General features: G+C 52.4%; 1 protein-coding gene across 4 annotated transcripts; it reads left to right on the top strand.

Annotated features, from left to right (window-relative positions):
- The first annotated feature begins 31,885 nt into the window (after window positions 1-31,885).
- FLNC (filamin C) lies at window positions 31,886-124,350 on the top strand. 4 transcript variants are annotated; one of them, XM_084808905.1, is made up of 49 exons: window positions 31,886-32,243; window positions 59,912-60,160; window positions 65,036-65,133; window positions 65,380-65,530; window positions 66,531-66,649; window positions 67,072-67,149; window positions 67,969-68,131; window positions 68,822-69,022; window positions 71,027-71,152; window positions 73,525-73,662; window positions 75,247-75,373; window positions 76,046-76,182; window positions 78,899-79,092; window positions 79,624-79,737; window positions 80,135-80,278; window positions 81,164-81,287; window positions 82,074-82,234; window positions 82,731-82,821; window positions 83,244-83,413; window positions 83,739-83,856; window positions 84,871-85,133; window positions 89,388-89,985; window positions 91,552-91,725; window positions 92,421-92,583; window positions 94,110-94,270; window positions 95,664-95,831; window positions 97,159-97,282; window positions 98,175-98,331; window positions 98,958-99,147; window positions 99,722-99,745; window positions 102,062-102,309; window positions 102,821-102,919; window positions 103,820-103,919; window positions 105,433-105,573; window positions 105,937-106,065; window positions 106,947-107,120; window positions 107,282-107,443; window positions 108,036-108,239; window positions 108,537-108,689; window positions 109,812-109,934; window positions 112,230-112,472; window positions 114,550-114,819; window positions 116,154-116,291; window positions 117,167-117,282; window positions 117,595-117,727; window positions 118,889-119,065; window positions 119,713-119,931; window positions 121,988-122,197; window positions 122,963-124,350. In XM_084808905.1, the coding sequence occupies exons 1-49, from the start codon at window positions 31,886-31,888 to the stop codon at window positions 123,148-123,150; spliced, it is 8,310 nt and encodes a 2,769-aa protein (XP_084665031.1). In that variant the 3' UTR covers window positions 123,151-124,350. The 4 variants fall into 4 exon arrangements, with proteins under 4 accessions (XP_084665031.1, XP_084665033.1, XP_084665032.1 ...); XM_084808907.1 differs by lacking the exon at window positions 71,027-71,152; XM_084808906.1 differs by lacking the exon at window positions 102,821-102,919.
- The last annotated feature ends 5,248 nt before the right edge of the window (window positions 124,351-129,598 follow it).

Below are 129,598 nucleotides of genomic sequence, written 5' to 3'. Positions count from 1 at the left end.
AGGGGACTCGTAAGAGTCTTCTCCATCACCACAGTTCGAAAGCATCGATTCTTCGGCGCTCAGCCTTCCTTATAGTCCAGCTCTCACAGCCATACATTACTACTGGGAAAACCATAGCTTTGATTAGACGGACCTTTGTCGGCAAGGTGATGTCTCTGCTTCTTACTGTGCTGTCTAGGTTGGCCATAGCTTTCCTCCCAAGGAACAAGCGTCTTTTAATTTCATGGCTACAGTCACCGTTTGCGGTGATCTTGGAGCCCAAGAAAGTAAAATCTGTCACTGCTTCCATTTCTTCCTCTTCTATATGCCAGGAAGTGATGGGGCCAGATGCCATGATCTTAGTTTTTTTAATGTTGAGTTTCAAACCAGCTTTTGCACTCTCCTCTTTCACCCTCAACAAGAGGCTCTTGAGATCCTCTTCGCTTTCTGCCATTAGGGTGGTATCGTCTGCATATCTGAGGTTGTTGATAATTCTCCCAGCAATCTTAATTCCGACCTCTGATTCCTCCAACCCGGCATTTCTCATGATGTACTCTGCATATAAGTTAAATAAGCAGGGTGACAATATGCAGCCTTGTCGTACTCCTTTCCCAATTTTGAACCACTCGCTTGTTCCATGTCTGGTTCTTACTGTTGCTTCTTGACCCTCGTACAGGTTTCTCAAGAGACAGGTAAGGTGGTCTGGTACTCCCATCACTTTAAGAATTTGCCACAGTTTGTTGTGATCCACACAATCAAAGGCTTTAGCGTAGTCAATGAAGCAGAAATAGACGTTTTTCTGGAATTCTCTTGCTTTCTCCATGATGCAGCGAATGTTGGCAATTTGATCTCTGGTTCCTCTGCCTCTTCGAAACCCAGCTTGTACTTCCGGTAGTTCTCGGTTCACATACTGCTGAAGCCTAGCTTGTAGGATTTTGAGCAACATCTTGCTGGCATGTGAAATGAGCGCAATTGTGCGGTAGTTTGAACACTCTTTGGCATTGCCCTTCTTTGGAATTGGAATGTAAACTGACCTTTTCCAGTCTTGTGGCCACTGTTGAGTGTTCCACATTTGTTGGCATATTGAGTGCAGCACTTTAACAGCATCATCTTTTAGGATTTTAAATAGCTCAGCTGGAATACTGTCCTCTCCGCTAGCTTTGTTGTTAGTAATGCTTCCCAAGGCCCACTTGACTTCACTCTCTAGGATGTCCGGCTCAATTACTACTGGGAAAACCATAGCTTCAGTGACCGCACTATCATGGCTATCAGGGACATTCAGATCTTTCCTGTATAGTTCTTCTGTGTATTCTTGCCACCTCTTCTTAATCTCATCTGCTTCTGTTAGGTCCCTGCCTTCTTTGTCCTTTATCATGCCCGTCTTTGCACAAAACGTTCCCTTGAGATCTCCGATTTTCTTAAAGAGATCTCTAGTCTTTCCCATTCTGTTGTTTTCCTCGATTTCTTTGCATTGTTCATTTAAGAAGGCCTTCTTGTCTTTCCTTGCTATTCTCTGGAACTCTGCATTCAGTTGGATATATCTTCCCCTTTCTCCCTTGCTTTTCGCTTCCCTTCTTTCCTCAGCTACTTGTAAAGCCTCATCAGACAGCCACTTGGCTTTCTTGCATTTCTTTTTCTTTGGGATGGATTTCGTTGCTGCCTCCTGAACAGTGTTACGGACCTCCGTCCATAGTTCCTCAGGCACTCTGTCTATCAGGTCTAATCCCTGAAATCTATTCCTCACCTCCACTGTATATTCATAAGGGATATGATTTAGGTCATACCCGAATGGTTTAGTGGTTTTCCCTACGTTCTTCAATTTAAGCTGAAATTTTGCAACAAGAAGCTCATGATCTGAGCCACAGTCAGCTCCAGGTCTTGTTTTTACTGACTGTATAGAGCTTCTCCATCTTTAGCTGCAAAGGACATAATCAATCTGATTTCGATATTGACCATCTGGTGATGTCCATGTGTACAGTCGTCTCTTGTGCTGTTGGAAAAGAGTGTTTGCTATGATCAGCATGTTCTCTTGGCAAAACTCGATTAGCCTTTGTCCTGCTTCATTTTGTACACCAAGGCCATGCTTGCCTGTTATCCCGGTGATTTCTTGACTTCCTACTTTAGCATTCCAATCCCCTATGATGAAGAGGACATCATTTTTTGGTGTTAGTTCTAGAAGGTGTTGTAGGTCTTCATAGAACCGATCAACCTCAGCTTCTTCGGCATCAGTGGTTGGGGCATAGACTTGAATTACTGTGATGTTGAATGGTTTGCCTTGGATTCGTAAATAGAGGTGGAACCACTGTAAAACAGTGCTCACAACTAGAGACAGTCCAGAAGAACGCTGTAGTTTGCAGCATCAAAAGCAGTTGAGCAATCAAGCAGAATCACCAGAATTTCATTCACTCTGACCCGGTTTGCCTGTAACAGCTAACCAACGGCTAAACATGGGCTTCCTGTGCAACCTCCAGTTCTGCTGCCCCCAAACCAGGCCTGAACTTCCAGTTCTGTCCCCAAACCGAGCCTGAACCCAGGCTGAGATGGGCCTAGGGAATCTGTCTTCCAGGATCATCTGCAACTGCATGGCCGCCACCCGCTCAAGCACCTTGCCTCAAGTGGGGGACTGGGCAGCAGGAGGTATAAACCACATACCGCGTACCCCTCCTGCATCCCCATCTTGTGAGAGATGGCCCCTTCTCAGCCACTCCCAGCCCCACAAATCCAAGTAGCTTGAGGAGGCTGGGATCTATGGACCTCTCCGCCCAGCATTTGGAGAGCCACCTGGCCTTGCCAGCCATGTCAGGTCAAGAGTTGGCCATCCTCGGTTCCCTTCTGTAGAATGCGGTACCTCGCTGTCCCTCCTGCTTGGGCTGAGGGAGGGGGGAGTCTGGTGAGGTGTCCTTTTCTTGCAATTGGGCTTCTGGCCTGAATCTCTCTTCCCCCCCTCCCCCCAGTTTGGCCTTATGAAGCTGGAGAATGGTATCCTGGGACAGAATCATAGACTCATAGAATAGTAGGGTTGGAAGGGGCCTACAAGGCCATCGAGTCCAACCCCCGGCTCAATGCAGGAATCCAAGGCAGAGCATCCCTGACAGGTGGCTGTCCAGCTTCATCTTGAACACCTCCAGTGTGGGAGAGCCCACCACCTCCCTAGGGAATTGGTTCTATTGTCGTATTGCTCTAACAGTCAGGAAGTTTTTCCTGATGTTCAGCCGGAATCTGGCTTCCTGTCACTTAAGCCCATGATTCCGTGTCCTGCACTCTGGGATGATCGAGAAGAGATCCTGGCCTTCCTCTCTGTGACACCCTTTCAAGTACTTGAAGAGCGCTATCATATCTCTCTGCAGTCTTCTCTTCTCAAGGCTAAACATGCCTAGTTCTTTCAGTCTCTCTTCATAGGGCTTTGTTTCCAGTCCCCTGATCATCTTTGTTGCCCTCCCCTTAACCCTCTCCAGTTTGTCTGTTGTTGTTCAGTCGTTCAGTCGTGTCCGACTCTTAAAGTGTGGTGCCCAGAACTGGACACAGTACTCCAGATGAGGCCTAACCAGGGCTGAGTAGAGGGGAACTAGTACTTCCCAGGATTTTCAAGCTATGCTTCTATTAATGCAGCCCAAAATAGCATTGGCCTTTTTTGCAGCCACATCACATTGTTGGCTCATCTTCACCTTGTGATCAACAACAATTCAAAGATCCTTCTCGCTTGTGGTGTTGTTGAGCCATGTATCCCCCATCTTGTAACTGTGCATTTGATTTCTTTTTCCTAGGTGCAGAACTTGGCATTTCTCCCTATTCAATGTCATTCTGTTGTTTTCTGCCCAGCGCTCCAGTCTATCCAGATCACTTTGAATTTTGTTTCTGTCTTCCAAAGTATTAGCTGTCCCGCCCAATTTGGTGTCATCTGCAAATTTGATCAGCATTCCCTGCACCTCCTACTCCTCCAAGTCATTAATAAAAATGCTGAAGAGCACTGGGCCCAGGACTGAACCCTGCAGTACCCCACTCTTTACCTCTCCCCAGTTTGAGAAGGTCCCATTGATAAGCACTCTTTTGAGTCCGATTCTGTAGCCAACTGTGGATCCCCCGGGTCGTTGTTTCATCTAGCCCACTTGAGCTAGTTTGCTCATCAGGAGATCATGGGGCACTTTGTCGAAAGCTTTGCTGAAGTCGAGGTATATTATGTCTACAGCATTCCCATGGTCCACAAGGGAGGTGACTTGATCAAAAAATGAGATCAGATTTGTCTGGCAGGACTTGTTCTTGACAAATCCATGTTGGCTTGGAGTCATCACTGCATTGTTTTCAAGGTGCTTCCAGATGGATTGCTTTATCATCTGCTCCAGAATTTTCCCAGGGATTGATGTCAGACTGACTGGTCTGTAGTTCCCAGGTTCCTCCTTTTTGCCCTTTTGGAAGATAGGGACCACATTAGCCCTCCTCCAGTCATCTGGCACTTCCAGATGATTCCTCCATGATTTCCTTCATGATTTCTCAAAGAGAATAGACAGCGGTTCTGAGAGTTCTTCTGCCATTTCCTTTATTCCTCTAGGGTGCAGTTCATCTGGCCCTGGAGATTTGAACTCATTCAAAGTAATTAGGTGTTCCTTGACCATATGCCTATCGATCTCAAGCTGCAATCCTGCCCCTTCAGCCTGTACTTCACCTTTGCCAGGGGGGTCATAGACCCTCTTTTGGGAGAAGACTGAGCCAAAGTAGGAATGGAGCACCTCTGCCTTTTCTTTGTCATCTTTTATTGTTTTGCCATCCTTATTTAATAGCTGAACCACCATTTCTTTCCTCTGTCTTTTACTGTGCACGTATCTGAAGAAAGCCTTTTTGTTGCATTTAGCATCCCTCGCTAATCTCAGCTCATTCTCAGCTTTAGCCTTCCTGACACCATCCCTGCAATTCTGTGCTACCTGCCTGTACTCTTCCTTTGTTGCTTGGCCTTCTTTCCACTTCCTATATGTGTCCTTTTTTGTTTTCAGGGCATCTCTAAGCTTTTTGTGAAGCCACATTGGCTTCTTCTGTTGTCTTCCACCTCTTCTAGTTGGAATTGTTTGTAATTGTGCCTTGAGAATTTCCTTTTTTAAAAGCTCCCACCCATCTTGGACTCCTTTTCTCATTAGCGTCACTTGCCATGGGACATTACTGATCATTGTTCTGAGTTTATGAAAATCAGCTTTCCTAAAATCCAGGGTACGCGTTTGGCTACACTCGGCTTTTGCTTCCCTTAGAACCAAGAACTCCAGCATAACACGGTTGCTTTCCCCAGAGTTCCTGTAACTGCTACTTTACCCACTAAGTCATCTCTGTTGGTTAGGATCAAGTCAAGGATAGCCCATCCTCTAGTTCCTTCTTCTACTTTCTGTAGGAGGAAGTTATCCGCCACACAAGTCAGGAATTTCCTGGAGGGGCCATGTCTTGCAGAAGTTTGTTCTGTCCACCACCACTCTTCAGTGATCCTGAGCTGCTTCATTTTCAGACTGGAGGAACTGGGAATGGCTCAGGTGGGACTTGGAAGGGAGGAGAGATCAGTGCCAGCTCCAGTTATTTGAGGGCCCTTGGGCAAGACACACTCCCCCCCGTCCCTCCCAGTGAGTCCACCTGCTCACCGCCCTGGTCACCCGCTGCTCTCGCTCCTCCTCCCCTTCCTCATCATGGCTCCCGCTTGCTTGCTCGACAGGCAGAGAGCTAGGGAGCAAGGAGGCCTTGCTCCTGTTCCTCACCACCTCTAGCCATTGTTGGCCAGAGCGAGAAGCAGGTGAACAAGCACGTTGCAAGGGGGCAGAGGAAGAGCAGCTCCGGGGGCTCTTGTCAGTGGGCCCCTGCTGAGGGGTGGGCCTTCGGCGGGTCCTCAACCATGCCTGCCTTTAATGCCGGCCCTGGCAGGGGCGATAGCTTTGGCCTGAGCCCCTCCCAGGTCCAGAAGGGAAGCACAGCAGAACCATCAGCGAAGAACCGAGCGCTTTGGCCTCACCTTTGCCTCTTTGCAGCCCATCACCCGTTCTTTGGGGCCAGCCAAAGAGGGCGGTAGAGAGCGATACCTGGCGCACAGCACCGTCTTGCCACCAAAGGGCCGAACGCACCTTCCCGGGAGGAGATCTTGTACCAAGCAGAAGAATAAAGCGGGGCATCCAACAGCAGGGCCTCGCAGGGGCCAGGCCAGGGCAATTCCTTTTTTTTGGCAAGATTTAAAGCCTGTTTCCAGAGTGCGAGTGGGAACATGGGAGCAAACCTGGAAGTGCTGGAGGGCCAAAGAGAGCAGATCTACCTGTGAGTTTGCTTCTTTGATTTCCCACAGGGGTAACTCCCATTTCCCCCTCACCGCGCCAGGCCTTTGCCTAGTCCAGGCACCTGAATCCATGCATTTCGCCCTCGTGCCTCCTCCTTACCCTCCTCCTTTGTGGTCTAGCCATCCCACCCCATCGCGCCTGGTTTTGTCCTAGCCTTGGGAACACCCCTGGGTGTGTGAGTGTGTGTGGGGGTCTTTGCACCTTCAACAGTGGCGCTTTGGGATGCAGAGGAAGGAGGGGAAATGTTCCATGACGACCTCCTTGGACCCAAGCTCTGTCACCACTTGACATCATTTTTGGCGATTGAGCTCCCCCAGGTAGCAATGGTGGGGATGCAGCAGTGTGTGGACTGTAACATAGTCTCTGGGACTCGGGGCCTTGGATCCCTGCCCTGCATGTTTTGTGTCAGCACCTGCTCTTTGGAGCGTGGCCCCTCCACTGCCTTGCAATCTGTTGCCCACCTCTTTCATGTCTCCCGACTTCCACTGAGCAGGAGGCCCATCGTTGCAAAACACCACTGGAAACTCTCTGTGGATCTTTGTCTTTGTCCTATGATGTAACTCAGTAAAAAGATCTTTATAAATACACGAGGCTGAGCTCTTTTCTGTTCTGATTGCGTTATTCTGTGTCGTCAAAGAGCATCTTACAAGCCAGCCCTCTGAAGAAGGACTAGCCTCTAGCTCTCTGTTCGCCCTCCATATATTCACGTTAAACAAGGAGACTTCTACATGGCGGATTCCTAGCACTACATTCCTAGCACAATAGCCTTGTGCGGCCGTTCTGTCTTTTTTTCCTTAACGGATTTTCTGTGGTAACTACATACATACATGTTGCACATGAATTAAGGCTCACGTTGGAGCCAGGAATCCTGTCTGTGATGCCAACTTTTGAGTTGCTGTTTTTCCAACCCCCTCAGCCACTGGGGCAGGTGATACCACCCCCTGCCCAAAGCAGGGATGTACTGCAACATTTTGTTGCAGGGTCCCGTTTGTATTGCAAACTGCTGTTCCTCCTGTGCCAGAAGACAGCGCTGGGCCCGCAGAGGACTAGGCAGCTCACTCCACCTGGTCCCAGCCTCAGGCCCAACAAGGTTCAAGCGCTCCACAAATCACCCTTCCACAACTGGGTGCCGGTCGAGCATACAGAGGGGTCTGTTTTTTATGGCAGCCTCCCCCAGAACGTGGCCCTCTTGGACTGCATCTGCCATCTTTTCCAGCCATTCAAGGCCCACAACTCAACAGAGGGTGAAGTGTACGCAAGCCAAATCGGCCAGCTTGAGCACACTTAACTCAGTTGGGACTCAGCCCTTGTTTGTAAAATCCAGAGCCTGACAAGGCATGCAAACCCATTTGACCCCAAATGGAAGTTGGTGCCGGTGGAGGTAAAAAATCCACTTGCATTCCCTTAGTGATTGCCTGAGCCTCTGCTAAAGAGGCCTTCTTACACACTGAGAACCAACAGCGACATTTTCTTAGCATTTATACACAGCACTTTGCAGTGTCCAAAGCACTTCGTGTACATGATCTCAAGTCACCTTCACAACAAGCCTACAAGGTAAGCCAGTATCGATATTCCCATACTGTAGACACTGGACTCAGGCTGAGAGAGACTGTGGCTTCCCTGAGGTCTCCCAGCAAGTTTATAGCGAGATCTGAACTGATGACATCTGGGGGCACTCTCTTAACTTGTCCTGCTACATCATGGCTAGACGGGATGATCCTTCAGGCTTCATGGGTCTGCCCAAGTTCCTCCTGCAGCTTGTCAGCCAATTAAGGAATTGCCCTGCAAGGTCAAACTTCCCTTTATCGACTGATCCCATGGCGCTACAGTATGGAAACAAGTTCTTCTGAGGCGGGGATCGCCAAGCAGCGAGAGAGAGAGGTGAGCCATCCACCGACAGTGTATCTGGGTCAACTGAGCCAGAAGGCTCCAGAAGGTCCCATGTGAGTCACACGTCTATAATTGCTGCCCTGCCCCATGCGGCTGGCGGAAAGAGATGGGTTCACGCCAGGCCTGCTGAGACGAAAGCGCGACGCTCTCTCCTCCTCCTCCATGTCCTCCCCTCAGAAGGGGGCGAGGGGCCGGTGTGTTTCTGGCTCGGTGCCTGCTGCCGGATGTCTGGAGCACACGTTGTTCTCGGGGGCGGCACATGCCGTGTCTTACTCACAAGTCCTCCCCAGAGGCCAGGTGCTCCGGGACAGAAGCTCATCGGCTATATCGAGTGTGGCACATGGGGCTGTAGGCCCTGAGCCCAAAGCCCTGGATTCTGGCCATCCCCTCCTCCTAGCCAGGGAGCAGAGGCTGTGTCTTATTTGGGGACCAGGGTGAAGGGTAGGAGCAAGAAGGGCAGGCCGAGGATTCGTCTGTTGCCATTCAGGGGTAAAAACCAGTGGTTTAGGTGGGGTAGAAATGTCTCCTGGCAAAAGGTGGTCCCAATCTGAGACGAGATGAGAGGGGGAACTGCTGAAGGCCTCCCCCATGAAGCCTCTTTCCCCCTCAACTCTTACCACCAGCAGTCATTCCAGCAGGCTGAGCTGAGGGAAATGAGAGGGAGAGCAGGGCCAAGAATGACTTTTTTTCTCTCTTCCCTCCCCTTTCCTGTTTCCTCGTGTGCTGTGTCTTTTTCAATTAAAATCCTGTGAGCAGGGACTGTCTTGGTTGCACTTTTCAGTGTTCAAAAACTAAACGCATACATTTTGTGCATGAAATAAGACCCACGTTGGAGCCCAGAATCTTTAATGTCTTTAATGCTGACGCTTGTTTTGGAGCTGACATATTTATTTTCTAACACAGTCCCTCCTCCCAACACCCAGAAATTCTGAAGAAAATTGAGTATGTATCATCAATCTTTACTTGACTATCTATCACAAACTCGGACACTTCAAATTCTGCTCTTGAGGGGTGTGACCGTGAAACCTCGCATCGATGGAACGGGGCCTGGATGTGTCAGGGAATTCGAGCCGGCCAGCCACGCAATAGGCACACCCTGCAAAGAAGTCCACCTGGGGTGATGCAAACAACCATGTAAAAGTGGTGATGTGGAACCAGCTCTGAATACGGGCTGAAAACATGACTGGGATTCAGAGGGGGCTGGCATATGACAGATCAGCCATTCTTCAGCTCGGTTGTACCATGGGCCACTGTGCTGGTCTGTTTGTTTTGCGTGAGGCACCATGTTTTCTTATCTTACGGCAGCTCCTTGTAAGGCTTCTGAATTAAAACTCGGTTCCTAGGTTTGCTGCTCCTTAGCCTCTACAAGTCTCCTTCTGACGCAGCTACCATGAAGTCTGGAGTGTCACTTTGCACAATGCTTTCTTGTCACTTTGTCATCTGCCAATCAAGATGCTATTCAGGGCCAATTCTATTCTATGATTCTATGAATTCAATCAACTGACCCCCTTGGGTTGGATCTAGGATCTGCCTTCCATGGATGGAAGGGCACATAGAAGGGGCCTTTGCCCAATTTTTGGGGATCCCCCCAACACACACGCACACACACCACAGCTTACTCCATTCAGCAAGGTCCCTAACCCTTCCGTGTAGCATTTTCAAGGGGCTACAGGGGCTGCTGTGAGGAGGATGGGTCAGGGAAGTCTGCTTCCGGCAACTCAGTTGCACACACCTAAATCTGGATCCAACTGCTTATGTGCTAACCTAGCAATGCTCATCTGAAACAGGTAAAATAGGTAAAACATTCCCATTGCATCCAGCTAGCTTGTTTCATTTACCTGAATAGATGTGTGACTCACCTGACTAAGGTGAGTCACACATGGACAGCAGCTGCATGGACAGACCACACTCAGCAACAAATGTATAAATCCCTGCTGAGCGTTCTGAGCTTCAAGAATTAATGTATGAGTTGTGGTCCCTAAAGCCAGGTAGCAGAAAGTGAGATGATAGATAGATAGATAGATAGATAGATAGATAGATAGATAGATAGATAGATAGATATTGCGCAAACAGTATTACAGAATAACAAAACCTTGTAAGGATAAAACAGGCAAAACACATCTCTACATACAATATAATCAGGGTGATTAGAAGTGTAATAGAAATAGTGGCTAGCATATTTCTAATAGAAATTAAAGATCTATTCCTCTTAACCAATAAAATGGTCATTATTGAGATGGTTTACCTGTCTGGCAGGCATGGCTGGCAGAGCTTAGGAAATTATGTCTGGTAGGTTTTTCATTCTCTCAGGATCTCTCTGCTCAACCAGGTCACAATCCTACCTTTTATAGCATCCTATCTAACATTACCCTCAGTTCCTTATCTTAACATACATCTATGCAGGTGACTCAAACCGGATGATCATAGCTCCTGCACGTAGCTTAGCTAACACTAAGAGGACTCCTTCCTAACGCAGCCAGGCTTACAGCTGATGTCAGAAGCATCCTTGCCAAGGTCTCTTTTCTCCTAAATCAAGATGCTTTTTTGCTTCCAAGGATCAACCAACCCCACTGTGGCGGGCTGCTTTGCCCCTGTTCCAAAAACACATTTTTGCACTTAAAACTAGCTCATAGCATATACTGAACTAATCAGGCTTACAGTTGGCACACACAGATCATAATGAATAACTTTTGTATAAAATGCAATGAATTCTTAATGCTCTTACGTGTAACATTCATAGTTTGTGACACTTCAACCCAGCGCCTAGCAGCTACTCCCCTTTTCTTTCCCTCTGTGCATTCAGTACAGCTGCACTGAAATGCAGAAGGAGCTGGATTTTTAATGTTCACACTTTGCTTGGGGAAGTTGTTAGCAATTTGCTCTTTCATATCCTCCAACATTTAACAAATGAACATAGGGGGACACGCTTGCAACATCCCTGTTCTCACACTCACAATCCCTATCTGAGCCTATTCCCTCGCTTCCCTTTTTATGCATGGTACAAGTTTCCTTTTCACACACCTGTCGTGCACCATTTAAAAAACCAAGATGATGTTGGGCTGTTTGGGGATAATGAAATGCTTGAAAAACATAATTGTCCTCTGGGTTGTTATCAGCAGTTGACAATGAATATCACTGGTATGCGAAATGGCAGGCCATGGCACACTGCATGCTGCCTTAGAGTTCATGTGCATGCATTTATGCGCATGTGGGCTAGAGACAAGATGCATCCACCCCTTACTCAGAGATCTAACTTTTAGAAATCCTGGGGAGGCAGCAGAATGCAGAAGAATGACACCTCTAAAGATTGACACTAACAAAACTGGAACAAGGCATCCCCCAAAGGCAAAAATCATTACAATTTACCATGGGAAACGACAAGCCAACCTCAACAAAACAACAATGCCAGGTAAACTGGGACTGCTGGATTCGATGCTGCCCTTTGTGCGTACACGTCAGCATGTGTGGTCTTGTGGGCCACCTGGGTGCTCACCACCAGCCGCTGCTGATCCTCAAACCACAGCTCAAGAATAACTTAACCAAGGTGACAGGTGAGCAAATCAGCCGTAATATAGATACTGCCACCACCATGCAAAGACGGTGGAAGGGACAGGTCCATTTGTGTGTGCCTCTCAGGAGCTGTGTCCCTTTTTTTTCTTGCTGGTGCTTCCTTCTCTTGTTTTAACCCAGGCTGGTCACACTGACGTTCATTTGCAGACACTGTCGAGAGACAGACAGCCCCAGATGGGCCCCGGGAAGATATTGCGGCTCATGGGGCTGGCCTTGCCTGGGAGGGGGGAATTTCTGGCCTTCTGCTCCGTCCAGGCGCCCTCTGACTCTGCAAGTTATTAATAGAAGCCCCATCCTATGTTACCGTTGCTCTTCGACCATTCAGGAATCCCTGGAGGCAGCTGCCAACATGCCTCCATCTCTCCCCTCTTCTGCAGACATGCCATTCTGCAGCGCAGCAGAGGCCTGATCCTTGGCCTGCAAGGGCCTGATTCAGAGTGGAAGCAGCAGTCTGGACATCACAAGGGCTGTGCCCCCCACCAGCCACCCCCACTGACTTTACCACCAGGCTCCCATCCCCTCTGAGAAATGAGGGCAAGCAAGGTTATGATGTGAAAGGTTTTGGGGGGAAGAGGGACCACGTTCCTATGTTTCTGGCAAATCACAGACCGACCCTCACCCCCCGGCCATGATCTCCATCCACCCATTATGGCTAACAACGTGGGACGTTTTGGGCAACTTTGGAGGGGGAAACATCGCCATGAAGAGTAAAATAAAATCATATCGTTACAGCTGCCCACCAGCCCTTCGTGATGCCTTGTGCACTGACATTAATAAATGAATATTCCAAACTGCATTGCTCCATTTAGAAGCGATCGTATTAAAAATGGAGGCATTTCAACTAAAGACACCAAGATGTGTTAGTTTCCCAACTGCTTCTTTGCAACCATGTGTTTCTGTTGTATCACATCCAGGCAATTTTCTGTGTGTTAATCCAGGCCACGGAGATCAATGTAAATATTGCAAATCTTTTCATTCATGATCTGCAGCAATGCTCACCTGTAACAGTTTTGCAGTGCAGTTGGAAGCAGGTACCATTGTGTTTAGCATGACTTGCTCCTGCTCCTTAATGTAAGTGTGCATAAGACTGCAGTCTTTGTTCAAACAGAAATGAGCACTTGTAATTAAATAACAATTTTTAAATATGTGAACTTGGCTTATCTGCTATTAGTATTGGGGGAAGAGGCTCAACATAAGTTTCACGACAACATTTGTTGACCTGCCACAAATTTTGATCCGCTAATCCCCAAGAAGTGGGAGTCCTTGTCTCCCCTGCAACCCCCACTCCAGACAAGAACATAGGAGCCAGACTCTTGGCCCATCTAGGCTAGTCGACACGGACTGGCAGCAGCGGCTCTCCAGGTTTTCAGGCAGGATTCTTTCTTAGCCCTACCTCAGAGGCCAAGAATTGAACCTGGGGCCTTCTGCAGGCAAAGCACGGGCTCTGCCACCGAGCTATGGCCCCTCCCAAGGTTCCTCCTTCCCCAAGAAAGTATTGCCCTAGCCAAGCACTTCCCTGACTGTAGCTTATTCCTGGAACTGATGTTTTAACAGCATGCTTCTGGGCATGCACAGAGTTATTCTTCCCCAACCACTAAGAAACCACATCCAGGATCTGCACACATCTATGTATATATAGAGAGAGATATCTGGTCAGAGAGCAAGGCTCTTTGGGACATCTTCCTTTCACGGCATTTGCCACTGCTGTTCTTAGGAAAGAAATACGTCTCGCAAGGTCAGTGGATGCCTCCCACTTCTTGCTCTAAAATCGCCCTCTCCCATTGCCACCCCACATCCCGCTCACCTAACAGGAGGCTTTAATGCCAAGGGGCTGGGCCTTGATCAAGCAGAGTGTGTGCTCGGACTGGTACACGCTGGCTAAGTAACCAATGTGTAATCCACCGCCTTGGTTCAAGGAACCTGACCCCCCGTCTGCATTGGGAAGTGGGACCCAAGTGTCTACGCGACCCCAGGACTGACCTCCTGGCTCAGAGCCGTGTCCTCACTCACACACCCGAAAGCACCTGCCCAGTCTAGGCAGGGATGACCTGGCACAGGATCGGGGCCCAGCAAGGCGGGGTCAGCATTAGTCCCGGAGCTTGTGACAGATCATGGCCAGGCGGAGAAACACAGTTTCAGCGTTCACCTGCCCTATGTTCCCCGTCCTCTTTTTGTCCTCTTCCTTTTCCAGAATCTTAGCTTGCCATCTCCCACCCACCTCTCAAATGTAGGGTTTATGTCTAACTGTAGTGTGCAGGCAGAGATCAACAGGTCTGCTGTTTGAGTTGTGGCCTACAATGGTGGTCAGCATTTTGAAATGGAAGCCTCATGAGGCCAAGGGCTGGCTTTATTCCTTTTAGTTTATGTATTTGTTTCATTCCTCTCCTGTCTTTCCTCTAAGGGGTCCAAAGCGGTGCACATCCTCCTCCTCTCCATTTTATTATCTTCACAACAACCCTGTGAGGTAGGTTAGGCTGAGACTCAGTGACTAGTCCAAAGTCACCCAGCAAGCTTCATGGCTGAGTGGGGACTAGAACCTGGATCTCCCGACTCCCCATCCAGCACTCAAACCAATACACCATGATTCTTCAGTGCCTTGCATACTGCTGGTGCTTTAAAAACCAATCATGTCAATAATTTAGATACTCCTAAGCATGCAACAGGTTAGGCCTGTTCAGCATATTACCCATCAAGCCAAAGGCATCCCACACCAGCCAGTTTTTGGGGGCTGCCCGGTCCTTAATGTCTTCCCCAACTACTTTTTTTTACAGTCCCAGGGAAGGAAGTAACAGGACATTTATCTGTCTCACTGTGGGTCTGCATTTGGCCTGGTGGGTCACAAACTGAGGGGCAGGGGCCTCGCTGAAAGTTTTGGGACCCAGGCCCTGAGAACACAAATCTGTATATATTTTGCATATACAGTGGCGAGAAAAAGTTTGTGAACCCTAAAGGTAATCACAGATATTCCATAGTTTTACAATGATAGCCTTCATGAGTCAAAACCAGTCCTTTTCCAAATATCCAATGGGGCTTATATATTAACCAATTCCATGTCTTAGGAAATAAAACAATGCATAATTAGGCAAACAATTGATACTTAAGAGTCAGGGTATGTGCAAAAGTAAGTGAACCCCTGGTTGCATCAGCTCAGATAAAGGAAATAATTAGAATCAGGTGTTTAAGTAATTAGGTTGATTTTCAAGGGTGAGTTTGGGGGGCCCCACCCTAGAAAAGGATCAGCAACTTTGTGGGTTTAGTCTTCACCATACAGTTGTGTGGAAACATGTCATGCCATGATCAAAAGTCATCTCTGAGGACCTCAGAAAAGCAATTTTTGCTGCTCATCAGTTTAGAAAGGGTTACAAAACCATTTCTAAGGATTTGGGGCTCCACCAATCCACCATCAGACAGATAGTCTACAAATGGAGAAGGTTCAAGACCACAGTCACTCTACCCAGGAGCAGTCATCCTACCAAAATCTTTCCAAGAACAAATGGGTACATCATCCAGGAAGTCAAAAAGAACCCCAGAGTAACATCCAAGGATCTGCAGGCCACTCTTGCCTTGGCTAATGTGAGCGTTCATGACTCAACGATCAGAAAAAGACTGAACAAGAATGATGTTCATGGGAGGATAGCTAGGAGAAAACTACGGCTCTCTAAAAAGAACATTGCTGCCCGTCTGAAGTTCACTAAAGATCACACAGATGATCCCCAAGACTTCTGAACAATGTTCTCTGGACAGACAAGTCAAAGGTAGAACTTTTTGGCCTCACTGAGAAACATTACATTTGGCGAAAAACAAACACCAAGTTCAAATAGAAGACCCTCATCCCACTTGTCAAGCATGGTGGTGGGAATGTTATGGTTTGGGCCTGCTTTGCTGCCTCAAGACCTGGACGGCTTGCCATCATTGAGACAACCATGAATTCTTTGGTGCATCAGAAGATTCTAGAGGAAAATGTCAAGCCATCCATCCGTGAGGTGAAACTGAACCAGAAGTGGGTTATGCAACAAGACAATGTTCCTAAACATACAAGCAGATCTACAAAAGTATGGCTGCAGAAGAAGAAATTCCGTGTTTTAAAATGGCCTAGTCAAAATCCAGACCTAAGCCCCATCAAAATGTTGTGACAGGACCTGAAGTGAGCTGTTCATGCAAGGGAAGCCCTCAAATGTCACTGAGCTGAAGCAGTTCTGTAAGGAGGAATGGTCCCAAATTCCTCAAAACCGATGTGAGAGACTGACCAACTGTTACAGGAAATGCTTACTTGAAATCATTGCTGCTCACGGGGGTGCCACCAGGTACTGAATCTAAAGGTTCACATACCTTTAGAGGTTCACACACGGATATTGAATGCTGAAAAAACATCATGCTTGTGTGTCATTTGTTTAATCAGGTTATCTGTTGTTCTTTATCTAGGATTATGGGGTTAGATTAAGATCTAATAACATTTTAGATTGGAAATATGTGACAATCCTAAGGGGTTCACAAACTTTTTCTCGCCACTGTATATCTCTTTATATCTATATATGCAAATTTTAAAAAATAATGACTAGGCTTTATTTAAAATTCACAGGACGCAAAGGCAGCCAATTAATTTCTCGTCCAAATCATCTAAAATAAAATAAATTCTTCAATTAATTTGCACCCCACCCCAGATCATCGCAAATCAGCATGTCTTCTTCAATTACAATTAATTTACAGTCTCTTGCTGTCTGCCCCCCCACTTCTCTCTTTTTCCTTCCTAGAGAAAAGTTGCCCCTACTGCATGTAATTAAGCAAAGAAGAAAAGCTTCTACTGACACCAATGGAAGTTTTATTTCCATACTTCATTGCCATGTGTGGGGAGGGGGATTTGGGGGTTGGGAATGTTCCAGCAAGACAGAAGGCAGAACTACCTTGTGTGTCCATCCTGGGACAAATGATATACAGAAAGATGTGCAGCCTAGAATATGTAAGGACATGGTTAGAGAGCACTTAGCTACTTTAAGTGAGTTCAGGTCTCAAGGACCAGATGAATTACATCCTTGGGTGCTGAAGGAGCTTGCTGGTGTTATTTCAGAGCCACTCTCTGTAATCTTTGAGAAATCCTGGAGAGGTGCTGGAAGACGGGCAAATGTCCCCATCTTCAACAAGGGGGAAACAGTAGATCCAGGAAACTACGGACCAGTGAGCCTGGCATCAATACCAGGCAAAATTCTTGAACTGATGATTAAGCAGTCAGTCTCTGGCCATCCGTTCATCATCTGGGGCCAACATGGTTTGTCACGAACCGGTCATGCCAGATCAATCTCATCTCCTTTTTTTATGGAGTCACTGCATTGGTAGATCATGGGAATGCTGTGGACATAGTATATCTTGATTTCAGCAAAGCGTTTGACAAGATTCCCCATGATATCCTTGTTGGCACGATGGTAAAATGGGGATTGGGCAATAGGTGGATCCACAGCCGGTTGAGCAACTGTACTCAGCGAGTGGTAATTAACGGCTCAACATTCTCCCAGAGGGCAGTCTCCTGTGGAGTGCCGCAGGGCTCTGACCTAGGCCCTGTGCTATTCAACATTTGTATAAATGACTTGGATGAGAGTGTAGATGGGTTGCTTATCAAATTTGCAGATGGCATGAAGTTAGGAGCCTTAGCCAACACCACAGAAGCCAGGATCAAGATTCAAAAGCCGAACCTAACACGATGGGATTCAACAGAGATAAATGTATAAAGTCTTGCACTTAGGTACAAAAAAATAATAATCAAAGACATAAGCATAGGATGGGGGAGATGTGGTTTGGCAGCAGTACATGTGAAAAGGAGAAGGGTGTCTTGTGGATCACAAGCTGAATATTAGCCAGCAGTGCGACGCAGCAGCTAAGAAAGCGAATGCCATCTTGGGCTGCATTAACAGAAGCAGAGTGTCCAGATAACAGGGAGTAACAGTTCCACTCTATTCTGCATTAGTCAGGCTGCATTTGGAGTACTATGTCCAGTTCTGGGCACCCCATTTTAGGAAGGAAATTGACAAGCTAGAACATAGCCAGAGAACGGCAACCAGGATGTTGAGGGGTCTGGAAACCAAGTCCTGTGAGGAATGGCTGAAAGAGCTGGGTCTGTTTAGCCTGGAGAAGAGAAGATTAAAGGGAGACATGAGAGTGGTGTTCAAATTTCTGAAGGGCTGCCCTGCAGAAGATGGAGCAGACTTGTTCTGTGTTGATCCAGAGGGCAGGACTAGACCCAGCGGGTGGAAATTGCAGGGAGGCAGATTTTGGCTGAACATTAGGAGAAGCTTCCTCACAGTGGGAGGTGTTCAGCAGTGGAGCAGACTGCCATGGGAGGTGGTGGGTTCTGCTACTCACCACCACAATTGTCCGGGCCGGAGTGAGAGGCAGGCAAATGAGCAGGTTGCAACGCTGAAGAGGAGGAGCCGCTCCCAGGGCCTCTTGCCAGTGGGCTCCTGCTGGGGTGTGGGCCCTCAGCGGGTGCCCGACCAGGCCTCCCTTTGACGTGGGCCTGCAGCCGAGATAGCAGGTGACGGCATGCGCTAGGTGAGCATACCCCTGCCTTGCCTCCCTTTGCCCCCTCTGCAGACAGAACGCGCATGGTGTGTGTGTGAGTGTGGGGGGAATGGAAGCACAGGCATCCGTGTCCTTTGAAGAAAAGTGGTCTGATATTCTACCCTGCTGTGATTCTGGCTGGACTGACCTGGTAGGTTATTTCTATCTAGGAAAGCTCTTGCTGAATGCTATGTGCTGCCTTCGCCTTTCTCCTGCCAGCTGAAGAAAGAGGCTGCGCAGAATGATCGCCTCCCCCCCTTCTCTCTCTCTCTCTCTCTCACGCGCACGCGCACACAGGGAGTAGCCATGTTAGTTTGTTGCAAAACCAACAGAACATCTTGTGGCACCTTAAAGTGGCCTTCCCCAAGAGGGTGCCCCCCAGATGTGTTGAACTACAACTCCCATCAACCCCAGCCATCACGGACAATGCTCGGGCATGCTGGGAGCTGTAGTCAAAAACATCTGGAGGGCACCAGGTTGAGGAAGGTCACCTTAAAGACGAACGGCACAATCCTATGCATGTTTAGACAGAAAAAAAGACCTACAATTCCCAGCATAACCCACCCAGCCATGCTGGCTAAGGCATGCTGGGAGCTGTAGGCCTTTTCTCTGTCTAAACAGGCATAGGATTGCACCCTAATGTGTTTATTCTGGCATATGCTTTCATGGACTAGTGCCCATTTCATCACAGGTTGGTATAGATCGCACACGGACTCATAGAGTGGACCTCAGAGATCATCTAGTCCAGGGGTGCAAAAGCTCAGGCCTCAGGTCCCACTCCAGCCCTCTGGCATTCCGCAGATGTTCAAGCCCCCTTTCTTTGGCCCACCAATAATTGGGTTGTTTCCCAGATTTTGTGTGGTTTTCTCCCCATTCTAAAAGGTCGAAATGCCCCCTCCAAGGCTGAATTACCGTCAGGAAGAGCTTCAAGCTAAACTTTGCCGGCATTTTTGTCCCCGCCCCTTTGCCTTTGGCCCCGCCCACCCCTGGAATGTGGCCCCCCAGAGCTTCTCTGAAGTGCAATTCGGCCCTCAGGCTCAAAGAGGCTCAACCCCCGAGCCCCCCGCGCAGCGAAGGGCAGCCTGCGGTCACCCGCTGCTCTTGCGCCTCCTCGTCTCGCTCATCACTGCCAGGCGGAGAGCCGGGGGGCAAGCAGGCCAGGCGTCTCCTGCTCCTCCTCCTCACCACCGCTTCGCCCGGCCCAGCGCGAGAGGCAGTTCGACAAGGAGGTTGCAGTGGGGAAGAGGAGCAGCGACCGCAGTGGGCTAGTCAGTGGGCCCTCGGCAGGTGCCCAGCCAGGCCTGCCCTCGTCACCAGGAAAGGGGGAGACATCAGGGGATCTTTCTGGTTTTTAATGGTGAACAGTGTGGGGAAAGTGGAGCGCGAGCAACTCTTCTATTCATTCAGTAGGCAACAGGCTGGGATCCCTGCAAAGCCCTTACTCTGATAATACAGCGAAGCCTTCAAGCAACCTTACACAGCTGGCAGAGCTGGACGCGCTGTGCCCACCCTGTCTGAGTGAAGCCAGGCTCACTGGCCCCCCTAGGCACGGCCCCTGCCATAGGGCACCCCACAGTCCCCTGGGGGAGGGGTCTGTCTACTCCATTCCCCTGAAGTGGGGCTGCCCCACAGCAGAGGGGAGGGGTTACGCCTAGAACTCTCCCCCTCAGCCTCCTCACCCCCCCCCCCCGCTCCAGACTGTATGGACCACAAAGCGATATGCTGGTCCGGGAAGTCTGCCCCCAGTGGCTGAAGATGTTGCTGCAGGCTTCAACCACATGGACTCATTTAAACTAATTAAAATTATTAATGTATTTTACAAACAAAATAATCCTGTGGTGCACACCCCTGGGTCCCCTTAGTACGCATGCCATGTTTCAGGCATCTAGGTTCAAAGAGTTGGTGCTATGGGGCTGCCAGACACACATCCTCTTTTATTATTATAGATTTAAAGCAGGGAAAGGAAACTATGGGCCTACAACTCCCATCATCTATCACCATTGGCTATGCTGGCTAGGGCTGATGGGAGTTCATAGAATCATGGAACAGTAGGGTTGGAGGGGGCCTATAAGACCATCGAGCCCAGCCCCCTGCTCAATGCAGGAATCCAAGTCAGAGCATTCTTGGCAGATGGCTGTCCAGCCTTGTCTTGAATGCCGCCAGTGCAGGAGAGCCCACCACCTCCCTAGGTCATGGGTTCCATTGTTGTATTGCTCTAACAGTCAGGAAGTTTTTCCTGATGTTCAGCCGGAACCTGGCTTCCTGTCACTTGATCCCATTATTCCGTGTCCTGCACTCTGGGATGATCAAGAAGAGATCCTGGCCTTCCTCTCTGGGACACCCTTTCAAGTACTTGAAGAGCGCTATCCTATCTCCCCTCAGTCTTCTCTTCTCAAGGCTAAACATGCCCAGTTCTTTCAGTCTCTCTTCATAGGGCTTTGTTTCCAGTCCCCTCATCATCTTTGTCGCCCTCCTCTGAACCCTCTCCAGCTTGTCTGCATCCTTCTGAAAGTGTGGTGCCCAGAACTGGACACAGTACTCAAGGTGAGGCCTAACCAGTGCTGAGTAGAGGGGAACTAGGACTTCCCGGGATTTGGAAGCTATGTTTCTATAATGCAGCCCAAAATAGCATTTGCCTTTTTTGCAGCCACATCACGTTGTTGGCTCATATACCGCTTGTGATCGACAACAATTCCAAGATCTTTCTCGTTTGTAGTGTTTTTGAGCCATGTATCCCCCATTTTGTAACTGTGCATTTGGTTTCTTTTTCCTAGGTGCAGAACTTGGCATTTCTCCCTACAAAATTTTATTCTGTTGTTTTCTGCCCAGCACTCCAGCCTATCTAGATCACTTTGAATTCTGTTTCTGTCTTTCAGGGTATTAGCTATCCCGCCCAATTTGGTGTCATCTGCAAATTTGATCAGCATTCCCTGCACCTCCTACTCCTCCAAGTCATTAATAAAAATGGTGAAGAGCACTGGGCCCAGGACTGAGCCCTGCAGTACCCCACTCGTTACCTCTCTCTAGTTTGAGAAGATCCCATTGATAAGCACTATTTCAGTCCAGTTCTATAGCCAACTGTGCATCCACCGGATCGTTGTTTCATCTAGCCCACTTTGAGCTAGTTTGCTGATCAGGATATCATGGGGCACTTTGTCGAAAGCTTTGCTGAAGTTGAGGTATATGATGTCCACAGCATTCCCACAGTCCACTAGGGAGGTGACTTGATCAAAAAATCAGATCAGATTCATCTGGCAGGATTTGTTCTTGACTAATCCATGTTGGTTTCGAATAATCACTGCATTGTTTTCAAAGTGCTTACAGATGGATTGCTTTATCATCTGCTCCAGAATTTTCCGAGGGATTGATGTCAGACTGACTGGTCTGTAGTTCCCAGGTTCCTCCATTTTGCCCTTTTTGAAGTTAGGGACAACATTAGCCCTCCTCCAATCATCTGGCACTTCCCCTGTCCTCCATGGTTTCTCAAAGATAATCGTGGTTCTGAGAGTCCTTCTACCAGTTCCTTTATTATATGATGCAGTTCATCTGGCCCTGGAGATGTGAAGTCATTCAAAGTAATTAGGTGTTCCTTGACCATATGCCTATCGATCTCAAGCTGCAATCCTGCCCCTTCAGACTGTACTTTGCCTTTGCCAGGGGGTCATAGACCCTCTTTTGGGAGAAGACTGAGCCAAAGTAGGAATTGAGCACTTCTGCTTTTTCTTTGTCATCTGTTACCATTCTGCCATCCTTATTTAATAGCTGAACCACCATTTCTTTCCTCTGCCTTTTACTATGCATGTAGCTGAAGAAAGCCTTTTGGTTGCTTTTAGCCTCCCTCGCTAACCTCAGCTCATTCTCAGCTTTAGCCTTCCTGACGCCATCCCTGCAATTCTGTGCTACCTGCCTGTACTCTTCCTTTGTTGCTTGGCCTTCTTTCCACTTCCTATATGTGTCCTTTTTTGTTTTCAGGGCATCTCAAAGCTTTTTGTGAAGCCACATTGGCTTCTTCTGTTGTCTTCCACCTTTTCTCCTTGTTGGAATTGTTTGTAATTGTGCCTTGAGAATTTCCTTTTTTAAAAGCTCCCACCCATCTTGGACTCCTTTTCTCATTAGAGTCGCTTGCCATGGGACCTTACTGATCATTGTTCTGAGTTTATGAAAATCAGCTTTCCTAAAATCCAGGGTACGCGTTTGGCTACACTCGGCTTTTGCTTCCCTTAGAACCAAGAACTCAAGTATAACATGGTCGCTTTCCCCCAGAGTTCCTGTAACTGCTACTTTACCCACTAAATCAGCTCTGTTGGTTAGGATCAAGTCAAGGATAGCCCATCCTCTAGTTCCTTCCTCTACTTTCTGTAGGAGGAAGTCATCCGCCACACAAGTCAGGAATGTCCTGGAGGGGCCATGTTTTGCAGAATTTGTCTCCCAACAAATATCGGGGAAATTGAAGTCCCCCATTACTACTACATCATTTTTCCTTGAAACATTGGTTATTTCCTTTTCAAAAGTTTCATCCTTGTCTTCTCCTTGATTGGGTGGCCGGTAGTAAACTCCGACCACCATGTTCCTTTTATTCTTTGCTCCATTTATTTTGATCCAGATGCTCTCGATTTGGCTACCAAGCTCCTCCTCCTGTATTTCTGTGCAGAGATACGTATTTTTCACATATAGTGCAACCCCACCTCCCTTTCTGTTCCTCCTGTTCTTTTTGAACAAGTTATATCCTTCAGTTGCTGTATTCCACGCATGGGAGTCATCCCACCAAGTCTCAGTTACACCTATCAAGTCACAATTTCCCTCCTGTATTAAGAGTTCAAGTTCGTTCTGTTTGTTTCCCATACTTTGGGCATTAGTGTATAGACATCGAAGACTATGTGCTTCATGGTCTGGCTTTCTTCCCACATGTTTCTGAAGACTATGATTGGGCGCTATCAGAGCTGTTGTTTCCGTTGCGGTGCATGAGCCTTGGTCCATTGTTACCACCAACTTTTCGTCTCCCTTCCCCATAGGATTCAGTTTAAAGCCCTCCTGATGAAGTTCTTCATGCTGTGGCCAAACACATTCTTCCCAGCCTTTGTGAGGTGCAACCCGTCCCTGGCCAACAGCCCATCTTCCAGGAAGTATAGCCCGTGGTCCCAGAATCCAAATCTCTCATGCCAGCACCACCTTCATAGCCAGTTGTTCACCCGGGGCATTTTTCTTTCCCTTTCTATCCCTCTTCTAACTACTGGAAGGATGGATGAGAAAACCATCTGGGCCCCAAAGTTCTTGAGTTTCCATCCCAAAGCTTCAAAGTTTGATGTGATGTCTTCGTAGCTGTGCTTGGCAGTATCATTTGTTCCCACATGGATGAGAAGAAAGGGATACCTGTCAGTGGGCTTTATGAGCGTAGGCAACCCTTCAGTCACATCTCTAATCCATCCTCCTGGGATACAGCATACCTGGTGAGTCCATGGGTCTTTGCGACAGTTGTAGTGAAAATCTCTGGAGGGCCACAAGTTGCTCACCCCTGATAAAGGTTCCCTAACAGCGTAGCTCAATTGTCCTAAAATCTCCTTCCATAAAGAAGCATGTGTCAATGGTGGCATTGTTTTATCTGGCAACCTTTTATTGAGTCTGGTAACCTTTCAATGAATATTGCTATCAAATTGTCTTGAGTCAGTTATTGTCTCAAATTGTCTTGAGTCAGTAACAAAGATGATCAGGGAAACAAAGGAAACATAGGAAACAAAGCCCTATGAGGAGAGACTGAAAGAACTGGGCATGTTTAGCCTTGAGAAGAGAAGACTGAGGGGAGATAGGATAGCGCTTTTCAAGTACTTGAAAGGGTGTCCCAGAGAGGAAGGCCAGGATCTCTTCTCGATCATCCCAGAGTGCAGGACACGGAAAAATGAGCTCAAGTGACAGGAAGCCAGATTCCGGCTGAACATCAGGAAAAATGTCCTGACTGTTAGAGCAATACGAGAATGGAACCAATTACCTGGGGAGGCGGTGGGCTCTCCCACACTGGAGGCCTTCAAGACGAGGCTGGACAGCCATTTGTCAGGGATGCTCTGACTTGGATTCCTGCATTGAGCAGGGGGTTGGACTCGATGGCCTTGTAGGCCCCTTCCAACCCTACTATTCTATGATTCTATGAAGTCCACTTCTGCTAGTGTGGTTGATCCAGCTCGAATCTGAATCCAGCTTGGTCATTTCTTTCAGAGCAGATCTTTGTTTTATAAAAAAAATAAAACGAAAGTTACAGGGCCTTGTGCAGATATACAATGATAGTTTGTTTCATTATATTTCACATCTCTTGAAAGCAGAGAAAATTCTCTCCCACTGCCACCCCCCCCCCTCCGTCCATGACACCAGGACTCAGAGGTCACCCAATAAAACTGGTTTGACAGTATTTGCTTATTTAAAGCGTTTTAACCCCACTCTTTTGTCAGAAAGGCTCTCAGGACGGCTTGCAAAGACCAATAGTATGACAGTCCCTGTCCTCAAACGTACAGTCTAAAAGGCGTGACACATAAGGAAAAAGGGATGGGCAGGGAGGAGGAAAAAAAGCAAGCACAGGCACCAGTCCTTGTAGTTGCAGTTCTTATCATGACCAGCTGGGATGGAAAGAGTTCAGGTAGCCTGATGGAATGGCTGCCGGCTGGGTGACAGTTGGAGAGAGCGACAGGCAGTTGGTCCCTGGGCAGCGGCAATGGAATGGCCTCTTCCCTCCCTTCTCTTCCCTCCCTCTGCTCTGCAGCCTGATGGAACTCCGGTAAGACAAAAGAAAAGACGTCTCCACATAATTAAGCGATAGAATGCGTGTCCCCAAGATGCGATGATGCCTGTGAAGCACCCAGGGCTCCAGAATTGGGTGGTGTCATCTAAAACTACTCAGAAGTTATTTGTATTTAGGTTCCTTCCCCATCTTTGAAATTGGGGGTGGGGGGATGTCGTAAGTTTATTAAAGTTAAAAAAGGAAAGGAGTAGACCAGGGGTGCGAAAGCTCTGGCCCAGGGGCCAAATCCAGCCCTCCAGGGTTCCCCAGAAGGGCACGCCCCTTTTCTCCAACCACCAATCGCTTGGTGGTTTCCTGGCTTTTGTGCAGCTTTTTCCCCGTTCTGAAAGCTGGAAATACTTTAATTACTGACAGGAAGAGCTTTAAGCTAAAATATGCCGGTATATTGGGCAGTGTGTGTGTGTATTTTTTGTTTGACCCCGCCCCTTTTGCCTTTGCTCCCACCCACTAGTGGAATGCGGTCCAGAGAGCTTCTCCTAAATGGAATTCAGCTCTTAAGCAGAAAGAGGTTGAACCCCTCCTGGATTAGATGAATTAATGGAGGATAGGTCTATCAACAGCTAATAAAGGGCTGAAGCCAAGGGAAACCCAATGATTCCTATGCCATCTCCATAAAAAACATGTCTTTCCCCTTCTGTCTGGATTAGCTAATCTGGAGTAACAAGCACACACCAGTTTCTTTCCCTGAATTGTGAGTTTGTCTTAAAATCTGCATTCCGTCCTTAAGAATTCAGTGCAAGAGTATTTAACCACCCTGATCGTAAATATTTTTAAGTGCACTTAACATTAAATGACAGTACTGACTAGTGATCACAGCTAGGGTCAGCCTATTTTGGGGTGTGACACAGTTTCTCTATGCACTTTACAAATGAACATGGGCCAGTACTGTGCTGTTGTGCAATCCCATTCAGTGGGGTTTTCTGAGCCTTCTTCCTGACATGGTACATTTCTGCATGCAGGGAATAATAATAATAATGATGAAGAGGAGGAGGAGGAGCCTTTAGTCATGCAACCCCCCACCTCTTTATTAACCTGCTTGCATGCCAGGGTATTTGAAATGAATCAAAGGAGGACGATGGGCATGATCTCAGTGCGAGGGTGAACCGCATGTACATGCCATCCAACATTTCACAGATGCAAACAGAGACAGGCTCACTTTCATACCTTATTTTCATACAACGGGTCACTGCTTGAGAGCATGCCCCCCCCCCAAGTTACACACTTCTGAAAGCTCCGTTCTATCTGCAGTTGCCTGTCCTGCATCGTTTTACAAGCCAAGTAGCTGGCTTTTTTCTTTGTTTCTCTTTTAAAGATGCCCTTATGTTAATCATAATCTTTTTAGAAACAGTTTGCGACTCTATGGCTGAAGGTTCTCTGTACTGCTATACCACTATTAGACAGGTGAGGTGTGACTTTGCCCTTTGCATATGGCTGACTCATGCCACGCATGCCATGTCTGTCCATGTGCTTCACTCTTCTCCTTTTACCTCCAGTGCCTACCAATCTTCCTGGCTTGGCTGATTCACACAGCCATTTGGGGCTCATTTCTCCAGGGCTTGAACCTGCATGGTGAGCCAGCCTCGTGACAGTTTAGTAGGTGGCTCGGTATGCCCTCACAGACCTTCCCAAACTGGCCTGAGTGAGGGTGAGGTGATATGAATCATAATTTGGGATGCTACTAGAAAAAGCCGGCTAGTTCACATATATTTCATGTTAGAATTCTGGAAGGAACAGCAACAAATTACTCCATTATCTGCCAGTGTCCCCCAAAATACCTTCTACACTTGCTTTTCCAGTGGCAAAATGACAGCAAAGTCACTTTTCCCAGTCAATTCCTCACAGTGAGCATTTCTTTTGAATTGCACCATGTGCCAAAATCTGGTATATTTTTTTACCATGTTCAGAAGAACAGAAGTTTCCAGCAGGTTTGCAGTGTGTGGTTAATATCTGATCTTACCACGTGAGGTCACATTCAGAAGAAGTGCTGTCTGTACGAATACAGTAGAGAAAAGTCACCTCCTAGCAGGGTTTCATCTTGTAAACAATTAACACAAGACTCAGGATTCTTCAAAGGACTTTAAAACCATTTGTGGGAATGACAATATCTGAGGAGCCCACTCAAGGGAACATTCTGCCCTGGAACTCTGACATATTACAGAGGATTCTGGGGTGTGTTGTAAGTGCATAATGTGGGCCAAACTAGACCTGATGTTAAAAGCATCTTTGCCATTGGGTGATTCCCCCACCCCATGCAAATAGCAGCTTCAAAGAGCAATTTTCTCAGGATCCCTGAAGGGGAGGACGGTTAGATTCCCCCTCCTGGTCTGCTCCAACCCTGATAATGATCAGCCCTCCTTCGGCTGCTATTTGCATGTTTAAAATGTGCCCATTAAATGAAAAGGTCACATTTAATGTTGTGGTGGGAGAATCTGGGGAAGGGTCTAGTGCCGGGGTCTCCAATGCTGGGCCTGCAGAACTTCTTGTGGCACCGGCCAGGCTCACTGCCTCTCCTGATTTCTATTTTATCCTACAAATATTTTTGTGACTATTATTTTTTTAACTGGGAGGCTGGCATGCTGCAAAGTAAAAGGCTACCCTCCAGTGCCATCTTTATTTGGATTCAAAAGAGTGGGTTTGAGTTTTGGAGCTCAGCCCTCTGCCTTGTAGTTCGGTTCATGGACAGGTTACTTTTCTTTTAGCCTCACACGTTTGCCTCCTGGAAAGTTAGTGTTTTGTGACCAGCCATGCCCACTATGGCAGCCATTTTAATGAATGTGTAAGCCCCCACCCCCGGCAGCCATTTTCTGACAGCACCCATGACCTGCTCTCAAAATTCTAAATATGCTCGCCAATCCAAAAAGGTTGCAGTCCCTTGGCATAGGGTGGCATTCCAGGGAATTAGCCAATCAGCTCTGGGCACAGCCAGCATCTGCTACACTCTCGCAGAACCATCCCTGCCTCCTGCCCCCACAGCTTGACCCTGGAGATGAAAATGTACCATTTGGATTGATTGCAACGAGTGTGTTTCCAAATTGGGCTCGCTGGTCTAAAAAGCTTTTGTTGTCTGTCATCAACTTAAGTTCATGCTGAGTACTGGCCAGGCCCGCTGGTTACTCTCTGTGATCATGTTCTGACATTCACCCAGCTGCCCTCCCGCTGTGGCTGTGCACTGCCAGGAAAGACTGATAGTTGCCGGACTGGCTGGGAAGTTTCCAGTCTGGTTGATAAAGAACACCTGAAAAGCTTCCAGGAACTCCAGTGAAAAACACTGATTGTAGAAGTCAAATGTGCCAACCCTTGACCCCTCTGTCGCCTCCCCAGCCTCCTGGAGATTTCTCCAACCGAACACAATGGACAGATGTTTACTTCCATGCTTAGCTGAAGTCACACCTCAGCTCTGTTTTGAAGTCTCAACCTCCCATCTGCAATAACGAAGATATTGCCATTGAGCATGTGCAGAGGGTGAGGCCTTCCCTTCACTCCTGAGTCATCAGAATCTGCCTCACACACATTTTGGATTTGTGGCCAGATTGAGCGGTTGTAACGTCCAAGATAAGAGTGGATGCTTGGGCTCCCTCGGTTATAGGAATGGAGACACACCGGGCAGATCGTTGTGATGAGGGTGGAATGGTAATAGGTACCTTATTCCCTGGGATTTCCTGCCAAACTTTATCCAAGGGAAAGCTGATGCCCCTTCAGAGCAATGGGCCTCTCTGATGGGCGGGCGGCGTGATACCCCCAATGGCTCAGGAAGTGCTGCTTACAAGCCAAGTCCCTGTTGGAGCGGCCCGTCTCTCTCCCTGCCACCTCCCGGCTGCCACTCCACGTCATCAGCTTGATCACAGTGACTGCACAGCTCATGAGCTATTCTGGATGGTTGGAGCATCATGACAGAAAAATGAAATGGCCCAGGCCTCTTTCCTCCCTCCCTGCTACAGCTACGGGACGAGTCAGCTTTAGACTATCCCATGAGAAAGCACCTTTTTTGAGCCATGAACAGACATGGAGGAGGAGAGGAAGCTTCGAGCAGTTCCCAGTTGGGGAATCTCTCCCATCAACAAACACCTAGAAAAGGGTGATGTCATTCGCACACTACAGTGAGTCAAAGAATGATCCTTTCTACTCTTTCTCCCTAACCTCTTCCCTGCCTCTTTACATTGTGATCGAACTGTGGCCCAGAGAAACGAGGAGCCATTACAAAATTACTTGCAGCAAAAGTGAAAATTCTCAGGGGGAAAGAGGGTCATTGCTGGATTAGGAGGTTCACCACCGCATAGCCTGTCCACTGTCACAAGCATGAAACACATTTAAAGCGTGTTGAGTGTTTATTTTGTCAGGAACATCCTTGTCACAGCTCTGGTGTGACTTTTGTGTTTAGAAAGATCTGTGTTCCTGTGAGGGAACAGAGTGCGGAGAGCAGATTAAAGTAACAGTTGCAGGGGAGGAGTCTAAAGTATTTTAAGTATTTGCCCTGTATAATATGAGAATGAAAGGAGCAATCGGAGCCATTTTAGTAGTCATTCATGGGTGTCTGGGGGGGCGGGAGGGACTACCTCTATTGAAACTTCATCCTTGGACAGGTTGAACTAGGGATGCTTGTATAAATTTTGTATAAATATGGTGTAACTTAAGCCAAGTCTTGCAGACAGGACAAGCTCAAGTAATAGTGCATTCAGCTTGACCCTGCAAGACCCGAGTTCAAATTGTGCTTGTGTGGTGGCCCTCGCCCAATCATTCCATTACAGCCTTAGTCGCCTGCCTGTAAAACGGGAAGAATGGTGACATTTAACTTTAGAGGGCTGCTCTAAGGATGGTTTAAACTGGCCTTCCCCAAAGTGGTACCCTCCAGATGTGTTAGACTACAACTCCCATCATGCCCCAACCAGCATGGCTGACTGGGACATGATGGGTGTTGTCGTCCAACAGTCTGGAGGATACCGTGTTGGGGAAGGCTGGTTTAACAACTATGCACAGTTGCTGCAAAACCTAAACTAACTGGTTTAAGTCTTTGAGTCCAATCAGGGAGAGCTGAGCACCATACATTTTCTGTCTAATCCATGCAAAGTAACCTGGTAGATCACATGATTTGCACACCTCCCGGCTCAGGTTCAGTCCAAGGCATCTCCCTCCCATTCAATGGGTCTCAAGGAAGTGGGGCAGGGAAATACCCCTGCCAAAAAACCTGGGCCAGATGGACTGATGGGCACAGCATCATAAAGCACCTTCATACATTCATGACTTTTTAAAGTAGAAAAACCTGTTTGTGTCAACCCTGCTGCTCACTGCATGGATTTCACTACAAATGGCAACTTTGTGGGAAAATAAAATATCTTTGCAGTGGTACAGTGAAACTGGCAGACCTGCATGCCAAACAGGCCTCCACTCAGAGCAGCCTTTGCGGAGCCTGGATTTCAAGGAGCCAACGCATAGCCGCTTATCAGCATGAACTGGGCCTCTGATAGTTTCCTAAACTGGGTGTCCCTGTGCTTTTAAATATTTCCCACTTTTGTCAATTACAATCTTCAAAACTGGAAACAACTGTGACCTCCCTTCCATTTCTTGTGTGTTGTGTTAACTGTGTTCACAAATGACATGTTCCAGATGGTTCCAGCATCGTTTGTGAACACGCTCTTACCGGTTCACCTTAACAATATCACGGCTGCTGAGGCAGAGGGGGGTGGTGGTGGTGTTTCAAAGGCTTCTGTTCCCCATCTTTCCAGAACCTCCACTGCTGTTCCTCCCTCTTCCCCCAAAACCTTTTAGCCCCCTGGTACCGCCCTGGTCCTCTGCTTTAACCGCTGTTCTTTCCCACTGCAGGGGAGAGCACGGCCATTCCTATTCTCACTGCTCTCTCCACAGACATAAGAGAAGACAATTCTGACAATATCCAATCCTCCTTTTGTGGACAGGGATAATTTAAAAATAGCCACTGATATATGCCCAGCGTTCCAGCCTGGAGGGGGGGGGGAGCAGAGTGGAGTTGGGGGGGGGGTTACTGCTGGCAGAGCCAATCCCTGCCCCTCTGCTATCCATAGCACCCAATCCAGAGTTCCTGAATTATCTGGGGGGGGGGATTAAAAGAAAGTTACTCATCCCTTACTTGTATATGGTCACAGCGCAGGCATTCTTGGGAGTCCTTCCCCCTGACGCGGAGCAGGGGGGTGGGGGGTTGAGGGTGAGGGGGGTGGGGGAAGCTTTTTAAAAACCCCTCCTTTGCCCTGGACCTTCCACTTTTGAATGACACAGGAAAACTTGTAACACTCCCTCTCTCCCTCTCTCCTGTCCTACCTCTCTCTCTCCTTGGGCTGCCTGCCTCTCTGCTTGGCTCAGAAATCCAGCTACCATTGAAGGGGGCAAAACAGAAGCAAAAGAAGAAGGAAAATACAAGGGGGGGGGAAAGGAGTGAAGGGGAAACAAAAGACACAAGAACAACCCAACTCTCTTTTGTGGATGTTAACTTTTCTTCCCCTCTACAGCTTCCAGTCGGGCCCGCTCTCTGCTTCTCTGATTTCTGGATAATATTTTTATTCTGTTCTGTTTGGGGGCGAATTGCCTTTGGATTCTGGGCAGAAAACTGTGAAGACCTTGGGAAGCAAAAGAGATTTATTTAGGTGGGCTTCTTCCCCCCACTCCGCCTCTGTCCAGCCAGGGCTGGTCAATTTCACCCTTTGCTAGTCGATTGCACCTCGCCCCAAGCAAGGGCTGGTTCCCTGCACGCGCCCGCCGGGCTTCGCGTTCCCAGTCAATTCCGCGCGCCTCCTCCGCCACAGGCAGCAACTTTCCAGCCTCCTCCGGAAGTCTTATTCGTCGTCGCCCCAACATGAACAGCAACAGCTACTACGACCAGGCCCCCCAGACCTATTACCAGGGCGAGGAGCAAGAAGAGATGCCCGCCACCGAGAAGGACTTGGCCGAGGACGCGCCCTGGAAGAAGATCCAGCAGAACACCTTCACCCGCTGGTGCAACGAGCACCTGAAATGCATGAGCAAGCGCATCGGGGACCTGCAGAAGGACCTGAGCGACGGCCTGAAGCTGATCTGCCTCCTGGAGGTGCTGAGCCAGAAGAAGATGTACCGAAAGTACCACGCGCGCCCCAACTTCAGGCAGATGAAGCTGGAGAACGTCTCCGTGGCGCTGGAGTTCCTGGACAGGGAGCACATCAAGCTGGTCTCCATCGGTGAGTCTGGGGGCGCCGCGGGAGGCGGGAGGAGGGGGCCCGGAGCCAGCGGTGGCCGGACGCAGGGACGCCCCGGCGGTCAGCCCTGGTTCCCCGGCCCCCGGGCCTCTCCCCTGCCCGGCGAGGGCTGGGGAAGGGGCCGGGGAGGGGCCGAGGCTGCACAGCCGAGAGGAGCCGGCGTGAGCCGCAGGCCGGTCTCGTGCGTGTATCGGGGCGAAAAGAGACCTGGCCGGGCGGGGGGCATTTGCGGCCGCGTTTGGTCCCAGAGGCTAAGATCGACAGAATCTGCCAGTGTCATGGGATGGGATACTGTCTTCTGATCGAATTCACGTGAGCTTCCTGGGTTACACAGAACTTTTGGTCTCAATAATAGCAACACTTGACAAGGAGTACAATTAGCAGCACGTAGTAAGGGTGGTGGTGGTGGGTCGCTTCAGAGATTCGGCTGTCAGGTTGGCTCCGAACGTTTACCTACGAAACAGGACGAATGGCGGCTTTTCTTGGACTAACCTCTGATGGATGGCATGCCAGCTTCCCGGGTTACACAGAACGCTTCTTAGTCATGGCTGAAATGTATTATATGGTTGTGTATATGAAGCAGCTGTTACTTGATTGCCCCGCCCAGCCCGGCCCCACAGAGAGCTAGAGCGTCAGGTTATATTTTCTTGGACCAGCTTCAGATGGGATGCAAATTCACTGGGTTATGGAGAAGTCCTCTTGACCATGTAAGATTAAATATATTGACTACACACCACACCCTACAGTGATTCAGAGCACAATCCTATGCATGTTTAGACAGAAAAGAAGTCCTGCAACTCCCAGTGTTCCCCAGCCAGCCACAGAGTAAATACTGTAACTACTGCTGATAATTGGTATAGCACTTTCTGTTCACAACAACTCTGTGAGGTAGGCTGCTGTTATTCTCATAGGACAGGTGGCAGAGAGCTGGTGTGGTGTAGTTACTTAGAGTCGGAGCTCTCAGCTAGAAATCACTCCTAAAAGCCTCAGACAATCTTAGCCAAGTCACTGCAACTTCACCCCTGCCCCATCTGCAGTGGGGCGATAATAGGACTAGTCTACTTTGCAAGTTTGTTGTGGCTGTGTATGTGAGGTGATCAATAACCCTACATGTACAAGGCAGTGTGTTTCTTATAACTCTCAACTCCCCTGGATATTGCAATGTGGGATGGAAGAACTCTTCATATGAGGGGCATGAACCGGAAGGACAATGGAAAGAGGAAATCAGTGTGAGAGACAGCAGTTTGTGTTTTAAAAGAAAGCTATGATTTGTGGACACAAAAGGGGATGCACAAAAGGAAAGAGCACTCTGTTGGTCCATTGGGGGGGGGGGATCACAATGGGACAATACCTTTATTAGGACCGACCAAAAATGTTACAAAACAGTGAGTGAGCTTTTAAGTTCTCCATAGATCTTCAGCAGCTGGATCTTGTGGGAAACTAGGGGGGCAAGGAACCAGTTCTTTCCCCGCCTTCCCTATTTTGCTTAACATCCAGCCTGATGAAGAATTCTGGAGGAAGTTGAAAGTTTGCTCACTTTGCTGTGACATTTTGGTTAGTCCTAATAACGGTATTACTCAACGGTGAATTTTGATTGGAGATGGTTGTCTTGTTGGAAAATCTGGGGATCTTGTAGAGCACTTTGGAATCTTTCTCTGTGTGGAAGAGAAATGTCCTGAAATCAAGACATCTTCTCTATCAGTCAGGGAGCCCCTAAAAAGTCTGGGTCAGACTGGGGTGCCTTGAGGTTTTTTGCTTCTGTCCTGGCAGACCACTTTGGCGACCATCAGCTGTTAGATGCAGTTGCAAGAAAATGGGAGAGGACGGAGGCCCAGGCAAAAGGCGGCAATGTTGCAAAGGGTCACAAGGCAAGAGGGTAGGATCAAGTGTAGGTTTGAATGAAGCAGATGACATGGAGTCTCTTGTGCTACCTTAACGACTGTCTTATGGACAACATGGCTACCCTTGCTTTTAATTTCTTGTGGCAGAAACTTTCGAAGTCTTAGGCAAGCCATGGTCACGTCCCGCAGCCCCTTGTCTGCAAATGGGGATAGTAACACTGGGGCTGTTCACACAACACGCTAACTCACACTCAGTGGTTGAATGTGGGTTGTTTTGAACCGTGGGTTGTTTGTTGAACCTTGGGTTAGTGTGTTGTCTGAATACAGCCAGGGTGGCTTGTTAACCATGCAAATGTGGCTTATTTTCTTGAACAAGCCACCTTGAGAAACCATGGTTTGTTGTTGGGTTGTTCAGGGTGCTTAACAAGCCATCCTGGCTGCATTCAGACAACATGCCAACCCACACTGAGGAAAACGTGCTATGGTCAGACAACATGCTAACCCGCGGTTCAACAAACAACCCACGGCTCAAAACAACCCACACTCAGCCACTGAGTGTGGCTCAGCGCTTTGTGTGAACACCCCCACAGTGCAAGAAGGTCTGTAATCGTGTGTGCGATGTCCTTTTCCACCCAAAGAAACCTGTTACTCTTCAAGGCACCACAAGAACTTGCTATTGTGGAAGGCACAGGGGTTGACTTGGGACTCTGGGGCCGCCTCAGGCTATTTTACTGCCCTGACCAAAAGCTGACTTTGCACCTTCTTGGCTACTGTACCCCTAGCACAGGCTTGCCCAGACTGGTGCCCTCAAGATGTCTTGAACTGCACCCAGAATTCCCAGCCAGCATGCATCAGTTCCTTGGTGTTTTTTAGCCCCTTTCCTTCCTGGCTCTGTGAGTGAATGGAGAGAGGTAAAGGGGTTGCAGTTGGGGAAATCCCCCATTGTCTCAAGGATCAGGGTGAGGAATTGTGTCCCCCCTTTTAATAATTAGCTCAGCATATCTTGAAATTTTGCTGCCCGAGGCAGCCAGTCGCCTGTACTGCCAGCTGGACTGGGCCTACGGAGTTTGGGAATTTCTCCTTGCTGACTTTTATTGCAGCAGCCTGCAAGCGTGATGTGTTTTACACAAAGTGCATCTTGGGCCAGCACGGCAATTCTTTGATGTTGTCCCTATGAGCCTTCCTAGGCTCAAGATTCAATGGTGCTTTATAGAATTATAAAAATAAATAGGCCAAGGGCAGTTCCCTGCCCCAAAGAGCTTCCAACCTGAATTTAGGTTGGGAGAAGACAACAGTGGGAGGAAACGAAAAGGTGTGTAGCGAAAGAAGCAAGAAGGAAGGAATAGGAGAGGCATTATTCTGTGCCAAAACCAGCCAAATTCAGCAGCCTGAATAAATAATACAAAGAATAATGAAGTTTGTGCACGCATTTGGTCCTTCTTCATAGTTTATTTGGCTTGGCATCTTCTCTAGTTGTGGGGTGGGGTTTGGTGACAAGGAGTTCTGCAAAACACTGAAACTCCACCCATTGACCTCACTCTGCTTCCCCCTCCACCCACCCCAGTTTCTCTATTGCCTTAGGCACTGTCTGCATGTTTAAATACCTCTTTCCTGCAACCATGAGGGCTGGTAACTTAAAAACAAGCCAATATATGCAATCGCAAAGGCAGCTGATATTTCCAGAATGGTGAATTCAGCAATCTCTGTACTGTGACAGCAAAAAGAGACACATAAGGATGAATGCAGAAAGCACAGCAGTGTACATTCCCTTGTACACCAACGTGCTGGGAAACCGTGATTGGCTGCAGCTTCCCAGCCCGTGCACGACACGGGTACATTTAGCGGGGCACACGCAAGTGTGATTGTCAGGTGAGATGATCTCCGTACAGATCCTATGCTCTTCTCCTCATGGAAGTATTTCTGGCTTGGAAAATGGAGTGGTTTCAGGCGTATGTGCACGCTGCACGCGCGTGCACACTGACAAAACCATAACCCATCCACCCAGTGTTCCCCCTGCCTCTTGCAGTCTGCCTTGCCTGAGGGCTGGCCAGAACTCCTCTCTTCCTTTGAAAGGAAACGTCTTGGACTGTGCAGAATGGGACGGACTTGAGCCAGCAGCAGGGTGGCAGTGGTGCGGAGGATATCTCCAGCTGCACATTTGACAGCAAGAATGGTTATTGTTATCCTTCCTTGGAGGAAGGGGCAAGCAGAGACAGGGCAGGGGCACTCAAAGGCCTTTCTGCCCGGTCGAGGCTCAGACCTCTGACCCCTGCCGCGATCCCAGGCCAAGGGTCCACTGTGCCTGCGTACCACGCAAGTAAAGGGGGAAAGCATTTGTGTGGTGCCAGCCTTGATAGAGTGCCACAGACCCCCTCCCCTCCCCCAGCTGAGCGTGGGAATTTCTCCTTCCGCTTCAGCCAATTAAGGTGTGGCGCATGGCGGCACAGTACAGCTGGCGCAATGGTCAACAACCAACTAATGCAGTGTGTCTGGGTGGCTGGCACTTGGGCCCCCCACGCCAGGCCTGGGCGGGCTCCTTTCGCGTTGCTGGTGGCCACTCCAGTGCCAAGCCAACGTGACCGGGAAGTGGCCCTGGATTTGAGCCTGGGAGAGGGGTGAAACCTTTGATTTGGGGCAAAAGTGACTGTTAACAGCTCTTCACAGAAGGGAGAAGACATTTCCCATTGGTGCTTCAGGGGATCCATCCTTTCCCTCAAGCGCCTTCAGGTTGGGACCCATTGATTATTAGGAGCAATTCACACTGATTAAGGGCGTAATCCTATGCATGTTTAGACAGAAGGAAGGCCTACAACTCCCAGCATAGCGGCTGGGGAATGCTGGGCATTGTGGGACTTCCCTCTGTCTAAACATGCATAGCACTGTGCCCTAAATGGCCTTTTCATGGCCCCGATCACTGGCATCGTGCAGTTGATGCGGAAGTCACAGCAACAGGTGTAGGACTGGCTGTGGAAAGGAGGGAGTAGATTTTTAATTGGCTGTGCTTGATGAAGGAAAGAGAGGTTAGAGTCCAGAATGGCTTGGACCGCCTGCTGTTTTGCTAAACTGTTACTTCCCGGGGACAGATTTGTAACTAAATAGATATTCTCAAATACATCCTGTTTCTTCCAAGGGAAAGTGACCTTGCACCAAAACGGAATGACATGCGCCCTGGAAAGCTGGGAAATGTTTTATGAGAAGTCTTTTGTGTTTCAAATGTTTTCAAATCTTGCTGTAGAAGGAATTAAGCTTTGTTGGATGCTTTGAGAACACTGATTCAAGGTATTTGTATACCTTGTTGTTCCTCAAAGCCTTCCAAGCCAAAGACATCTCCTGTATTTTTTTTTTAATTTATAGCAGCTTTAGGGCACAATCCTATGCATGTTTCGACAGACAAAAGTCCTACAACTCCCAGCATTCCCCAGCTAAGGAATGCTGGGAGTTGTAGGGCTTTTGTCTGTCTAAATGTGCATAGGATTGTGCCATTAGAAGCTCATCTCCTGGGTACTAAGTCTTCCTCACCCAGTGATATTTTTTCCAGTTTAACCCCCGCCCAGCTTCTTTTTTGTCCCATGGCTGAAAATATACAGGTACCTGTATGATACTTGTATGTTTTCTCCTCTGGGGCAAATAGCTTTTTTGGGGGGAGGGGAGTCATTTTAATTGACAGTATAGTGTAGGGGGGAAACATTAGCACCCCCTCATCCAGTGTCATGACCCTCCTCCAATTCAACCCCTCCCCCATGGCTGCTAAAAAAATTTAAACATCAGAGATAGATCCTCCCATAAGGCCATCACCATCCATGAGTGGGAGGCAGCTTGAAAAAGATTAGTTGGAGGATGTGCCTCTGAATGCTTGAATGCTGAGCGTTTGCTGCATTTCCACAGACAGTATTTCAACAACCTTCTAAACGGCCATGTAAAGCAGGCCAGGATTATTATCCCCATATTGTCAGCAGGAGAGACTGAGGCTGAGAGCACAGTGGCTTGCCTATGGCTACTGAGTGAGTTCATGTCAGAAGTTAATTTGGATCAGGAGCTTCCTGGTTTGGAGCTCGCTTTCTTAGCCCCGTTGCATGCCGCCTGAGCATTCCTGCAAAAAGGTTTTTCCAAGCAAATGCAAGGTGTTTGGAGGAGGGTTGTAGCTCGCTGGTAGCTGAGCACCTGCTCTGCATGCAGAAGTTCCCAGATTCGATCCCCAGCCTCTCCAGGTATGGCTAGGACAGAATCCTGCCTGAAACCCTGGAGAGCCGCTGCTGCCAGTCAGTGTCAACAATACTGGGCTAGATGGACCCAGGTATAAGGCAACTTTTGATGTTTCTAAATGACCAGAACCTGCTTGAAAATTATACTCTCCTTCCCCCTAATTTGTTCCAGCTTAAAATCAGCCCAACCACAGTTGGTGTGGCCATGTGCCCTCTTTTATGGGCCTCTATCTGAAGGGCTGCCCTGTCCAGTTCCAGTTCCAAGAGAAAGAATAATCAGAACTGTTGCCCATCCCCAGTTAGTGAGCACCTGGGCAGCAGACAGCAGGCAGAGATGCAGGCCACAGTCTTCCCCACTACAGTGAGATGCATGGTATTTCTCTTTCAATTATAGTCATTATTTCTAAATTGGTATCCATGCATGTAAATCAGCACATGCACATTTCATGCAAATCGCTGTCTTCTTTCTTTCTTTTGGTGATGCATTTCCTCATTTTGGGCTGATACTTAAGCAGCCACCCTACAAAATATCCTATCCCCTGGGGGGGGGGGCACACCCCTCTCATCAGCAGTGGCTCTTGTGTGGGGAGTGCGGCCCATTGGTTCTGCCCTTGGTATCAGTCACCTCTTCCTTTTTCTTCCTGGACAGTCGGACAAAATCGATGCCTTGACTGTCTTGTCTAGGCTGCCCCTCACCTTTGCAGCCATCACCTTCTGCAGTGCAAAATGCTGCTGGGTGTGCAAACATAGTTCTGAGTGCGCCCCCCCCCCAGTTCTCTCCTACCCAGGCCCCTGATAATATCATATCCAAGGAAGCAGTGACTGCATTTGGGAGCTGATTCCAAGCAGCTGTTCCTCTGCCTGTCTCTGTTCCCTGTTTGGCAAAAGCTGGGGGGTGGGGGGCAGGCAGTGTTGGGAGCTGGGACTTTTCTCCCCTTATCCAGAACATGAAAAGGCTTTGGCGAGCAAGCTGTGAAGCTGGGGCTGGCAAGGTGGGGGCGGGGGGGTATGCCCCAAATGCCTCCATGGTGCTTTCTAAGCCTGAACTTGCTCTTCTCTGAAATACTGCCCCCCCACACCAATAAGTGAGGTGAGCTCATTCTGGGGAAAGGGCGGTCTGGAGTGATGAGGAGTGGGGAAGGCTTTCTGAGCACAGATGTTCAACAGCCTGGCAGCTGGAATCGCAAAGGCAGACAGTCTGGAGCTAATTTGGGCAGGGGTGGGCTGGGCTGCTGGTGGTGGTGAGGTTAGAGTGTTGGAGAGAAGGAAAGAGGGGGAGTGCAGTGCAGGCCACTTCAGCAGTTCCCCATTTGATACATGGAAAGAGGGGCAGAATTGCCACAACACCTGCTTTCCCATACCAAACACCCCCCGCCCTCCGCACACACACAGTTATGTAGTGGCGAAGGCGCCCTTCTGCCTGCTATGGCCTTTATTTACCCACATGCAGGTCTCGGATTCTGACTGTGTGCAACGTGGGAGGGGTGGAGGTTCCAGTCACCAGCTCCCCCCCACCCCCCGGGCATGGCCCTTGTGCCTTTACTGGCTCTAGGAGCAGCAGGTGAAGCTTCCCCAACATGCAGAGGCAGCAATGGGGAAAGCATCACCTGCTGAATTTCTGCCTGTCATGCAGTTACAATAGGCACTTTGGTAGAGATGAGTTGGAGTCAGCTGCACATGCCCACTCCTTCTGGTGAATGCTTCGTGGTGTGCGGAGAACAAACCCGCCAGGGTGAGTACTATAAGGAGGGTACCCTAAGAAGGAAGACCAGGCCGGGACCTTGACTTTGCCCACCTACAGTCAGCAGACTGACCAGGAACACAGGTTACCTGGTCAGTCGCCCCCACTGTGGTGAGATGCATTGTATTTCTATTTAAATTGCAGTTATTATTTCAGTATTTGCATCTGTACATTCACATTAGCATATGCAACTGTTACGCAGATTGGTGCCCTCTTTTGTCCTCCCTTTTGGCGATGCAATGAGTAAGTGGCCACCCTAGACACGCGGTGTGCCCGTTTTAGGAACATGTGGACAGCCTACACCACTTGCTTGGAGGTGAAAGCAGCCTGTATTATTTAAGTCAGCTGTGTGGAACCTCTGGCAGCCACCAGGCTGGATTCCATTTCAGAGGAGCTCTCAGGGGCCGCATTCCTGTGGTGGGTCAGGCCAAAGGGATAGGGCCGAACTACCAGCATATTTTTGATCAAGGGCACAGTCCTATGCATGCTTAGGCAGGAAGAACTCCTGGCAGGCTGGGGAATGCCTGGAGTCGTAGGACGTTTTTCTGCCTAATCACGCATAGGATCGCACCGTAAAGCTCTTCCTGCCAGTAAGGAAGCCTTAGGAGAGGCATTTCCACCATTTACAATGGGGGGGGAAACAGTGCAAAAGCCAAAACTATCAATAAATGATTGTCAGGCAGGAGAAGGGGTGGGGCCAGAGGAAGGGGCGTGGCTATCTGGGGACCCAGGGAGGGCCAGACTGAAAACCCAGGTGGTCTGGATTTGTCCCACTGGCCTGACATTCAGCATCACTGGCTGAAGTAATCAATTAATTTAGGATACTTCTGACTCACCTTTCCCAGCGCTCCATGTGTCAGGTTGCCTGGACTCAGTCCTTAAGCGGCTTCTGGGCCTTTCAGAGTTCAGCTGGAAGCAAAGTTCTTTTATCAGATGCAGCTTTTTCTGATGGTGCCACAGCAACCAGGGAGAAGCTGCACTGGGCCAAATAAGAACAAAAGAGCATGAGGAGAGCCCTGCTGGGTCAGGCCAGGGGTCCCTCTCGTCCAGCATTCCGGTCACACAGTGGCCAACCAGCTGTCGACCAGGAACCCACGAGCAGGGCACGAGTGCAACAGCACCCTCCCGCCCATGTTCCCCAGCAACTGGTGGACATAGGCTCACTGCCTCTGGTACTGGAGGTCGCACGTAGCCATCAAGGCTAGTAGCCGTTGATAGCCTTCTCCAGGAATCTATCTAACCCCCTTTTAAGGCCATCCAAATGGGTGGTGTAGTCCTTCCTTTGATCTGTCCTGAATCTCCCACGAATGAGCTTCATGGGGTGACCCCAGTGGGTTCTAGCATTTCTCTCTTCTGTGCCACCATTCGGGGTACAGGGGGCTGTTCAGGCAGATCTTTCTATGTACCCCTTGCATTAGAACTGTTCTAACTGTGGCACCTAAGGATGCTAAGGGGAAGTACGGAGCCAGGCGTCCATGAAGGTTTGGGCCTCTCCTCCTTCAAGGCTCTCCCTAAGGCTCCACCCTCCCTTGTGGGTTTTTCTTAACCTTCCTAGCATCCATTCACCTGTTTTTCCATGAACACCTAAGCTCCCTCTACCCTGGGATTTAAGGGGGAACATATCTGGATGAGAAGTCTGTGATCGACCTCTCCATTTTCGAACATCATGTAGATTAGATCAGAACCAACCTGGCGCCCTCCAGATGTGTTGGACTGCAACCTCCATTGTTGGCCATGCTGGCTGGGAATGATGGGAGTTGCAGTCCAGCACATCTGGAGGGCGCCAGGGTGGGGAAGGCTGGACTCGAACATAAGAACAGCCCTGCCGGTCCACAAGTTCTGGAGGTGTCAGCAGCAGAGTCAGGTTTGCAGGGACAAGCTGGGTTCCTCCATCGATTTCTAAGGAGGAAGCCCAAATCGAAAGGCACCCCCAGCCTCTCTCCCCTTGGCTGGGGGACAAGATGCCTTCTTCTGCAGTTTGTAGCTCAAATGCCCTCCTGCCCATCACCCTGGACAGACAGGCTAAGGGACAGCCCCCTCCCAAGAAGCCCGCTTCCACGACCTGCCCTTGTGAGTGTATATTTGTGTGAAGACCCTCACCCCCTTCTCTAAGAAGCATCTGGCATTTCGGCACTAGCTGGGGGTATATATAGAAGGAGGGACCAGGTTTCCTCCAAGAGATTCCAGAGATGCCACGGCTCTCCAGCACAGTCTTTTGTGTTTCATTGTCTATCTTTGGTAATAGATTCTTCTTCCAGCCCTGTGGGAATTGTGGCGGGATGTCTAGCATCCTGGAGGCCATGAGACTGACCTATGAAGCAAGAAGTCCCTGGTGCAGGTGTGGCCTCTGTGGGAACCACGCTGAGTGGCCACAGGCAAGCTACTTTCCCCAGCCCACCCCATACAAATGCAGTCACAAAGCTCTCTTAGACGGAGTGAGACCTTGGCTCCAGTGGAGGCTGGTGGCTCCATGGTCAGTGGGACTGTGATTCCACTCTGGGTTTCAGTCAGAACCAGTCAGAACTGTAAGGGAGCTCTCCAAGGTGCGAAGCTCTTTTAGAGTTCTGACTGAAACCCAGAACAGATTCACTGGTCCACTGACATCAGAGCCACCAGCCGCCACCGCTTTGCTCCACCTTGCCCAAAGTTGTCTGCTCTAAGCGGAAGTGCCTCTCTAGTGCCCCGGCAGAGAGAGGGCCTTCGGAGCCCTGCGAGTGAAGATCCTCTTGATTAGAGTTGCCACAAATTGAACCTGAGACTGTGTGCATGCAAAATATGTGCTCTACCACTGAGTGATGGGTCCCCTCCCCCATTAAAGCCCCAGCCCCATCCGTCTGCCCTATGAGAAGGACAGTACTGGTCTACTTTACAGGGTCATTGCAAAGGTCATTGAGACATCTGAACACTGCAAAGTGTTACATCACTATCAAAGTGTGGTGTAGTGGCAAGAGTGTTGGACTAGGAGCTGGGAGTTCCGGGTTCTAGTCCCCACTCGGCCATGGAAGCTTACTAGGTGAGTCTGGGCCAGTCACACACTCTCAGCCCAACCCACCTCGCAGGGTTGTTGTTGTGAGGATAAAAGGGAAAGGAGGAGGATAATGTAAGCCGCCTTGGGTTCCTTGCAAGAGGAAAAAAGGCAGGGTATAAATGCAATAAATAAATAAAAATAAATAAATAATAAGTGTTATTATTTCATCCCCAGTCACACAGCGCATGCCCTTAGCAAGCATGCTACACCTGCTGCCAAGGTATCTGCTGCTCCTGGAGCTCAGATTTGATTAAGAATGTGTTTAGATTAGAGCTGGGTTTTGCTCAGGAAGTGCGGAACTGGCCTCGAGACATGGGCTCTAATAAGAGTGTTTCTGTGCATTTGCAGAGAGCATTGCTCTGCTCAATGAGAGTGACACTCTTTCCCCCACAGATCAGGGAAGGAGGGGCAGAGATTCCAGGCTGGAAATCCATCTTTTCAAAATAACGTCTTCTAGAACAGAAGTGCAAAAAGTGTGGCCTGAGGGCCCATGGGGGCCCCAAGCCCTGTCTGGCAGCCCCCAGAGCCTTAGGAAAAAGAAAAAGAGAAATGCTCCAGGAGAGGACTCTTTGGCTCCTGCCGTAGAAGCCTTGTTCCTCCATCCCTGGAGCATTCTAGGAAGCTTGAAGGCTCCTGCCTGCTTCCCAGGATGTTCTAGTAATGGCGTTTCTCTGGCAGGGGCCACAGAGTCTGTTCCTAGGGCTTTTTTCTCCCCTGCCCCTTGTTCTTTTTGCCCTGGGGGGCTGTGTGTGAGTGCATCATATGTTGAATGAGAGTTGTGTGTGCATGTGTGTATGGACACAGGCACACACGTTTGCTCCCCCCCCAAACACCCGATGTGGCCCTTGGGTCCAAAAAGTGTGTGCACCCATGTCCTGGAAGGTACCTTGCATCATTCTTACAGAGCAGGTTGGCTCCATCTCACGGGCCAAGAGGGTAATAAGGAGGAAGATCTCGAAAGGCACCTCTCCACACATGCAAGATGAATCCCCCCCACCCCAGCCCATCTGAAATCAGCAAGGTTGAATCATTGGAGTCTCTCTGGATGCCACAGCGCTCATGCCCAGTGGCAGCAGTTTCCCTTGTGGGCTCTTTGTTGCCGGGAGTGTCCTTGGCTTGGGGCTGGGTGTCTTTCAGGCTCAGGAGGACCGCTGCTCTCTAACTGTGCAGCTGGCCACGGGCGGGGTGGCGCTGGCATTTTCCAGAAACCCCAGATTTGAGCTGGAGGAGAAGGTGCCTCTAGCCAGCGGCCTGGAATCCAAGGAATTTCCTATCCTCCACGTCTTGCCCTCAGCTGTTGACCGAAGCTCCATCCATCCTTGTGTCTATGGAATGGTGGCCTGGACAGGTGTGGAGAGCTAACTGGGACTGTGGGACGGAGAGAGCTGGAAAACCTACAGCAACAGCCCCTCCTCGCTTAACCTGGGATCCATACAAGAGTGACGGAAGCCTTCTGGTCTGCTTCGATACTGTGTGGGTGGAGAAGATCTAGACCCAGAACTGATATGACATGGGTTGCATTGCGTTTCCCTCACAGCCAAATCCTGCATCAGAGCATGCAAGTTTGGGAGTTACACAGAGCAATACTTTAAGGAAGCTAGGGTAAAATGGCGACTTCTCAGGGTATTTGTTTCCCACGCATACATACATTTTTATTCATTGTCAGCCACTTTTCATGCATAAAACGTTGTCTCGCTCTTTTCAGCCTAAGAATTAGCTGTTTAACTTTTTTTCTTAATTGTGTGTGACTTGAAAGTTTGTGAACTCTGATACGATGCAAAAGTAATATTGGAGTGGAGGGGATCTGAGCACATAAGCAAAATGTAGTGGGGTCTGAATGGAGTCAGAAAGAGGGCAGAGTTGTTGTCAGGATGCATGAGGCACATAGCTTTCAGTTGCACAGCCTCTGCTTCGGCGCTGGTTTGGGCCTACAAGATAAAAAATCGCTGACCCATGTTTTTCTACACACTAAACATGATTGGGTGTGATATGAAGACAATGGGAGCATCCAGGGATAAAGTTAACTGAGACTCAACTTTTAAATCTCTGCCCCCTGCTATGAACAGGCTCATATATGTTTATTTTTGAGACTGTAAAGTTCTCAGGTTTGACTTTACCAACTCCTTTCGGGAGGGGGGGATTTGTGTGAAAGAAGCTTCCCCTCGCCCATAAATGAGAAATAGCCAGGTCACAGAAAACCCTAGAAGATTTGCCTTCTGTCTGATGTGACAACTTCTAATTTGTTCACATTCAAGCACATCAGTGCGCATGGCTTCTCTGGAGCACCACCCTTTCAGGGTGGCTCACTTGCCACAAGATAGAGGAGAACATGAACGCATGACCATGACTTGTATTTTTACTTTTTGCATTTCTGGACTAACATCAGTGTGTGTGTGTGTGTGTGTGTGTGTGTAATGCCAGGCAGAGATATGCACAACTTCCACATGCATTTGAAACGTGCATATTTTATCTTCAGGGATGATGCGCACATGACACATTATAACTAAGAAAAAGGGAGAAGGATGGGTTGTCACTTGTGCGTACATTTTCCTGTGACTCCTTGTAACTTGTGAAGTGGCTCCTGTTTTGTTTTGTTTAATGCGTTCTGTGTGTGCATGTGCCTATTTCGCATGAAGACTTCCCAGTGTAAAAATGCTGGTGTCATCATAAGAGAAAATTACCTTCACCCCCTGCGAAATAAACCTATGAATCCCTCGGAGGCTCCTCCCTGGACTCCCTTTACACTAGAGCTGGATCTCATCATTTGTCCACCCAATTCTATGCCATCTCCCCAGGAGACTGACTGGTAAAATCTGGTGGAGAGCCACCACGGCTCAGATATTCTCTGTTCCCAGCAGCAGTATGAAGAGCTGGATGTGCTTTACTGTGCTAGGCAAGAAGCACAGAGCAAATGAGCACTTTGCCTGCCTGGTCCACTGCCCTTACTAAGCCTCACACCCTTTCTTCCTCCCTCTGTTCCATGCAAGCCAATCTCCAGTGGGTTAATTTTGCTTCCACTTCCATCACCGGGTCTTGGGTCTTATAGCTTTCCCTGCCTGTTCTTTCAGCTGCCTCCCTCGCCTCATTTTCTTTTCCAAGGCCCAACTGCAGTGCCGAAGCAAGTTAAGCTGCCAGTCACTAGAGCAGGCAGTGTTATGAGAGGCAAAAAGGGGAAAGTGTGTGATCAGTGAAGTGCACTCCCGGGATACCTTCCGTATCAGAGGTGGCGTGCCTCTATATACCAATTGCTGAGAAACATTAGCAGAGGGGCGCTACTGCACTCATGTGCATCAGGCTGGCCACTGTGCAAACAGCATGCTGAACTGGAGAAGCCTTTGGTTTCATCCAACATGGCTCTGATTACGTACTTAACCTCTGAAGTGATACACGGGGTGCTGGTGTGTGTGCACCTCCTGGATTGTGCAATGAGAGGTCTGGGGTGGCCAAGTGCCTTGGACCAACCCTGCTTAGCCGTCCCTTCATGCTACCATCCCCAGTCTACCATCTTTAACGCTACCATCCCCAGTCCTGCTTGTCCGCCTCCCTGTTCTAAAGTAGACTGTATGCTCTGTAGGAAGGGGCTGTATCTTTTCTGGGCTCTGTACAGCACCTAGCACAGAGTTGGGCAACAGAGGCTCCACCGCAACCACATTGTGCTTGCATAGATAGGGCCTATTTGTCAACTCTCATTCAAAGCGAGTGCAATGCACAGTGCACATTGGCTCTTGAGTAGGACTGCTAGGCTCTGGTTTAGAAACTTCTGGCACCTGGGGTAGCGTTAAAAAGGGTTAGTGGTGAAGCTTAGGCAAATCTCACTGCTGGCCAGCAGGCAATGCCACACAGACACACGGACTGGCATTTGGGTGGTGGCGTTAATGTTTTGTATTCATGCTCAGGGCAACCTTGCACTGCATGATGAAAAATGGTTCTAGACCCATCGGCATGCTTCTGATAAAGATTAAAGCTCAGGGACTGGGTAGTGAATGGGGCTGTCAGTTTGCAGCAGGAGTTGGCTATGCTCAGCACTGACTGGCTGGTGCCGGTAACAACACCCATTAGTTTGGTAGTGTACTGCACATGCTCCAATCTTCAAGCATATGCAGAACTGAAAGAATGGAGCAGTAGTCCTACCAAAGTGAAGTGCCTCAGTGTTTATGGGCTCTGGAATGAGAAGCACATGTGAGCAAAACCAACCAACCCGAGAAAAATGGAAGGAAACTAGCCTTCTCTTTTAAATCCCTGCTTTACTGACCTAATTTTTGGTCGGTAGCCAGAAGTTGGGGGCGGTGGGGGGAATCCATTAGGCTTGACTGGACAAAACACACTCAGCCAGTGTTTCTGGCTCTATTTGTGGGGGGTTCTGGGCGCACAGCTAGAACAGGAAGCAACCCCCTGATACTCTTGCAAAGAAGGTGAGGCTGCTATTTTGGAACATAGGAGGATGAGTATCAAATGTTGAATGACAGAAGAGTTCCGCTGGGGACAGCAGACCCTGGAAGATGGTTGTGCAAGCGTGGGAAAGGGAAAAATCTTTGGAAAGTGGACAGGGAAGGAGATTCAGGCTGCCTATGAATGTACCTAAAAACTGGACTCCGTGTCCCCTTCCCCCTGCCCTCTGTAGCCCTTGCATATTTGTGCAATTAAAAGTTTGTTCAGCACCTTATTTCATTCCAAAGTGCTTCTTTAACAAAAAAAGGCAGAAAGATCTGGGGAGGAAAAGTCATTGTATCACCTTCCCCAAGCTGGCACCCACCAGATGTGGTGGAATACAACTCCCATCATCCTGGTGATGGGCCACTCCCAGTCCCCTGCCTGTTGTCCCTTCTTAGGGCTCTTTATCTTTAGACTGGGCTGGTGGAGGCCGGGGGCTCCGAGGTCAGTGGGGCGGTGAATCCTCTCCGGGTTTCAGCCAGAACCAGCCAGAACTCTGAGGGAGCTCTCCGAGGAGCAAAGTGAAAGCACCTCGGAGGGCTCCTTTCGAGTTCTGACTGAAACCCGGAGCAGATTCACCGCCCCACTGACCTCGGGCCATCAGCCTCTGCTGGACCGGGCAGCCCTTTAGGCAGGAGACCGTCCTCCGTAGGCCCACGGCCACCCAGCTGGAAGAGCTCGGGGGGCCCAACCATTTGGGGCTGCACTTTGGGATCTTCCTCAACCTGCCCAGCAGGAATCGTGGCAGCGCAGGCTCCCACGCACGCAAAGAATGCTCTTCAGAGCGATGCTGGTACCGGAACGGCAGGGCTGGGGGACGGGGGCAGTGTTTGGGGTATCCTGCCCTTGAGCTGGGCAGGTGCTGGGCAGGTGAGAGGAGGCCTGCCGAGTGTGGGAAGGGGAGTCAGACATTCCCGGACTGATCCGACTGTCTTTGGCCCCAGCTGGGCAAGGCCGCTCTCCGCTTGCAGAGGCAGCTGCCGGGAGCAGCTGCACAGGCCATTCTGGGCCTTTCGCCGCCTTCTTCCCAAAGCTGGAGCGGAGCAGGCCCCAGGCAGGGCGTTTCTGGAAACCTGGCTGGCCATAGAAGCCGCTGAGCCAGGTCTGGCCCCAGGCATCCCACCCCACCCCACCCCCCAGCAGCCATGCCCCAGGTTGCCAGATCTCCTTCTAGACCTGGGAGGGGGCAGAGCTTGAGTGGTGCTCAGGGGCGGTGCCTCGCAGTCCAGGGGGTGGAGCCTGGTTGGTGGGGCGGGGCCTGGTGGCTCCTGATGGGGCAGAGGCTGGAATCTGATTGTGCCTGGGGTCCCACAGGTAGATTCGGAGGGACACAAAGCAAAGGAGAAAAACTCTCAAGCCCAGCCTGCCTCCCCGGCAGGCCTGGGGTGGCCCAGTGTCCCGCTTTACAGGGGATAGTCCTCTGTCTGAAGGTCTGCCAGAGGGCTGTCCTCTCCAGTTCAGTTTTAAAGATAAAGAGCCGCAAGATTTGTGGTCCATCCGCAATGGCCACCTGGACAGCAAACGGAGCAGGCAGGCACACAGGTCATGTGGCCAGAGTCTTCCACACTAGGGTGAGATTTCCGGCATCTCTGTTTAGATTATAATAATTATTTCTAAATGTGCATCTATACCTATATTAGGATATGCACATTTGATACAAATTTGTGTTGTGTTGTGTTATTTATTTATTTATTTATCCTTTTTTTAGTGATGCATTTCCTCTTTTTTGGTGATTCATCAGCGGCTGCCCTATCCTGAGATTTTGCTTCTTCTCCAGGAGACCCTGCGAAGGAGCCTAAAGCCCTGAAACTTTGGGTAGAACCTGGAGACCTGGCAAATGTAATGCCCCCCCGCCCCCAATGTTGTCACTTGAGATGACAGTATCTTTCGGGGTGCCAATGATGGGAGCCGGCCCAGCATCCACCCTGACATGCTAACCTTCTCTGTGCAGAGAACTGATTTGGATGGTGGAGCATTCTGCCATGTGAGGGCCCCCTCACCCCCTGCCAACCTGGCATTTCAAGTGGTACAGGCCAGGAACGGATTTACCACTGCAGGAAGAATGGGGCCTAAGGGTGCAATCCTATGCATGCTTAGACAGAAATAAGTTCTATGACTCCCAGCATGTAGGACTTATTTCTGTCTAAACATGCATAGGATTGCAGCCTTAGTCTCTCTTAGCTGGCATTATTAGTCAGATCTTGCCTTGGATTTTTAGTGTTGCCATTGCACCGACTGCTACTTATATTTTTGTTAGATACTTTTATTTCCCCCCATCCCTTCAAGAACTTGGCTAAGAAAGAGTCCGGCTAGGTAATAAGCAGACATTTATTTATTTGTTATATTTTTAATCTGCCCAATAACAAACATTCTCCTGTTGGATTCCAAAAACTAAAAGAATACAGTAGAATATAAAACCATAAAAGCTAAAAGAATAAAATACAGTACAAAACAACAAACAGCAAAGGAATACATATAAAATATATAAATGCAGCCATAAAAACTAAAAAAAAACCCTGAACTGTAAAACGCCTGGGAGAAAAGAAAGGCTTTTGCCCGGCACCAAAAAGATGACAATGTAGGTGCCAGGCAAGCCCCCTTCGGGAGGATGTTTCATAAACAGGGTGCCACTGCTGAGAAGGCCCTTTCTCCTGTAGCAACCTGCCTAGCTTCCTATGGTGGGAGCACCCGAAGCAGGCTGTCCAAAGATGACCACAGGGTCTCAGCAGGCACATATAGGAGGAAATGTTCCTTTAAAACAGGGCTGGGCAACCAAAATTGGGTGAGAGGCCAGGTGACCACCCCATCCAGCTCTCTGTGCGCAGAATGATGTCAAAGGAGCATGGCCACCCCCATGACATAATTTGCTCCCCACAGGCACATAGAAAAAATTATCCTCCCGGCATCTCTGCTGGGAACTGGCTTTGCTGTGCACGGGGCATCTCCCCTTCAAGAAGGCCCATGAGCAGCACAGCTGCTTCATCTGCCCTGTGCGCTCTCTCACTCGACAGGATGCAGGGCATGCGTAGCTGGGCAGCCTGGCTTTGTTTGTCCTTTGCCTTCCTTGTGTGGGGAAGGCCAAGAATAAGTGAAGCCCACTCGTCCGGCACTTGCAGGAGCTCCCGCAAGCACTGGATAAGTGCGCACCTGTTGCTCCCCCAGTGCCCTTGTTATCTCCGATCTGTGATTGGAGATAACAAAGGGATTCCTCTGCTTGCCACCATTAGGAAGGGGAGTGGCACACAGGGGAATCCCTGTGTAATCTCCAACCACAGATCAGAGATAATATGCAGATTCTCTCCCCCGCCTCCTCCCAAAGCTCCTGATCTCCTCTAAGGTGCAGGTGGGGGTTGGAGAGGGGAGTGGGCGGGGCCTGGGGAGGCAACACAAGTCTTCAGAAGCCACCTGAGTGACCTACACAGGCCAGATTATGCCCACAGAGGTTGCTCACCCATGCTTTAAAATGAATTAATGGAGGCTAGCAGTTGAGCTGTGTTGGCAGTGGCATCCTCTAATGTGACGTTTCAGGGCAGATTTGGATGACGAACCCATCCAAGGAATTTGGAAGGAGAAAAAGAAAACGCGTGTCTATATGAGAACGGCAAGATGTCTTGGGCAGGGGTTCCGTATAAACCCCTGCCTGTTGCATTCGCATGAGATGGGAGAGGGGGATGTGTTTTCCTGGCCTGGAAAAGAGGATGTATTTGCAGGACGAATAATCCTCAGCATGCCTAGATTTAGTGCAAAACAGAAGAAGAGCTTTGATTAATCCAGCAGGCCAACGGAGCACAAGAGCTCACATTACAGATGCTTTGTCACTCTACGTCACAGGACCCATGGACAGGATGCTCTGTATCCCTGCTCCGTTGCCCCAGCAACAGCCCCCTCCCCTTCTTTCTTTCCCCCAGCAGTTCCCTGTCGGTCCCCTTCATCCTTTCCCAAGTGAATAGGGGACCACCCCTGCGCCAGCGGGGACGCCATTCGGGCAAAGCTTCCCCTTGGGAGTTGTGGCAAGAGATATGGATTTTTTTTGGTGAGGAGGGGCTCGGGAAAAGACTTCTGTGCCCATAGGCTGTGTCTGTGAGCTCACACGCGCACTCACAGTTGCAGCTGAGCTCATCTCTCCAGAGGGACTGAGGCATGGCTCACCTTTCGTTCACAGTTGCAGCTGGTTGACCTCAGTTCTCAGCTATGAGGCGGGCAGGCGGGCGGGCGGGCGGGGGGGTTCTGTGTGTGTGCATGTGGCGCGCGCGTGTGTGCGTGCGTGCACAGATTGGTAGAGGAGGAGGGGGAGGGCTGGTCCTCTGAATTTCCCACTTGCAAGAAACCCACATCTCAGAGCTGTGTCCTTGGCAGCATGTCCATCTGGTTTATTATCCTGCACTCTTCCTCCAAGGAGCTCAGGGTCCTCATTTTATCTTCACAACAACCCTGTGAGTTAGGATAGGATGTGAGATAGTGACCATACCCGAGATCACCCAGTGAACGTTAGGGATGAGCAGGGATTTGAACCTGGGTCATCCCAGTCCAAGCACAACACGCTAGCCAGGCCTTCCCCAGTCTGGTGCCTTCCAGGCATGTTGGACTACAAGCAGTGTGTTGGCTGGGGGTGATGGGAGTTGTAGTCCAACACAACTGGAGAGCACCAGGTTGAGGAAGGCTGCTCTAGCTGCTACACTACACTGCCTTCCTGTCTCTGGCCACTCTGCAAGCTTTCTCTTGTGAGAAGCAGGGCTGCCCAGCAGAGGTTTAGCAGGCCTCAGCTCCAGTGTCTGTTTTCAATGCAGCCCTGGAATTTGTCAAGGAATAATATAGCAAGAATACTTTGAGCATGTGCAGAGTGGTTTTCGAATCACAGCTAGTCCATGCACATTCTGGGATTCAGAAGCGAGCCTTCCAGGCAGGCCTCAGGTCTGGCCTCCTTTCAGAGAGCCAGCGCTGTGGGAAGCGGGAAGGTGAGCAAAAGGGCGCGCTCAGGCCCCGGACTCCCCCCACATCCACACCTGTGCCTGTGGGGAGACATTGTTCAGTATTCCCTCTGAGCACGCTGGAGCTGAGCTCATCTCTCCAGAGGGAGTGGGACACTGCTCACCTTTCGTTCTGGCTGGGGAGGGTTTTGCAGTCCAGCACATCTGGCGGGCACCAGCTTGGGGACGGCTGGTGTACCCAGAAGAACATAAGAGCCCCTGAGACGCGTCGTGGGGGAAGTGGCCCTTAAATCTTCTAGCAGAGCGTTGGGTTTGAGGGAGGCTCTTCCCCCTCCCCTGAATCCCCCTTCTCCCTTCATCTGGACACGGTTTCTTCAGCCCCCTTCCTTTGGCTGCACCTCCTGTCGGCTTCCCGTTGCAACTGAGAAAGTGAAGAAGTTTGTTCCAGGCCTGGAAGCCCTGGAGAAAGAAAAAGGAGGAAGCCTGCAAGGCAGGTGGGCAGTGAGGTTCCCCGGCTTTCCTCAGGGAGTAAGAGCTGGGCTGCAAGCTGCCACCCCCACACCCCACAACCGAGTCCCCGGTGTCATGATGTGGGGCCTGCCAAGTTGTTCAAGTCATGAAATAAGCTGTTAGAAATGCAGCACTGAACCCTGGGGAGCCAGGCTGGGGCAGGCCAGCTGTGCACAGACGTTGGGTGTGCCAAGATGTTCCCCACAGCATCGACCAGGAGCTCCTGCTTGCGTTCAGTCTTGGATGGCCGGGGGCTGTGTGTGTGTCTGTCCCACTCAATTGTTCTGCGCTCTCCAATCCCTGCACCCCAGCCTGACCCCCTTTCCCTCCCCAGACCCACTCTAATGCAGCTGGACGATGCCAACCTGTTCAAGAGAGAGCATCCTCCGTGTCACAGTTGGCTGCACACCCAAATGTGGCAATGCGTCCCCCTCTGGAGTGGAACAGGACAGCTGCGTGGCAGCCACATAGGACAGCTGCCCCATTGCGTGTGCGTAAAAGGAAATCGCAAGTGTGTGTGTGTTTGTGTTGTATATATCAGATACATGAAAATGGAATCTGTTCCTGGGGCCTCTTGTGTGGAAAATGGTTAAACTGGATTAAGGGGCAACAGGGTTTGGTGAACTTGTGCAGCCCCCTCCTGTGGGGGAGGCAGAACTCTGCCAGCTGGGGTCTCTGCAGACCCTCTCCTCAAATGCACCCTGTGGCTCCCAAGGGTTTTGATGCCCCCCGCAGTTGGAAAAAGAGCACACTTTTGCACAAACCATCGATGCGCAACACAACACCATATCCCTCTGTATCCATCGGCACTAATTGTGTGTGGAAGCACGGGGGGGGGGGGAGGGGAGAGGGGGAATAGCAGCTGTTTCCTTTTCTCCCCCCGCCCCGGGGCAGTCTGCTTAAGTCTAGCCCCCTCTCAAAGCTGGAACGAGGTCGGATTTGGGACTAGGGCTTGCAGCTGTCCTGGGAGGGGTGTGGGAGGAAGGAGAGAAAAACTTTGCTGGGGAGCAAAATGCAGGAGAAACATGAGCCCGTCCCACTCTGCAGCAGGCACACAACAAAAACAAAAACAGAGAAGCAGCAAAAGACACCAAACGGTGTCTTTGCACACGCAAACTCATTTCAAATGCACCCCAGTTTACTAAGATATGCTGAAGGCAAAGAGAACTCAGACGCAGGAATTGGGTCTCAGTTTGGTCCAGGCAGGCCTGGAATATGTGATGAACTAATAATAGGGAGAGGACATTGAGCAAGTGCAGAGTGCCTTTCCTTTGCTGTTGGGTAATCCATAGCCAGCCAGCTACACAGCCCCACCTGAGTTTAGTGCAGGCTTCCTGAGCCCGGCGGCCTCCAGAGGGGCTGGACTATGACTCCCATCACCCCCAGACAGAGCAGCCAACAGCTGGGGGTGATGGGAGCTGTAGTCCAGCCCCTCTGGAGGCTGCCGGGTTGGGGAAGGCTGGCGTGGTGAGAAGGGGCATGCAGGTCAGGGGACTCGGCTTCCACCAGGCTGCAGGCCAGAGGAACTCCTGGGCTGCTCTTGGTTTGATGAAGGAGGCGCGAGCTCACAGCCCCACACTCCCACCTCCGTGGGTCACCTTGGGGACGCTACCCAGCTCTGACCTCCGGCTGCGCTGCTGAGGTGGTGGCGGCTGGCTGCAGATGTGAAGCCCAGAAGAGCAGGGAACCGGGCAGCCATCACCTCCCACCCCGGCGCACTTTCTCTCTCCCCTCCCTTCCACCACAACACCCTGCCAGACCCCCAGAGGCAGCTGATTTTGCGTGAGGGGGGGCATCGGCCTGCTTCTCCAGCATCGCCTGCTGCAAACATCTGTAGCCCATTTCCTCCCTGGGCGCAATCCAATCGTATTTTCCATGTCCATCGCATCAAATGGCTCATCGCCCCCCTTTCCCTGTGCAAAGGGGGGGGGTGCCGGGCTCAGCCACTTTTTCTTGAGGAAGCAGGGCCTGGGGCTGGGACGGGAGCTTTGGAGCTGACACAGCGCTGCCGCATCTGGTGTCCCTGACCTCTGGGGCTAACCGTGGGGCAGAGATCAACTGCAGGGCTTCCTCCAGCTCCAAGGGTCTCTGTGAAGCAGGGCCTGTCCGTAACCTCTGGCATCTGCATCTCTGATCATTCAGGGCCAAACCACACCCATGATCAGATCTCTGACAGTCCCCCCCCCCCCGCCAAAAGGTAGCAACAGCGGTGGGGTGGTGGTGGGAATCAGCCTGCTTTAAATACCCCTCCTCAAAAATCCGCTGTTTGCCCCACAGGAGAAGACCTACCGTGGCCCAAATGGGGATCTCACCATGTCGCGTCTAGTTTAGCTTTTGTGCCTTGTTTTGCCTTTTGGAAAACTGCTGGAGATTTTATTTTTCACTGTATTTAGTTAGGAACATAGATCATACATTTCTTTAGCAAATCAGCTCAAAGGGGCTTAGAAAAACAAACAAAAAGCTCATAAAATACATAAAACATAGTCATAGCGGTCCAAATCACGGAAATCGATTCCATACCATAAGATCAAGAGCAGGATAAAACAATTCAGCATAAAAACAGACACACAGGGTTTTAACCCACATAAAAAGGTCAGTGAAAGAAAAAGGTCTTAGTGGCTAGGAAACCAACCAAACCTCTCCAGGGAGGGAGATCCACAATCGGGTTGCTTCTTAGGATGCTGTCTGCATCAAAGCAAATGCACTATGGTACTTGAAGTTGTAGTTCCCGCATCAAGGTCTCTAGAGATGCCTCCCCCGAGCCAAGCACCCTCCAGATACGTTGGGACTACAGTTCCCATTGTCCATGGGCAGCTGGCCAGGGATGATAGGAACTGTAGTCCAACACATCCAGAGGGCACCAGGCTCCGGGAAGGCTGCTCTAGAAGTTAGATCTCAGGGTGGGGGCGGGGAAGTATGCATCTTGACCAGAGTGTGCATACATGGAAATGCATGCACAGCGTGGCGTAGTGGTTAGAGTGTTTATTCTTTATTTAAAATATTTCTTGGCTGCCTCTCAGGGCAGGAGCCCCGAAAGGCAGCATACAACAATAAAACTCACATAATAAAAGAAAGCACACGCAGATCTATTAGAAGTAGAAAATATCTTAATTGTGTTTAAAGGAAACTATTAGGGTCAGTTTACCACCTCAGCCTGCTTACAAATAATCAGTAAGAGAAGACAGCCTTTGCCCACCAGCTCACATTCTAAAAAGACATGACACATAAGGAAAAAGGAATAGGGAGGGAAGAGGAAAAAAATGGTCCTGCTTCCCCCTCTCATCTTCCTCAGCTCAGCCTGCTGAATATGCGTGTGCGTGCGTGCGTATGTATGCATGTTCCTGGGGGGTGGGAAGTGTCATATTAGCCTTTGGAGGAACTGTGTGTTCTGCCACTGTGTAGGAAAACCATTTAAACTGTGTGTTCTGCCACTGTGTAGGAAAACCATTTAAGAGCCAAAGAGGCTGTTAAATACAATGGACCCAATCCATTGGGAAGTTCTCCTGCGTAAGCCCCGTAAGCAGTGAATGGGAGTCATGCAAGAGAAGAGGTGCTTTCAGTTTCGTCATGCTTCTGCTGGAAAACTTTCTGGTGGATCGCTCCTATTATTGTTCAACTCTTATGATTTGAAGCTGGGTCTTTAGGATTTAAGTTGCGTAATGATCCAAGTTATCTGCAGTTTGTCAGGAATAGGGGGGGAGGAGCCAAAGGAGAGAAATATTTGGTTACAGCGCACACCCGAGACACATTGGCATGCTTTTGATGTGCTTCTGAAGAATGTATTTCCAAATGTATTGAGCTAATACAATATTTTTGTGCACCCTTGAGATTTCCTCTCCCCCCCATCCCCGCCGCCACCTCTAGGATTGATGGTGGGGGCAGGAAGACTCTAGGACGGCTTCTGCAGGGGCTGTGGCTGGTAACAGCCAGATAAACAGAGCTCCCCTCATTTCGAGACTGGGCCCCCCTTGGGGCGCAAAGATAAGTTCTTTTGTAATGTTTGCTACCTCTGCAGTCCAGGAGTTAGCCCTGCGGAGGTATATGATTCACATGGAAATCATTAACTCAGAAATACTAACTGAGGTCAGTTTTCCAGGATGGCTCCATATGCAAGATACTGGAACAAAATTTTGCCCACATTTGAAATCTGGCAACAACATTTCTGAACTTATATTTGCTATCTCAAATAAATGAAAGATTTTTTTAAAATGCCAGGGAACCAGTAAATAAAGCCTCCTCCCCAGCTGACACTAAGGCTGCAATCCTATGCACGTTTAGAAAGAGAAAAGTCCCACAACCCAAGAGGCCGGCTGGGGAATGCTGGGAGTTGTAGGGCTTTTTTCTGTCTAAACATGCATAGGATTGCGCTCTCAGAGGCATTGAATTCATCTGCCATCTGCTACCCTGCTCAGCAGGAAGAAATAGATAGGCAGAACCTGCAAACAGGATACTTTGAAATTAAAGGCACAGCAGACCTGAAGAACTTCAGTAGCATTGTGCCGGTCCACACTGGATCAGCTGGGGTTGCACTTGCATGTTGAAAATGGTCACAGATCAAGTCTGGGGGGGAACAGAACAGGAGAGACACACGTGACTGCGACAATTTGTCAGTGATGTTGTGCGCATCATCCATAAAAAGTGAGCGAACAGCAGATGGTGATTCCAGACTAAACTGCTAGCAAACAGCTTGAGCTGGAGGCTGCCACTGCATCTGGTGACAGCGAATCTGAGCATTATGGGAGAGAGACGCCACATTGTGGGGAAAAGGGCCATCAGTCCATCCTTTTATTTTGTGATGGATGTAAGTTTTTTTTTGGGGGGGGACCTTTTTCAACTCAAGGGCTGAACTCAATTTTAGAGAAGTTATGGGGGGCACATTCCAGTGGTGGGTGTGGCCAAAGGCAAAGAGGGTGTGGCCAAAATACATAAAATGCCATCCTATTGTAGAAACAGCTCTGACTGCTGGTGAGCTCAGCCTCAGGAGAAGAGGCGTTTCAACCTTTTAGAATGGGGGAAAACTGCCGCAAAGCCGGGAAACCACCAGATGATTCATGGTTGGGGGGAAAGGGTATGGGGCCAGGAGCAGGGGGTGTTCTTGGGAACAGGGCTGAATTTGGCCCTCGGGCCGGAGGTTCCCCACCCCTGATGTGGGGAGTATGCTGTACTAACCCAAGGAATATCCCAGGATCCTCCTCTCTTCCATGGGACCCCTCTTGGCCTCTGAGCCCAGCAGCTGCTGCCCCCTCATGCCACCCTCTGGAGTCAAGCACGGTGAGCTCACAGCTGGCCATCTGGTAGGCTGCTGCTGGGCACATCGGCCTGGAGCCTGGATGTTGCTGGGCGCATCATCCATCTCAGCATCTTGCCCCAATTCCTCAGTGTCCCTTGTTGAATCAAGGGAGTTTGCGGAGGAGGAGGAGGAGGAGGAGGAAAGACTGGATTCTCTTCTGTGGCTTTGCGCTTGGCCTGAGCACAATTGTGGGCTCAGCAAGTGTTTATGGAAAAGCTGAGCTGGGAGCAAAAGGATTGGTGCTGCCTGCATTGTTCACGGGACGGGCTTGAAAATGTGTCATAGATTCCTAGGGAAGCCGAGAAGCAAGCAGAGGCCAGAGTTCCGGGGGAGAAGGCAGGGGGATTTCCTTATAATCTCCCGCCCCCCATGCCCCGTCCTGAACCCTTGACCTGACCACTTCCTAGACTGTGTAGCAACCCAATACATACACAAAACGTGTTTCCAACCCATGCTTCCTTAGGAACATAAGAGTTGGAGGGGGTCCCAGAGGTCATCTGGTCCTACCCCTGCCCGAAGAAAGAGCCAGGGAAGGAATACCGTCATGGCTTAGCTAATAAGAACAATAAATAATAAACTGGGCTCAGCATCATTAAAAACCTGCTCAGAAATATCTATTTCCTTCTTTTAAACATTTATTTCCTGTTGGCCATCAGTCATGGCCAACACAGCATTGTTGCTCTAACCACTGTATATAACTCCCTTCAGCAGAACACAAGGAATCGTCCCAGCTCCTGTCACGCAGGCATCTGTTCACCTGCCTCGTCCCAAGCATCTCATAGAGAGATGGACTACAATCTTTCCCAGCTGAATTTCTGCCTGCAGTTCCTGGAGGCAACTGAATGGTCCCCTCCCCCATTTGATCACTCCATAGGAGTCAAGGCTTACACAGCATTATTGCTCTAACCAGTGTACCTTACTCCCCTCATTAGTACACAAGGAGTCCTCAGGGAGCCTAAGGGAGGGTTCTGTGTAACTCAGAAGCTGCATTTTGGTCTGCGTATGCCATGCGCGCCCCTCGGTTGCTCTGCGCTTGAGCTGCCTCCAGCGGGAAAATATTGCATGTGAGGGGGACGTGGAAGCCCTCTCTAGGGCGAGGGATCTGCGACAGCCCCGTCACACACGTAAGTTGTCCCTAGCTGTTGCCACCATCCGATGACGGGCGTGCGACGCGTGGACCGGCCTGGGAGGACTGGCTGCCAACTACAGGAGCCGACTCCGTGGGGGGGCCTGGCCCAGCCAAGGGAAGGGATCTTGGGTGCAGTGGTGAGCCAGTCAGCAGGGGTGGGGAACCTCTTTCAGCCGCAGGGAGGACGGAAGGCCGCTTTAGGGAAGTCTCTGGGGTTGCTGTGGAGTGGAGGGCGGGGCCAACATCTGCCCAAAGAGGGTGTCATGGTTTCACTCAGTGCTCTTCACTAAGCCTTTGGAGAGGCATTTCAGCCGTTTGGAATGTGGAAAAATGGCCCCAGAGCCAAGGAACTACCAAACGACTGGCGGTCGGGGGAAAAGGGAACCCTAGAGGGCCTGACTGGGTCGCCAGGAGGGCCAGCTTTGCCCCAAGCCTGCGGTGCGGCACCCCTGTGCTACAGGATGGGCGAGGAGCGGGGCCGCCCCCCGTCGCATCAGTGCTGCGCCTCTCCGGCACTCACCTTGCGCCCGCCCCTCTTTCCTCCCTGCAGACAGCAAGGCCATTGTGGACGGGAACCTGAAGCTCATCCTGGGCCTGATCTGGACCCTGATCCTCCACTACTCCATCTCCATGCCCATGTGGGAGGACGAGGACGAGGAGGACGCCAAGAAGCAGACGCCCAAGCAGCGGCTCCTGGGCTGGATCCAGAACAAGGTCCCGCAGCTGCCCATCACCAACTTCAACCGCGACTGGCAGGATGGCAAAGCCCTGGGCGCTCTGGTGGACAACTGTGCTCCCGGTGAGGGGCAGGGCGGGGGGCAGGGCGGGGAGGGCAGGGGTGGGAAGCACAGCTGCCCAGGATGGGCCAGGGGTGCTGAACCTCTTTCAGCTGGAGGGCCAGATTCAGCTTTGGAGAAGCTCTCGGGGGCCGTGTCCTATGGGTGGGTGGGGCCAAAGCAAAGGGGCGGGGCCCACGTGCCAGCATATGGTAGCTGAAAGCTCTTCCTGCCGGTCACGAAGCCCGGGGAGGGTCGTTTCAGCCTTTTAGAATGGGGGGAAAACTGCACAAATGCTGGGAGACCACCAAACCATCGGGCCTCAAGGGGAAGGGGGTGGGGCCTTCTGGGGAACTCTGGAGGGTCAGATTGGGAATCCAGGTGGACCAGAACTGGCCCGCAGGCCTGAGGCTCGACACCCTAGGGCTAGAACATACATGTCATTCAGAAATGGCTCCCTTCTGGTTTCTTCCCAACGTCAATATGAAGCTTTTATCCCGCACTTTCGAATGTTCAAAATATTTCGCAAACATTGTTTTGTTATCATCTACACAACAACCCTGTAAGGTAGGCCAGCAACTATTATTCACCCCCTGTTGTAGATGGGATGCTCTGGCAGGGTGGCTTGCCTGAGGCCACCTGGTGAGTTCATCGCAAAGGTGAGAGACAGAGCAAGGCTACCTTGATCTCTCGCTTGGTCCCAGATCCACTCTGCTAGCCCAGCTTTAGGAATATTATTCACACTTGGCAAAGGTGTTTTTTAGAACCATGTATAAAATGTCCTTCTTCACAGAGAGGTGAAAATAACTGAATTCAGGCTAATCCCAATTACGTGAACTCTGTTTAGAATAATTCAAAGGCACTTATAGATTTGTGCTTACACACACACGCACACACACGCACGCACACACACGCACACACGCACGCATGCACTAAAACAAACCAAAAGCAGACAGAAATGGCAAATAAGAATTCTGGATTTATTAATGTGGGGTGTAGGGATGTGATGGTTGCTCTTTATGCATCCAGTGATTACAAGCGGTTGCTTGTAAAACTGACGTCATAATTCACGTCACGTTGCTTGTAAAATTCACGTCTCCACGGAGCCACTGAACTTTTAACCAACATTCTTTAAATGTGTTTTAAGCTCAGTCATCTAAACACATTCACAGAAGGCTCTCAGCCCTTCCCCAGACGTCGCCTGTTTCTGTATTCGTATTAATAATTATAATAGCATTTTGCAAAGCTTCTGGTAGCCTCTCCCTGCCATGGCTTGCCTAGCATTAACCCTGTGGAGGAGCTCAATCTCCTGTCCATTTTACAGATATGGAATGGAGGCTCTGAGGCCGTGGTCTGCCTAAGGCCTTCCAGAGGGTCGGTGGCTAGAGGCAAAATTAATTTTCTCATGAATAAAAAAAAGAATCCGGCAACGTTTTGAATTCAGAATTCAAAATTGCTGAAATTAAAATTGTTCTGTGTGAGAAAGTTGGTTGTGAAGGATGATTTTACAAGGGAACTTTTAACTTTTATTGATTACTTGTAAAAGCAACCATGGGTTAAGTAGTAACTTGCCAAACGTTGCTAGCTGCTTTTCCTAACAACCTTTAAAGCATCCATAATTGGGAACATTTTTAAGCAATTTGGATCAGGTTTGGACTTGAACCTGAAGTCCAGGACCCATTCCACACTGGGTTTCACAAACGCGTCCTCTACCTCTTGGTCTCCTCCTCCTTGTCCCCCTTTCTCCTTGTTCTCAGCAAATGCCCCTTATGCTTGACTTTATTTTATTTATTTAAAGTATTTGTATCCTGCTGCTCAACCTCCAAAGGCCCCCAGAGCAGCTCACGTGCAATCAGTGACAAGACCGTCCTTGTTCCCTGCAGGCTTACAGTCTAAAACGTTATGACACACAAGGAAAAAGGGATGGGAAGGGAAGAGAAAAAAAGGAAGTAGTCTTCCAGGAGGGCTGGAGGAATGGCCCCGCTCCCCCTCTTGTCTCCCTCTGTGCAGCCTCAGAGATGTTTCTAAGCTGGCTGGGAAGGGGCCTGTTTCAGGACTCTGCAGCCTAAACACTCCTCCATCAGATTTATAGCCGTAGGGAATCTGCCCTCGACACTGGGAAAACAAGCCAAATTTGGGCAAATTTGGAGGTGTAGACTGACGGGTTTGGCAGTGATGGGAGTCCCCGGCCGAGCTGGAGCTACTTCGGGGGCCGTCTGTCTTCCTTTGCAGTGGTGTGTCCAGATTTAGCTGTGGTCTGCCTAATGTTGGGGAGGGTAGGTATGTCCCTCCAGTCCCCCCCCCTTTCTGATCCTTGGCTTTTAGCACGTCTCCCCCCTCACAGCAAAATGAAATAGCACAGAATAGACAAACCTGGTACATCACCCAGGCTCTGCCCCATCCGCTGCTTTTCATGGGCCATGAATCGCACTGCTAGAGGCATAGGGCCCCTGCAGCTCCTGGCCCTGCCCCAAACACCAAAGATCAGAGAGGCTGCGAGGTTTAAGCCGCAGTCCCGTGTCTGTCTGCTTAGATGTCCCCTAGAGTTCAGTGGGGTTTCTCCCAAGTAAATGGGTACAGGGTTGCAGCCGAGTGAATGGGGCTTGCTTCTGAGTAGACTTATATCAGATTGAACTGTTACTGTTTTTTTTTAACGAGAGGTACTGGGGCTCAAACCTCTCACGAGCTCGCCCCTGAGTGCCTAGCTTTCCCCATCATCTCAGATCCGTGATCTGGTCGTATTATGGGTGAGGGAACGACACCCTGCACATGCTCAGAGGCACCCTAGCTTTTAGATTTGAGAGATGCTAGGGCTCAGCCCTGGGACTGAGAAACTGGCAGCTCAGGTGTGGGGCTGGCGGGGCTGCCCGTTCGTCCCAGGGCCTCCCTCGAAGGCCCCACTCCCCAGAGCCGGGCCCCTCCACCTCACGAGCTCCAGAGCGCCTCCGCATCACATCCTGGGCAAGGCAGATGGCTGTGGGGACACGGCTAAGCCCTGGGGCTGCCCCCTCTGGCTGGCGGGCCAAGACGTACGTCAGCGTTTACCTTGGCAGAAGCCACGAAGGGCCCTTATATGTCGAAAGCCTCCCTCGAGGCCCGCCCCTGCCCCCCCCCTGCTGCCTTGGTTCTTGGCACAGCTTCTCTCTGGCGCTGCGGGAATTCCCCGTGCAAGCCTCCCTTTGCTGTGCTAGATCTTTCAGCGCGCAGCACGGACACACGCAGCCCGATGCCGCCGTCTGACACCAGAGTGGCCCCGTGCGGGGGCGGCTTCCCAGGCATCGCCAAAAAGGAGGGCCAAAGGGGATAACGCTTGCATATGCTAATTTATGTCTAGATGCGAATTTGGAAGGAATGGCCACGAGTCACACTGAAACGCAGCCCAACTCGCCAGAGTGAGGCAGACCGTGACCAGGCGCCCTGCGTGCCTGCTCAGGCTGCTGTCCGGGCGCTAACTGGGGACAGCAGCTTCCGGCCCCCTGGCCCCTCTCCGTTCTTCCGGCTCTGTATCTTTAAACTGGGCTTGGCCTGGGCGGCCCTCGAGTCAGGCGACACCCTCGAAGAGAGGACTGTGCTCCGTACATTAGGCTGCCCTACCTTACGTGGCTTTGAGAACCTTCTCCATGGCTGGGTGTTGCATTGCCTTCAGGTGCTCACCTACGTCCCTGTAGAGTATTTCTGTTGTGCATGGTGGCCATGCTGCACTCCAGAAACAGTCGCGCTGGACGTCGGAAGCTGCCGTATACCAGGTCCGAGGTTCTGGATGCTCTGGATGGCAGCTGCTCTTCAGGGCATTGGGCACAGGCCTAAAAGGCCCTGTTAACTGGAGATGCCAGGGAATGAATCCCGGGTGTTGAGTGGCAAACCACATGCGCGACCGCTGTGCTTTGGACCCGGGCAGAGACGACGCTGCCTCGCACAGACTCGGGCTCCTGTCGAACGGTGTTTCAGAGAACGCATGCTCAGGGAAGCGCCCTTGCTTGCCTGTGGAACGCTGCTAGGGAGGCAGGTGGCGCCCGCTCTTGGCACGGGGAGTTCCACTTACAGGGTGCTGCCACCAAGAAAGCCCCCCCCCACGCCCTCGTGCTGCCACCAGCTGCGCCTCTGAAGCGGACGGCATGCAGAAGAGGGGTGCAGCAGTTGATCTGGAAAGCCTGACCTGACCCAAGGCCGCTTCCTCCCTCGTGAGAATCGCAGAGGTCAAGTTTACAGAGGTCCTGTACATGAAACTCTGGAAGTATCCCTGTTATTACCAGTGTGGTGCAGTGGTTCCCGTGTCGGACTGGGGCTCGGGAGATCCAGGCTGTAGTCCTCACTCGGCCATGGAGCTCACTGGGTGACTTTGGGCCAGTCCCTGACTCTCAGCCTAACCTACCTCACAGGGTTGTTGTGAAGATCAAGTGGAGAGGAGGAGGAACCATGTAAGCCACCTTGGGTTCCTTGCAAGAGCAAAGAAAGGCACAATATCAGTGCAATAACAATACATTGCCAGGGCCCTTTCCCAACATGTCAGCCTTGAGCTCCTTGCCCCACAAAGGGGGGCTCTTGCAGGCTGAGATCCATCAGCTCTGTACGTGCCGCTGCTGCTGCAGGCCATGCCACGGAGGCTGCAGAAGTCCAGCTCTGTTCTGCCCCCTTGCAGATTGATTTGTTTTACCTGTATTTATTCACACCATGCGCTGCTGCTCCACATCCAAACAGATTCCGGAGCGGCCGCAATGGGGATCGGGTGGGGCAAACTCTGGTGCGGATTCTGTCCCTTCCGGATGGGCCTGGGTGGCTGTGCCCAGGTGGGCCGCTGTCTCCAGCTCTCCTGGCAGGCAGCAAGATGCCATCGAGGCCCACGCTGCCCCCTGCCAGTGGTGCCCTTCTGAAGCCGTCCTCTTATTTCCTCCCTGCAGGCCTGTGTCCAGACTGGGAGACGTGGGACCCCAAGCAGCCGGTGGAGAATGCCCGGGAAGCGATGCAGCAGGCGGATGACTGGCTGGGCGTGCCACAGGTACCAGCTCCATGAAATTCAGGTGGCGGGAGAAGCACCCCCCGTCCCCGGCAGTGTTTCTGATACCTTTCACAGTCGATTGACAGGCGGATATTCAACAGGCCAAGGTTTCAATAAGCAAACAGCCTGCTCTTGCAGAAGGAAAGCTTTGCTTGTTGAACTTCTGCCTGCCATGCCACTGTGAAGTGGGGCGATGCCCCCCAGGGTTTCTCGTCTGTTAACTCCCACTCCTCCTCCTCCTCACAGGTGATTGCCCCTGAAGAGATTGTTGACCCCAATGTGGATGAGCACTCGGTCATGACCTACCTGTCTCAGTTCCCCAAAGCCAAGCTGAAACCTGGAGCCCCCCTGCGCTCCAAGCAGATCAACCCCAAGAAAGCCAGGGCCTACGGGCCAGGTAAGGAAAGAGGCCGAGGGGTCCAGGAACGGGGGCGGGGGGAAGCCTCGAGGGGACTGCTGCCCCTCTCCAACTGCAAGACTGTTAACTGCCCAGGAAGAACCTGCCCTCCCCTGCTCCTGTCCTTTGAATACAGGTGTAATCTGCAGAAGTCAGCCTAGTCCTCAAGATCACGTGGCTGATTTTCACTTGGAAAATGTCAGAGAGTAGCCAGCCACCCCTCGATTTGCTTGTTTGGCCACGCTAGTCCTTGGCAATGAATTTTGCAAGACTTCCCTTCCTTCAGCGACCATTGGGGATTCCTCTTGTGCTTCTGGTGGTTCTCCACGGTCCCAAACAGATGGACGACAGGCCAAAATCCAACAGGGCTGGAGTGGCTGGGTAGCCAGATGGATGGCTAATAAATCTAATACATAAAAATAAATAAACAGGGCCAGCACCGCCCGCCTGCCCATTGCGATAACGGCCCCAAAGTGTCCCCATTCAATTTCTGCCCTTTGTGCAGCCATGAAAGACCCTGGAGAACTGCCAGAAGAAGGAAAAACGAGCGGGGCCTTGTTGGTCACGTGTGTCACCCTTGGCCACGTCTACATGAAAAGCAGCTTTGAAAGCGCTTCAGCACTTCCGACGTCACCCCAGAGCTCTCCGGAGAAAGGCTGCCTGCTTTGCAGCCGGCTGTGTGCCTGGATATCAAGTTGCTGTTAAAAGGAACTAGGATCTGCCTTCCGCAAGCTGGCGCCCTCCAGAGGGGTTGGACTACAACTCCCAGCATACCCTGCCGGTTATGCTGGCTGGGGCATGCTGGGAGCTAGAGTCCAACTCCTCTGGAGGGCACCAGCTTGCAGAAGGCAGATCCTAGTTCTTGCTGCACTCTTCCATCCCATCTTGAAATTCAGAACAGGGAAGGAGTTCTGTATTGTTGTGGTAATTGGGGTAAGGAAGGACAGCGCCCCCCCCCCCCGCCCCATACCCAGTTAACCTACTGGACATTCTTTCTTAGGCATTGAGCCACACGGGAACACCGTGCTGAAACCAGCCCATTTCACAGTGGAAACCATCGAGGCAGGGCTGGGAGAGGTGCTGGTGTACATTGAAGATCCTGAAGGTCACACCGAAGAGGTACTGGCGACGCCCCCTTCTGCTCCTTGCCCCCTTTTGAAAGCCACCCGTTCCATGAGGGCCTGTATCCCAATGAATTCGAATTCGAGGCTTTATAGACAGAAGAGAGCTGAAATAATATTCCCCACCCCATCTCTCTCCAACACGCATTTTACCCTTTATCCCAGACTTCCCCAACCCAGAGCCCTCAAAATGAGTTGGGACTACAACTCCCATCATTCCCAGAATTTGCCAGTCCAGCACATCTGGGGGGCTCCAGGTTGCTGCTGCGAATCCAGTCCTTTGCTAACCCCCCTGTCTCCCACCCCATAAGACTCTCTAAGACCCTGGGAGTTCTGGGCTGCAGAGAGAGGCTTCTTTTGAAGGCCCTCCGGCCATCACCTGCCCTGGGCTAACCCCTTCTGCTTTCCTCCTTCCCGTAGGCCAAAGTGGTTGCCAACAACGACAAGAATCGGACGTATTCCGTCTCCTACGTGCCTAAAGTGGCCGGCTTGCATAAGGTGAGAGAGCCCATCCCACGCCCGCGCCTCAGCTCCGCCCTCGTGGCCTGTGAGCCTGGTTTGGTTACTTCCTGGCAGGGTTTTGTGCCTTCAGCAGTTTGTCTGATTCTTTCTTAAATGTGTGAGTCACCCTGGAGTGAAGGCTCTCAGGGTGATGTACATAAAAAACAGATAAAACGTAAACCGCAACCAAGTCAGTCCAATCCAGTTAAAAAGCAGCAATAAAATACAATGTACAAAGCATAGAATGTGGTTTGTAAAGGCAACAAATACCCCCAAAGTGTGTGTATGGCAGCCACATAAATCAACAGGTGCAGTTGTCTCCGTGGGAGAAATTCACCTGTTGCATTTCTGTCTGTCATGCAGCTCTTAGGGTTGCAGAACCTCTGTGAGGAAGAAAGGCAGCAACCTAAGAGCCCTGTGTATTATGACCTCCATGGGTTTACCCTAAAAGGGCAGGATCTCTGAGCTGCCATGTACTTTAGCCTCCTGAGAACATAACCTTATATAAAAGTACCACTTCTCAAGTTTCTAGGTCTCAAGGCAATGGAGATTAGTTGCTGTGGTTCTCTCCCCTGATTGCCCTCAATTACTTTTTTCCATTCTGAAAATTCTTCTTGCTCTCAGGATAGAAACAGGAGTTGGAAGCTAGAACAGCTGTTCTCTTGCCTGTGGGAGGTGGGCTATAGGTAGGCTTGAGATCCCCTGCACCAGAGGTCGAGGCAACTCTCAGCACCCCCCCCCCTGCCCCCAGCCAGTGTGCCAGTCCAGGCTGGGTATTCCAACCTGACCCTCTCTCCCCTGGCTCTCCCGGCCTAGGTCACTGTGCTCTTTGCTGGGCAGAATATTGACAAGAGTCCCTTCGAAGTCAATGTGGGCATGGCGCTGGGGGATGCCAACAAGGTGACTGCCCGGGGCCCAGGCCTGGAACCTGTGGGCAACGTGGCCAACAAGCCCACCTACTTTGACATCTATACGGCAGGTAAGTCACTTGAGTCACGAGCCCGTTGGTGCTGGGCCCAATTGGGGGACCGCAGCTGACAGCTGGTGTGCGCCAGATCTGCGTTAGGATGCAAGAAGGGCCCTGCTGGATCAGACCCAGCGCCCAGCATCCTGCTTGCCACAGCGGCTGGCTGGGGTCTCCAGGAAGCTGACAGGCAGGGCTCGAGTGCAGCAGGCCTTGCCGCTGGCTTGCCTCCATGCCTGCTGTCCAGAGGGACGCTGCCTCTGGGGACGGAGGCTCCAGGAGGCCGTCTTGACTAAGAGCCGTGGACTGACCTCTCCTCCCACGTGAATCGGTCTAAACCGTTTGGAAACCTTCCATGCTGGTGGCCGTTGCCCCGTCTCCAGGCAGTGAATTCCACAAGCGCACGGTGCGTTCTGTGAAAAGCATCTGGGTTCTGGGCCATGCTGAGGGAGATGGCTATGGGGGTAGAGGGGCAGTTGTCGGGAGAATCGGAGGAAGGATTAAGCACCCCTCCCGTCTGCTGATACGTGGCAATCGTGGGTTTGGGACCACCCTGGTTTGCTACGCTGCTGCATGTGGTTCCGGCCTATTCGTTACTTTTTCCCAACCGTGCACACAAGCAGGCCGGGTGCGCATGTCGGGTCTCACCCCATGCTTGAGCACCGGGGCGCACGATGGACTTCTAACAGCGTCTCTGCGTACTAGGTGCGGGGACAGGCGACGTTGGCGTGGTGATCGTGGATCCCCAGGGCCGCCGGGACACCGTGGAGGTGGTGCTGGAAGACAAAGGGGACAGCATCTTCCGGTGCACTTACCGCCCTGTCTTGGAGGGGCCACATACCATCTACGTCACTTTTGCTGGAGCTCAGATCCCCAAAAGCCCCTTCACTGTCAATGTTGCAGAAGGTAAGGCTGCCTGCCCCCCCCGCCCCCCACTTCCCACACAACCTGTTCTGGGAATCCTTTCCTAGTCTGCACCCCCCTTCCTTGCCCCTCCATGCTTCCCCCCCATCTCCAAACGCCATTCTAATGATGTCCTTAACACCAAACCAGCAGAAGCCTTCACCGTCGGAGACACAAGAGTGGGATTGCCAAGGGAAGGCCACATGGCACAGTGGTTAGAGTGCTGGACTCTGAGCAGGGAGACCTGGGTTCAAATTCCTGTCAAGACACGAAGCTTGTCCACAGGGTGACCTTGGGCCTGTTGTGATCTCTCAGCCTCATCTACCTAACAGGGTTGTTGTGTGGGGAAGAAAACGGGATAACCCTGCATATACCACCCTGAGCCTCTTGGAAGATGGGTGGAAAACTAAAATAATAATGATGACGATGACGATGCCTTATTATAATAGCGAATGCCTCCTGTTTCAAAGTTCTGGGGAACCAAGTCCACCACATTTCTGTTCCTTGGACAATATGGGGCTGACACAGGCCTTGAGGGTTGAAATTTCTGAATAGGTCAGAAGCAGAACTTCTTGGGCCCAGAATCTTTGGCGGCTCACGGCTGTTAGCTAGCAAGAGCCCTTATTTGGAAGGAACCTTGACTTCAGAGCCCAAAGCAGCCTTTACTTGGCAGGGTTGTCCCTGCGGAAAAGAGACCAGGCCCCAAAGAATGGGGTTGTGGCCCCTCACCTCTCGAAACTCACTGTGGGCCTGGAAGTGCTAAGAAGTTGGCCTGGCTGGGAGCATGGCTCTCTTGGGCTGACCACTGACCTGGGAAGGGTTTCCAGCTCCCCCATGCAAGAAGGGCAGCAGGGTCCCTAAACGTCTGGAAGAAGCTCTGAAGCTTGCAAGCGTTCCCCGAGGTCTGATTTTCACATTATTTTGGGTGTGGTAACATTTTACACACAACAAAGACCTGATTTTCATTTCCTTGTTTTTGGTTTGGTTTTTTTTGATGGGGTAATAAAGGTGCCTCATTCAACAGGGTCTTTTACTCCTGCACTAAGTGCGTAATCCTCTGTCTCCTTAGACAGAAAAAAAATCCTACAACTCCCAGCATTCCCCAGCTGGCTGGGGAATACTGGGAGTTGTAGGGCTTTATCCATGCACTGGAATCTTGTGCAAAATCCCTGGCCCCTTCTCCAAAGTTCCCTTCATTTGCTGTTTGGGCATTCCTAGGAAACCTGCTTGCAGAGGGATCTGTCGCTCAGCACCAACCTCCCCTCTTTTCTGCAATGAAAAACAGGAATCTCTGGCACATCATGGCTTCCTGACAACATCTCCCTCTCCTCTTACCGTCGAATGCTTCTTGCTAGCTTGAGCGCGTGGCAGGGTTAATGTGTCATGAAAAATGAACGCCACACTGTTAATCTGCCAAGCACATTCCTGTTTTGCACCCTCTTTGGGGTCCCAGCACAATTACCCTGTGAGGTGGTTCTTAGCCTGCGATCCAAAATGGACTTTCTAAGACATCGGCTCACCCTCTTCAGAGAAAATATGCGTCAGGTGGCACCGTATGGGTTCCCATTTTACAGATGTGGGAAGTAAGTCTGAAGGACGTGCCCAAGGTATCCAGCAAATTGGGAGACCTCTAAGCTCTCCTCCACTAATCCCCGCTATGTGGGAACAGATTGTGGTTACACTCTGCACATGCTCGGAGGCAGCCTCATTATTATTCTGGAGCAAAGCCTGGCCTTGAGAAAAAGGTTCCAGGTCTGAGCTCTGGCTTCCATCCAGCCGTTAGGTGAATGATTCAGCATTCCCAATATACAGACGGGCAAACGGAGGCCAAGATTCGCTTGCTGGGTTCCACTGGCTCTTGAGTCCAGCTGGCCAGGTCCATGGGGAGCCTTCTGGCCAAAGTTGGTGTTCTCCCTGCTTCCTCAACCCATCTTCGGGGCTCTCCTGCTTCCTCATCCCATGACACCTCACTAACTCATCCTCTCCTCTTTCCTCTGACACCTGCAGCACCGCCTCCCCCACCTCCGCCCGGCGTCTCCCCCATTCAGATCATTCCTCAGTCCGTCCGCACCCCACCTGCTGATAAGGCCAAGAAAATCCCACCCTCCATTCTGCCCAAGCCACGTAAACCAAGTTAGTAGCGCAAACCTGGCTGAGGGTTTCCTGCTCCCTGGCATGACCTGGCCCAGTGTTGGCGTGGCACGGACAGGATTGTGGCGGCCCCCGCCCCTGCTTTGTTTGACTGGTTCCTTGGTTCATGGGATGGGGTGGGGATAGAAGTGTTAATTAAAGTCTTTTTACCTACAAGGATTGCTGGGCACTTTACAAGAAAATGTGAAGGCCTTACAAGCATGCCCTTGCAAGACCTTAGCTAATTTTATTGCCAACTGTTCAACAGTCTTCCAAGCAGGAACTAGCAGCTCAGGATTAGCGAAGCCAACCAAGAGTCCTGTTAAACTATTAGTCTGCAACCCTGTACCCACATACCTGGGAGTAAGCCCCACTGAATTCAATGGGACTTACTTCTGAGTAGACCTGTACAGGATTGTGCTGTTAATTCGTTTGTTGTAGCAGGAGCAGTGAGCAGTTCTACCAAAGCTCTCCAGCGACAGAGGCACGCCGGAGTGTAATTTTGAACTAGCAGTTCAGGCTCTGTGGGGCTTTGATTCACTCCGGTGAGCTTCGCTCTTGCCGCTCTGACCTGCGCTGTCAACTGGCTTTATTTTGAAAACCTCAGTGAAGGTTAAAGCGACTGGGAGAAAGGCAGGACTGGTAGGTCAGACCCCAGAGGCAGGGGAACAAGGCTTAGAATGGGGTTCCTCCTACTCTGGGTGCAGGAGGTCAACCCAGCAACCCTGCCAGGGCGATTGCAGGGCCCCGCCTCCCTTGATCTGCTTCAGGGATCCTGTCCTGTGCATGGCATCATCCGTCCCTATCTGAAACGCGCTCTCTGGCTGGTCCCTTCCACCCATCTGTCGGTTGTCTGTTCATGGTGTGTGCATGGAGAGGTACACTGAAAGGGGCACCTGCAACAGAAGCCCAGCATGCGTCACTTTCAAAGCGCATTGCCTCCTGGGAGTTGTAGTCTTTGCCACTCGCATCGCCATGGCCTGGGCCTGCTCCACCAAACTAGGCATCCATACAGATGCTTCTAAGAGCTGCACATCTGTTCCCACCTTGTCACAATACACTAATCAGTCATTGCTAATTCAGTCATCCGTAACCCTCCACCCATGACCCTCCACCCCCTCACTTCCCTCTCGTTCAACGTTGGGAAAATATTCTTCTTTTTCTTCTTTTGTACACCTTGATTTCATTTAAATACAAGCATGCTGAGAAAACGGCACGTGCATAATGTTCCCGTGGAGCGGGGAAAATAAAGTCCCGGCAAGGTGGCACGAATGCTTGGACAGGATGGTTTTAAAATCCAAGCCAGGGCTGCCAACTCTACACTTCCTGCTGGCAAAACAATATAGAATTATAGTCAAGTGACCAGACTAGATTGGATGTTAAGAAGTGCTGCCTTGGTGAAAACGGAGCAAAGGGGGTTGAGGGTGAGCATTTAGGAACCAGGGGACGAGGTTTGAAGATGTGCCGATGAGATATGCAGTGTCCTGGCAGGAGAGGCTGTCCAGCAGGAGTCTGGGGGTGTTTTTTGGTGGGCTGGATATTCCCTGAAGTCAAGAGGAGGGTGCTTTCTGTCTTAAAAACCCTTGTGTTATTTCAGGGTTTGACAGCTGGTCGTTTCCAGACAGAAAATGCTTGTTATTGGGTGGATTAAAATTAATTACTTAATTAATAATTACATTAAATTACATTTAAAAGAAAATCTGCCAGATCTATAGTGGCCCAGCTGGTAGAACAATGTTCTCTTAGATCAGCCTTCACCAACCTGGCACCCTCCAGATGTGTTGGACTACAACTCCTATCACCCCCAGCCAGCTATGCCAAGGGCAGTCCAACACGTCTGGGGGGGCCCAGATCAGGGAAAGCTGTTTTATGGGGATTAATGTAAGTTTTTGAGTTTGAAGCAGGTACATTTTGTGACCTTCCTTCTTTCTGCTATTGTTTAAGCCCATCTGCCCCCCAAGAGACCCCCTCAAACCCTCTTCTGTTGTTAGCATACGCTGCCTGGGAAACCCCAGCGAAACTTAGCCGAACGGGTTCCCTTTCTGGAAAGGTTCTGGAGCAGCAAGCAGGCTCAGGGGCATCCGCTGCCAGCGGCTCCTTCCGCTTGCCTCGCTTGTGTGTCTGAGATGGCGCATGGAGGATCTGAGCTGAGCTGCGGAGACGCCCGACCGGAGTGGACCCCGCGTGCAAGCAGCATCGCGCGGCTTGGCTCATCCTGGGCTTTCGCAGCCTTTGGGGGCGTCCACCCAGCCCCCTGCCAATTGTGCCTGCTTGGGTTCCTAGAGGCCAGGTGCATGGAGAGCGACACACTGGGTTGGGTTCACACGAGATCCCCCTGTCGTGCTAAGAGCTCTTCTCTTCTCTCGTCTCTGCAGCTTGCAACCCCAATGCCTGCAGGGCCATGGGCCGGGGGCTCCAGCCGAAGGGCGTGCGTGTCAAGGAGGCGGCTGACTTCAAGGTCTACACCAAGGGAGCTGGCACCGGGGAGCTGAAGGTGGTGGTCAAGGGGCCAAGTACGTGCTGGGGGTTCTCCCTGTGGTTCGTGCTGCAAGAATAGTGCTGTATGTTGAGAGGAGCTGAGAGTTTAGCTCCTGGGTCAGCAGGGGTGTCCTGGAGGCAGGCCCCACAGGGACACAGCCCTGGCACTTCTTTATTAGTATGGATGGTGACGTCTTCTGCCCCCGCCCAAATTCCCTGTTCCCTCTGAGCTTCACTGCAGCCCTCGCAGTAAATGGGGGGAAATGCCCCTGCACCAGGGTGCAGTCCAATCTTGTGGAGAGCTTCACAGGATTTAGGGGTGGCGCACGTTGCTTCTGACGTGCCGGGGTGTGTGGGAGAGGATCTCCCCTGCCACAAGGCCTGGCCTGACCGGAAGAAGCTGGGTTGCAGCTGAATGAGCTACCTCTGAGCTGGCCAGGCCCCAGGGCAAGGGAGAAGGAAGAGGGCAACCTGACCTCGACACCCTCCACTGCTGATCGTGCAGGCCACGCCTCTGGTGCTTGGCTTGCAGGCTGATCAGCACGGCAGTCAGCCTCAGGCAATGCTGCCCCCTGGTGGCAGGGAAGGTGTTCTCTGGAGCTGCTGGGTTCTGTGCGCAGGGCCGAAGTCTGGAGGGTCTAGGGACGGGGACGCTAACTCGACCGGTGCCCAGGGGTCCAGTGGGGCTTATATTGGACTGCAAGCCCATTGCCATCACGAAGGAAAAATTGAGGCTGCTTGTATGTTGATCCTGCCTGAGGGTCTTTACATGCAGTTATTTCCCTATCAGTAGCGGGTCTCCAGATCTTGGAAGATTTGCTGGAGCCAAACAGAAGCAATGTTAGAATAGGACAAGGAGCCTTCTGACTAGTGGGCTAAATCAGAATAGGGAAAGGCAGCGAAACAGACACTTACATATGCATTAGCCTTCCCCAACCTGGTCCCCTCCAGCTACGTTGGGCTACAACAGCTGGGCATGCTGGGAGTTGTAGTCCAGCACATCTGGAGGGGACCAGGTTGGGGAAGGCAGACATACATGCATGCCATACTGCCAAGTCCAGCTACAAATACATCAGACAGCCACAAATGGAAGGCGTTAAAACAAAGGGAGCTGAAAGAAACCAAAGGACACCAACTGATCCTCCAGTTTTCCAAAACAGACAAAACATTGTGGGGACAGAATGTTGCAGATTTGTACGGGTGGGTCCAGAGAAATTATGCTTGGAGATGCTGTGTGCACGTGCTACACATGTCAGCCTGATGGCCCTTGCTCTGAGAACCCGTAGGACACGTCTGCAGTTGGCACTGATTTCTGGATGTGTTGTATGCTGGTTTTGCACTCATGCACTGTAGCCCCGGGGCGCAAGCTGGTTCTGCACATGCCACGGGCGCCTGCACAAGTGCTCATGCATTCCAAATTGCAGGAGTGTTTGCTCAAGAATAGCCTGCACATGATTTGGGAGAAAGGGACGTGCATGTAAAGATGCAGAATCACAAAGTTAGAAGGCATCCAAAGAAAAAACAAAACTGAATGCAGCCACAGCCAACCAACTGGACTCTTTGTATGGGCCTCTGTTTCAGCATTTTTACCGTTCATGTCCTTCCCCACTTTCTCACAGAAGGCACAGAGGAGCCAGTGAAGGTCCGAGACGTTGGTGACGGAGTGTACGAGTGTGAATACTACCCTGTGGTGCCTGGGAAATACGTGGTGTCCATTACGTGGGGTGGTTACGCCATCCCGAGGAGGTAAGAGCAAGGGTCTTTGTGTATTGGGCAGGGAACATGTCACCTTCCAGATGCTGCTGGACTACAACTCCCATAATCCCTCACCCTTTGGTTATGCTAGCTTGTGGAAATTGCAGTCCAGCAACATTGGGAGGGCCACACGTCCCTGATCCCTGGGGTGGGGGGCATGCAGACAATGAGCAAAATGTAGGATGGGGAGCAATATCTATCCTCCTAAGAATTTCTCTTCCTTTCTTTCTTTCTTTCTTTCTTTCTTTCTTTCTTTCTTTCTTTCTTTCTTTCTTTCTGCAACCTTTTAATGCTCATGGTTGTGAAGATATACTGGAAAGCTCGTGGTGTGTGTGTAGGGGGGCGGGGATGCCTAATGAAATCGTGACAGCCATTGGGATGGCTAAATGAGCTGTCCAGTGGTCAAGAGGGTGGGGCTCCAATGACCTGCATCGTTCCTGGTCCCTCCCCGTGAGTACCAGAAGTAGAATAAATTATGCCAAAAAGTTTTTAAGAGTGCAGAATCGTTCCTGCAAAATAAGTGGCATCCTGGTGCCCAGCGTGCGTGATCTCGAATCTGTCACTGCTTGACTGCAGGGGTGCATTCCAGCAAGGCTCTTCCCAGTTTGCAGGACTGGACCAAAACCTGCCCTGCCTGCTGATGGATCCCTTTCTCTTTTCCAGTCCTTTTGAGGTGCAGGTGGGGCCAGAGGCTGGCATGCAGAAGGTCCGGGCCTGGGGCCCTGGCCTGGAGACTGGCATGGTGGGCAAGTCAGCAGACTTCGTGGTAGAGGCGATTGGCACGGAAGTGGGCACCCTCGGTAAGCGGGAGCGGCAGCAGGAGCCCTCACTGCAGACGGGCCGGGGGGCGGGCTGCTGTGGACTGGAGGGACTCTCCCCTGGAGCCTCTGCATAGTCTGGCCAGGGAGGCCTTTCAAGCAACTTTATTATTAACATTCTTATTCTACCAGCCTCTTTGGGATGCTTATTTTGGGATAAAACACTAACATGATCTAACAGCTGACTGTTGGGCTGAGAGTTTCTTTTTAAATGTTTTTAAAAAAATTAAATTACCAGATATTAAGAAAAACATACAAACAAAAATGCATCGAATTTCATAGAATCATAGAATAGTAGAGTTGGAAGGGGCCTACAAGGCCATCGAGTCCAACCCCCTGCTCAATGAAGGAATCCAGGTCAGAGCATCCCTGGCAGATGGCTGTCCAGCCTCGTCTTGAAGGCCTCCAGAGCCCACCGCCTCCCTAGGCAATTGGTTCCATTGTTGTATTGCTCTAACAGTCAGGAAGTTTTTCCTGATGTTCAGCTGGAATCTGGCTTCCTGTAACTTGAGCCCATTATTCCATGTCCTGCACTCTGGGATGACCAAGAAGAGATCCTGGCCTTCTTCTCTGTGACAACCTTTCAAGTACTTGAAGAGTGCTATCATATCTCCCCTCAGTCTTCTCTTCACAAGGCTAAACATGCCCAGTTCTTTCAGTCTCTCTTCATAGGGCTTTGTTTCCAGTCCTCTGATCATCTTTGTTGCCCTCCTCTGAACCTGCTGCAGTTTGTCTGCATCCTTCTGAAAGTGTGGTGCCCAGAACTGGACACAGTAGTCCAGATGAGGCCTAACCAGTGCTGAGTAGAGGGGAACTAGGACTTCCCAGGATTTGGAAGCTATGCTTCTATTAATGCAGCCCAAAGTAGCATTTGCCTTTTTTGCCGCCACATCACATTGTTGGCTCATATTCAGCTTGTGATCAACAATTCCAAGATCCTTCTCGCTTGTAGTGTTGTTGAGCCATGTATCCCCCATCTTGTAACTGTGCATGTGGTTTCTTTTTCCTAGGTGCAGAACTTGGCATTTCTCCCTATTCAATGTCATTCTGTTGTTTTCTGCCCAGCGCTCCAGTCTATCCAGATCACTGTTTCTGTCTTCCAAAGTATTAGCTATCCCACCCAATTCTGTGTCAACTGCAAATTTGATCAGCATTCCCTGCACCTCCTCTTCCAAGTCATTAATAAAAATGTTGAAGAGCACTGGGCCCAGGACTGAGCCCTGCGGTACCCTGCTTGTTACCTCTCCCCAGTTTGAGAAGGTCCCATTGATAAGCACTATTTCAGCCCGGTCCTGTAGCCAACTGTGGATCCACCGGATCGTTGTTTCATCTAGCCCATTTTGAGCTAGTTTGCTCATCAGGATATCATGGGGCACTTTGTCGAAAGCTTTGCTGAAGTCGAGGTATATGATGTCTACAGCATTGCCACAGTCCACAAGGGAGGTTACGTGATCAAAGAATGAGATCAGATTCGTCTGGCAGGATTTGTTTTTGACAAATCCATGTTGGCTTCAAGGAATCACTGCATTGTTTTCAAGGTGCTTCCAGATGGATTGCTTTATCATCTGCTCCAGAATTTTCCCAGGGATTGATGTCAGACTGACTGGTCTGTAGTTCCCAGGTTCCTCCTTTTTACCCTTTTGGAAGATAGGGACAACTGTAGTTCCCTCTAGTCATCTGGCACTTCCCCCGTCCTCCATGATTTCTCAAAGAGAATAGACAGCGGTTCTGAGAGTTCTTCTGCCAGTTCCTTTATTCCTCTAGGGTGCAGTTCATCTGGCCCTGGAGATTTGAACTCATTCAAAGTAATGAGGTGTTCCTTGACCATATGCCTATCAATCTCAAGCTGCAATCCTGCCCCTTCAGCCTGTACTTCGTCTTTGCCAGGGGGGTCATAGACCCTCTTTTGGGAGAAGACTGAGCCAAAGTAGGAATGGAGCACCTCTGCCTTTTCTTTGTCATCTGTTATTGTTTTGCCATCCTTATTTATTAGCTGAACCACCATTTCTTTCCTCTGTCTTTTACTATGCATGTAGCTGAAGAAAGCCTTTTTGTTGTTTTTAACATCCCTTGCTAACCTCAGCTCATTCTCAGCTTTAGCCTTCCTGACACCATCCCTGCAATTCTGTGCTACCTGCCTGTACTCTTCCTTTGTTGCTTGGCCTTCTTTCCACTTCCTATATGTGTCCTTCTTTGTTTTCGGGTCATCTCTAAGCTTTTTGTGAAGCCACATTGGCTTCTTCTGTTGTCACCTTTTCTTCTTGTTGGAATTGTTTGTAATTGTGCCTTGAATTTAAGTCTAATTAAACTCCCCCCCCCCTTTTACAGACAAAAATATAGGTGGAATCCATTGGCTGGGTTTTAGACTATTTCAGTGTTTTATCACAAATCCCTCCCTCTAACAGCAAACTCAGGTGGTGAGTGCAGACGCAAATGGAGACAAAATGGGGTGGGGATATGTTAGCCATCCTAGCTGGGAATGATGGGAGTTGCAGTCCAGCACATCTGGAGGGCATGCGGCTCAGGAAGGCCGTGCTAGGAGGTGGGGATGCAGCGCAACGTTCTGTTGTGGGCCCTGCTCACCTGCATCACCGCTTTCCTGTGCACAACCATGCTGTGAGCCAGTGGTCCAAGGAGCTGCCCCTCATACTGTCTGCTCTCAGCCTAAGCTGCTTGCCTCCCACCTCTCTCCCTGCAGGCTTCTCCATCGAGGGCCCCTCGCAGGCCAAGATTGAGTGTGATGACAAAGGGGATGGGTCCTGCGATGTCCGCTATTGGCCCACGGAGCCAGGCGAGTATGCTGTGCACGTGATTTGCGATGACGAGGACATCAAGGACAGCCCCTTCATTGCCCACATCATGCCCGCCACCAACGAGTACTTCCCAGAGAAGGTAGGCCTTCCTCAGCCTGGCTCCCAGAGCCTCTGCCCACATCAGCAACCACTCTCCCGTACCCTGCAATCAGCAGCTGAGGCCCTCCTCCAAGCACCTCTTCCAAAGGCGTCTCGGAAGATGGTGACGGGGGGGGGGCCCTGATGCCCCACACCAGTACTGCCATCTTTTCAGCCTCAGGTTAAGACTATTCTTCTGTTCCCAGGCTTTTGATGGTGGGCTGCTTAATGCATCAGTTGAACTGTTTTGTTTGCCACTGATGTTTCAGTTGTTTTTTGGGGTGCTGGCATTTGAGTGGGTAACTCTTTTTTAACTGATTTTAAGTTTTGTATATCTTCATTTTGTTGCATGATGCCTTGAGTCTTTTTTGAGAGAGGGATGTCTAAGACAAATCTAGCACGAGCGAAGGAGGAGGAGCGTCGAGGAGGCGTTGCGGCATTGCTGCAGCAGCAGAGCCCTGACAGCCGTTGGAGCATCCGGGGCTGTGCCTGTCTGGCCCTAATGCCGTGGTCTTCCGCTGCCCCCCTCCAGGTAAAAGCATTTGGCCCGGGCCTGGAGCCCGTTGGCTGCATCGTGAACAAGCCAGCAGAGTTCACCATCGACGCCAGAGGAGCAGGGAAGGCAGAGCTCAAGATCTATGCCCAGGTAGGTAGCAAAGGGCGCTGTGTGTCACCCCCCCCGCCCCCCTGCTGCTTGGCACAAGGAGTCGCTCTCGGATGACAGCCCGGGACTTGCCTCCGCCTCCGACGCTCTTTCCGTCTTCGAGGGGTGAGCTGGAGGTTGAGGTGCATCGAGGGAGAGGAGGAGCTACAGGCGAGGCTCGTGGTTGGCCATTTTTTCCGTCCTCACCTAAGGGTGCTTCTGCAAACACTTCCAAATCCCATTCCTTGATCCAGTAGAACCTGAGCCTGGAAATGGAGGCAGCTTCCGTGCTTTTGTCCAATTGATTTCCCCTGGTTTCCATTTCTTAGCCACCCTTGAGGGTGACCAAGAGAAGGAACCCAGAAACGGGCTTTTATATGAAAGGCTGTCTTCTTTCCAGGATGCGGAAGGCGTCCCCATTGATATCAAGGTCAAGGACAACGGCGATGGGACCTTCTCCTGTGTCTATGTCCCCACCAAGCCCATCAAGCACACCATCATCATCAGCTGGGGAGGCGTCAACATTCCCAAGAGCCCCTTCCGGGTGAGCGGCACTTGCAGGGGCAGGAGCGTCGGACCTTGGAGCCAGGCCAGGCGTTGGGTCGCTGAGCCTTTTGGCTTCTAGCCGGCGCATGTCAGGGGCCAGGGGCGGGCATAGCCCCATGATGGAGCAGATTGGTGGGAGATCCAGGACAGATCAAAGGCAGGACTTCTTCACACAGCACATCATTAACCTATGGAATCCACTTCCGGGGTTTAGACAAATTCCTGGAGGAGAAGACTAGCAATGGCTACTAGTCCTGATGGCTCTGTGCTACTTCCAGTACCGGAGGTAGTATGTCTCCATACACCAGTTGCTGGGGAACATGGGCAGGAGGGTGCTGTTGCACTCGTGTCCTGCTTGTGGGTTTCCTCTAGGCAACTGGTTGGCCACTATGGGAACATATTGCTGGACTAGAGAAGGCTCTGCTTTGATTCAGCATTTTATTTATTTAGTACATTTCTAATCTGTCCAATAACAAATGTTCTCTGAGTGCATTACAACCAGTTAAAAAACTAAAATGCCATTTTAAATTACAGTTAAAAATATAAGATACAATGCAAATATTTCAAAGAATAAAATACAACAGCACAGCCATAGTAACCTAGAACAAGGTCTCTAAAACGGCTCCTTTTATCATAGAATCATAGAATAGTAGGATTGGAAGGGGCCTGCAAGGCCATCGAGTCCACCCCCCTGCTCAATGCAGGAATCCAAGTCACAGCATCCCTGACCTATGTTCTTATGATGTGTCATATGACGGTGTATTTCACACAGCCTACCATTGGCTTCCTGGCATTTCCCTCCTGAAGCTATGGAAAGCCCCCCTGCCCACCCCCAGGCCCTCTAAATCCTGCCCATTAATATCCCCCCTTTTCCTCCCGGCAGGTAATGGTTGGCGAAGGCAGCCACCCGAACAAAGTCAAGGTGTACGGTCCTGGAGTTGAGAAAACGGGCTTGAAGGCCAATGAGCCCACTTACTTCACAGTGGACTGCAGCGAGGCCGGGCAAGGTGAGGCAGGCCGCGGCTCTGATCGGGAGCGCAAGGATGCAGCCGGTCCGGGAGAGGAGGTTGTTGTATCGGTGGTCGCCTCTCTCGATAAGGCGCCACCAGGCTTCCCAAGGGGCTTCTTTCAGGGCTTACCTGAGGCAACAAGTGACTTGAAAGATGCTTTGGTCTCTTGGTCCAGGGTTCAAATTTCCTGTATAGTTTAGCTTGCGCTGGCCGGGAATTGTTGCCAAAGTGCTACTTCAGTTTTCGTCAGCCTGGCGCCTTCCAGAGGTAGAACGGCAACTCCCATAATTCCCAGCCAGCATGGCCGTCGGTGTCCAACGAAACCTTGGCTCTTGGGGGCGTCCTGCCTTAGGACGTGCCACTTGACACTTGGCTCCCTCAGTCGTTGCACGGGCATGTTGGGGATTTGAACGGGGCGTCGGCGCCTCCGGGTGCTCCCCTTCCCAAAGACGCTGTCGGCCACAACATGCTGCCGCTGCATGCGCGTGCGGTGGTGAGCATGCTTGGAGAAAGGAGGGGTCAGGTTTGGGGCGGCGTCTCCCTTGGAGCCGGCCTGCGCGCCTCCCGCCTCCGGCCTGTCCAGGCCAGCACGGGGAGGGATCCCCAACATGCCCGTGCAACGACTGAGGGAGCCAAGCGTCAAGTGGCAGGTCCTAAGGCAGGACGCCCCCAAGAGCCAAGGTTTTGTTGGACACCAACTAGCGCGACAGCCGCCAGCCTGGCGCCTTCCGGAGGCAGAACGGCAACTCCCTTTCACGGAGCAGCGCCACGTCTGTCTTTCAGGGGACGTCAGCATCGGCATCAAGTGCGCCCCCGGCGTGGTGGGGCCGACGGAGGCCGACATCGACTTCGACATCATCAAGAACGACAACGACACCTTCACCGTCAAGTACACCCCCCCCGGCCCCGGGCGCCACACCATCATGGTGCTCTTTGCCAACCAGGTAAGCGGCCCCCTCCTCCGCACCCAGGCCTCCTGGACCCCCGGCACCCCCCCGTTGGAGAGGGAGGCAGGGCCTGGAGGAAGACGGTGGCTTCCCCTGCTCTGCCAGTGGCGGGCTGAAGGACGGGGCCTCCCCCAAGGCCGGTGTCAAGGGTGGCCATGCTTGGGCACCTGCCGAGGGCCACTGACCAGAGCCCCCCGGAGCTGCTCCTCCCCCTCACCTTTCAGCCGGCCTGCTCCCCTGCCTCTCGCTCTGGCCCAGACCAGAAGGAGCAGCAGGAGATGCCGCGGCCTCCCTGCTCCCTGGCGCTCCACCTGCCAAGCGGGCAAGCGGGAGCCATGACGAGGGGAGGAGGAGCGAGAGCAGCGGGTGACCATGGTGGTGAGAAGGTGGGCTTGCTGAGGGGGGGGGCGTGGAGGGGGCCGGAGCTGGGGGGCAGCAGGGTTCCTCCCCCTGCCAACCTTGCCTCAGCCCTGTGCTCTGCTTTGCCCTGCAGGAGATCCCCATCAGCCCTTTCCACATCAAGGTGGACCCCTCCCACGAGGCCAGCAAAGTGAAGGCGGAGGGGCCTGGGCTCAGCCGGACAGGTGAGCAGAGGCCGAGGGGTGGGGCTGAAGGGGACCGGCGCACCGAGGACAAGGCAGGCTGGGGGTCCGGGAAGAGGCAACTCTCTGAGGGCAGGAGTCAAGGGACTGATGGGGGAAAGGACCTTCACAAGGGGTCTCTCTCCAAAGGCCAGAACTCCCAGGGGCTCAGAGAGTCCCGGGGGGGGAGGTAGGGGGTTTAGCAGTGGATGCCACCCACAGCAGCCTCACCTAACTGGCGCCCCCAGATGTGTTGCACGACGGCTCCCATGAGCCCCCAGCCAGCACGGTCCACTGCAAAGTGCTCAGCACCTGTGTCCTCTGGGGGCAGGGGGGCAGCCTCCATCCCTGGGCCCTCCGCAAGGAGGAAAGCGCGAAAGCTGGGAGCTGAGTGCCTCTGCCCCGTGGGGGCCTTTCCTTCCCAGGCGTGGAGGTCGGGAAGCCCACCCACTTCACCGTCTTCACCAAGGGGGCCGGCAAAGCCAAGCTGGACGTGCACTTTGCTGGGGCCGCCAAGGGCGAGGTGGTGCGCGACTTCGAGATCATCGACAACCACGACTACTCGTACACTGTCAAGTACACAGCCATGCAGCAGGTGCAGTGGCGCCCCCCCGCCCCTGTCCAGCACGTTCCCCAGCTGGTTATCCAAAAGGGCTCCCAGAGTGTCTTAGGACACACCCCCTCACTGAGTTTAAAGCCTCCCCAACTTACTCCCCCACCCCCGAAAAAAACCTGGACCAGAACGGCTTGCATGGAGCCCTCTGGGCATGTCTGCAATCTTTCCTTTCCTGGAGTTGTAGTTGTGTGTGCATCGCTCTGTGTGTGTGTGTGTGTGTGTGTGTGTATGCGTGTATGTGTGTGGAACACACATAAATTTTTGGCGCCTGACATTGATCTGCTTTCTCCCCCCACCCCACTAGGGTAACATGGCAGTGACAGTGACATATGGTGGAGACCCCATTCCCAAAAGCCCCTTCCCGGTCAACGTGGCTCCGCCCCTCGACCTCAGCAAGGTCAAAGTGCAAGGACTCAACAGCAGTGAGTAGGGTGGGGAGTGGAGTAGGGAGGGGTGGGGATACGGGCAGCATTTGCCAGGGGGTGGCTTGGCATGGGCTGGAGACACCTCTGGGCACTGTGACACCTGGCAGCGTTCTACATTGGGATGGGCAGAAGGTGGATCTCCGTGTGTTCTGGACTTCAACTCCCAGAAGCCCCTGCCAGCACGGCCAATGAGCAGGAATGCTGGGAGCTGATGTCCAAAACACCTGGAGAGCTACTCTCTGCCCACCCCTCCGCTACATGGTCTCCATGTACCCAGAACAGTTCGTGGTACTTCAGTGAAGCTTTGCGCACATCCGCCAACTTTTGAAAATTTGAACGGAGGAGATTTAGGATCCTTCCCTGGACCCCGAAGGCTCCTCCCCATGTCCCACGCAGCTGACCTATGAGGAAACAGTTCAGGAAACCAGGGGAGATATTTTCAAACTTGCCTCCCTTCAAAACGCACTCCCCTGGCAAGGCTGAACAGGAATTAAACTAACAAATGCATAAGGCTTCTATCTTAGGTACACCTGCTTGGCAGTGAGCTTCATTGAACTCAGTGGGGCTTGCTGCTGTGTAAACATATATATCTTGGATTGGGCTGTATGATGCCTCCCATAGACCACACCAGCTGTCTGCTACTTTGTTTCCTGGCAAATGTAGCAGCTGACGTTTAGCAAATTTTCATTTGTACGGCTCCTAAGGTCTTGCATAGGCATTGTGGTTCTACCGGTTACTCATAAGAGCCACCCATAGACTTATAATCAGTGTACGTATATAATGCTCCTGAAAGGCAAGCTCACTTATGGGTTGCCTCCAAATCCTGCAGAGTTTAATCCTCTGAATTAATTTGGTGATAGGCGCCAAAGGGACCCTTGTTTGGGTTTCGTCTTCAAACGCTGCTGGCTACCCGTTTCAGCACTAGGTGTTTGCATTTTGTTACGGGAGGTGGTAATTCTGCCTCACTGGCCAGGCCCACCGATTCCAGCCCATTTTCTGCCCTCCCTGCAGAGGTGGACGTAGGTCGCGATCAAGAGTTTGCTATCAACACGAAGGGAGCTGGTGGGCAAGGGCAGGTGGACGTCAAGATCAGCTCGCCCTCCCGCCGCCCCATCCCCTGCAAGGTGGAGACAGGCACCACCAGCGACATCCACTCTGTGAAGTACATGCCGCCCGAGGAGGGGCCCTACAAGGTAGACGTCACGTACGACGGACACCCTGTGCCAGGCAGCCCGTTCGCCGTTGAGGCCGTCATGCCCCCAGACCCCTCCAAGGTGAGTGCCCTGTGCGGGGCGTGCAGCAGAAGAACCACGCAAGCAGACAGTCCCTTGGCAAGCTGAGCCTCTGTGCAGGGTGGCTGGGCTGGAGCAGCACAGGGGCAACCCTGGCTCCCTTCTCGTGGCCCAAGATGGGGCCGCTGTGACAGGGTGCCATGCTGGATCAGACCAAGGGTCTGTCTCGTCCAGCATTCTGTTCACACAGGGGCCAACCAGTGGTATAGAATCATAGAATCATGGAATAGTAGGGTTGGAAGGGGCCTACAGGACTGTCGAGTCCAACCCCCTGCTCAATGCAGGAATCCAGGTCAGAGCATCCCTGACAGATGGCTGTCCAGCCTCGTCTTGAATGCCTCCAGTGTGGGAGAGCCCACCACCTCCCCAGGTAATTGGTTCCATTGTATTGCTCGAACAGTCAGGAAGTTTTTCCTGATGTTCAGCCGGAATCTGGCTTCCTGTCACTTCCGTGTCCTACACTCTGGGATGATCGAGAAGAGATCCTGGCCTTCCTCTCTGTGGCAGCCTTTCAAGTACTTGAGCAGCACTATTATATCTCCCCTCAGTCGTCTCTTCTCAAGGCTAAACATGCCCAATTCTTTCAGTCTCTCCTCATAGGGCTTTGTTTCCAGTCCCCTGATCGTCTTTGTTGCCCTTCTCCGAACCCTCTCCAGCTTGTCTGCATCCTTCTTAAAGTGTGGCGCTCACAAATGGACACAGTACTCCAGAGGAGGCCTAACCAGTGCTGAGTATAGGGATAAATAACTTGGCATTTATCCCTATTCAATGTCATTCTGTTGTTTTCTGCCCAGTGCTCCAGTCTATTAAGATCACTTTGAATTTTGTTTCTGTCTTCCAAAGTATTAGCTATCCTGCCCAATTCTGTGTCATCTGCAAATTTGATCAGCATTTCCTGCACCTCCTCCTCCAAGTCATTCATAAAAATGTTGAAGAGCACTGGGCCCAGGACTGAGCTCTGCAGTACCCCACTCGTTACCTCTCCCCTGTTTGAGAAGATCCCATTGAGAAGCACTCTTTGAGTCCGATTCTGTAGCCAACTGATCTCATTGTTTGATCAGGTCACCTCCCTTGTGGACTGTGGAAATCCTGTGGACATCATACACCTCGACTTCAGCAAAGCTTTCGACAAAGTGCCCCATGATATCCTGATGAGCAAACTAGCTCAAAGTGGGCTAGATGAAACAACAGTCCGGTGGATCCACAGTTAGGACCTTACTTATTGTTCTGAATTTATTAAAATCAGCTTTCCTAAAATCCAGGGTACGGGTTTGGCTACACTCGGCTTTTCCTTCCTTTAGAACCAAGAACTCCAGTATAACATGGTCCCTTTCCCCCAGAGTTCCTGTAACTGCTACTTTATCCACTAAGTCATCTCTGTTGGTTAGGATCAAGTCAAGGATAGCCCATCCTCTAGTTCCTTCCTCTACTTTCTCTAGGAGGAAGTTATCTGCCACACAAGTCAGGAATCCCTTGGAGGGGCCATGTTTTGCAGAATTTGTCTCCCAACAAATATTGGGGAAATTGAAGTCCCCCATTACTACTGCATCAAGCTTCCTTGAAACATTGGCTACTTGCTTTTCAAAAGTTTCATCCTCATCTTCCCCTTGATTGGGTGGCCGACAGTAGACTCCGACCACCAGGTTTCTTTTATTCTTTGCTCCATTTATTTTAAGACTGATGCTCTCGATGGGGCTACCAAGCTCATCCTCCTGTATTTCTGTGCAGAGATACATATTTTTCACATACAGTGCAACCCCACCTCCCTTTCTGTTCCTCCTGTTCTTTTTGAACAAGTTATATCCTTCAATTGCTGTATTCCAGTCATGGGAGTCATCCCACCAAGTCTCAGTTACACCTATCAAGTCATAATTTCCCTCCCGTATTAAGAGTTCAAGTTCGTTCTGTTTGTTTTCCGTACTTTGGGCATTAGTGTATAGACATCAAAGACTATGTGCTTCATGGTCTGGCTTTCTTCCCACATGTTTCTGAAGACTATGATTGGGTGCTATCAGAGCTGTTGTTTCCGTTGCGGTGCATGAGCCTTGGTCCATTGTTACCCCCAACTTTTCATCTCCCTCCCCCGTAGGATTCAGTTTAAAACCCTCCCGATGAAGTTCTTCATGCTGTGGCCAAACACATTCTTCCCAGCCTTTGTGAGGTGCAACCCGTCCCTTGCCAACAGTCCATCTTCCCGGAAGTGTAGCCCGTGGTCCCAGAATCCAAATCTCTCATGCCAGCACCATCTTCATAGCCAGTTGTTCACCCGGAGTATTTTTCTTTCCCCTTCTATCCCTCTTCTAACTACTGGAAGGATGGATGAGAAAACCATCTGGGCCCCAAAGTTCTTGAGTTTCCATCCCAAAGCTTCAAAGTTTGATGTGATGTCTTTGCAGCTGTGCTTGGCAGTACCATTTGTTCCCACATTGATGAGAAGAAAGGGATACCTGTCAGTGGGCTTTATGAGTGCAGGCAGCCTTTCAGTCACGTCTCTAATTTGTCCTCCCAGGAAACAACATACCTGGCGAGTCCACAGGTCTTTGCGACATACTTGGGTCTCGATCCCACGCAGCAAGGAGTCTCCCACTACTACCACTCTTATCTTCTTGTTGTAGGCCTGGGTTTCATTGCCTCTGTTTGACTGACCTTCAGCCTCTTGCTCACTCTCATGCAGGTTCCCCTGTGGTTCTTCCTCTGCAGGCTGTCCTCCAGTCTCCTCCTCAAGTACCTGGAAACAGTTCCATAGTTCCACTGCTTCCACTGGTGCAGAGTGGCGTCTAGTTCTTCTGCTCCTAACTGTCACCCTTTTCCAAGGAGTATCCTCTACTCCATTTTTCTTCACCTCAGCATTTCCCACTGCCTCATCTTGCTGTTGCTCTTCAAGCTTCTGGTCTGCCCTTTGCTGCTGTAGTTCCCCCATTCTGTCCAAGAACTCTTCGTGTTCTCTTATTCCCCGGAGGGTCGACAGTCGCCGCTCCAGTCCACTTACTTTTTCCTCCAGCAGCGTGATCAACTTGCACTTGTTGCAGGTGTAGGCCATGTTGTTCTCCGGCAAGAAAACAAACATTGCACACACCTTGCAGGTCACCACCACTGGAGAGTCTTGTCCTTCCATAGTCTCTTTTCCCCTTTTGTGTCTAGCTTTCTGGTTTTTCTAGAGTAGCCTGTGCCTGGTCCTCTACTCACTGCAGGTTAAAAACAGTCCCGCTGGTATGGAAGTGTGTGTAACAAGACAAATAAATTTAAAAAATGAAAAAAATGTTAAAATAAAATAAAATAAATAAATAAGAAATGTTAGGGGCCTCCGCCTTGACCTCCCCTGCCAACCCCCCCCCCCCGCCAACTCCTGTTTGCTCTCCCTGTTCACTTGCTCTGATCACTCGCTCTCTGGGAGCTTGCTTGCTTCTATGGTCCAGGTAGATTTTGCTGAAAGTATAAACTGGGTCTAAGGAATTCATACAATAGCCCTGCAAGGTAGGACAATATTACCCCCCCCCCCTGCAGATGAGGGGGAGGGCCAGAAGGCTGAGAGAACAGTGGCTTGTTTAAGCCCATGTAGAAGGTTTAGGAAGGTCACCTAGTGGCTGAGCTGAGATTTGAACCAGGGACTGTATTAAGACCATCAGAACAGCCACACTGGATCAGACCACGGGTCCATGGAGTCCAGCATTCTGTTCCCAGAGTGGCTGCCCAGCTGCCCATGGGAGACCCACAAGCAGGACATGAGCACAACAGCACCCTCCCGCCCATGTTCCCCAGCAACCGATGTACATAGGCAGACTGCCCCTGATTCTGGAAGTAGCAGATAGCCATCAGGACTCGTAGCCACTGACAGCTGTATCCTCCCCCTGATCTTGTCTACTCCCCCTTTAAAGGTCCCAGGTTCGATCCCCAGCATCTCGAGGTAGGGCTGGGAAACACTCCTGTCCGACACCTGGGAGAGCTCAGCCAATCAGTGTAGAGCAGGGGTGGCCAACTTGTGGCCCACCAGACATTTGGCCTACAACTCTCGTCAGCCCTAGCCAGCCTAGCCAGTGATGAGGATGATGGGGGTTGTAGGCCAAAACATCTGGGCCCCGCAGCCGGATTGGTCCCAGGGGCAACCTGTCCCCTCCGCAGACCCGTCCCATTCCCCAGCCCTGCACTAGGGGGCGCTGCCAGCATGGGCAGTTCCTGCAGAGGCTCTGGCCGAGGGGGCACTGTGGGCACGGCACTCACACCCCGCTCGCCTTCCAGGTGTGTGCCTATGGGCCAGGGCTGAAGGGCGGCTTTGTCGGGAAGCCAGCGCCATTCACTATTGACACCAAAGGGGCCGGCACCGGTGGGCTGGGCTTGACTGTGGAGGGCCCCTGCGAGGCCAAGATCGAGTGCCAGGACAACGGCGACGGCTCGTGCTCCGTCTCGTACCTGCCCACTGAGCCGGGCGAGTACGCCATCAACATCCTCTTTGCCGACACGCACATCCCCGGCTCGCCCTTCAAGGCGGACATCAAGCCCGTCTTCGACCCGTCCAAGGTGACGGCCAGCGGGCCCGGCCTGGAGCGTGGCAAGGTGGGCGAGGTGGCCACCTTCACAGTGGACTGCTCCAAGGCGGGCGATGCCGAGCTCACCATCGAGATCATCTCCGACTCCGGGGTCAAGGCAGAGGTGCTGATCCAGAACAACAGCGACGGCACCTACAGCATCACCTACATCCCCTCCTTCCCCGGCACCTACACCATCACCATCAAGTACGGCGGGCACCCCGTGCCCAAGTTCCCCGCCCGCGTCCATGTCGATCCCGCTGTGGATACCAGCAACGTCAAGGTCTTTGGGCCTGGAGTGGAGCCGCGAGGTATGCTGTGGGGAGCTACTGGGCTCTGGGCTTCCCTTCCCTGTTCATCCCTTCCCTGTTCATCCCTGCTCACCAAATCGATATTAGGGGATATGGCTGGCTGGGGCATGCTGGGAGTTGTGGTCTAACACATCTGGAGGGCACCAGGTTGGGGGAGGCGGGTGTACAGTAGGAGTGGGGAACTTCTTTCAGCCCAAGGGCCAAATTCAATTCTGCAGATTCTCTCGGGGGTCACATACCTGTGGTGGGCGGGGCCAAAGGCAAAAGGGCAGGGCCAAAATACCAAACTGCCAGCATATTTTATCTTCAAGCTCTTCCTGCCAGAGAAGCATTTCAGCCTTTTAGAATGGGAAAACAATGGCAAAAGCTGGAAAACCACCAAATGATTGGCAGTCGGGGGAAAGGGGTGTGGCCAGGAAAATGGGGTGTGGCAATCTGGGGACCCCAGGAAGGCTGGATTTGGTCTGCAGACCTGAGGTTTCCCACCCCTGGCATGGAGAACATGGATTTGAGGGGGTGGGCAGACTCTGTCTATCTATTTATCTATCTTCATCTGTAGATTTTTAGATAAAAAATATAGATAATTCATCTTTATCTATATTTTATCTATCTATATTTCACCTAATTTTACCCTTTATAAACCAAGCCGCTCTTTTTTGGTTAATTTGTATTGCTTTTCTTCTCCGTTTTCTCTTCTGCTGATCTGTCAGTGTATCTTCTCTCTCCAACTTTCTGCTTCTGTTATATCTGTCACTCCCCTCCTCTCTCTTTTCTCTTCCTTTGGCTGCTTTAACCAGTGAGAGTGAAAAAAAGGGTTTTGTCCCCCACCTCCCTTCTGTGCACATTGAGACTGCAGTCACAGCGGCCTTCTCGGAGACCATTGGGTTACAGCAGCGGGTTTTCCCACCCATCAGCTTTGCTCATGTGTATTTCTGACAGTAGTAGACCTTACCAGATGCTGGTAAGAAACCAGAGAGAGTTGCAGGACTCCAAGGATTCTCCATTTCTCACAGAGCGTGGCATCTCTCTAAATCAGAGTCATACACAGAGAAGCTGCCAGTAAACCCTTCTCCTCATTCCAAGTCACACAGAGCAGTCTCTGGCTCACCCAGCCTCCACCAACCTGGTGCCCTCCAGATGTGTTGGACTGCAAGTCCCATAATTCCCAGACAGCATGGCCATTGAATTAGGGAATTATGAGAGTTGTAGTCCAACACATCAGGAGGGCACCAGGTTGGTGAAGCCTGCATTTTACAGAACGCCACCAACTAATCCTGTGGAGGTCAGCAAAAATCATCTTCGGCAAGCTCATGGTGTGTTCTGTAGCCTACTTGGCAAGGCAGGTGTTCTCTGGGCACAAGTTACCACGGTGCCCTCACCCTTCCTTGCTGAGCCTTGAAGAGAGAGGTGCTCCAGATGAACCAAAGACTCTTCTCTCATGCTCCACTCTTGTGTTCCTCAAGTAGGAAATACATTTCCAGTCCCAAGGGGAGATAAAATCCAAGTCGCCACCCAGAGCGAACCCGGATGGCTGGGAATCCTAAATCCTCCCCTATCTCCCCCCAGGTGTTCTGCGTGAGGTCACCACGGAGTTCACGGTGGATGCTCGTTCGCTCACCAAGACTGGCGGCAGCCACATCAAGGTGCGCGTCATCAACCCCTCCGGTGCCAAGACGGACACGTACATCACCGACAACGGAGACGGCACCTACCGGGTCCAGTACACGCCCTACGAGGATGGTAAGGCTCCTCTTGCCATGTGCACCCCCCCGCCTCTGTTCCCTGGCAGTCCCCCTCCCTGCCTTAATGTGCTGGGTGACCCTTCTCCCTCCCTCTGGTCTGAAGTCGGGGCAGAGCTGTGAAGCCCTGGATCCCAGAGCTCCAAGAGGCAAAGAGCCAGCGGGGCGCACGGCAATCAGAATTCTGCCAGCTACATGTACAGTGCAAAGTCAGCCTCTTTGCTCCTATTTATTTGCGTAATTCATTCTGCTTCCCTGGTTACACGGGGAGTGCCAGGAGCAGATTGCAGAAGTCCCACCCCTTGCCTCTTAGAAATCCTGCAGAAGCCCTTTTCTGGCTTCTGAGGTTTCAGCAGCTGCTGGCCACACGCTATCGTGCCTACCTTCACAGCCCTGAGGGCTAGCAACTTACTTTCTTTCTTCTAAAAAAAAAAAGAATACAAAGATTCTCAAGATGCTGAATTTGTTCACCTGGCACTGTAGGTGTAGCACAGTGGGAGGCCCCTGGCTATGGGGCAAGTGTTGTGGGGAGGGCCATAATTATGGAGGAACCTATCAAACACCTAGAATTCAGAAAGCTGCCCTATACCGGTCAGGTGAGTGGCAGGTGGAGTCTGCCAAGGGGCATAGTGATGGAGCACAACCTGATTGACTCGATGGGATGCTGTACGCCTGCCTGCCTGTCTGCTCCCGCAGGTGTGCACCTCGTGGAAGTGACGTACGATGACGTGCCAGTGCCCAAGAGCCCCTTCCGGGTGGGCGTGACCGAGGGCTGCGACCCCAGCCGCGTCCGTGCCTACGGCCCCGGCCTCGAGGGCGGGCTGGTGAACAAATCGAACCGCTTCACTGTGGAAACCAGGTACCCATCCTCCCTTTGCCCCAGGCGCAAGCCGGGCCCAGTGGCTGTAACGTGGCTAAGAGGAAAGAAGGGCAGGCCCCTGGCCATCGCCAGAGAAGACAACCAAAGACAGGGACTGGCATGAACTTCGCATGGGCCAATTTCTATATACAGATGCGCATCTAGAAATCATTACTATACGTGAAATAGAAATCCAACGCATCTCACCCTAGTGTGGAAGATTTAGACCAGGTGAGTGGTGTGCTTGCCTGCTCGGCCCTATGCTCAGATGCTCACTGTGGATGGTCAGCAGTCCTGATGGTTCTTTCTCTTTAAACCAGAATTGGACAGGGCAGTCCTTCAAACAGAGGATGCCTTGAAAGAGAGGATGATCCTCTGGCAAATTCTGCCCTCTGTGAAAAGAGGACACATGGCCACCCTAGGGAGCCAGATATCTTCTACGACAGCACTGGGCTGTCCAATATCCCAGAAACACAAAGACCTCCCAGAGAAGTCTTCCGGAACAGCACTGTGCCATGCAGAGGGCGCTCCGTTGTGCTGTGAGCCACAGAGGATCGTGGGAAATCCTCAGACCACCTTAGGAAGGCAGGGTCCTTGGGGCTGCCCCAAAAAAGCCTCCCCCCCATCTGCTCACCTTGCCGGCAGGCTGAGGGAAGCTCCTTTTTAAATATTGCCAGCTCCACTGATAGGAGCTGTGCATGTGCAGAACCCCCTCTGCCCTGGGGCATAGCTGAGAACGGCTGGAGTTAGGGCTGCACAAATGCGGATTCTGGCCTTTGTTGGGGCAGCAGCAATGATAAGAGGATTGGGGCATCATGAGGAAAGGATGGAGAGCTCAGGGGAGCACAGGAAGCTGCCTTCTCCGAGGTCATCCCATCGGTCCATAAAGCCCAGTATTGTCTACTCCATCCTTCCCCAGTCTGGCGCCCTGCAGATGTGTTGGACTACAACTCCCATCATTCCCAGAGGTCTACCAGTAGATCCTGGTCTGCCCTTTGCCCACCCCTGTGCTATGGGATTCGAATCCCTGCCTGCAGCTATAGGATGTTTCCTAATCCTAACTGATGTGGTGAGCCATAGCACATCACATGGAGAACCGGAGATCTTTCAGTTTTAGAAAAGAAGGCCATGTGGGGATGTGACCAGGTTTTCTCAATGATGAAAGGGGTGGAAAGAGCTCAGAGCGATGCTCTTCTCTCCCTTACAGCATTAGAACTCCAGGTTGCCCAGCGGTTCAGGACAGGCAAAAGAACACACGTTTCACATCAGATAAAATGATTTTTTTTTTTTAACTGCCAGGGATGACCCCTGGGACCTTCCGCATGCCAAGCAGGGGCCCTGCCACTGACCTACCAGCCCTCTCATATGTGATGTGGTTTTGCTGACTTTGTAAACATTGCTGGGCTGGAGGCAAGGAGTTCATTTACCAGCACTGGCTTTGGTGCCTGCTAGAAATGGAAACGGACCTTGCCGAGCTGGGCCTGGCTTTGCGATGGCTCTCTTGGGTGACGATGTTTTCTTCACAGGGGTGCAGGGACTGGGGGTCTTGGCTTGGCCATTGAAGGACCCTCCGAGGCCAAAATGTCATGCAAGGATAACAAAGATGGGAGCTGCAGCGTGGAATACATCCCCTTCACGCCCGGCGACTATGACGTCAACATCACGTTCGGAGGGCGCCCTATACCTGGTAGGTGGAGAGGCAGGTCAGTGGCAGGTTGCCGCCAGGATGTGTCAAGGGAGGAGGGCGACGACAGGCAGCTGACCAGGTCTCGGTCCAGTTGCATGCAGAACCTTTCCCCCCTAAGACATCTCTGCATGCGTGGCTCCTCTGTGGGACTTGATACGCTCGATGGACCAGTGGAGGGGGGGTGGACCGCCCCACCAGTCTGGGCTGCAGCAAAACATCACCGCTTCTCTAGGGCTGCTTCCCCACACGCTTGATCACCCTGCGCTTGATTATTACACATTTGGAGCTGTTTCACTGGGGCACTGCAGCATCGCATGAATGGGCCCCTGCGTTTAACCTACCATGGTTGCATTGCCGTTGCTTATTTTTGTACTAGTGAACGGAGCCGGCTTCGCAGTGGTTGGAATAAGCCCTCAGTCTGATGCAGCAAAGCCTTGAAGCAAACGTATGCTGCTGTCAGAGCTGGACACATTGGGCCCCCCAGGTCTGGGTGAGGCTGGGCCCACTGGCACCCCAGGCACAGCCCCTGCCGTGGGGCAGCTGTCTGTCCCCTGGAGAGACAGACGGGAGGGGCCTGTCTACTCCAGTCTCCCGAAGAGAGTTCTTCCACAGCAGGGGGAGAGAGGCAGGCGTGCAGCTCTCTCCCTCGGCCTCCTCACTTCCCCAGCTTCAGACTGTATGGACAGCAAAGCTACGGGCTGGTTAGGGGAGCGACTCCGGGTGCTCAGGGAAGTGGCTGTTGCTCCTAGCGACTGTTGTTGCAGGCGTCGACCACAGGGATGGATTTAAATTAATTCGATTTTTAATGTGTTTTCAAGACAAAATAACTCAGAGGTGCACACCCCCAGCGTCCCCTTAGTGTGCGTACCAAGTTTCCGGTGTCAAGGTTTCACAGCCTTGGCGCTATGGAGCAGACGGATGGATGAACAGGCAGCCGCACATTCTCTTTTATTTTTATAGATTATTCTATGTTACGTTTATTTGTGGTTTAGATGCCATTTTCTTTTTGTTGCAAACCGCTTTGAGCTGCCAGGAAAAGCGGCGCACATGTTTTAAACAGCCAGCAAGCCTCTGCTGCCACCACACACGGGCTTGAGTGCAGGACTTTTCCAGAGAGTCGGTTTCCCCCGTTCGGCAACGAAGCGGGCAGAAATCGAGCCATGTCTGTGGTGCGTGTGGCTGGCAGCTGAGATGTGTGAAGGGACTCCACCCGAAGAACACAGTGCTCGAGGGCTCTGGAGGTGCTGCCTGTGGCGTGCGGCCTCTGGCGGCTCCTTTGCTGCTCATGCCAGTCCATGCCTGACGTGGACATTGATCAAGTGATGGACAGGCAGTTGCAGCCATTGAAGCTCTCTCGAGGGGGGCTCACAGGCTGCCTCTCCTTCCTCTGCAGGGAGCCCCTTCCGCGTCCCCGTCAAAGACGTGGTGGATCCCAGCAAGGTGAAGTGCTCTGGCCCCGGGCTGGGGGCTGGCGTGAGAGCTCGTGTCCCCCAGACCTTCACCGTCGATTGCAGCAAGGCCGGCGTTGCCCCCCTGGAGGTGAAAGTCTTGGGACCCACAGGTACGGAGATCTGGGGTGAGAAAGGAGACAACCTCCCTGATGCTCTTTCTTCCCCATTTTCTCATGGGCTGGGGCTGTCCTGCGGCTTCCTCAGGCAAGAGTCTGGTATCCCAAATCTCTTTCTTGGGATGGGCGGTTTGGACTTTCTGGTTCATGTGCCAGCTCTGGAAAATAATGCAGAATATTTCTGCAGAATAGGAATGATCACAGCACCGGACATTTCTTTTAAGTTTGGCTTCAGGGCGTTTAGAACTGGTCTTGTAACTGATATGAAGAGGGGTACCGGAAGAACTGCCTTTTGCATTTCTCAGTACACTTCATTTGCAAGGCTTAGTTGTGGGATTTCTTCACTGTCCCATTCTTAGCTTTTTCAGCATATGTGTGGAATTGATTGCAACATTTATTGCAATAGATCCTTGATGATTTTGCTGTTTTTCACCAGAATTATATCTGGTGTAGGACAGCTTTTGCCACATTTCCCCAACCTGGTGCCCTCCAGAAGTGTTGGATTGCAACTCCTATCGTTCCCAGCCATTGGCCATGCTTGCTGGGAATGATGGGAATTGCACTCTAGCACATTTGGAGGGCATCAGGCTGGGAAAGGCTGGTCTGTGCTCTTCCATATGAAATCATTCCATGCACTGAGAAAACTAGCATGTCAGACTAGAATCCTTTGCTTGACATGCTGTTTTTCTGTGCGGGGGGGGGGATGCATGGAGGGGCATTCAGCCACATGAGCCTCCCACCTGCATTCTGAAGGGGGATACTGCCCCAGGGCCCCAGTTGACCACCCCAGTGAGAAACAGGGCCTTCATCTCAGTGTTCAGGGGAGGAGGTCTAAGCTGAACGCTACGTGGAAAAAAGGAGGGCTTTTTCAGAACAACCACAACCAGGGATTTGAAAGCAGAGGGAGAGGTGGCTCCATGTGGGTATTCCGGGTCAGCACGAGGGAGTCAGTCAAGGAAGCAGGGCAGCATTGGGCAGCGGAGGGTTGCAGAACTGGAGGGGAGCCGGTCACAGACGAGAACCCATCTGGGCATCGGGGCTGCTTGCGTGCCTTCCTGGAGCATTTCCGTAGTGCCAGGGGTCCAGCCTTTCAGCCCTGCCCACCCCTCTCTGGGTGCATAGGCTGCGATCCAGCGGGCAGAGCGGTGGGGCAGTGCAAAGGGCTGCTGGCTCTCTCCTTCCCCATTTGGGGAGAGTCTGGTGTGTGTTGGTGGCCCGATCCTGCGCCCCCTCCCGCCGGCCACCCTTTGTTAAAAGGAGGGCTGGATTCGCTGCTGACCTTGGGTTCCTTCCCTTTCCCTGCTCTTGGCCGCTTGCCCAGGAGTGGCCGAGCCGATGGAGGTGCGGGACAAGGGAGACGGCACTCACACCGTGAACTACACCCCAGCCACAGACGGGCCGTACACCGTCTCCGTCAAGTACGCCGGGCAAGAAGTGCCCCGCAGGTGAGCCCCGTGGGGCAACGTGGGTTGGGGCACGGTGGGCAGATTCCCCTGTCGGCGCCAGGTATCGCGGGTCCTCAGTCAAAGGGGGCGGAGCCGGACTGGGCCACAAAGAGGGCTGCGCCTCCTGTAAGGTCTCCTGTCGATGCCCCCGGTGCCCAAGACAGAGCGCCCGCCGGGCCTTTGTTCAGCTGTGTCTGTCCATCTTGCGTCCCCCCAACTCCCCGACCCACAGGGACTGAGCGAGGTGCCCTGGCAGATGTCCAGCCCATCAGGAATCTCAGCTGCTCCCCCCCCCCCCCGCAAGAGGCAGGTTGGATGGTGTCTCTGTTTTTAGCCTGGCCTGGAGCCCTGCCTTCTGGGCAGGCATGGGCCAATTGTCCTGGGGATCGAGCTCGGTCTGTGCCAGGGCCTAGAAGGTTCTGTGAGGGCAGAATGGAGGAACGGGCCAGGGCACAGCCCCATGGCCGGATGAACACAGGCCAGGAGAAATGGCCATGACAAGGCATGGCTGAAGGCACGATGTGCCTCAGGCCAAGTCTGTCCACCTTGTCTGGGATTGTTTCGTCCTCCAGGGTCTCAGCCATGGCTCTTTCACCTCACCCCCGCCCTCTCTGAAACCCTGGAGCGCCACTGCCAGCCTGGACTGGTCTCGATGGACCGTGGTCTGACTTGGGACAGGGCAGCCTCCGATGTTCCTCTGAGGGGCAGTCCTAGAGGGGGACTGGGAGCCCCCCACCTGCTCTGACTCCCAGACCTCTTCCTGGGAGAAGGTGGAGGGCGGTGTCCTTCCCCAGCCAGAGTTCCCTGCTCATCAGCCGATTCGCCCACCGCTGGGGGGTTTGCAGCAGGGCCCGGCAGGCACTCTCTGACCCCGGGGTGTCTCATCTTTCAGCCCGTTTAAGATCAAGGTCCTTCCAGCCCACGATGCCAGCAAAGTGCGAGCCAGCGGGCCAGGCCTTAGTGCCGCCGGCATCCCCGCCAGCCTGCCCGTGGAGTTCACCATCGACGCCCGCGATGCTGGCGAGGGGCTGCTCACCGTGCAGATCCTGGTGAGTGCCGGGCACCGGCGTGAGGGATCGGAGGCAGCGGGCGGGGCGGGGCGTCTGCCTGCCTGGGCAGGGGCAGAAGAGGCTTGACTCCTGGGCCGCTCCAAGGTAATGTGGTGGGGTGTGAGATCGCAGGACGTCTTCTGGACTGGGCAGCCCCCGGCCCCCTGGGCTGAGCTTAGATAATACAGGAGGAGCGACAGGGCGGGAGCAGCTGTGGGGGCTCGGTGCCAGTTTCTAACTTGGGAGGTGCTGGAGCTCACATCTCTGCAGGTGGACACCCACTCTGGCGTAAAAGACCCAGTAGCACCTAATCCCACACACATATGGACTGTTTGTGTCTTGCTCAGACATACAGTGATATCGCCTTTGGTATACGCTCAGAGGCACTCTTTTCTTATTGCTTGACATGAGACATGGCACTGAGAAAAATAGGTTCTGGGGCTGAATCTGCGAGTGTGTTTGGATCATGTGAGACAGACTCAGGTTGGATGAGCCCCCAAACTTCATTGCAGACGCCACTTTAGACTAAATGAAACTTATGCTTTCACGTGCCCCCCCCACGTGGCGGTAGTGGTACAAAGACTGCCTATTGACAACAGCCCCCCGCCCTGTTTTTTGTCCCCCAGGACCCTGAGGGCAAGCCCAAGAAGGCCAATATTCGGGACAACGGAGACGGGACGTACACGGTGTCCTACGTACCAGACATGACGGGGCGCTACACCATCACCATCAAGTATGGGGGCGACGAGATCCCCTACTCGCCCTTCCGCATCCACGCCCTGCCGGCCGGAGATGCCAGCAAGTGCCTGGTCACAGGTGGGTGGATCCCAGCACCCCTGTGCCTCCCCGCCCCGCACAACTAGTTCCAGCTCCGGGAGAGGGACACCAGCAACTGGCTCTCTAGCCGACACGTCATGTCCCTCTCCTCTCTGCACTGACATGTCCCGGGGGGCCTGATCCTTGCCTCTTCTCTCCCTGGGCTTCCACCAACAGCTTGATTGGCAATGGGGCTTCTTCCCGGATGGACTTGCCGAGAGGAAATTAGGTAGCCCAGAGAAGGGCAGATCAAGGGCCCCAGTTCATGTTAGGGTAGCTCCCCCACTCCATCGCAATAGGGCTCTTCTGCCTTTTAACAGGCACACATTCAACAGGTGAAGCATCCCCCACTCCCTCTTCCCCATGTCATGTAACGTCGCACCGGTTGAATTTCTGCCTGTCGTGGTGCCATTAGGGAAGCCACATGAGTCCTGCCAGGAGGGGAAAAGGGGGTCTGCACTAAGCAGCTCCTCTCCTGGAGATGGCCCTGCGCCCCGCCTGATCCTCCTGAGGCGCCCTCCCCAACCCCCCACGGCAGCTTCTCACTGCTGTCTCCTCCTTTCTGTCTCTGCAGTGTCCATTGGAGGCCATGGATTGGGTAAGTGCCTATGGGATGGCTGTGGTGGGCCTCGGGAGGTGGCAGATGCCCACGGCCCCTGGATCTCCCTCCCTCCCATCGGGCACAGGGGTGCAGAACCTCCCCCAGCCGCAGCGCCTAATTCCATTTGGGAGACGCTCTGGGGGGCCACGGCTTCCAGGGGTGGGCAGGGCCAAAGGCAAAGGGGGCGGGGCCAAAACACCAGCATATTTTAGCTGGAAGTTCTTCCTGCCGGCAACAGAGCCTTGGGTGAGGCATTTCAGCCTTTCACAGCAGGGAAAAAGGCTGTGCGACAGCGTGCAGCCATCCCGTGTTCAGCGGCCAGGTGAAAGGGGGTTTGGCCCTGTGGAGGCTGGATCAGGCCCTGGGCGTGGCCCCCACGCTGGAGGTTCTGCACCCTGGATGAGAGCTAGGTGGAAGGATGGAGGAGCAAGGCGACCTCGCGAAGGGGGGGCACTGAGCTCGGTTCCAGGCGCTGCAGCAGAAGGGGTGGGATGCTGTGAATGCCCGCCACGTGTCTGCGAGCAATCAGGCCCCCTTTGCTGTCGGGCGACGCTCTTTAGAAACGCCCCCCGCCCCCCACCAGTGTGTTTGGTTCTGGGTGTCTGCAGCTGTGTCGGCCCCCCTGCGTGGGAAACGCAAGCCAGGCCAGACCGCTGACAGCCTCAGCCAGTTCGGGGCTGGGAATCCAGAGCCTCCCCCCGCAGTGCTCAGGCTGCTGAGGAGCAGGCCGCTCTCGCGCTGCCTGAACGGTGCTGCATTCCAAAGCCGGCAACAGCGGGAAGCAGCTCGGGAGGCTCCAATGTTATCCTGCAGCAGCAGCAGATCTGGTTTCCCTGCGTCTCTCTCTCTGCCCTGTCCTCGCTGGGATTCGGGCACCAGTCCAAGACTGCTGCAATCCACTGACTTGGTCTCTCTGGGCCTTTTGCTCCATCTAGTGGCTACTAGGCTAGCAGGAGTCTAAGCACAGAGGGGGGTGTGTGTGTGTGGGGGGGGCTGCCTTGGATTTCGGTGCACGGTGGCTCCTGTTGTGTGCCAGGAGGCAGTGGGGCAGGGAGGCCTGGTCCTTCGGGCCAGAGCCCAGGCCAGCCCCCCCACCCCCAAATGACCCCCAGACAGCGGCATGGAAAAGGGCATCAGGACAGCAGGAACAAACTCCATTTTATTCCCGCAGTTACAGCGGTGCTCGGATTTGAGTGCGCCCCTAAGGCAGAACTGCGCACGCTCCGAGTCTTTTCTTAAAACTCAGGGTTGGCACACGTGCTAACGTATCAGGAACGCAGAAGCAGCTGTGGAGTGGGATGGCTGTGGGTGTGTCGGGGGGCAGGGGAGAAATGCTGCCTGTGTGCCCCCGTGCATCCATGAAGCGTGGGTCTGGGATTACCCAGCTGCACCGCTGCCAGGAGGCCGGGACGCAGCTGCACGATGCCTTTGGCTGGACTGGGCTGCCGACAGATCGGGGAGCCATCGGGGGGGGTTCATGGCCCAGGCCTCCCCAAGGTCACGTCGCTTAGCAACGGAGCACGTGCTCTGCTTCGGGAGGGTCCCGGGCTGGAACGGCCCCTCTGCCTGGAGAGCGGCTGCCAGCCAGGCCAGACAGCGTGGGGCTAGATAGACCTAGACTGAGAAGGGCCATAGCTAAGTGGCAGAGACCCCTGCTTTGCACACAGACGGTCCCCACCTCGATCCCCGGCATCTCCAGGCAGGGCCGGGGAAGACCCCCGGAGAGCCCCCGCTGCTGGCCCGTGTCAGGGCTGCAGAGCCTCTTTCAGCCCGATGGCCGAATCCGGCCGAATCCCGTTTTGGAGAAGCTTCAGTGGTTGCATTCCAGTAGTGGGTGAGGCCAAAGGCAAAAGGGGCGGGGCCAAAACAAAAACTACCCCAAACTGCCAGCAGTACTCTTAGACATAGATGGCATTAATGCCAGGAGCGAGGCCCCGGGGGGGCATGCCGACCTTTTAGAATGGCAGTGGGGGACTGCAGAAAAGCCAGGGAACCACCCACAGTCGGCGGCCGGGGGGAAAGGGGTGAGGCCAGGAGAAGGGGGCATGGCTGTCTGGGGGACCCCAGAGGGCCAGATCGGGACTGCAGCAGGGCCAGGTTTGATTCCTGGGCCCGAGGTTCCTACCCCTGGTGTAGGCCACGCTGAGCTGGATGGACGGATGGCCTGACAGAATAAGGCCGCTCCTCCTTTGTATATTGAGGCCCATGTTCACCGCCCTCCTCTATGGCCATGATGTAACTAACCCCTGAAGGCTCAGCTGGGCCCCCACCCAGTAGGCTGACAATCCTCCCCCCCCCCCACTTCATGTGCAGGTGCCTGCCTGGGCCCCAGAATCCAGATCGGGGAGGAGACGGTGATCACGGTGGACGCCAAGGCAGCTGGGAAGGGCAAGGTGACATGCAAGGTCTCCACGCCCGATGGGGCCGAGCTGGACGTGGACGTAGTGGAGAACCACGACGGCACCTTCGACATCTACTACACCGCTCCGGAGCCTGGCAAATACGTCATCACCATCCGCTTCGGCGGCGAGCAGATCCCCAACAGCCCCTTCCATGTGGTGGTGAGTCTGGGGCCTGCAGGGCAGGGCTGGGGGGCTGGGGGGAAGGCTGCCTCCTGCAGTCATCAGCCAGCAGGCAAGACCAAGGTTTCCCTGGGCGCTGAGCTGGAAGCAGCGGAAGGAGGGAGCTCTGAGCCTTCGGGAACACTGCTGGAGGCAGGTCTCCAGCAGGACCGGGGGGGTGGGTGGGTAGCATGAGGCCTCGCATGTCCTTCCCCAAACCTGGTGCCCTGCAAATGTGGACGATGGGAGGTTTAGCTGCACACATCTTGAGGGCACGAGGCTGGGGAAGGCTAGGATAGCGGAGTCCAGCCAACGTGGACTGGTCCCCAAGTCCAACAGGCTCAGAGCTCTCCAGGCTGCTTCCCCACAGCCTCCATTTCCCACAGCCAACATGCCCCGTTCAAAAAGGCTCCTTCCCGCTTCCATGGGATCTCGAGAAAGGTCTTTCCGCTGCTCCGTGGGTTTGTGTGATGCAGGCCCCTTTGCTGACGTGTCCCTTGCTTCCCGCCAGGCCTGCGACACCATCCCCCACATCGAGGAGCCCTGCGACAGCGTGCAGCTCCGCCAGCCCTTCCCGGCGCACCATGCTGGTGGCTACCCCCCGCACTGGGTACCAGGAGCCCTGCCCTGGCCTCTCAGCTTCTGTCTCCTCCTGCCACCTCTTTCTTTCTTTCTGGAAAGGGGGCCCTTCTCCAGGCCCCCAACCCACCTGATTTAGGCCCAAGCAAGGGGGGCTCTGTGTTCCCTAGGCATCCAGCCCCACACCTGCCCCCTGCCTCTTACTGCGGCCTCTTTCGGCCCAGCCTGGATGTGCGATGCCTGCTCCCTCCTGGGTGGGAAGCCCGTGCGTCGCTCTGGTGGCGAGGGCCCTGCCCTTTACGCATGCACCCTTTGCGCCTTTTACACGTGCGCCCCTTGGTTTCCCCGGACTCCAGCAGAGGGGCTGGATGGAGTCTGTTCGGAGTCCACCACAGTCCAAACCTCCTGGTCTGGATCTGGTTGGGATGCCGCGGCTTCCTCCAAAGGACCCTGGGAATGTGTCGCTTTGTGAAGGGGTCAAGAACCTTCACAGAACTCCCAGTTTCCAGGAAGCCAAGTTGAGCAGGCTTGGGACTGGATTGCCTTTGGTGGTGTAGACACACAGCCTCCAGGAACCCCTGCGTTCCTGGGTGGAAACACGCCCTTCCACCCCGTTTGGTGAGGCAGCGAGGTGGTGGCTGACAGGGCAGCTAAGGTCTGGTTGCCACCCTTTCTCCAGCAACTGCTGCGCTCTGTCCTCCTCCTGGGTGCTCTACTCTCTCACTGTCCTCTTTTCTTGCAGCTCAGTCTCCTTCGGTCTGCATGCCCACCCGCCCCCGTTTGGGGGAGTTTCGCTCGCTACTTTTCCCTCGCTTCGGCCTTCAATGTTCCTTTTTCTCTCTGTCTGTATTTAGCGCTCTTTCTCTCTCTCCCCCCCCCGTCTGTTTCCTCTTCTCCCCACCCTCCCTTTCCCCCTCCCGCTCCTCATCAGGCCACGGATGAGCCCATCGCCCCTCCGGAGAGTGTGGATTCCATGCTGCGCCCCTTCAACCTGGTCATCCCCTTCACTGTGCAGAAGGGGGAGATCACAGGTAGAGACTCAGCTTTCCCAGGGGCGTCTGGTGCAACGCGCTGATTTGCAGGGGCAGGTGGGAAGGAGCCACGCGGGTAGACTTCCTTGTGGCATTGTGTGGGACTTGGTGGCGTTTTGTCCGCTTTTTCCCTTGAGTGACTTTTACGCGTCCGCCCTCTTTTGCAGGAAGAGCACACCTCAAAGGGAGAAGCCCCTGAAATTCCTTCAAAGGTTACTTGTTCTTAGGAAGGTGCCCCTGCATGGTGGAACACAGAGGCACTCCCAGAAAAAAGGGAATTTGGCCGCAACCCTAAGCAGTCGTGTTAGAGAATCAGTCCCGTTGGGCTCCCTGGGACTTGCATCTGACTCAACATGCTTAGGGTGGCGCCGTCGATCTTTCAAGGGAAAGAAGTCCACAGTTCTGCCTGTGTTGCTGTGCAGGGGGCACATTTCTAAGGACAAAAGTCGCCAGGGTTTGTCTCCTCAGGCTGGAATTCCAGTCGTGATAAACCAGCCTTCCCCCAACCTGGTGCCCTCCAGATGTGCCGAACTGCACCTCCCAACTTCCGCTGTGGAGGGGATGGGAGTTGCAGTCCAATGCATCTGGAGGGGGCCAGGCTGGGGAAAGGCTGTAATAAGCAAATGAAGGTGTGACTCGCCTTAAGCCAGGCCTCCGAGACACCTCAGGTGAGATCTCCTAGGAAGGAGGAGAAGCTGGGGAAACAGGGGCGGAAGGAGGAGGCCTCGGAGCTCAGTAGGTGGCTTTAAAAGGGGAACGACGCGTTCGAGGAGGAGGAGAGACCCACCCGTGGCTATTAGCCCGGACAGCGACATCCAGCTTCCAGGCTCAGAGGGAGCTGCTTCAGATCACCAGGGGCTGGGGGCGTGCCCTGCACGGCTGAAAGCCAGATGGCAGGCCCGTGGGCCCTTGGCGCGGCTGGGCTGCTCTTTGGTTCTAGCACCGCTGAAAAAGAGAGAGGAAAAACAATGAGCTGAACCTTGCAAAGTGCTAAAGGAAATCATAGGGTTATTTTCAAAAGTACTCCAATGTTCTGTAGTTGCACCTAACACGCCTTCCTCAGAGGCAACACTTCTTTTTTTGTCTCCTGAATGAGAAATGTTGTCTTTGGGGGGACCGAGACACGCAGGTCTTGCACAGAGTGGCTGAGGGCCTGCAGTCCCTGTGCCATGCGTAGCCCTTGGCTTGCTGTTGTGCGGGGCGGCACAGGGAGAGGAAGCGATGTAATCTTGCCGTGCTGCAAGCGCCACCTGCTGTTGGCTGCAGCCCTGCCCACTTTGGGCTCTGGCCCCACCCACCACTGAATCTGGCTCTACCCACCTTTGGTTGTGGCCCTGAATGGACTTTCCCTGTAGGTCAGCGGCCCTCTGTAGGAAGATGGTTCCCCACCCCTGGTGTAGGCCATGGATCATTTAGGGTGGAGGTAGGGGAAGAAAAGGCCAGCCCCCTTTAGGGGCTGGGAAACAGCTGTTCCCTTCATGCTCTCCCCATTCCGCGTTCCTTCCCCATCCAGGTGAGGTGCGGATGCCTTCTGGCAAGACAGCACGGCCTCACATCACCGACAATAAGGATGGCACCGTGACGGTGAAGTACGCCCCTGTGGAGAAGGGCCTGCATGAGATGGACATCAAATATGATGGCAACCACATCCCAGGTGGGCACAGACGGCAGGAGGAATGGCTTAGGGGTCGGGTGGATGCTTGGTGGCAGGAAAACCTAAGACGCGCTGCCTCAGAGCTGATCGCAGCATCTGGATCTGAGCTGGATTTTCAGAATTTGAATCTAGGATCTTAAATTTCAAACACTTCCATTTTTACTGGACTCCTTAAAAAGCCTCCCTGTGCTTTCTGCCCTACAAATCCTGCTCCCTAGTGCTGGATGTGAGCAGGCAGAAGTGAGTGATTTGGGGGCCGAGAAGTCACTTTCCAGCAGCCCGTCCTGGCCTCTGGTGTGAATGCTGTGGGGCGGTGGGACCGTCACCCGCTCCGGCCTCACCGTCTCTCCTCCCTCTCTCCAGGGAGCCCACTCCAGTTCTACGTGGATGCCATCAATGCCCGCCACGTGAGTGCTTACGGGCCTGGGCTGAGCCACGGCATGGTCAACAAGCCAGCGACCTTCACCATTGTCACCAAGGATGCTGGCGAAGGTGGGTGCCCCGGAGTAGGAGCAGAGCTCCGTGGCACAGCGCGGGATGGGCCTGCCGGGGGCTCCTCGGGCCTCCTCGCGGAAGGGCCACCGATGGCAGAAGCAGCAGCGAGAGGGCTCGGGGGAGGCCACAGAGAGAGCCATGCTAGTCGGCATAGACGGGGCTGCACTGGATGGACCAAGGACCTCACCTGGCAGGAGGCAGCTCTGGATGCTCATGACTTGTCCCAGTGGTTGAGGGAGGATGGAAAAGTGCGGGCACGGAGAGGGGGGGCAGACCTTCGCGGTGGAGGCGAGGTTGCTTGGTGTGGTGGCACTCATCTTGGCGGAGGGCTGTGGGAGGACAGGGAAGAGTGAATGAGGGATGCCGCGATGGGCCTCGAGTCTTACACGGATCGAAAACGGGCTGTCCCTCACTGCTGCTTCGGTCATTGGCCAGGCGGCTGTGATGTTGTGGAATGTCTGCAAACACTCCAGCTGCTTGGGGTTTAAGGAGCCTGCAAAAGAATGTCAACAAATGGGGCACAGCAGGGAAGTGAAACAATCTGGCTGGGAGAAAAACACACACACACAAAGGATGATGTCCTGTTGTTGGGAAGGGAGGGCATGGGAGGTAGTGGTGGGAAAGCAGGGACTCTGAGGGCTGGGATGGTTTGAGAAGAGCATCCGAGGTGATTTGCGGGGAGAGGGGAACATGGGGGAAAGCAGAGATCGAGCACATGGGGCGCATCCGACCTAGAGGCTTCCTTGACTGAGGCTGACTCGGTGGGGTAGGGGCTCCAAGGCAAGAACAAACAACGTTCATCTAGGGTCCCTGGGAGACAGAGCAGGAGCCTGGCTTGGGGTGAGGGCTCTGACCCAGCTGTCCCCTGCTCACCCCAGGAGGCCTGTCCCTGGCTGTGGAGGGCCCCTCCAAGGCTGAAATCACCTGCAAAGACAACAAAGACGGCACGTGCACCGTCTCCTACCTGCCCACAGCACCCGGGGACTACAACATCATTGTGCGCTTTGATGACAAGCATATCCCCGGCAGCCCCTTCACTGCCAAGATCACAGGTGAGGCTTTCTGTACCCTCCCACTCCCCAAGACCCCCGGGGCCTTTTAAAGCCTGGCGCCTCCCCCTCCCAAACGTCGCCGTCCCGGCTCCTGGTCTGGGGTGAGCGCGCAGCGCCCTGCTCGCTGACCCCTTCCGCCCTCCCGGCTCTTCGGCCCCCAGGTGATGATTCCATGCGCACCTCCCAGCTGAACGTGGGCACCTCCACCGACGTGTCCCTGAAGATCACCGAGAGCGACTTGAGCCTGCTGACAGCCAGCATCCGGGCGCCGTCCGGCAATGAAGAGCCCTGCTTACTTAAGCGCTTGCCGAACCGGCATATCGGTAAGCAAACCAAGGGTTGGCTTTGAGTCAACAAGTGGGGGAAACCAAGAGAGAAAACTCCGGTTCGCCTGCACGCGCGCTACTTACACTCGTGTTTGTGTGTTGCTCTCTTGGGTGTTCGTTCCCACAGTTCGGCTTTAACAGCTGAGTCCTGGCAGTGCTGCCTCCTCCCTCCTCAACGTCCCCTTCCAACCAACAGCCCCATTTCCCCCTAGACCTTTTGTGCTGGCCGTGCTTTTTTAAAGTGCTGAGCAGTTGGGATGTTTGTATGCATTCCATGCTGCCTCAGCAACTGAGCCTGTGACTAGGGAAGGCTGATTTTAACATACTGAGGACTCTCACCGCTGGTTGCAGCGGAGGTCTCCAACGGTGCAGCCGGCATCTTCCTCGTTTTCTTTTTTTCTTTATTTCACTTTGGAGGTGCCAGTGGGGACACTGGCGCGTTCCCTGTTTGGGCAGAGCAACACAGCCTGCGTTTTGCCGAGATGCCTCTTTCGTTATGACTGCAGCCTTGCCCTGGCTGACCCTCGAAAGCTGTTCTCTTGCACTGACCTCGTCCCGTCCCCCCGCTTCCCTTTCTGCCCCTCCCCAGGGATCTCCTTCACCCCCAAGGAGGTCGGTGAGCACGTGGTGAGTGTGAAGAAGAGTGGCAAACACGTCACCAACAGCCCCTTCAAGATCATGGTTGGGCAGTCGGAGATTGGAGATGCCAGCAAGGTTAAAGTGTCCGGCAAGGGGCTGGTGGAAGGGCGCACATTCGAGGTGTCTGAATTCATTGTGGACACACGCACGGCAGGTGAGCGGAGTGGGGCGCGGCAGGGGATGCAGGGATGCAAGGATCTCACAGCTGAACTGCCCCTTCCTCTGGAACAAATCATTCCAATATTGCATGCAGGACTGGGAAAATTCAAGGCACAAGATAAATCAGTCCACCTGATGCTGATATCTAGACATTTAAAGATTTTTCTCAGCTCGGCAGGGCCCGGCTCCAAGAGAGTTGGTGCAGATGCTTTAAAATGTGAAATATTTAAGGGTTGCAGGGAAAGAGAGAGAGAAGGGGGGCCCCAATGCCTTCCACTTGTTTCCCCTCCAGGCTACGGTGGTCTCGGCCTGTCCATCGAAGGCCCCAGCAAGGTGGACATCAACTGTGAGGACATGGAGGATGGAACCTGCAAAGTAACTTATTGCCCCACTGAGCCTGGGAATTACATAATCAACATCAAGTTTGCAGACAAGCATGTTCCAGGTGTGTCTCTCGCCCAGCTAGAACTCCCCACTGGCTCCTTGTCCATCCTTCACATTAACGTCAAGATTCCAGTCCTCAGGTTTAAAACTCTCTGCTTCTCCTCCTTCCTTCCTTCCTTCCTTCCTTCCTTCCTTCCTTCCTTCCTTTATTGTTAGTATTTATATACCACCTTATTTGCTAAAAAGCCATTTAGGCAGTGAACAACAATTAAAAACAAGAAAACTGTAACAGAATTAAAAAACACCTTGAACTGTACTCAAGGCCTGTGCTTGTGTCAACCACTGGCTTGTCTTACGCCATCAAGGGGAGAATTGGGGGATGAAGGGACGTGAAGGTCCAGGTGCTCCTGGCTCATCTCTACTTTCATGCTAGAAGAAATGGCCCCTGAACCATAGGAGGGCCACCACCTCCAGGGGGTGAAGTTCGCGGTTCCCTTGAAAACACAGTGCCCTGTGAATAATAGTCATTAGCAAGGGTTTGGCTTGTTGGTGGTAGAGATACTCTGGAATTCCCTGTTGGAGAGGGTGGGGTGGGCAGCCCGTGGCTTCACAGCTGCACGTGGCCTTGGCCTGATTTCAAAAGCCCCCTGCAAGCCTTCAGTTCAGACCTCTGGGGAGGGAATAAGAGAGAGAGAAGGAAATGGGGGGGGGGCAGAAAGAGAGAAGGAAAAGGTGACAGAGAGTAAAAGGGGGTGTCTCCACTCCTTTGGGTGCCAGCCCCACTTCAGCCATGCCCACCACAGGCAGTCCTGACGGACCACCCCTGAGAACACAGCCCTCGGAAGAAAAAGGGTTGCCCGCCCCGTCTTGGGAGAACAAAATGAGTCCTGATGGTGGGAGTAAGGTCGCTCTTGTCTCCCCGCTCAGCTGTCTTTCTTCTCTCTGTATAGCCTCGGATGTTGCTGGCCCTCTTTGGGTTGGCCCTCCTCCCCGTTAATCCGGCTTGGAGCAGGCCCATTGAGCTGAATGAGACTGAAGTCAGACGAACGCTGGAGACAACCCTTGGCCTTCTCTCCTTTCCGCGCCTTCTGGTCCCCTTTATGAACCCTGCTTCCTGCAGGCTCTGGAGGTTGGGATGCAGCGGGGGTCTCGGGGTAACTGCTGTGCTTTCATACCCTTCCAGGGAGCCCTTTCACTGTGAAGGTGACGGGCGAGGGGCGCATGAAGGAGAGCATCACCCGACGGCGTCAGGCACCCTCCATCGCCACCATCGGAAGCACCTGCGACCTGAACCTGAAGATCCCAGGTAAAGGCACAGCTGGGGTCAGGCTGACCGAGAGGGCCACGGGCTGCATGGCCGAAGATGGCCGTGGCAGACTTTGCTTCCATCCCCACTCGACTTCTATACCCTCCCCCCATCCCGGCATCCTTTCCACTTTTCCACTCTATCTTTGGGAAGGTCCAGACTAGAGATGAAACAACATTTTGCACAAAACTGAAATCTGATAAGGTTTCAATGTTTATGGCAAATAATATTGCTGAATAAAATAATTAAAGAATGATATTTATTTAAAGTTTATAAATAAATACCTCCTAAAATTATTTATTAATAAATAATAACATTGCAAATAAAATACACAAATAAACTTCATTCTTTACCCCGCAATGTTTCTAAAACCCATAGAGCCACCCAAGATTCAAATACCCTGGATTCAGAATATTGTAGGAATTTGTGAGAATATGAGTTTTATTTTTTGCAAACAAGTTTAGATTTAGAAATAAATGGCAAAATCCATATTCAGGTGATACTTTTGTTAGGACCAACCTAATCTCTAGCTGAGTGGCGGAGCCCCTGCTTTGCATGCGGAAGGTCCCTGGTTCGATCCCCGGCAGCATCTCTAAGAAAGAATCCTGCCTGAACCCCTGGAGAGCTGTGGCTGCCAGTCAGTGTTGACAGTTGTGAGCTAGATGGACCCAGGGCCTGACTCAGTAGAGGGCAGCTTCCGATGTTCTTAGAATCGTGCCCACAATGTTCTCCACTCTTGGTTGGCCCTGATAAAGGAATTACCTGGCTGTGGGTTTTGGCATGTTTCTTTCAGACCACCACAGCTTACTTCCTTTGATAAGAAACAAAAATGGTTTAGGGTATTTCTTTAGTTCCAAATTTTGGTTGCAGCAGTAGTCCAGACATTCACCCCTTACCTGCCTTGGGCCGTCTGGCATTTCCTCCTCCTGCATGGCCAGCCCATAGAGTGGAGGGTTCCCATGTCTCCACTAGGTGGCAGAGATCGGTGGCTTCAGTCCCATGTGGCTGGTGAGTTTGCCTTAAGACATCCAAGCCATCGCCAGGGTGCCACCGCTCGCCCGCCACCTCAGAGGGCCACGGTTCCAGGCAGCCTCTGTTGAGGAGTGGCTGACCGCTTCCAAAAGAATCCCCGGTCTGACCGTCTTGCTGTGGCTGGGTTGGACTCAGCCCTGTGGCGAACCGGGGGCAAATCAGCCAGGTTCTACAAGCTGAAAACGTACATTCTCTATCGGGCACAAATGTCACACAATTTGGTTAGCTCCTCCTTCCATAAATGGTCTTAACTTTCAAGATTTGATATGCAACAGTAGCAAATCATGGGTTAATTAAGCCAGGGGTCCCCAACCCCTGGGCCGTGGACCGGTACCGGTCTGTGGCCTGTTAAGAACCGGGCCGCAGCAGGGGTGTGGGAACCCCCCTTACCTTGGGTCCGCGGGGGGGTGGGCGGGAACGATCCGTCCCCCGCCCCTGGAATCCTCGCCAGCCCTGGCCGGCTCCGCTCCACGGCAAGTCCATGGAGCTGTTGGCTGGCTCCAGCCGCTGGTGGACTTCCAGCCGCTGGGACGCAAATGGCGTCTGCGTCGCAGATGCCATTTGCGTCCCAGCGGCTGGAGGTCCGCCGGTGGCCAGAGCCGGACGGCAGCTCTGTGTGCATGCTGGGTGTGGGCTGCTTCCAGTTTCAGTATCAGCCTTGAATGGGTCTGGTGGTGGGTGGCTCCATGACGTGCGACCCCAGACACCTCTGGGTCTTCGTGGGTTAAACAACCCAAAGTTAACCTAAGAACGAACCCTAAGTTGCGCATTGGCATCAGAATCGGCTTGCGCCCGGTGTGCACCACAGCAAATGATAGATTAATTAACCCATGATTTGCCACCGCTGTCTGTGAACTGGGTTACTTAGGCCTAGCAACGTGGGCTTTGTGAAGTTCTTTGGATTCTGTAGAGTCCACCAATTCTGCATTAGAGGCCACATTTTATTATCCACAGAGGAGACAAGGCCACATGGATTCTTCACTGTGTGGAGCAGATTTCTGGTTCAAGAATGGCTGCTGAAGGTGGCCCTAAAACAGCCTTCCCCGCCCTAGTGCCTCCAGATGCGTTGGATGGCTGTTGGCCATGCTGGCTGGGGGGTTATGGGAGTTGCCGTCCAACACATCTGGAGGGCACCATGTTGGGGAGGCTGCCTTAAAAGTCCGCACAGCTGTCTCCCGCACCCTTCTGGCCTCCTTTCTAATTGGCCATCTCCCCCTCCTCCCCCTTGCTTCTGCCTCTCCTTCTCCGTTGCTGCTGGCGCAGGGAACTGGTTCCAGATGGTCTCGGCCCAGGAGCGGCTGACGCGCACCTTCACGCGCAGCAGCCACACGTACACGCGCACCGAGCGGACGGAGATCAGCAAGACGCGCGGCGGCGAGACCAAGCGCGAGGTGCGGGTGGAGGAGTCCACCCAAGTGGGCGGGGACCCCTTCCACAACGTCTTTGGCGACTTCCTGGGCCACGAGAGCCTTGGCTCCTTCGGCAGCATCGCCCGGACCCAGGAGGGTGCGTGGGCCTTGCGGGCGTGCCGTGCGCACGCGTGTGTGTGTGTGTGCCTCTCACTGGGTGGGAGCATGGGGTGTGCACTGTGTAGGGCTGCATGTGCCTCTCATGGTGAGGGGGAATCCGGCGGTGTGTGTCTTTGCATGGCGGAGTGCCCACAGGGGTGGGGTCTCGCTCAGAGGAATACCTGCTAGCACAGCCGAGCACAGCCAGATTGGGAAGGCTGTGCTAGCATATGGTAATCCAGAAGGCTTAGGCTCCTCCCACTGCCCCCAAAGGCTCCACCTGCTGTTCTTGCTACTTGACCCAGGCCTCTCCACCCTTCGCAGGAGAATGAAATGGTAGATCCCGGAGTAGGAACTGCCAACAAAGAGGAAACACATCATTAAAAAAGAGGGCGAGAGAAGACACCTGTTTGCATAAACCTTGCATGTGCTAATGTATATGTATAGATGCACATTTAGAAATAATTACGGTTATTTAAATAGAAGTACAGTCCATCACACTGTGGCCAGGTGACCTGTGTGCCTGCCATTCAGTCTGCTGTGGATGGGCACCAGTTCTGATGGTTCTTCATCCTTAAACCCGAACTGGACAGGACCACCCTTCAGCGAGAGGACGGTCCCTTGGCAGCCCTTCAAACAGAGGACTGTCCTCTGTAAGAAGGACACCTGGCCACCCTAGGACTGTGCCACTTCAAAATGCCATAACCCCCCCAAATGAACTCAAATTTTAAAACCCTGTTCCGTCAGGGGTAAACATTCCAGCCCGTTTTCCTCCCCATTGTGTTTGTGTTCTAGTTGCAGGGATTTAAGAACTATATAGGTGAATATTAAAAACTGTGATCCCCCCACCTACAGTCTGAAGGGGTGTGGTCCATTCTGCCTCCTCAGGACTGTCAGCTCATTCCAGATTCATTTTGTTCCATGTGTAGACCAGGCCTAATTTTTTTAAAAGCCTAGGGGTGGGTAGCTGATTCATTCGAAGCTGGTTGAGATATATTTCAGTATTGATCATTTTTAATAAAAATTTTCTCCCACTTTTTCTTCAGAGAGCTCCTGCTTAGCTCACTGATAAAGGGACTAATTAAAGGTTAATTAGAACCTAATTAAACAAGCTCACTAAACCTACAGATTCCCAGTTCACTCAGATAGAAGGTCTAGCAGTGTCTGTTCGGAGGACTGTGGAACCAAGCTAACTAGCAGCTCAGGTTTAGCAAAGGCATCTTGACCATCAAGCAAATGAATGGATGTCTTGCAAAGTGGTTTCCTTTGAGATGGCAAGCTGACCTCTTAAACAGCTTTCTTGAACGGCCAATAACATGAGGTTAAGATATACAATGCAGGCAAAATGGAGGAGGGAGGGAAATCAGTTTTAAAGCTAGGTGTCTCCTACTCAAAGTGTGGGCAGGGTGGAGTTCGTAGGTCTGCAGCGGATGCACGTAGTCTGTGAATGTGGTTTTGTGCGGGGCGGGGGCTTCTACCATTTGTGCAGGAATTTCACCTATTTGCTATTGGCCATTTGCAGATGCTCTACTGGTGGCGGTGGCGGCATGGGGAGGTTAAATTCTGTGCTCTGATTGAATTATGCATTTGCATGAAATGTACACTGATTTGTGTATTTGTTTATTTTATCCCAGCTTCCAGCTTCAATGTTTTGCATAACTCTGCATATTTCAACAAGTAGTACAGGGCAGGGATGGAAAAGTACAGGGAGAGATCCAAGTCTGGATCAGGGGGCTGAGCAGAAGCGCCCCCCACCCAATACCGGAAGTCTTGCCATGTTTCTCCCTTATGTCAAAGACTTCAGCAGATGCTTTCTGTTTATTTCCAAACTGGTCTCCACAGTCATGAGGGCTAGGAGCATGCTTTTTGTTGAAATGAATGGAACATGAACATCCCTAACCTGTTGGGCTGCTTTGATTGGTGAAGCTGCTTGTCGGTAGGGATGGGGGTGGTTTTGGAAGCTGAGGCTGCTCAGGATCGGCTGAGCCTTTTCCAGGTCCTTCTGGGTTGGCTGGCCTGCTCGGCAGTCCATCAGCTGACTGTCCTGTCCACCTGTGTCCTTTTCCCTGGTTCAGGTGAGGCGGGCTTGCAGGCCATGACTGCGCAAGTGACCAGCCCCTCGGGAAAGATGGCGGAGGCGGAAATCCTCGAGGGAGAGGACAGCGCCTACTCGGTGCGCTTCGTGCCCCAGGAGATGGGCCCCCACACCGTCAACGTCAAGTACCGCGGCCAGCATGTGCCTGGGAGTCCCTTCCAGTTTACTGTGGGGCCGCTGGGAGAAGGGGGGTCCCACAAGGTGCGCGCAGGAGGCACTGGACTGGAGAGGGGCGTGGCTGGCGTGCCAGGTGAGGGCCGCGCTGGGAACCTGGCCTGCAAATGCAGGGCTGTCCGTTTGCCCCCATGCACACACACATGCCACCCCCCCCCCCCCGATACAAACCAGAACAGCCTTCCCCGGCCTGGCGCCCTCCAGACGTGAGGGAGCACATCTCCCAGAATCCCCCCCATGGCGGGGGCTTTCTGGGAGTTGTAGTCCGATACATCTGAATTAGAAATATGGAGTGGGGGATTAAAATACGTGCTGTGCTGGCCTGGCCCCAAATGCTGTTGGTAAACCGCACCCTTACCAAGGCACTGGGCCCTGTCCAGAGGGTCAGGGTGCTCGGCAGCTTGCGTGGAGCAGCCAGCTGAGCCAGAAGTGGCACATGAGTCTTGCGCAGTGTTTCTTGCCTGGCTCATGAGCAAAATGAAAACGCAGTGTTCCAGACAGCGAAAACTGTGATCCACTCCAAGACAAGCACCCATAAAGCCAATGCGTGTGCGAAGCCAGGGAGGGGCCCCGGTGGCCGGGGATTCATAGAATAGTATAGTAGGGTTGGAAGGGGCCTACAAGGCCGTCGAGTCCACCCCCCAATTCCGCACATGCGGCTTCGTTATGGGCTCTTGCGACGGCCCTGATGACAGAGGCTGCACCCGAAGGGCGCTGTGCTGGGGAAGGCCGATGGAGGGAAGCAGCAGGCGGGGCAGATACGAGGCCTGGCCGAGCAGGAGGGCAGCTGACAGGCAGGGATGCCATAGAATGGAGCCAGATGCGCAGAGCAATGGTTGCTCAGGGAAGACCCACCTGACCCGGAGGCATTTAGAGCCAGGCCACCTCTGAAGGGACTGCAGGGGCTGCCTGGGCTAGTGCAGCCCTGCTGGGTCCTGGGAGGACCATGGTGCCCCTGCTTCCACCGCTCCACGGCCTCAGCAGGAGGGGCCCTCTTTCCGGAGCAGAAGACCCCCCCCAGCCCCAAGTCGTGGCTCATCTTAACCCCCAGGTGTTTTGCCACTCTACATGGCGGATCCCCCACGATCCAGGATCCCAGACAAAGCTGTAAACATAATGCCGGGGTGTGCATTTTGGAGTGTGTGCAGCCACACACACGTGAGAGGAGCATGCCGGTTGCCTCTGCAGCATTGCAAAGGGTGTGCCAATGGGTTCATGCGTGATGGGGCGGCAGGGAGGGTGTGTGTGTGTGTTTCAAGATACTGTAAAACTGAGGACCCCTCCTGAGGGCCAGGGTGGGATCAGGGGAACGGCCACTCTCTTGGCAAGGCCTGCCTGGCTCAGTTTGGGAAGAGCTGGCGCGCTGCCGTTGGCCAGGGCGCTCTGCTAACTCCCTCTCCCCCCTCCCAGCTGAATTCAGCATCTGGACCCGGGAAGCAGGTGCTGGCGGCCTCTCCATCGCCGTCGAGGGGCCCAGCAAGGCGGAGATCGCCTTTGAGGACCGGAAGGACGGCTCCTGTGGCGTCTCCTACATCGTCCAGGAACCAGGTAGGGCTGCTACTGGCTTGATCAAGCCACTGATTTACGCATTTGTATGCCCAAACCTCAAATGAATGCCCAGTTTTAGCTTAGGTTATTTATCTATTTCTTTTTTAAGCAAAAACAACCCCAATCCCACCTTTCTATGCATCAAATCCACAAGGTGGCTTGCAATACAACTGAAAAACAACACAGTAAAATGGTACACAGACAGACTGAAATAAAATGGCAGCACAAAGTAGAACTGGCACCTCATAAAAGGTCCGGAAAGCCAGGCTGTTCATTAAAAGCTCAGGAAAATGGGATGGCCTTGTCCTGACACCAGAAAGGCAACCCTGAAGGTGTCAGGCAAATCTCCCAGGGAAGGGCATTCCAAAGCCAGGGGGCCACGGCAGAAAAGGCCCCCAGTTCTCCTGCCAAACTCCTGATGGCAGGGGCACTGGGGGCGGGCACCAGCTGCACCTCTTAGTTGATGGGCAGCTTCATGCAGGTGGAGGTGATCCTTTGGGTACCTGCTGCGCCCAGGGCATTTGGGTCTTGAGAGTTAAGGAAAAGGCACCTTGAATTGTTCCTGGAAACAAACAGAGCTGGAGAAGCTCCTTCAAGACGGGAGAAATACAGTTTGTCTGGCAGGCTCCAGTCAACAGCTTCGCCGCCTTGTTTGGCCCCAGTTGGCATTTCTGAACACCCTTCAAGGGCTGCCCCGCGTACACTCCATTGCGTTAGTCAAGCCTGGACGTTATCAAAAGCACGGATTGGTATTGGGCCGCGGTGCAGGGGTGCCCACGAAGTCAAAGCTCGCCGCAGGAAAGGCCTTCTTTGGGCCTCTCTTGGAGGGTTTCACTGGAGTTTGATCTCAGCCCCCTCCCCTCTTCCTCCCCCAGGGGACTACGAGGTGTCCATCAAATTCAACGACGAGCACATCCCCGACAGCCCTTTCGTGGTTCCCGTGGCTTCGCTCTCCGACGATGCTCGCCGCCTGACGGTCACCAGCCTCCAGGTATCAACCTGCCCAGTCCAGCGCCCCCTGAAGGGAAGGGAATGTAACGCACAAGAGGGTGGGGCAGGCTGTGAAAAGGAGGAGCGGGTTTGAATTATGATTCCAGCTTCCAATTAAGAGTATGTCTTTGCAAGGGGAATGCTTTTCTAGTGGCTGACACTTCTGGTGGTGGTCAGCTCTCTGGAGCCTCAACTCTGCCCCAAAGTCAACTGCCAGTTGTGAAGGAGACTAGTCTGCTGTTATCTGTATAGCCGCCCCTCCTGGCTTCCCATCTGGGGGTCTGGCTCAGCCCTCCTGTCTGTGTCTCTGCAGGAGACTGGCTTGAAGGTGAACCAGCCAGCTTCCTTCGCGGTGCAACTCAACGGGGCGCGGGGTGTGATCGACGCCAAGGTGCACACCCCCTCAGGGGTGGTGGAGGAATGCTACGTCTCAGAACTGGACAGTGGTGAGAAGCTGGTCAGGGTGGGGGGAGAATCGGAACCCAGCTCTTTGCCCGCAAAATGTCACATCTGACAACTCGTGTCTCCCTACATCTGATGCATATATGCTGGAGTTTGCACTTTGCTTGTGCTCTGACGCCAGCTGAAGCAGGGAGCTGTTGATATGCAGACCCTTCAGCCTATTGCTGTTGATGTGCGCCCCCCCGATAATCAGTGGTACTTTGTGGGAGTAAGGGCGGAGGCACTTAAGCTGGGTGCACTGACAGGGCCCTCTGGAATCCAAGAGAAAACCACAGGACCTTTGGATGTCAGGACTAGGTCATGCCTCTGCAGGGGTTTGCGCAGCAGTTCCCCGCCAAACTCTAGGAGTTCCGTGGAGAAAAGACGCCGGGGCGTGTGTGTTTTGTAAGGGAAGAAGGGCACAAGGGAGAAAATGGCCCTCACGGAGGTCGAGTAACTTGGCACCTCAGTCTACTTGCAACTTCCCTTACAGGTGGGAGGATGTCAGCCTTGTTCTACCACAACTTTTGGCCCAGAGGCCAAACCCTTTAATCCCTGATGAAGTGAGGCTGGTTGTAGCAATTCGGCAGCAAGGCGAAGGCACTCTGCACTTGTTCAGATGCACTGTCCTTCCCCACCAGACTACAGCTGCAAAGAGAATCCAGAGTTTAAGCTTGTGATAGGAGACTTGGCCCCCAGGGCTCAACAACAGAGAGTGGGGGGGTGGGGAGTGCACGACAGCCGACGGGACTCACCTCCAGCGTTTGTTTATAGTGTTGGGGCTTAAAACAGGAGCATGTGAAATCATGAGGTGCCTGTGAGCATATGCAGAGTGCCTTTCGCTAGCCACTGGCTGGCCACACCCCATTCCAGGAAGGTTGAAATGCCAACATCCTCTTTAGCAATACGTTAGACCAGCCTTCCACCCTGGGCCCCTCTAGATATGCTGGAATACAACCCCCAGCATCCTCCAGCCCGTGGTATTATGGGAGTTGCAGTCCTACAGATCCTGAGGGTGCCAGGTTGGGGGAGGCGGATAAACGATGACCCTCAGGAGGCAGGGAGCGGAGAGCGTGCAGGCCCCGTTCCTGCCCTCCCGGGGGGCCCACTCAGCTTCCATCACCTGCGCGGCACGTGGTGAGACACGCCTGGTTTCTCCCGCACAGACAAGTACGCCATCCGCTTCATCCCTCACGAGAACGGCGTCCACTCCATCGACGTCCGGTTCAACGGCCGGCACGTCCCCGGCAGCCCCTTCAACATCCGTGTGGGCGAGCAGAGCCAGGCTGGCGACCCGGGGCTCGTCACGGCCTATGGCCCAGGGCTGGAGGGCGGAACCACAGGTAAGCCCCTCCCCTTCTGGTTGGGAAGGCGGGGCTCCAAGAGGGGTCTTCCTCACCCTGGGCTCCATGTGGGCTCCACCGCATCATCCCTTGCTGCTGGTATGTGGATCTCCTCCTGTGTTGGGGCCGCTCTGGCCATCCTTGGCACCTTTTTCCTATCCTGAAAGATCTGGAGCAGCTGTAGGATTGACTCCTGGCTCCCCTGCTTGCTCGCTCGCTCGCTCTCTCTCACTCACGCACCCACACATTTTCACTCTGCTCTTCAGCCGAAAAGAGCAGCAGTTTCCCTCCAAACTCTAGCATAAGATAAGAAAAACAGTAAGAGACAAGACAGCCCCTGCCTGCAGGCTGACAGTCTAAATATCATGACACGAAAGGGAGACGGGACCGGGAGGGAAGAGGAAAAGCAGCGAGCGCACCAGTTCTTCCAGCGGAATCGCAGTCCTTGTAACGACCAGGTTCAGTGGGAAGCACCGGGGGGCCGGCATGGCCCTCTTCCCACCCCTCTCCCTCTGCTGTTGCCTGACAGCCTGGCTGCTGCTGGGTGACGGGGCTGGGTGGGAGGCACCGGCCCCCCCCTTTGCCCCGCTTGCTTGCATTCCGAGGCGGAGGGGCTTTCTGACGGCCAGCTGGCCTCCCTCGTGCAGGTGTCTCTTCTGAGTTCTTCGTGAAGACACGGAACACGGGCTCCGGCGCCCTCTCCGTCACCATCGACGGGCCCTCCAAGGTGCAGATGGACTGCCAGGATTGCCCCGAGGGACACAAGGTCACCTACATGCCCATGGCGCCAGGAAGCTACCTCATCTCCATCAAGTATGGGGGGCCCCAGCACATCGTGGGCAGCCCCTTCAAGGCCAAGGTCACAGGTAGGGCAGGGGGGCTGGCAGTGGCGGGCAGCGGGCGACCAGCCATCGGTCTCCAAAAAGGTTTTGGGAGCTGCCCAGAAAGCTTCTGCTATTGGGCGGTATAGAAAATAAATACATACATACATACATAAGAGCTGCAGAGGAGCCTTGGATCCTCTCTGTCCATCTCAGGTTACTCAGTGCTGACTGGAAGGCACTCTGGCCATGCTCAGGGGTGCTGTCCTTTGTTATCATTTTGCATGGTCCAGGTCTCAGCCCTGACCCTCCAAACGGCTTGCAGGGCCAACCCCGCCTCAAGGGAATCCCCACGTAGAGAAGGGCGGGGGGGTGCCTTGTCTTCCTGCCCCCCATTATCCCTTGGTCTTGGCGCGCAGGAGGGCTCGGTGAATACCTTGTGCCAGGGAGAGGGGTGGCTGGGCTGAGATGCTTCCCCCTCCTCGGGCTCCCCTGAGGTCTCCCAGACCCACTTGGCATCCCACGTCCTCCACACCAGCCCCCTGAAGGGAGCTCAGTCTCACTCCACAAATTCTTCAGTCCCAGAAAGGAAGACTTCTAAAGTGTAACCTCCTGTACCATTGGGCCCCATATTGCTCCTGTTCAGGGCCTCCAGATTCTCCAGTGCGTAGTAGTAGTGGTGGTGGTGGTTGTAGTAGTAGTAGTATCCGTGTAATAGTGATCAGGCACCTAATGCTGCACAAAGGTATAAAGGGTTGCAGGGAAGAGAGGGGAAGGCAACTGAAGGCGGGGGGGGGGGAGGCACCGAGCTGAAGGAGCCAGAGAAGCAGGGAGACCAGCTAGGAGAAACAGGAGGGGAAGCCTTGAGCGTATCAAGACAGATGAAGAACAGAAACAGCTGTGAGTCTGCCTGGGTTGCGAGCAGGGACGCGGGTGCGGATGCCGGCAGTGCTTTATGCCCTCCCCTGTGCTGCCCCCAGTGTCAGAGGCAGTATGCCTAAGTATGCCAGTTGCTGGGGGACGTGGGTGGGAGGGTACTGTTGCACTCCTGTCGTGCGTTTGAGCGTCCCGTGGGCAGCTGGCTGGCCCCTGTGCGAACAGAACGTGCTGGACTGGATGGGCTGTTGGCCTGATCCCACAGGGCTCTTCTGGCGCCCTTATGTTCTTTCACCCACCCTCCGAAGGCCGCCTTCGCAGGCCACCTTCCTTTGGAAGAAGGACAAGGGAGGCAGCACAGCTGGTCTATTAGCCAACGTGCAGACTTGGAAGGCACGCCAGAGGGAGCCAGGGCTGCCAGGCCCCCGTTGGTCGCCCCCAACCCAGCAGGCGCTTGAGCCCACGGGCTGCTTCTGCCTGGCTCTTGGCAGCGCCTCATTCCCAGGTCCCCGCTCTGGGCCTGGCGTGGGACTCGCCCCGGCGCACCCTGCCTTGTCTTTGCGGGCGGGTTTTACGTTGAAACGGGCATCCTGCCTTTCAGCCCAAAGAGGCCCCCAGGCAATGCTCGACACGTTGAAATGCATACGCCACACTGCGACCGCCTGCTGAGACCAGCAGGCTGCGGGGCTCCCACCAAGGCCTGGCGGAAGGGAAATGGTAGCGCACATTTTCCAGGGCGCAATCCCCAGTGAACCCCGCTGGACATACCTGCAGGGGGTCGGGCAGCTGGATCAGGTCTGCCCCACTCCAAGCCCACTTGCGTGCTATGTGTACGTGTGAGTAGTTGTGCCAGAGCGTGGACGGGGCTGCACATCCAAGCGTACGGCGTGGGTAGCGGATGTCTCTATCTGGGCATCCGGTGGAGGCCTTCAGCTCTTGATCCTGCAAGTGGTGCAAATCTCATCTTCATTGGGACGCTTGAAACCATCACAGTTCTTATCCGTTACCCTGCCCTTCCCTCCAGATGTGTTGGACTAAGACTCCCATCATCCTCGGCCAGCATGGCCAGGCTGGGGAAGGCGGCTGGAGGGTCCCTGCAGTGCTGGTCCCACACTCGAGCCGCCACCCCGCCTTAGCGCTCACCAGGGGCTTCTTGGGGTCACTGGCCTCCCGCGTTTGGACGGAAGCCAGCGGTGACCCCTCGCTCTTGCCTCCCTCTCCCCAGGGCCCCGCCTCTCAGGCGGGCACAGCCTCCATGAGACCTCGACCGTGCTGGTGGAGACAGTCACCAAGGCCTCGGCGTCGGTGGGTGGCAGCTACAGCGCCCTGCCCAAGTTCTCGTCCGATGCCAGCAAGGTGGTGGCTCGGGGGCCCGGGCTAACCAAGGCCTTTGTGGGCCAGAAGAACACCTTCACGGTGGACTGCAGCAAGGCTGGTGAGCAGCGCGGAGCGGGGTGGTGCTGACTGCAGGGGCTGGGGGGCGCCTGTGGGGAGACACAGATGAGTCGGGAGCGGGGAGATGGGGGCAAACCGGGTTCTAGTCCCCACTTGGCCATGGAAGCTCACTGGGTGACTTTGGGCCAGTCACAGACTCTCAGCCCAACCCACCTCACAGGGTTGTTGTGAGGATAAACTGGAGGATTGTGTAAGCCGCCTTGGGTTCCTTGAGGAGGAAAAAAGGCGGGATATAAATGTAATAAACAAACAAACAAACAAACTCCACACACAGACGCCTGTGCTCCCGGGATCATACATTTGAGAAACACCAGCCACACACGAATTCCTTATTTACCTATTTGCTACATTTATATCCCGCCTTTTCCTCCAAGAAGCCCAAGGCGGCATGCGTGACCCCCCTCCTCCTCCCCATTTTATCCTCACCACTGCCCTGTGAGGTAGGTTAGGCTGAGAGTGAGTGACTGGCCCAGTCAGCTTCATAGCTGAGTGAGGACTTGAACCCGGGTCTACCCAGTCCAGCCCTGCGGCCACTAAACCACGCTGGCTCTCAGCTCACTGAATTCGCAGCGCCTCATCCGTCAGGGAGCAGGCGCCGCGCCATTCTGCACATGGTGTGAGCAGAGCAGAGGCAAGGCAGGCTCCCCCTCGCGTGTTCGGCGCCCCAGGAGAGCCCCTTGCCGCGTCGGCTTGCTGCTGCCCGCCTCGGAGCACGGCCCGACGCTCCCCTCTCCCCTCCCTGCAGGAACCAACATGCTGATGGTGGGAGTCCACGGTCCCAAGACGCCCTGCGAGGAGGTTTATGTCAAGCACATGGGCAGCCGCGTCTACAACGTCACCTACACCGTCAAGGAGAAGGGCGACTACATCCTCATCGTCAAATGGGGGGACGAGGGCGTGCCAGGGAGCCCCTACCAAGTCAATGTGCCCTAAGGGGGGCTGGCGCCCGCCCCCCGGCCCCGCCCCACCCCTCCAGGCCAAGGACAGGCACTGCCAAGCTACCCGTGTTGCCCCAGGGCGGGGCCGGCGCCGCGAGGAACCGTGGGACAATCCATTTGCCTGTTTGGACTTTGCCTTTTAACTGTTTCTCCTGGCTGAGTGATCGGGGCATGGGGGGGAAGGGCGGGGGGTGCACCATTGTAGCGGGGAAGGGTGGGGGTCACACTGAGGCCCTGGGGTTTGGGTGGGGGCGAGGTGGGGAAAGTGCAGTCGTGTGGGAGGAAGTGAGGTCCTGCGAGGAGGAGACCAGCAAGTGTGTTGGGGGCTGCCCCTGGTGGCGGAGGGGCGGGTGTGGCCGGGATGGCGCCCTCAGACTGGCGCGCTCTGGCCCCGATTCCACCCAGTGCAAGGACAGAATTGTGGGAGCTGGGCATGGAGGGGAAGGGACAGCACAGCACCTTTTTGCACAGTTCTTTCCCGCCCCAGTGGCTGAATGCTCAGCCACCCCACACAGTCATAAATTGTCTTGACTTTGCGGGAGGTGGAAAGTGATTCGGCACATGATGTGATGCAACAAGAAGGAAGGAAGCGGAGAGCAGAATCCAGGGGGGGTTAGAGACTTCTGCCTGGCCCAGGGAGCCTAGTGAATGGAAGGGGGGTGCATGTGCCCCTGGAACCGTAGATCCCCCCCTACAAGTGGGGGCAAGTGGAATGTTCCCAGAGAGCAATGGCTGAGCAGGTGACCTTACAGAGCAGGCACAGTCTATAGGGGAATTCCCAACAGTGCCTGTTCATTTCAGTGGGGCTCCCACAGGAGAAAGTCTGGTCGGACTGTGTCCAAAAAACACAGTTTTTTAAACCTAGCAAGCTTTTCAGTGTTTCCTGTGACCTCTGCCCTCTCCTTCCAACCCATCCACAAACTGGTTGCCTGTCACGGTGAATGGGGGCAGCTCAAACCAAAGAGAATTTTGTTTTTTAGAAAAGGATGAAGGAAAAAAAGAATTAAAAAAATCTGGGGGAAATGGGGATAAGAATCCACGCCCATCTGGGCAAGACATTTGTAACTGAACGCCCCTCTGGGGAGCAGGGGACTTTTTTAGCAATGTGTTTGTGGTTGCGTGTGTCGTATAGGGCAGAGTGGGGACATTGTGCCCAGCCAAGCTGCCCCCCCAGCAATAAAGATGACTTGCTTTTAAAATGTGTTGTCGTGGCCTGTTTTTCAGGGTTGGTGTGAGTGTGTTGTGTTGAACCTCGGCAAAAACATCACCAAACTCCCTTTGGGTCATTGGTGATTTCTGGGCGTTTCTAGACAGAGGGCTACTTTTGCTGTCAAAAAAACGTGAATACTGGGCATGGAACCAGCAATGTTCTACATGCAAAGCAGGAATTGCACCGCTGCGCGATGACCCTTGGCAAGAGTCAATCAATTCTCAGCCCTCCCGCACTGACGGAATGCAGATAGGAACATAAGAAGTGCCCCAATGCCAGACCAAGGGGCCATCCAGTCCAGGATTCTGTTCACACAGTGGCCAACCAGCTGCCCAAGGGAAGCCCACAAGCAGAACATGCATGCAACAGCACCCTCCCTTCCTGCTTAGCAGGCCTCAGTGTATCCAATGATGAGCGCACAATACAAGGTTTGCATTTGCTGCCAGTTGCTCATAGTAAGGCGAGGGGGCAGGCGGGGGGAGAAAGACACTTCTTGCACTCCCTATAAGCCCACATGCAGGACTAAAGTATTGGCTTTGTTGTAGAACAGGGGTGTGCATCCTTTTTGCCCGGAGGGCTGCATGAGGGGGTTGGTCAGGGTTTGCATACTGCAATAAAGCTCTTGTGCATCAGAAAAACGACTTTACACAACATCAGAGAAGCGAAATAACACAAGCATCAGAGAAGCACATAATCGCTGAGGATAATTACTCCCACTGGAGAATAGGAAGCGCAGGGTGATTCTGAAGGCTTGAAAGAGCGCTCTAGGGCTTTGTTGTGTTAGCAAGGCAGGTGAGTTACTCTGGTTACCTAGGTTAACAAGGACAGGGCCAGATGAAAGACACACCCCTAGGAACGCCCCAAGCACATTGAATCTATAGTGCAGGGATGGGCACACAGCAGCTGAACTGCAGGGGAGCCAAATTAAAGAAAAACAATGGAGTAAAAGTACTCTGCAAAAATGCGGCTTCCCCACAGGTAAACTCCGGGGTGGCTGCAGAGTGGCCACAATGTCATGTGTCCCTAATGACTTTAAGCCACAGCAGCATCAGAGAAAACCCCCCATGTAGCTGGCCCCCCAGCTGACATGGCTAGAGCCTGTGGGCCCCTTGCCCCGCACAAAGACAAAGCTTTTCCCCCTTCTCTCACACACACGGGGACTTATTCCTATTCGCTGCCCTCCCTAAGAAAGTAGTGCTCCTCACATCCCCCTGCCCTCCTGCTGAACAGCTGAGTGGTGGGCGATTTATCAGCGGATATGGTGGAGACAAATTTGGTGGCACCATGCGGGCCCCACTGAAGGCCTCCGAGGGCTGCATGCTGCTCACATGTGTAGAATCTGAGGTGCAAGGAGCTCTGCCAGTGAGTCCCAAGCCATGGCTTAGACTACTGATTCGAACAAACGTCAGGAGTCCCTGATCTTAATTGCTGCACAAATTAAGTTCAGAACATAAGGCGATCCTTGCGGGGTTAGGCCAAGCATCCATCTAGTTCTGCATCTTGCTTTTGCAGTCGCCAAGCGAGGCCATTAGGCCAGACCCCTCTCCCTGCAACTGGCATTCCGTGGCTGAATGTTGGATAAAGGTGCTGCCACAGCTACCAGCCAGGGTCAGATTTACACTCCATCAGTTTGTCTAATCCCCTTTTAAAGCTACCTAGGTGAGTGTCTTCTTGTGGTGGCCACTTCCATAAAGGAGCGATGCAGGTATCCTTGAACGATCTACGATGGTCAGCGTTCCCTGTTCCTTCTGGATGCACTTGGAACCCTGACCTCGGAGGCGTTCATCTAGCCTTCTCCAACCTGGTGCCCTCCAAATGTGTTGGACAGCAACCCCGTCATTTCCAGGGATTATGGGAGTTGCAGGCCAATGAATCTGGAGGGCAGCAGCTTGGGGAAGGCTGCATCAGGCTTGTGGGACGGGCTCTGCCCAAGGACGCTGCTCGAGTTCTAGCCTTCTCCAGTGGAGCAGCTCCGAGTGGCTTATGTAGTGCTCCCAGTAGCCTCTTACGTGGGCCTTGATCAGGTCCACATCTCCCAGAGTATGTGTGGGCTCTCCACTTCCCTCCCTTTTTTCCCCTTTGGGTAAATAGGAAGCAGCAGCAAGACTGGGAATCCTTCAGTTTCTGCCTTTGGCACTCTCAGGAAGCAAACTGCTACCTGAACAAAGCCAATGAAACAGATTCACCTTGTTTATTAGAAAATGCGTGACAACTTGCATATGGCATAGTGCGCAAGTGATCTCCAGTGTAAGAAGGGACACTTCTAAGAATGGTGAACAAGATTCTGAGCATTGAAAGACAATGTAGATTAACAGAATTGTATTCTGGTGAATCCAATTATAAAATTGAAAAAAATCTTTTATGTAGTATAATACATTATTGTCCCCTTCACGGATCACTGCCTTATTGTGGTGAAGGGGCTTGCGTAACTCAGTAAAGCCATAAGCTATGCCGTGCAGGGCCACCCAAGATGGACAGGTCATGGTGGAGAGTTCTGACAAAATGTGGTCCACTGGAGAAGGAAATGGCAACCCACTCCGGTATTCTTGCCAAGAAAACCCCATGGACCGTAGCACAAGGCTAAAAGATATGACGCCGGAAGATCAGCCCCTCAGGTCATAAGGTGCCCAATATGCTACTGGGGAAGAGCAGAGTTGGAATTTCCAAGTAGCGCCAGAAAGCGTGAAGCGGCTGGGCCAAAGCCGAAAGGACACTCAGCTGTGGATGTGTCTGGTGGTGAAAAGAAAATCCGATGCTGTAAAGAACGATATTGTTTAGGAACCTGGAATGTAAGATCAATGAATCAAGGTAAACTGGAGGTGGTCAAACATGAGATAGCAAGCCTGAACATCGACATCTTGGGAATCAGCAAACTAAAATGGACAAGCATGGGCGAATTTAATTCAGGTGACCATTATATCTGCTACTGTGGGCAAGAATCCCTTAGAAGAAATGGAGTAGCACTCATAGTCAACAAAAGGGTGGGAAAAGCAGTACTGGGGTACAATCTTAAAAACGACAGAATGGTCTCAGTACGAATCCAAGGCAAACCATTCAACATCACAGTAATTCAAGTCTATGCCCCAACCACTGAGGCCCAAGAAGCTGAGGTTGATCGGTTCTATGAAGACCTACAACACCTTCTAGAACTAACACCAAAAAAAGATGTCCTCTTCATCATAGGGGATTGGAATGCTAAAGTAGGAAGTCCAGAAATCACTGGGACAACAGGCAAGCATGGCCTTGGTGTACAAAATGAAGCAGGACAAAGGCTAATAGAGTTTTGCCAAGAGAACATGCTGATCATAGCAAACACTCTTTTCCAACAGCACAAGAGATGACTCTACACATGGACATCACCAGATGGTCAATATCGAAATCAGATTATGTACTCTGCAGCCGAAGGTGGAGCAGCTCTATACAGTCAGTAAAAACAAGACCTGGAGCTGACTATGGCTCAGATCACGAGCTTCTTGTTGCAAAATTTTGGCTTAAATTGAAGAACGTAGGGAAAACCACTAAACCATTCAGGTATGACCTAAATCATATCCCTTATGAATATACAGTGGAGGTGAGGAATATATTTAAGGGATTACACCTGATAGACAGAGTGCCTGAGGAACTATGGACGGAGGTCCGTAACATTGTTCAGGAGGCAGCAACTCAATCCATCCCAAAGAAAAAGAAATGCAAGAAAGCAAAGTGGCTGTCTGATGAGGCTTTACCAGTAGCTGAGGAAAGAAGGGAAGCGAAAAGCCATGGAGAAAGGGGAAGATATATCCAACTGAATGCAGACTTCCAGACAATAGCAAGGAGAGACAAGAAGGCCTTCTTAAATGAACAATGCAAAGAAATCGAGGAAAACAACAGAATGGGAAAGACTAGAGATATTTTCAAGAAAATCAGAGATCTCAAGGGAACGTTTTGTGCAAAGACGGGCATGATAAAGGACAAAGAAGGCAGGGAACTAACAGAAGCAGATGAGATTAAGAAGAGGTGGCAAGAATACACAGAAGAACTATACAGGAAAGATCTGAATGTCCCTGATAGCCATGATAGTGCGGTCACTGAACTTGAGCCGGACATCCTCGAGAGTGAAGTCAAGTGGGCCTTAGGAAGCATTAGTAATAACAAAGCTAGCGGAGATGACAGTATTCCAGCTGAGCTATTGAAAATCCTAAAAGATGATGCTGTTAAAGTGCTGCACTCAATATGCCAACAAATTTGGAACACTCAACAGTGGCCACAAGACTGGAAAAGGTCAGTTTACATTCCAATTCCAAAGAAGGGCAATGCCAAAGAGTGTTCAAACTATCGTACAGTTGCACTCATTTCACATGCCAGCAAGGTGAAGCTCAAAATCCTACAAGCTAGGCTTCAGCAGTATGTGAACTGAGAACTATCAGAAGTACAAGCTGGGTTTCGAAGAGGCCGAGGAACCAGAGATCAAATTGCCAACATTCGCTGGATCATGGAGAAAGTAAGAGAATTCCAGAAAAACGTCTATTTCTGCTTCATTGACTACGCTAAAGCCTTTGATTGTGTGGATCACAACAAACTGTGGCAAATTCTTAAAGAGATGGGAGTACCACACCACCTTACATGTCTCCTGAGAAACCTGTACGAGGTCAAGAAGCAACAGTACAAACCAGACATGGAACAACCGATTGGTTCAAAATTGGGAAAGGAGTATGACAAGGCTGCATATTCTCGCCCTGCATATTTAACTTATATGCAGAGTACATCATGAGAAACGCTGGGTTGGATGAATCACAGGTCAGAATTAAGATTGCTGGGAGAATTATCAGCAACCTGATACGCAGACGATACCACCCTAATGGCAGAAAGCGAAGAGGATCTCAAGAGCCTCTTGTTGAGGGAGAAAGCGGAGAGCGCAAAAGCAGGTTTGAAACTCAACATTAAAAAAACTAAGATCATGGCATCTGGCCCCATCACTTCCTGGCATATAGAAGGGGAAGAAATGGAAGCAGTGACAGATTTTATTTTCTTGGGCTCCAAGATCACCGCAGACGGTGACTGTAGCCATGAAATTAAAAGACGCTTGCTCCTTGGGAGGAAAGCTATGGCAAACCTAGACAGCATAGTAAGAAGCAGAGACATCACCTTGCCGACAAAGGTCCGTCTAATCAAAGCTATGGCTTTCCCAGTAGTAATGTATGGCTGTGACAGCTGGACTATAAGGAAGGCTGAGCGCCGAAGAACTGATGCTTTC

This window comes from Heloderma suspectum, chromosome 7, assembly GCF_057233095.1.
Source record: "Heloderma suspectum isolate Gila_16-S chromosome 7, 16-S_ref, whole genome shotgun sequence".
NCBI classification, from domain to species: Eukaryota; Metazoa; Chordata; class Lepidosauria; order Squamata; family Helodermatidae; genus Heloderma; species Heloderma suspectum.
The sequence above is the reverse complement of the archived record's forward strand: the minus strand, read 5'-3'. Positions and strand labels throughout refer to the sequence as shown.

What these genes read in the sequence shown, in the direction of transcription:
- FLNC (XM_084808905.1), top strand. Translation starts at nt 31,886, where the DNA reads ATGAACAGCAACAGCTACTACGACCAGGCCCCCCAGACCTATTACCAG. An exon ending in CGCTTCACTGTGGAAACCAG is followed by an intron (nt 92,584 to 94,109) that starts GTACCCATCCTC and finishes TTTTCTTCACAG; the next exon opens with GGGTGCAGGGACTGGGGGTC. An exon ending in GGGCGTGGCTGGCGTGCCAG is followed by an intron (nt 114,820 to 116,153) that starts GTGAGGGCCGCG and finishes CCCCCCTCCCAG; the next exon opens with CTGAATTCAGCATCTGGACC.